Source organism: Schistocerca cancellata, chromosome 3, assembly GCF_023864275.1.
Source record: "Schistocerca cancellata isolate TAMUIC-IGC-003103 chromosome 3, iqSchCanc2.1, whole genome shotgun sequence".
Lineage (NCBI taxonomy): Eukaryota > Metazoa > Arthropoda > Insecta > Orthoptera > Acrididae > Schistocerca > Schistocerca cancellata.
The window spans coordinates 400,740,349-400,884,527 of record NC_064628.1 but is presented as its reverse complement, the minus strand read 5'-3'; the positions used below and the strand labels follow the sequence as shown (position 1 = coordinate 400,884,527).

The following is a 144,179-nucleotide window of genomic DNA, read 5'->3' as shown; positions in this document are numbered from 1 at the left end:
TCTTAAGTCAAAATACATAAGTTTACCTCTAATTTCTTACTATTCTCTTCCATTATTGGATTATTTTCTTTTAACTAGCTAGTGAACTGAATATGTGGGCAACCCACATTTTTCCATGCAGGATGTTAAGATTCATATTCCTTAGCATTTACCTTATTGTGGTTATGAAAGATCATTTTACCTCTACTATGCTCTGATCTAGTAGCTCACCCTCTGGTTCATAAGTTACAGATTCCATTTTCACATCCACTGGATGTGTAGTGATTGGCTATGATTTTATTTGAACTTGAAACAGACTGTCTTCAAATCCTGACTCATCTACTCTATTCACACCTATGCACATCGCTGCAGATGTCATCTTGTTAGTAATAAAGTGAACCTTCTGTGTTCACATGTACGTTGTTCCCATCTGCTGCATCCCTGTTTGGCTCCATTTCGGATTCTGTAAACACTTCTTTACCACAGTTAAAATTCCAGTTTAGACATTCTCTTTCCTGTCTTAGTCTCACGTAAATGTACGTCAATAATTTTTTTGCAGTATTTTGGAGTATTTTTCTTCTGCTGTTTTGCTCATTCGTGTCCTTAGCCTTTACCAAAATCTGGCACAACAACTAAAGTCACCCACCCACCCACGCACCAACCCACCAACCTACACACACACACACACACACACACACACACACACACACACACACACACACATCAACGAATTTTTGGCGAATCTTATCTTTATAAATTTACGATTTATCAGACTTGCCAAAATAGCCCCATCTGTGCAACAGGATTTCAGGGAAATTCTGTCAGATCACACATGTGTTACAAACATTTATGTATAATGGAGGTATACATATCTGTGTAAATTTTACTGTCGCAGAAGCGTCTTGAAAACCTAGTACTTTCGTGTTGCAGCAGTTGTGTATCACATCTGCCACAGAGTTGCTGAGCACCTGGGCTGCTAACCTAATTTTCATTTTGTTATATACAAAATTTATATGGCTGCTTGTAATACTGTTGCCTATGTGAAGCATTTCTTTTACTTGTCACTTATGGAGTAGTTCATGTAGATACCATGAAATGACATTACCTGGCCCATCCCAACAATGTTTCTTATCTTGTAATGCATTCCCCATAAGTCTTAGTATGTGTGGTGGATCTAGCAAAAATAAAATTTCAAAACTGTTACCTTGAACAACAAAGATGGTCTTTAGTACATCGCTGTAAAAATTTCGCTCAAATAATTTGGTCAAGGGACAAGCAGGTACCACAACCATTACATGAGACAGCGCCGTTTCAACACCACTTGCACTGGCAAGGCTGGTACACTCTTCAACCAAGTGAGCCATCTGCTCCCCAGTTATTCCACATGTCAAAAAGTACCCCACTGGTAGCTTCCACAAGTCATTAATATCAACTAAAATTAATATGAATCCATTTTTAGCTGCAGGTAAACTATCCAAACAACAGAAGACCCTATACTGACATAGCTATAATATTGTGCACCATCGAATTCTGTGTGTTGGCTGACTGAAGTTTTACCTAGCAACAAACTGCATAGAATTTGGTTACTTTGTCTCTGATGGAACACTTTTGCTTTGATAATGAAAAAGAACTCGAAGGTAAATCCAAGTGCTCCATCTATACACTGGTACTACCTAGCTGAAGTTCTTGGGTGTGGGAGGCATGTGTTAAAGCAGCGTACTTATATGTGCTTGGGGAATAAAAGTTCAGAGTAAGAGCAAATGAATGTAGCTCAGAGCTGTAAGTTCTAGGCACACCCTGGCAGTTTGCCTTTGCTGCTTGTGTTTGGAACAGCTCCTTGTGCATCCCAGGTACTCTTGCAAGAACGCACTTTTTTCCTGAGGTATTCTATTACCTTCCTCAAATAAGCCACATTTTGTTAAACAATCCTTTGATTGCTGAAGAACTTTAACTTTTTGGCTATATTCTTCGTTTTTTGATAAGAGAACAGTCACATGTCACATTCATCTTAAGATTTCTCACTGTTAGTGTTGCTTCACGACTTCCATTCACAAACAATGAGGAGGTGTTAGCAGAATCAGAAGAAGGTTGATCTTGAGATCCACTGGTAGTAGCTTTGTATTTGAGGTCCACTGGTAGCAGTTAAATCAACTGTACATTTTGATGACCGTGCGGTTCTGGCACTGCAGTCCGGAACCGTGGGACTGCTATGGTCGCAGGTTCGAATGCTGCCACGGGCATGGGTGTGTTGATGTCCTTAGGTTAGTTAGGTTTAAGTAGTTCTAAGTTCTAGGGGACTTATGGCCTAAGATGTTGAGTCCCACAGTGCTAAGAGCCATTTGAACCATTTGAACCATTTTGATATTGTGTTGGTGGCTGTCTCTTCCCCTCCTCAGAAAACAAAGATTTAAAACAAATTGAAAACTGTTTCATTAGACTTTGCAGTATACTTACAGTTATTCTCATTCCATCATGCAGAGTCAAATATTTGCAATACTTGTAGATTGTGATTAAACTTGTTAATATTTATTTGCACTACATTTACACTACAGAAACGTTTGTGATCATGAGGTAATAAGAAGATGAAACTAACTCATTGTATAGAAACTTCTATTTAACATAGGTGGGGCAGGAGGGGGGAGCAGAGGTCTGTGTAGTCTGTGTAATAACAAGGTGCTAAAGTGGTGCAGTTCTGGATCCACTTTGTGTTTTGAAATAAATGATTTACGCTTGAACATATTATCCATTAGACAAACTATACTTTTTCAACTCTTACACAATAAAACTATTTTTTTCCCAATATAACAGCATGTCACTGCTCAAAACAGAATGCAGTGTTGTTACTGGAGCATTTATGTAATGTTCTTCAACTACTGCCAGAAGTGTTTGCAGGTGTGAAAAATATTATCAAACAATACTGATTCAGTTTGCTGAATTTTCCAAAATGAATTATTAAGTAATTAAGGACCAGAAAGAAGTAAAATAACAAAATATGACAGAAGAAGAGGAAGAGCAAGAACATGACAGTTATAACTTAACTCTGAATTTAACATAAAAACCTTGCATATTACAGAGCAATAATATTAAATAGTATATAATAAAAAACATATTTACAGTTTTTATGTACAAGGGCAGTTTCAAACATAAGAGCATTATTATAAATGAACTTCCCTCCAATTACAGGAAAAATAGAAATCTACTCTCCTACATGTGGTATTGTACTTTTATTTCCTAGTTTTACAGGAATTCAGAAAGAAAGTTCTGATTTTACATAGTCTACCTATTGTGAGACGAAAAGGCAGGAAACATCGATGGCACAGTATTTTCCTTGATGCAAACACTCAACTGATGTTTGGTGAAGATCTTCTTGCCAAAAATGCTGGGAACATATTCTGCACCGTTTGTTCGGTTTGCAGTCTTTCCTTCTTACAGCATGAACCCAGAGAGCTCTACAAGTTTGACAGATCGGAAGTCTGAAATAAAATGACAAGAAAAAAAATGCTACATAGAAAGTAAACAAGGCCGCAAATTTCCCGAATATAAACGATAATATTACATAAACAGGGCCACTTATGAATGGAAAGTGATTCCTTTTACCTTAGTAACACTATATCAACGGTTAGTGCAATCGTACACAACGCAAGTCGGCATTATCAAGTAAAAAAACTTCCATAATTCTACAATTCTAAGCAGTAACAAAAGCGAAAGCGAGTCGTCTGACCACACTGTCATGGTGGATCTCGGTGTCAGTTGGCTTTTGGCTTCAAGTTTCTGACGTCATGTCATCTCCTGTCCTTTATACCTCTATGTGTTGACTACTGGACAGTTCTGTCACAGGAAAGCCACGTGTGACCGATCCCTCACGATGATATGGTATTTCAGTTTTTACTTTTATATGGTGATGAATTGCCTACAACTACACAGTATCAAGTTTCTTATGTATCAATTACTAAAATAGTGATACTTCACGACCTATCGATCTTAATTTCGTACATTTCGTTTGTTAAAATCATTTAAATAAATCAAGTGTGGCCAAAACTTTTGTACTGACTACGAAAGTCATTGTCCCACGTCTTGCCGGTCCTCTGAATGTTCGTGGCGTGCGACCGTTGTGAAATAAATCGTAACTTCTGTCTCTGTCCTATTTTACAGCAAAAATTAAAGCTTTTATCACTCAGTGGAGTATTTACATCGTTATTACTAGGGCAAATAATTATATTAATGTCACTGATTATCTAATTTGAACCATGTGTGCTCTAACTGGATTATTTTCACAGAAAAGGCGATCGACTACTAATTCCAAACCAAGTGGCAGACATAGGGCACTCCGTCTTCAGGCCACGAGTGGCCTACCGGGACCATCCGACCTCCGTGTCATCCTCAGTTGAGGATGCAGATAGGAGGGGCGTGGGGTCAGCACACTGCTCTCCCAGTCGTTATGATGGTATTCTTGACTGAAGCCGCTACTATTCGGTCGAGTAACTCCTCAATTGGCATCACGAGGCTGAGTGCACCCCGAAAAATGGCAACAGCGCATGGCGACCTGGATGGTCACCCATCCAAATGCCGACCACGCCCGACAGTGCTTAATTTCAGTGTCCTCACGGCAACCGGTGTATCCACTGTGGCAAGGCCATTGGGCAGACATAGGGGCTCAGTCATATATTTCACCCACTATTACCAAAGCACTTCCTTAAATTTAACACTGCCTACCTTTGATGTGTTTTTGACACTGTGATTATTTCCAGTGGCGTAGCTTCCACTGGGCTAAATCAGGCAGTGGCCTGCGGATCCCAGGCTCAAGGGGCCCCTCAGCCTCAATGAACCACATTCTAAAAAATTATGTAATATCTTAAATGAATAGAGAATTTTCGACTTTTAACTTTTTGGACCCTGACCAACAAATCTCGAACAATACGACCTGAAGTCACAAAAATTTCTCCCATCTCCAGAACATAAACATAATAGGGTGTTTATTGTCCACTAAGACATGAACCCAGCTGGCGTTCAGGTGTTGTCGTTTGAACTCTGAGTTTCCATGGCTGCCAATCTCTGTGAGCTGGCAGTGGGTAGCACTCAATAACTAGCTGTGTGTTTGACAATACGCTTACCAACAATTACCATTCGGAAATCATAGCTCTAAACTAAATCAGGCTGATCGGCAGGCCCACTCAGCTCTCAGCACACTAGCTTAGCGACAGTGAATTGCTGGCACTGACAATACTCCGCACCTCTGCACCACTGCAGACGAGCAAGTCCTGCCTTGACTGTTCTCAGCTGTGGCTGAGATATAGTTCTTCATTGTTTATTTTTTTACTAGTTTCTGCTTGCGACTTCGTTCACCTAATATGAACCAACACTGAAAATTATCCCAAGGAATCCTTATATTGGTATGAAAGTATCCTATGCACTACACAGGCCGAATTGTATCTGTTTGCAAAATTTCATTCAAATCCTGCCAGTAGTTTTTGCATGAAAGAGTAACAAATAAACAAACTTTCACATTTATAATATTATTAGAAAGTATGATTAAGTACTGTGTTAATTTACTTAGTAGTAAGCAGGTTGGCCTTATTACGCCCTGCAGAGAGCGGTAAGGAGCACATGATGAAGTGCATCTGTAAAGTATTTAGTGTAGCTTAAATAGGACACCAATTTCATTTTTGCCCCAAGGCACTTGGTTGCATAGCTACAGCACTGATTATATCCGCCATTCCAACAGTTGCTCATTGCACACGCAAGGAAAGAGATATATGTGATTCAACTTTTTTGTTTGTTTAATTTGGCTCCAGAGATTGCACTTTATTTAGCCATCGAGAACCATGGAGGTAAAAAAAAAGGGAAGTGGCACTACAGAGTGGCGGAGCCTGCCACCATTTTAAGTAGCCCAAAACATTAGCTGACGACTGTTCACGATTGCTTCTTGCTTATGATTTCTGTTGTGCGCTCATACTCTAAGACTGGACGAAATAAAGTATTGTAAGCAATTTCCTTTTTTGAAGGACTGTGTCGCTTCAGGATTCTACCAATAAACTGCAGCCTAGAGATCGCCTTACTCATTACTTGTGTAATCTGATTGTTCCGTTTGAGATCATTTGGGTGCGATACTTGACAGATGTTACCACTTCCAAAGACTGGGCATTTATTTTGTACTCGTATATTAATGGGGATTTTCGCTTTGTTATACGCAGAAGGTTACACTTACTAATATTGAGAGATAACAGCTAGTCTTTACACCATGCATTTATTTTCTGCAAATCCTCATTGATTTGTTCACAACTGTCGTGTGATACTACTTTCCTGTAGACTACAGCTTCATCGACAAACAGTCTAATGTCGTTTTCAGTACCATTAACCAGATCGTTTATGTAAGTCGTAAAAAGCAGCGGACCTATTACGCTGCCCTGGGGCACGCCTAATGTTACGCTTGTTTCTGTTCAACTCTCCCCATTCAGGACGACATACTGCTCTCTGTCTGTTAGAAAACTACCTATCCAACCGCATATGTCATCGGAGAGGCCGTAAGCGCCCACTTTTTGGAGCAAGCGACAGTATGGAACTGAGTCGAATGCCTTTCGAAAATCGAGCAATATGGCATCAACCTGGGAGCCGTTATCTAGAGCCTGTTTCATGCAAAAAGAGGGCCAGCTGTGTCTGGTATTACTACTGTTTCCTAAAACCGTGCTGATTTCTGCAGATGAGCTTCTCAGAGTTTAGAAAGGTCATTGCGTTCGAACATAAAATATGTTCCATGATTCTACAACAAATCGATGTCAGTGGAATTTGACGTGCATCCGATTTTCTACCCTTTTTATGGATAGCTGTGACCTTTGCCTTTTCACAGTCTCATGGAACTTTAAACTTTTCCAATAACCTCTGATAGATGATGTATAAGAATGGTGTTATATTTGTAGCATAGTCAACATAAAATCTTATGGGGATATCGTCTGGGCCAGATGCCTTCCTGGGGTCTAAGGATCTTAACTGTTTTACAATAGCAGATACACTAAACACTATGTCAGCCATCCTTGCGTTTGTGCAAAAACTGAAAGGGTGGTGCTGCAGTCCTCTGCTGTAAACGAGTTTCTGAAAGCTAGGTTTATAATTTCGGCCTTCTGTTTCTCCTAATCCGTTACATTACCCATACTGTCAGCAAGGAAAGGTATTGAATTATTTGTAGCGTTCATAGATTTTACGTACGACCAAAATTTATTGGGGCTATTTTTCGAATCTGCCGATAAAATATTGCTTTCAAATACGCTAAAAGAATGTGTCGAAACAATAGACGAGAAGGTGCACGCCGCGATTGAGGCCAGAGACTTGGGCTCGAGTGCGGAAGTGACATTCAGCTGTGGCAGCGGAATGTCAACCGTCATGTTGCGGAGCTGGGAAACAGATTGTTGACCTTTCGACAGCTGCTTTCATTTCGCATAATTCCTGTTTGTGAGCAGGGCAGTCTTCATCTATAACTAATGGTTAAATTGTAAATAATGAATAATTGTAAATATTGTACATATATAGAATTAAGTATATAGTAGCATAGCTTAAGTAAATATCTCGTAGTTTAGTGTCCCTTTCCTGTGTACATAATCCCTTACCGTATCTTTGTGTGTGTGTATTGTGTAGATACTCGTAGTTAATTTTCTATGTCTCTTTTTATTCGATAGGTTTACAACAAATGCTAGTATGGGTTGTAGGTCATCAGGTTTGTTTGTTTTGAGTGCTCCAACACTTCCAGCTGTGTCTGTCTGGCACACACATACTTGCAGTTTATTGACCAGCTTATGTCGCTCTGATACCACTTGCATCGTGGCGAGCTGTGTATTGCATTGCACGCTACTGTGTGTTTCACAAGTTAATTTATTTATTTACAAAAGGGCTATGCACAAAGCAAAGTGCTGTATTTAGAGAATCATCGTCTCTAGACACATTAAATTAAAAGTCTTCCTTGTTACAACCACTCATCTTATCGTTTACACATTTGATGTATACAAAAAAAAAAAAATAAAAACAAAGATTTTACTTAACAACTAACGACAAAAATTCTGGAATGTAACTTTCCAGCAGCCTAAATTTAATATTACTGTATGTATATACAACTTAGCGGGTATACAGCCCTTCTTCAATGTATAAACGTTCCCAAGTCTTTGTGTGGGTAAAAGCCTTTGTATGGTCTGATGTATAGTAGTTGCCTTTTACGGTTCAGCTTTCCAATTTTTGTGGATTTGGGATGTGTTCTAAGTAAACCCTTTCGTCCTATATAAAATTGTGTTGTATGTTTCAGCTTCCTGTCATAAATTCCTTTCCTGTGTATCCTCATTACTTTGATACACATCATCTTTCACAACACCATCTTGATCGTATCTGATGAAGCAAGTTTCGATCAAGCTCATGCCCCAGTCTCCTCCCAAGTCGCAGAACGGAGACCTACCATGACCGATACAAGCTTTTCGGCATCGCAGTAGTATCTGTCCCTGGATTAGGCATAGCTTCTACTAAATGGACTCTTGGCGTTTGATGACGCCAGTTAGTTGAGACTCTCAACTGAAGTTCTCTTGCTGCCCCAATTCCTCTGTTTGTGGATTATTCGGCTGTCTGGCATTGTTTTGAGTTGGCCAAGCAATCAGCTGGTTATTGCCAGTAGCTTGTGTCTGTACATATTGCACAGGCTGGCCATAGGCTGCTTGCCCATTGCAATTGCTTTTGTTAAATTTTCGCTCATTTCTTTTATATCCACCCTTGAATTTACAGCTTTTCCCATTGCCATTGCCTTTGTGATTACAGTTACCATTGCCATAGGTCTGTGCGGCAGTAAGTTGCAGTCCGTGTTGTACTACAAATACATTGTTCATTTCTTGGTCCGTAAATCTCTGTGGCACTGTCTGCATATTAACAGGCTTGGGTTGTACTGGTCTCTCTTGATATGTCAAATCTATTGAGTCCTGCACAGATAGAAAGTATTCGGTGTGGCGTTCTGGAATGCCAATCAGTTTTTCCCTAATGTGGGCAGGTAGATGGCTCTTTAAAATTTTTAGCACGTCTACTTGAGTTACCAGGTTCGTCCAGGGTCTAGTTTTATTCAAATATTTTTCAAAATAGCCCCTTAAGCTTCCATGTTTATTACTGAATGGAGCTGGGTTGAATACTTCATGTCTGAGCTTCTCTTGTACTCTCTCAGACCAATAATATCCAGAAAGGCTCTCTGTAACTGTTCACAGTTGTGGCAACGTTCCGCCATGTCCGTAGCCCATAGCAGAACATCACCCTGCGTGTATCCAACAACAAATCTAATTTTCTGAGCTTCGGTCCAGGTACGAGGTAAAACATTTCGAAATGCTCTGATAAAGACCACGGCGTTTATTCGTCTGCCTTCAAAGGCAAATTCCGGAAATTGTCGATGCCTAAGTAATCCTTCATCTGTAAGTAATGTTGAAAAACGCACTGCGCTGTCAGTGCCAGACGTGTTTATGTTCGCTTGTGGCGTAGCGCATGGCAACTGCGCTTGCTCGACAGGTACAGCTGCCTGCAAGTCTTGTTGCATTCTGCAACCTGCGCTATTTTCCTTCGATGGGCTAGCCACGTATTGTGGGTAACTATTGAAAGTACCTAATTCCTCTAAAGGCATAGTTTGTTTTCTGTCAAATGTTGTTTTGGGATGTCAGTAGTTTTTGCAATACTGCCTCATAAGTTTTCCTCTGCTTCCTTTAAACCTGAATCTGTTTTAGCTAGAAACTGACTTTCTTTTTTTTCTATAGCTTCTTCTACTGTATCTACATAAATTTTGCCCTCTGATACTACCTGTTCAGCAAGGATGTTGCCCTTCCAGCATCCCAGCTTTCGCTTTTTCAGTTATTTCCTTTACATCTGCACGTATCTTATTTCTCTGTTTATTGGCAAATTTTGACTCTACACTTCACTGGTCCACTCTTACACTTAACGTTTGTACTTCTGTTGATAAGTTTTTCCACACATCTTGCAGCTTGCTGATTGCGTTCGTCACATTTTTTACCGATGTACTCACTTGGGATTGTGTCTGTTGAATTTAAGAATATGCTTCACTAAGGTTTTGCAACTCACCTGCAAGTAGTTCCTGTTTATCGTCTATGGATGATACTCTTCCTGTTAACGTATTTATATTGCGGGATATGTCGGTAATTATTTAATGTTTTAGTGGTTAGCCTAGCTCTGTCAATTTCCTGGGTAGTTCGTCAGATAACTCTGTGCATATAGGTTTGCTCACTCCACTGAACTGTTGCCTAATACTATTATTGAAAAAGTTAAATACAATGTGAATAGTTTTTAACGATATTTTGAATAAAATTTTTCGAAAATAAAATTTTGTCTGTTTGGTACCTTTCAATTAAAGTAGGTTTAGTTGTGTATTCACTAATGAACCTGATTATTATCTGACACATCTTATAGAATTTGAAGGACTTATCTTGCACTTAAATGATGACTTTGTACAAATTTTCGTCTTTTCTGTAGAAATGCACTTTCTGTAAATCATATTAATTGGAAGGAAAAGACATCATCTACTGCCAGAGAGATGGCGCCAAGTGTGACCATATAAATGTACAGCATAGCAGCTCCCTACCTTTACTGCTGAAATCAGCATTCCTGGTTCATCTCATTTGTGGGCAGAATTTAATTTTAATTTGCTCCTTCAATGTTTTCATCATTCCCAATCTCATGTACATGTAACAAATACAATGAAAGTTTCATTAGTTCCTTGCAACAATAATATAAATCATTTATCTCAAAAAATTTTATCTCAATAATCGAAAGGTCTGTATATATTTCGCTCGGTGCCATCCTTTAAACGGTCGTCATTGTATAGACATGTGTAAATGGAATAATAATGGCTTGAATAATTGAAAAAAATGATTGGAAAGAATAGTTGAAAAGATTTTGAAGGTAATTTACGAATCTGTGCACAATCTTGGTTGAACTTCATCTGATAGCAGTATCAACAGACCTTTAATATCATTACGTACTGCTGCTTCCAGTAGTGTGGGTACCAAATAATCACCACAGCCAATAAAACTGTCGATCTGTCACATGAAGCACAATAGTTTTAGTATAATTAAACCAAGTTCAATAGGTGCCTATCAAGACCGAGTCATTACCTTCACATTCATTCCATTGTGTTTAGACTTTATTGTGACAACGTCAATGCAGGAACGCTCCTCCAGATACCACATAAATTATTCTTGTCTGTTCCCAACCTCTTGATGCAGGATCTCAGCGACGACTGAAATGATGAATAGATATGGGTTGATCTTATAACCATGTGAATAAATACTCCTTTTCTAATACCTTTTTATAATTCTTTTAATGAATAGTTAAAATACACATTTTTAACAATGCTGGTACAATGAGTCCAAGCATACATCTGTACGCTGCCACTTCGTGGAGCAAAAGGGCGAAGATACATGAATTAACAAACTGAAGAGCGTATTTCTTACTTTGTTACATACATATATTAATGATGTATGAGAACATTATCCTTGCCACGAGACAACTTGTTAATTTAGATTTGGTGGTGTCTATAACTTATTCAGTTTATATATACCTTATGTATAAGAAAAGAAAAAAACAAAAAAGTAATATGATTCAATGCACAGAGGATTATTCACAACAAACTTCATGAGGGAATAACTATGCTGTGAAACTAATAGATTGCTACTCACACGCCGAGTACAAGGTAGGCACGATGAAAAGAGTGTTCACAAACATTTTCAGACAAAGTCTTCCTCAGAAAGGAAGCATAGCACACATACACATGCATACTACCGTACACAAAAAAACTCACTCACTCATGATCACTGTCTGCGGCTGTTCTAACCAAAATTTTTTTCATGGCGGAGGAAATGTGAATAATGAATAATAATTATCGGCAAAAGGAATTTATAGCATCAGATGCTGCCCCAACAATCAGCGCAGTTACGTAGCTGTTAGCAGTGTGCAGGCGAGACGGTTAATACAATGTGGCTCAGATGTCGGAACGTTTACGACTTGGAAGGCAATGAAGAAAACAAGAAAGTAGAGAAAGAACAGACCCTGAGTAGGGCAAATCTAAAGTCAAGTGGCACAAATAAAGCCACAACAATGAAAGTAAAAAGTGCAACAATAATTTATGTATACAAAAGAAAATATTGCTTGAATTTCTACACTTATGAATGAAATTCGATTCCTTAAACTTTATATTACGATCGGATCGATTAGTACGCCCATAAACAACGCAACCTGGCATTTTGATGAGAAAACTAGTTCTCCACACAATCACTGTACCCAACATGGTCGAAACCGGGCAAGGACACGTCAGAGTAATGTCATGGGGTAGTATCACTGCAGTGAACCATGGAGGTATGAATGCAGTGAATCTAATGTTTTGGGCTATTTGAAATGGCGGACATGGGCTTCAAGTTTGTGTCTTAATGACACTTTACATTCTTTTTCGTGATCTTTCGAGACTCTAAACTGTCATAGCCACTTTTCAGACGAAGTAAAGAGCAGCTCATTATGTCCTGAATTAGTATATTCACTGCTATTCTGGAAGCTACTGATGTGTTTATTTTCTTTGAAAATGTGAAACTGCAAGCTTTTGGAAAAAAGAGCTCACAATAAGCCACATGGAAAACCATGTATCAACGTCACAGTGGCACAGCCATTTCAATGAAGTTCTGCAGTGAAAGATGTCTCATGTACGAAACTCTTGAGAGCAAATTTTTTTTATAATGTGATAATTGCCACCAAATAGCAACGTGAAGCAGAGTCCACGTTAAACTCAACGCAAGTAGGGAACTACCTTCAGAACTGATCCAGTTCTCAAAATTAAAGACAGAAATGTCTAATGCCAAAACGCATTCTCCATATTGTCGACCAGTTACACATATCATGTCAAAAAATGCAAAGTTTTGTTAACATTACTCATCACAATCCTAACATCTTAGGGTAAAACATTACTCATCACAATCCTAACGTCTTAGGGTATGACCAATGACAATGTGATTAAGAAAAGTGTTGTACCCTGACACACGAAACATAGATGTAGAAGGGCATAATATGCAATAGACTATTTTTTCCAGGTAGTTTAACATCTTCAGCACATTTTCCTCGAAAACAGAATTGTTTAATCTAGTTCTCATCATCATTTGAATGAATGCAATGAAAGTACTGCAGATTTAAAAATGTGTTGAGTGTCAAATTAGTAATGGTAACAAAATCTTGCACTTTTACTGATATACAGAACCATTTGCAAATATTGGCACCTCAGAACAATCACTTCAGACTGATATTTGAAAGCAAAAACTCTTTGGTCAGCTATTTTCAGCAAAAATGCTGCTTCTATCGAGTACACAGACACTAAGTTAGAGGTTAAATGTAGCATTATATGTGACTAATGACTTCCCTGATGTCTCAGACTGGCACCAGTCTCTTTCCTTGGTGAGACTGAAAATCTGAAAAGTGTGTTTAGAGATCAGATTATCAGATTCAATAATCCTTACTAATGAACTAACAACTGGGACAATTTCAGACACACTGATGCAGTTCTTCAATGACGTTTGTAATTGGTTGACAATATGAAGGATGCACTCTGGCATCATGCATTTCAGTCTTTAATTTTGACAAAAGGAACATTTCTGAAGGTTAATTCCCTACTTGCGTCGAGTTTAAAGTGGATTCCATACCAAAGGCGCCAACATACTTTACAAATATTATGTAGGAGCATATTTTCTAAAATGATTGCCTTTCATATATAATCTGTTATGAACACTGTCATTGTCACAAAGATCTGTGTTGTGATGAAGTAAAATGTACTGGTACTATAAAGATACATTGAGACTGCCCTAGCACAATCGTTAACACAGCTGACTTAAAAGCAACAGAAATGAGCTCAAACTCAAGTTCAAATGTACTTTGATGAACACACAGGTCCAGAGGTGTAACGTACGCTATAATGGCCCATATGCAAAAATAAGATTACTGACCCCCTAGCATAAAATGCATAATCTATCATTAACTAATGTAGATTTCATTACAGCAGGTAGAAACAGAAATTTAATGGAGTGTGTTATAAAATTTAACTAAAGAAACAAATCATTTGTTTACTGTATTGAAAATGTTAAACAAAAATTATTAATACCGACAAATGTTATTAAAAATTAAACACATTAAACTGATTGACAGTCAATACCAATAAGTACAGACATACAGTTCTATCTGTTGTTTGATTGATTTGTACTTATAAACCAACATTGTATTCACCTTGACCTCTAGTGAAACTGTATCATGTGGCATACTTTTGTGATGGAAGGTAATGAGTATTTCACAGGCGTTAATAGATCACTTTGGATATTGTGGAGACTGAGTTTTCTTACTCCATCTTGGGTCATATCATTCCACAGATAGTTCTTTATATGTATGAGCTTCAAAAACAAGCGTTCAGCCAAAACAGCAGCAACAGGAATAGTTAAAAACAGGTAAAATTTTGTGCATAAGTCTGGAATGCTACAGCTACAATTGAAGTCTCTGTTACTAATAGTTTTGTTAATCAACTACTGAGCTTAATGAGGCTATTTCTTTTTTCAGAGATTTTTTGATCTGGGAATTTTCTGGATAGATTCTCCTCATATTAATTTTGAAGAATTGCTTCTTCATTGTGAATCTCTTCATCAGAAGCAGAATTTATAAATTTTGCGAAAATAATTTTTAATGAATGGTTAACATTACCTTATCCTCAAATTTGCTCTTTTACTTAGCTACAATGATGTCCAAACAGCCATTAAAATGTCCCATTTCTTTGCCAAAGATGTATCTGATGACATTGTTTCTTAAAAACTATCAATAGCGAGCTAAATTATCATCTGCATCTGAACAAGAGAACACACTTTATCAAGTTCTGCATTTTCCAAATGCATAATCTGAGATACTAAATTGCAAAGTTTTGATTGTAGCGCTATCTGAAAAACGAATTCGCTTTTCTCTAAGTGGTTTTTCAAAACAACAGCTTGTTCTTTTTCTTCCCTTTCCTTAGATGATGTCAGTATTATTTTTATGCAGCCTTAAGCAGCCTAATAGACATAAGCATAACGAAGGGCTTTTACAGACTTGTATCTCAAAGACGAACATGTTGGTCCAAGCTTTTATAAGGTACAAGAAGATACCAAAAATTCCCATCTTTTAATTCTATGACGAAAAATACAGTGTTTCTACTGTGTTGTAAAAGGACCTCACTTCTTGAATTCCACATGTAGCATCGTTAAGTGCTCGACTTAGACTGTGCATTGCACAATGCACATATTTTGCAGTTTTTTTTGTCTTTGGTGAATTCTCGTTCTGATAGTTGTGTGTATGCCTGACGTACTGGCACAACCATCACAACCCTGACCACTGCATTTAGTTAAGAAGTCCCTTTTCATCTACTGAACTTAGTATTTCCTTCTCTGTTCCTAATGCACTTTGACCTTTTGTTTCACGAAAACTTAAAAAGCTTTCATTTATCTTCACTTCACATGGCTTTCCACTGTAACATCTAAATATCTGACTTAACTGATCTCTTTTGTAATGTCCTATGTTGCATGTGTAATAATAGAAAATAATTTGGCAGCGTTTATGTCATCAATAATTTCTTTTTCAACTGGATGGGATTGGACATTTTGAATTTAAGGGCTAAGGTATTTTTGCATATAGACCTATTTTGGTTTATTTATTAGATCGTGTAAAACCGGTTAGTATTTTGCGAGATGTTTGATGGTTGCTAAAAAGTTTCTACTGTTTGACTTTCCTATCTCCCTATTTCCTCAAAAAGCTGTGTTATTGGATTCCAGTGTTATCATCATATTCACAATAAGCTCAACCCCCTCTTTTCACATGTTCCCACTTTTCCTTTATTATGAATACATACCAGCGTCAACTGCGTTTTTCTTACAGCATGAATTGAATACAATGCATAATTTCGTGTCACACTATACTTCCGGTTAACCACTCCAAACTTCAAAGCACTTCCCTTCAAGCTGAAGGATTTTGTCATACAAAGAACTTTTTAGTGCCATCACTTACATCCAACTGATGGTCTGTGTCATCATTTGAATTGTCTGCGATATTAACTGGCCTGATTAAAATTATGGCGGTTTTGCTACCATCATCTTTTTCGCCTTGATAATTGCTGTTATAAATTTTCACTTCTGAATAGCACTCACTTGTGACACTGCAAACTTCTGTAACCATTGTACTTATAAGGGGGTTGTTTGAGTTGTTGTTCTGGATGATAATCAGACTAAATATTTGTCAGGACTTGTAAGCTGTGGGTCCTTGAGGTACGGCAATATGCGAACACAAGAAGTAAGTTTAAACAGTTTTATTAACAAAAGCTGATTATAAAACACTCACGCTACGCACACCCATCACACCTTGACTGATATCCTAATTACGGTTGTATCGAAAGGTTCCATGCTGAGCTAAGAAAAGAGACTTATTCGCGCCCGTGGCCGCTCTAGTTAATACGGTGCGCTGCGGATGGTGGCCAGTGGCTTACTCCTTTGTCGCACTGCAGCTGGACACACATGTACTGACCAAGCAAATTGTCAGCATTCGAGACAGGTTGGCTGGCGAGCGCATGTTACGTACTGTACGGCTGCATGCAAACCGTAGACCCTTACATACTAAACTGGGTAGACTACCTATTTTTACACCATTACTTGATATTGGATAACTGACAGTTTTGCCAAATACAGATAGAACAACAGTTAAATGTTCAGAAAAATATGCATTATACAGTCTTGGATACATTAAACATCAAGAATGGATAATTTTTCACCAAAATGTCATATTTTGGTATACATTCTCATGGCTGTCATTGTTTTTTTCATTCTCTGTGCTAAACTCAATTTACTGTTGATTGATTCTATGAAACAATGATGATCTGACCATTTCTATGCATTTGACTTTATTGTTTATTGTATATATATTCCTCCATTTATATGTGTATGTTGTAATTTTTTATTTTAATTTCAATTCTTGATAAAATAACAATGATATTTTACTTTTTGTGGGCCACTAGAGCACCAGACTGGCCCACGTTGCAGCCACCTGCCGTTACACCCCTGCACAGGCTGTATGTGTCTGAGGTCTATTCAATCTGTAATGAGTACCAGGGGCAATCCTGTGACCAAAGTGACTCCCTGACCACCTGTCTGCCCACAGAAAGGCCTCTTGACAGGCTCTGGCCTGCAAGGGCTGTCATGCTAGTGGGTTTGGATTACAGAGGCAAGCTACTCTTTCAAATATTCTCAAAATGTGTAATAGTAACATTAACAGATTCTTTCTGTATTAAATTATTCATCTTTTATAAGTTTTAATTCGCTAACAAAATGCCATTGAGATCAATATCAGGTATTATAAACTCTAAACAACTCACAGGCACAGTGACTGCAAGGGGCAACGATGTTATCAACAGGTTGTGAAAAGAAAACAACACATTCATGCAAATCAAAATGAAAAAAAACTTCGAAAATCAGGTAGTTTTAATTTGTTGGTGAAAAAACTATGCACAGATTTATTTGTGAACAGAACTACAAAATAACTCACTTCACGTACCAACTAATAATCATGACGTATTAACTTTCAGTATAAAGCACTTTTCTTCTTGGGGTCATTTTCACATATGAATTTGTTTGCAATTTTGGCAATATCAATATTTTAGTCATTTCTTTATGAACATGCACAATTGCCAAATACTCGTAATTGAATCTTTCTTGTGTCACTGTTGGGCGCAAAAACGTATTCAGATGTCATAGTGTCGAAAACGTGCGCTCAAAGGTACAAGAAGTAACAGGTACAGCTAAAATCATCAAAACAAACTTCACAAATTCTGAGAGCATTTCACGCACTGGACTACAGTTTTCTCTATTTAAAATATTTGTAATGTCTGACAAGTTGGCCACTCCTCTTTCTTCATTCTGCACACATCTAGAAACATGTCCCTATGGACTGTCAGCTTGTCTTTCTCAAAGTCTGCCCCATAAAACAGCATATTCGATCAGCACCAATTTGACAGATAGCAAAAGCTTCAAGTTGTGCAATAAATTCCAGAACCCTTGAGTCAAATCTACCATTCAGCAAACCCACAGCCATATCAATTTTTTCAAAAAATATTTGGCTGTGCATTTCCTCCACCGTTTGATACTTATGATGATCACCACCTTCGGCATAGCGTTTGGCATCTCCCTTTTTGTAGGAAATGTTAAGTTCCCTTGTATTCCTAATGGTTTCATTCTACTACCCAAAAAATATATCCCTTTGTGAAGCTAAACTTGCAGGGAAAGCTTTCACCAATGTTTTGATTACTCGCTATGACAATGGTTTCTTCTGGAAAGAAGAATGAAGTTGCTCAATCCTGCCGAAAACTGAAATTTTCATTTTCAGGGAAACACGAAATCTGAATCGACGCAGGTTTGATAAAAAAAACCACTAGCCTTCCCATTGACTTCTCTTTTTTTCTTCTGACAGATCTTCTAATAATTCAAGAGAACGTCATACTTACTTTCCAACGATTTTGATGCCTGTATCCTGACACACTACCTCGTAAGACAGAATGGGCACAAAGCAAGTCTGAACGTTTTTTGCAACACCATCTTCGTTGTCCTCTTTGGCGAATGTCTTACAAATGATATTAATTAACGAAGAATCACCAGGTAGTCTCGCACGTAACTAATGCGTTGTATGGCACCTTGTACTATCAAATTCAAATTATGCGCCGAACAGTGAACAAATATAGCTCTCGGCTCCAACTGAGTAATTCTACTTTGTAATCCTGTTAAATGTCCACTGACATCGGTCGCAGCGTCATAACATTGACCACGACAGTATTTTATGTAGAGGAATAAACGCCTAATGATATTATGGACGACTTCAATGTCCTAGAACTCGTTGAAAGTACTTCATAGAAGCCCATAAAAACTAATTCAACTTGAAGACTTATCAGCATATCTGAAACATATGGATAACTGTTCCTTCACTGATATGTCGGAAGTCTCAGCTAGAATAAGAGGAAAATATAGTGCCTCCGTAACAGATTTCACAATGTTTTGTTGTACATCGCTGGTTAATAGCGGGACAGTTTCATTCAATATATCGTGAGAAACTCATTTATATGAAGTTCGCTGCAGCCAATATTTCAAGTCAGGAGCACCTTCTGCTCTAAGCAGCAGTAACTGATGGATATTTGATGCTTTATGGATGTGACCACGAATTGCTATTCCTTGCTAGCTTCAACTGGAGGGACATTTTTATCTTTAAAATCGCCTTGCGTGAAATTCTCGTATCTTCTAATCGATGTGGTGAGATAAGCTATGACACTCTGGTGCCTTGTTTCGTTTTTGCCAGAGCAGTTGCGGACTAACGGCGAAGTGTACGTTTTTCATGAACTCTGAAACGTTCAGTTGCCTTATGCCACTGGGAAAATCCATTTAGAACAAATGCATTACACGAATCACTGTCTGCAGAAGTATCAGTTGTCGACGGAAACACTATACTAGGATCAAAAGCGTTCTCTCTCTCTCTCTCTCTCTCTCTCTCTCTCTCTCTCTCTCTCTCACACACACACACACACACACACACACACACACACACACACACACAGAATACTTTGTCGTAATAAATCCAAGGTAATGTATTTTTTAATTTTCGTGGTATGACCTGCCTGACGGTTTCTTGACACTCTTTGCTGATGTACTACAGGAACTGGCAGAAGTTCCTGATTTTTTTTCGCTGAACGTGCCTTTCACTATTGTCGGTGTTAGTAATATCGACCTGCGACGATGACGACAAATGAGTATCTGTGGTGACCAGGAAACTGTTCGAATTCGAAGTATGTATAGAAGCAATATTCGATATTGCGGTTCAGCTTTCCACACGCTTCCACCAATCGTGCATCGTTTGATAACTGAAAATTTTTGGCCAACTAAGATCTTTTGCTCCACGCATCCCGTCAGTAGACCCTCTTCTTTGTACTAGCTATTAAAGCGGTAACATTCCTTCAATCTACAAAATATTTCCTTCAAAGTCATTGTCTGAACTAACAAAATGACAATCTGTATTACGTGAAGACAATTTTACTGAAATTTTGATCCACACCGCGGCTGCCTTTTATCACGGATTATTCTTCATTCTTGCTCAAAGTGGCAAGCAGATATTTTCAAACAATTGTTGGCGAATGGAGTGGGCGTAATGTAGGTTCACGTTTAAGGAAACATGCAAGCAAGCCATAAACAGAGGATTCGATTCACAGTATAGTGCGATCGTTATGCTGCAGATGTGTTTAAGAGGTCAGAAATTTTAACTTCAAGCTCAGTGTTTTAATAATTCACTAGTTTTTCAAACGGCAAGTGAGAAATGTTTATTTTATTTTGTTTCCACCAAACTAAAACTACCACATCCAAAATATAAAGGTTGGTAGTTTTATTTCATCTTAGGAGCTGAATACTTTTAAGAACAGTCTGGGAGGCGAACACAACTAATTTCTTTAAGAAGGAAGTTGAAGAAACAAACTTAATAGTTTAAAAAATTGCCACAGTCTCCACCATAAAAACTGAAGCACTTTCCGGTAGTTTGTAGGCTCTAGTTTTTGGATTTGAGAGCGTATAAAAGCACATCCTGTACACCACTCTTGTGGAATTTTAAACCCATCAGTGTATATACAGATATAACCAGGCCACTGTGATTCAATGAGACATTTAAATCTGCAATTATTAAACACTCTGGAATAAATAATATAACTAGGTTCGTATGGTTGCCAAGATCTGGAGAAGCTAATTAACTTTATTCTGAAATTTGCTGTGAACCAATGATTAAATCTGTTAATGTGATTTGTACTTAAAATTTAAGATAGAAGCAAGTAGTACCGATTCTGATGCCACGCTTAGGCAACTATCTTTAAAACTTTTATGTTAACAATTATTGAAACGTGTTTATTAGATTGTGAATGTTCACCTAGAAAATGGAAAAACAAGGGTACCCGATGCATAGACTTTAGGTTTATTTCAGTTTAAATTTATGGTAAATGAATTTTATCATACTTTGAATTGACAAAGCTTCAGATAATACGGATGCAGTTTTTTGAGATTGTAATTTTAGCATAAGTTTTTATTTGTAATATATGACACGGGAATGATCATCATGATTTGATTGTAAGAAAAATTAAAGGCAGTTTAATGCGAGTAATGAACTGTAATATGCAAACTAGAGATGGGTCGTTCGCGAACTAACGGGTCCAAAGGAACGGTTCACGAAGATGAACGGAACAAGCGAGGAACGAATTCTGATGAACGGTCTTTTATAGTTCACTTCGGTCGCAGCTTCCTACTTATAGTTCCCGGGAACGAGAAACGTTCGGTCTCGTTCCCGCAACAGCACGTCGGCCGGTCTCGTTCCAGCCTCGGTCCCGTTCCCTTCAGTCTCGGTCTCGGCTTTCTACTTTTAATTCCCGGGAACGAGAAACGGTCAGTCTCGTGTCCGAACGACACGTTGGCCGGCCTCGTTCCAGCCTCAGTCCCGTTCCTATCTCGGTCTCAGTCTCGCTCGGCCGGACTCGTCCTCCTTCGTGTGGTCACTCGTCGCAGTACCACTGCCGACTACTCGTACCATAGTTCAGTATCGAGTTGTTGTTAGTTTCGTTCGATTAGCACGCCCCGTCTAGATCTGTTTCAAACCTTTTCTGAACCCTGAATTTCTGGTTCTATTCGTATTTTATTCAGGTTCACCACCGGCAATTAAAATTTATTTTATAATTACATAAAAATTACGTGATATTTTTCATATTTTCAGGTAACAAAACGGCGTATCATCTTACTTCAATATTTCGATAAACAGCAGAAGAAATACTTGTATAAAGGCAAGATTTTATGTTATTACACATACAATGGACATCGGCACGGCACACAAAGAGTGGCCATTTTCCGTCTGTTTTTGATCCAAGGTAAAAGAGCATGTTCATTGTTACAGAAGGCAGACCGACTTACAACCGAATGAAGCCCGCGCTGCTTAATCGAGTGTATGGTGTCACATTTTGTAAAGAGAATATGATAACTCCTTCAATATTATTTCAGTGGTTCAGGGTAGCACAGGAAAAATCGGACTCGAGTACCAGACTGCTCATTGTCGCTTACCAATTGTCAACTGTTGTTTCTGAGTCGTTTGCATTAGCTTATTTGTTATTTCTTCACTGCCTGATTATTACATGTTTATCTGTTCTGCTCGTAGCGGTCAACGAAACGTGCGTAATTGGCGAGAAGTCTGTACTCAGGGCGGCTTTTTCGTGCGCCGCCTTTCACTGCGATCAGCCACATAACGCTACAGTGGGCTAACGACATGTTTTGCAGAATCACAAAAATTACAATTGTGTGAGAATTCTGTTATGAATAAGAACTCTGTACCCCAGGGGGGAGGCATCTGCCCCCCTCTTGGTGCCTTCCATCTTCAGTCATCTGTGCTACTAATTTTCAGTTTTTCTAAAAAACCATATATCAAGCACAACGAATGGTGAACGATTAAAAATAAACGGTTCCCAAAAAAGAGCGATCACCAGTGAACTAGTTCCCAAGCATGAACGACTTTGCCCATCTCTATGCAAACTGATTTCAATTCAACACTTACTCCTTATGGTTTTAGTTCTGTCAAACGATATAAAAGTCTAGTCTTGTCATTGCTGTCATTGAAAACTGTCACACAGCTTCTACATGTGTCTGACAATTATTGAACAGCCGACCAACATGACATCAAAACTGCTGACAGTATTCGTGATTTTCACTTACGTTTGCCCTTATAGCCAGGAAAAAAATGTTACCAACACCCTATAGCAAGAACCCAAATAAATTAATTTTGACACTATATGATAAGAAAGACTGTTATTGATTACAGAAATCTGAAACAGTGTTAACAACAGAAATTGTAAGATAGATGTGAGAACTTAGGTAATTGTTAGGCGACTTGAGAGCATTACAGAGGTGCTTAACGAAGTCTAGTGGCAAATGCTGCAAGAGAGGAATTGTGCATCAAGGAGAATTTTACTTTTGAAATTTTGAGAGAGAACTTTCTGGGAGCAGTTGGTCAACATAGCAATACATCCCACATACAGCTTGTGAAATGGCTATGACAGGAAAATTCAAGAAATCATGACTAATAAAGAGGCTTACTGACAATGATTGTTCCCAAGTGGCATTCGTGAGTGTAACACCGAAGGGGAGATAAGTTAGTGTCAAGCAAAGTACCCTCTGCCACACACTTCAAAGGTGGCTTACGGAGTAGGATGTAGACATAGATGTAGAATTCTGTCATTTAAACAAGCTCTGTGGGTGAAGACATACACTGACATCAATGGGGAAAAAACCACAAGTGCAACCAATGATATCAAGAAAAATTGTTTCCAACTGATGAATGTTAGTGTGTTTGGAAAAACCATGCAAAACTTATGAAAGATGCGGGACATAAGACTAGAGACATCCTGGTAAGGTCGATATGGAGCAGCTACATTAATTGACGTCATCAAATTTTCATAGAAGTGCTTTGTTACAGAAAATTTAGTTAACACTGGAAAAAAAAAAAACAACTACTTCAGCTAGCTTTCGATAAACCCTTTTGCAGTAAAAGTAGCTATTTGGGATATTTCAGAAACCCTTCTTATTTACTTACATTATGGATATATTTTAAATGAGTAACTTATATAAAACTACATTACACACACAGTAATAGCTTAAATTATCATATTAAATCTCCAAATATTTATGAGGATATCAGGAATGAAGTCCACAGAAGGTTTGCATCGTTGGGTTTCCCAGTAAATGACAGACACAACAGTCAGCTGATAAATGAGAATTACTGAAATATAAATTGAATGATGAACCTACTGCAGAATTTGTTGGTCCAGTATCTAAAATTTATGCATTCAAGACAAGAGTCTTGATGCATAATGTGTAAAAGTCTTCTGTGCTCAGTATGCCCACTGGGGGGCCTCATCCAAGATGTGCAGGCGGCCTTGCCAGTGGAGCTTTCGCAACAAACGGTTGCACATGGTGTGTCTGTATATGTGTGGATGGATATGTTTGTGTGTGCGAGTGTATACCCGTCCTTTTTTCCCCCCTAAGGTAAGTCTTTCCGCTCCTGGGACTGGAATGACTCCTTACCCTCTCCCTTAAAACCCACATCCTTTCGTCTTTCCCTCTCCTTCCCTCTTTCCTGATGAGGCAACAGTTTGTTGCGAAAGCTTGAATTTTGTGTGCATGTTTGTGTTCGTTTGTGTGTCTGTCGACCTGCCAGCACTTTCATTTGGTAAGTCACATCATCTTTGTTTATATATATATATATATATAATAGAGGGAAACATTCCACGTGGGAAAAATATATTTAAAAAGAAAGATGATGAGACTTACCAAACAAAAGCGCTGGCAGATCGATAGACACACAAACATACACACAAAAAATTCTAGCTTTCGCAACCAACGGTTGCCTCGTCAGGAAAGAGGGAAGGAGAGGGAAAGACTTCTCCTTCCCTCTTTCCTGACGAGGCAACCGTTGGTTGCGAAAGCTAGAATTTTTTGTGTGTATGTTTGTGTGTCTATCGACCTGCCAGCGCTTTTGTTTGGTAAGTCTCATCATCTTTCTTTAATAGAAGGAAACATTCCACGAAGGAAAAATATACCTAAAAACAACCTTTCCCTCTTTCCTGATGAGGCAACAGTTTGTTGCGAAAGCTTGAATTTTGTGTGTATGTTTGTGTTCGTTTGTGTGTCTGTCGACCTGCCAGCACTTTCACTTTCATTTGGTAAGTCACATCATCTTTGTTTGTATATATGTGGAAACCACACAAAGGAAGCAGCTACTCGGGCAGCGGAGTATTTGTGGAATGCACATGGTGTGTTCTTTTTAGGCTAAGGCAGTAGTTTGAGGTATTCTGATGAACACTTGCTACTCAACTTGCAGATGGTGCAATCAGGCTGATTTGAGAGTAAGGACGCTTCAACTGTCGAAATTTTATCATTAAATTGTCAAAATATTCATAACATAGTTCCCGAATTTAATGGCCTCCGGGAAAGTTTTCACACTTAAATTATTCTTGGGACTGAGAGTTGGCTAAAACCTGATGTAGAAAGCCCAGAGACATTTAGGGAGTCAATGGACAGATTAAATGCTATAGGAGATGGATTGTTCATTGCAGTTGACAAAAATATTGTGTCTATTTAGTCAAAATTGAGTGACAGTGAAGTTATCCAGTTGCGTGTGACAGATCTAGGTGAAATCAAGTTATTTGTTGTATGATTTTAATGATCACCGGATTCCATTGTGACAGTTCTAGAGTCATTCAAAGAAAGTCTATGGTCAATAGCTTGTAAATACCCAGATGAATCAATACTACTCTGAAGGCAACTTTAATTTGCCGAGTATAGACTGGGACATCTATGGATTCATTGCATGTAGTACATAGTCTTGTGAAGTACTTTTTAACACTTTTCCGAAAACTGCCTTGAGCAACTAATTTGGCAGTCCATGTGCAATGCAAATATCTTAGATCTTGTAGTTAGAAATGGGCCGGATCTTACTGATTGCATCAGTATGGAGATGGGATTTAGTGATCGTTATATCATAGGAACTGTGGTTATAAAAGACAATAAATCAATCAAGAAGGCAAAGTGTATTTTTCTGCTTGAAAGAGCAGATACACAGTTTTTAGCATCTCACCTAGACAATGAATTGACATCATTTAGTTCCAGTGTGATGGACCTAGAGGAATTGTTGGAAAGTTTAAACAGACTGTAAATTGTGCTCTACAGCAGTATCTGCCTAGTACTTGGACAGAGAAGACCCACTGTGGTTTAAAAAATAAATTTGGAAACTGTTGAGGAAGCAAAGGCTGTTGCACTCTCAGTTCAAAAGAGAATGTGCAATTAATGATACGCAAAAGTTAGTAGAGATTCGTGTGTGTGTGTGTGTGGAAAGATCTATGCATGAAGCATAAAATTACCATCATCGCACCTAAGCAAAATATCTGACCGAGAAAAATTCAGTCCCGAGTAAAATATGGTTTCACAAAGAGTAGTCTATGGCATTGGTCTCTCACATTTATCGTGAATCTCTTGTCCAAGGCAGGCCAAGTCCCAATTGCCTGGAAGAAAGTGCATGTGACTCCTATATATAAGAAGGATAAAACAACAGAACCACAAAATTGCAGACCAATATCCTTAATGTTGGTTTGCTGTAAAATTCTTGAGCGTATTCTCAGTTCAAATATATTAAACTATCTTGTGACTGAGAAGGTTATGTCCACAACCCAACATGGTTTTAGAAAGCATTGCTCGTGTGAAACTCAGCTTGCCCTTTTCTCCTGATATACTCCAAACTATGGATGAAGGGCAACAGGTAGATTCCATATTTGTAGATTTCCGAAAAACATCGACACAGTGCCCCATTGCATACTGTTAACAAAGGTACAAGCCTATTGGCATAGGTTCACTGACACAGTGCCCCATTGCATACTGTTAACAAAGGTACGGGCCTATGGCATAGGTTCACAGATATGTGACTTGAAGACTTCTTAACTAATAGAGAATGCTGTCCTCGATGGCAAGGTCCATCAGAGTTAGGGATATCAACAGCAATGCCCCAGGGAAGACTGATAGGGCTGCTATTATTATCTATACACACAAAGGGCCTGGCAACAGGGTGGGTAGCAATTTGTGGTGGTTTTCTGATGATGCTGTGGTGTACGTCGAGGTATTGGAAGTTGAGTTACTGTAGGGGATACAAGATGACTTAGAAAAATTTCTAGTTTGAGTGATGAGTGATAGGGCAAAACAAACCCATAATGTTTGGATGCAGCATTAGTAGTGTTCTGCTGAACACATACACAGCTTTCAAATATCTGGGAATAATGTTGGAAAACAATATGAAATGTGAGAATTGTGGTAGGGAAGGTAAATGGTTGAATTTGGTGTATTGGGAGAAGTTTCGGAAAGTGTGGTTCATCTGTAAAGGATGCAAAGGGAACTTCACAGCAAACACAAACATAGCCAAAGCCTCGTAGACAAACATAAATTACGCGAAGCGAAATGTAATGTGAGGAGGGCAATGCGAGAGGCGTTCAATGAATTCGAAAGTAAAGTTCTATGTACTGACTTGGCAGAAAATCCTAAAAAATTTTGGTCTTATGTCAAAGCGGTAGGTGGATCAAAAAGTCCAGACACTCTGTGACCAAAATGGTACTGAAACAGAGGATGACAGACTAAAGGCCGAAATACTAAATGTCTTTTTCCAAAGCTGTTTCACAGAGGAAGACTGCACTGTAGTTCCTTCTCTAGATTGTCGCATGGATGACAAAATGGTAGATATCGAAATAGACGACAGAGGGATAGAGAAACAATTAAAATCGCTCAAAAGAGGAAAGGCCGCTGGACCTGATGGGATACCAGTTCGATTTTACACAGAGAACGCAAAGGAACTTGCCCCCCTTCTTGCAGCGGTGTACAGTAGGTCTCTAGAAGAGCACAGCATTCCAAAGGATTGGAAAAGGGCACAGGTCATCCCCGTTTTCAAGAGGGGATGTCGAACAGATGTGTAGAACTATAGACCTATATCTCTAATGTTGATCAGTTGTAGAGTTTTGGAACACATATTATGTTCGAGTATAATGACTTTTCTGGTGACTAGAAATCTACTCTGTAGGAATCAGCATGGGTTTCGAAAAAGACGGTTGTGTGAAACCCAGCTCGCGCTATTCGTCCACGAGACTCAGAGGGCCATAGACATGGGTTCACAGGTAGATGACGTGTTTCTTGACTTCCGCAAGGCGTTCGATACAGTTCCCCACAGTCGTTTAATGAACAAAGTAAGAGCGTATGGACTATCAGACCAATTGTGTGATTGGATTGAAGAGTTCCTAGATAACAGAACGCAGCTTGTCATTCTCAATGGAGAGAAGTCTTCCAAAGTAAGAGTGATTTCAGGTGTGCTGCAGGGGAGTGTCATAGGACTGTTGCTATTCACTATATACATAAATGACCTTGTGGATGACATCGGAAGTTCACTGAGCCTTTTTGCAGATGATGCTGTGGTGTATCGAGAGGTTGTAACAGTGGAAAATTGTACTGAAATGCAGGAGGATCTGCAGCGAATTGACGCATGGTGCAGGGAATGGCAGTTGAATCTCAATATAGACAAGTGTAATGTGCTGCGAATACATAGAAAGATAGATCCCTTATCATTTAGCTACAAAATAGCAGGTCAGCAAATGGAAGCAGTTAATTCCTTAAATTATCTGGGAGTACGCATGAGGAGTGATTTAAAATGGAATGATCATATAAAGTTGATCGTCGGTAAAGCAGATGCCAGACTGAGATTCATTGGAAGAATCCTAAGGAAATGCAATCAGAAAACAAAGGAAGTAGGTTACAGTACGCTTGTTCGCCCACTGCTTGAATGCTGCTCAGCAGTGTGGGATCCGTGCCAGATAGGGTTGATAGAAGAGATAGAGAAGATCCAACCGAGAGCAGCATGCTTTGTTACAGGATCATTTAGAAATCGCGAAAGCGTTACGGAGATGATAGATAAACTCCAGTGGAAGACTCTGCAGGAGAGACGCTCAGTAGCTCGGTATGGGCTTTTGTTAAAGTTTCGAGAACGTACCTTCACCGAAGAGTCAAGCAGTATATTGCTCCCTCCTACATATATCTCGCGAAGAGACCATGAGGATAAAATCAGAGATTAGAGCCTACACAGAAGCATACCGACAATCCTTCTTTCCACGAACAATACGAGACTGGAATAGAAGGGAGAACCGATAGAGGTACTCAGGGTACCCTCCGCCATACACCGTCAGGTGGCTTGCTGAGTATGGATGTATATGTAGATACCACGTATCGGATCCTAGTATGATCCATTCTTGAGTACTGCTTGAGAGTTTGGGATCCATAACACGCCGAATTGAAGGACGGCATCAGAGCAATTCAGAGGCAGGCTGCTAGTTTGTTCCCCGTAGGTCTGAACAACATGCAGGTATTATGCAGATGTTTCAGCAACTGAAACGGGGATCCATGGAGGGAAGACGACATCCTTTTCGAGAAGCACTATTGAAAAAAATTAGAGAACCTGTATTTGAAGCTGACAGCAGAATGAATCTACTACTGCAACCATATGTTTTGCGTAATGACCACAAAAGATATGAGAAAGTAGGGCTCATTAGGAGGCATCTAAACAGTCATTTTTGCCTTGCTCTATTTGTCAGTGGAACAGGAAAGGAAATGACAGAGTACCTTCTGCTTAAAACCATATGGCAGCTTTGAGAGTGCTTATGTAGATGTAGATTATGGAAGTTGAGATGCTTCGTCTCTTAGCAGCTAGCTGTTAAGCAAATTTGCATCCCTGTCTCCAAATATCCAGTTAAATTATACACTCCTGGAAATGGAAAAAAGAACACATTGACACCGGTGTGTCAGACCCACCATACTTGCTCCGGACACTGCGAGAGGGCTGTACAAGCAATGATCACACGCACGGCACAGCGGACACACCAGGAACCGCGGTGTTGGCCGTCGAATGGCGCTAGCTGCGCAGCATTTGTGCACCGCCAGTGTCAGCCAGTTTGCCGTGGCATACGGAGCTCCATCGCAGTCTTTAACACTGGTAGCATGCCGCGACAGCGTGGACGTGAACCATATGTGCAGTTGACGGACTTTGAGCGAGGGCGTATAGTGGGCATGCGGGAGGCCGGGTGGACGTACCGCCGAATTGCTCAACACGTGGGGCGTGAGGTCTCAACAGTACATCGATGTTGTCGCCAGTGGTCGGCGGAAGGTGCACGTGCCCGTCGACCTGGGACCAGACCGCAGCGACGCACGGATGCACGCCAAGACCGTAGGATCCTACGCAGTGCCGTAGGGGACCGCACCGCCACTTCCCAGCAAATTAGGGACACTGTTACTCCTGGGGTATCGGCGAGGACCATTCGCAACCGTCTCCATGAAGCTGGGCTACGGTCCCGCACACCGTTAGGCCGTCTTCCGCTCACGCCCCAACGATGCAGCCCGCCTCCAGTGGTGTCGCGACAGGCGTGAATGGAGGGACGAATGGAGACGTGTCGTCTTCAGCGATGAGAGTCGCTTCTGCCTTGGTGCCAATGATGGTCATATGCGTGTTTGGCGCCGTGCAGGTGAGCGCCACAATCAGGACTGCATACGACCGAGGCACACAGGGCCAACACCCGGCATCATGGTGTGGGGAGCGATCTCCTACACTGGCCGTACACCACTGGTGATCGTCGAGGGGACACTGAATAGTGCACGGTACATCCAAACCGTCATCGAACCCATCGTTCTACCATTCCTAGACCGGCAAGGGAACTTGCTGTTCCAACAGGACAATGCACGTCCGCATGTATCCCGTGCCACCCAACGTGCTCTAGAAGGTGTAAGTCAACTACCCTGGCCAGCAAGATCTCCGGATCTGTCCCCCATTGAGCATGTTTGGGACTGGATGAAGCGTCGTCTCACGCGGTCTGCACGTCCAGCACGAACGCTGGTCCAACTTAGGCGCCAGGTGGAAATGGCATGGCAAGCCGTTCCACAGGACTACATCCAGCATCTCTACGATCGTCTCCATGGGAGAATAGCAGCCTGCATTGCTGTGAAAGGTGGATATACACTGTACTAGTGCCGACATTATGCATGCTCTGTTGCCTGTGTCTATGTGCCTGTGGTTCTGTCAGTGTGATCATGTGATGTATCTGACCCCAGGAATGTGTCAATAAAGTTTCCCCTTCCTGGGACAATGAATTCACGGTGTTCTTATTTCAATTTCCAGGAGTGTAGAAGGAGAGATTAATAAGGTAGTCATCGTTTTTGAATGTCTGGCGATTTCCAATATACTGCCTGGTGTCTACAAGGAAAATGTTAAAGACTTTTAAAGCAGAAAATAAAATTCCATTCTGAACACTAAGCAGAGATCAACAGTCTACATGCATTCTTACTTCCTGCATTGTGGTTGTGAACTGCACAGTTCATCCTAAATAGCTATAGATAGCTTTATGAATTGCATGCATTGGTATGCAAGGTTAAAAAGTCCAAGTCCCTTGAAGACACTTCTGCAAGAGGGTACTAACTTAACATAAATTTCTTACTATATACTTCTGTAGAAAGAATACTTTTTTGCATTAGCTGGACTGCCCTAGATGACCATGCTACAGGACAGTATGCTAGCAATCCAGTCTGCAGGTCAATACAAAAAGAGTTTTCGCTAATGCCACCTCAGTTTGTGATTCATGTGTGCATTTCTTATGCACTTGACATGTTCCACATCATCACAGTTTTCATGAGATTGATCGATGGTACACATAACTAACTAACCGAAGGAATTTCACATAAAGAGTGTCATTTAGGGTGCGCCTGAGGATCTCCACTACTTTTTGTGGTACGTATTACTTGGTGAAGCTAAGCGTAATCCCATCTGCAGCCATAACTAATATGATGATGTGACTAGATACAGCTGCATTTCAGTTCAAAGAAGCACACACTGTTATCTCAGAGTGGGTGTATGGAAAGTGATCAGTGACAATGTCTTCATTGACAGGCATGGAGACACAAAATGGCTCTGAGCACTATGGAACTTAACAGCTGTGGTCATGTCCCCTAGAACTTAGAACTACTTAAACCTAACTAACCTAAGGACAACACACAACCATGCCCGAGGCAGGATTCGAACCTGCGACCGTAGCAGTCGCACAGTTCCGGACTGCGCGAGAGCACCGCGGCCGGCATGGAGACACATGTGACAGCTAGCTGTTAATGTCATTAAATGTATTGGCAATGAGAAAGAAAGGAAGGAAAAAAAATGAGGATCGCAACTGAATATTCCATTGACGATGAGGACATTAGAGATTAGAGATGGAGCAAAAGCTCACACTGGGGAAAGATGGAGAAGGAAGCTGGATGCGCCCTTTCACAGGAGCAATCCTGACAGTCATCTTCAGTGGTTTAGGGAAATTGTGCGAAACCCAAATCTGGATATTTAGCTGGTTAACTGAAACACTGTCCTCTCGAAACTGAACCCAGCGCCTTACCTCCCTCGGTCTTGACGAGGAGGAGCAAGTAAGCTGGCAGTGGGCATATTATGGTAGGAGGAACATAAAGCTTAGGGGAGTGGGGTTTGAGTATCCAGCTCAAGGAAGAAGATGGAAAATACACACAATAAATATCTGGTTGATTATATGTATGAAAGTGTTATTACCCAGCCATTTCTGGAGAATTATCGACAATACAAGGAATTACCAATTTTGTGAAAACTTCACAGCTTTAGTGGCACAGAACTAGACTTCAAGACTATAAAGGAAACTCTGCAAAAATTGTTATGTCTGTGGTATGTGGTTTAAAAAAAAAAAGGCCATTATGTTTGTGAATGACACAACATAGTTTCAAGTGGCAAACTTGTGCTGAATTTCTATGACAATATGGAGCCTCAAAATTAAAGTAGCCAGGGAGCACTGTCAAACGAAGTACCAGCCAACAATTAATTGTTGCACTCAAGACACTGTCATATAGATGTGTGACAGTGCTACACTTGTAAGAATACTGTAATGCTCTTGTCACAGCAGATACACTGTCCATGGGTGGTAAGGCTGTATGGGAGGGATTTTTTGGTGTGAAAGGATGGCAGCTGTTGAAATGCAGGTACTGTTGGTGGTTGATGGGTTTAATGTGGACACAGGTGCAGATGGAGCCATCAGAGAGGAGGTCATCAACATCTAGGAAGGTGGCATGCTGGGTTGAACAGGACCAGGTGAAGTGGATGGGAAGAAGGTGCTGAGGTAGTGAAGGAGTGGAGATAGAGTGTCTTGGCCTTGAGTCCAGATCATAAATGAACCTCAACCAGACTAAGGGGTTTGGCATTTTGGGAGGCTAGGATGGTCTCTCTTATATGGCTTGCAAACAGGTTCGGATAAGAAGGTGCTGTATGGGTGCCCATGGCTGTGCCACAGATTTGTTTGTATGCCTTCCCTTCAAAAGAGTAATAATTGTGGGTTAGGATAAAATTAGTAAAACTTGGTATGATGTGCCAACATTCAAGGTATGTAATGAATAGTAAGAACATGCTGCAACACATACAACAACTCTGAATATAACAAGGAATTGGTAATTATCAATAATATAATTTATTGTGTATAAATATATTCTGATGTAACAAACATTAAAACTGAAATTTAAATAAAAATAGGACATAATGGGAAAATATCAGTTTAATATTTCGGCTAAAACGTTTTACATTTATTACCGGAACTATAGATACATTCATTACAGCTACACATGATGTGTAATTCTTCGCTCCCAGCTCATCCTATATTACAGTCTATTGGCTATGAATGGCATCAGTCACCAACATATGAAGAAATCAAGGTGTGTCTCACTGTAGTCCATTAGAATCTTAAATGTGGTTTGTACTTGATCATGTACCTGCAATATATAATAAGGACATTAGAGATTCAGATAACTGCAACGAGACAAACATTTTGCATACTTACAAACTAGACTGAATACATGTACAAGGTCTATTTGGAAACTAAACTCTGTTGGGCTATAAGTAAATACTGGAGTAGTTAAGAATCTACACCATTCATCTTAAGGGATTAACCATTATGTTTTTACAAGCTGACAAATTACTTATACATACAATTCTGTTGCCCCAGTGATTTGGAACACAATAAGGACAAAACCTGTCAATTTCAAACAATTGGTAACAGTCTGCAGAATGTTGTCAGAGGGTTGAGATGCCATGAAATGCTAGTTCTCACAAATTTTTTCATCAATTTTCTGCAGCAGTTTGTGCTGACTACTGAGAGACAGGCGAGTCTGTCATAATAATGAACATTTGTCCTTCTGCTCTTAAACAAATGATGTCATTGATACACAACACTTTCATGTATTACATTTACTCCACTTGCAGCACAAAACAGTTTTTAAGACTTTTTGCACCCAAAAACCATTATTTCAGAACCAATTTCACATTTATGGTGCTTTTAAATTCCAACACTCATACTAAATAGGCTACAGCCAGTGCATGAGAAGCAAAGTGGCTTTCTTGCTATTGCAGCTCTAAACACATTGACCTATCCCACGTGTGTGTGTGTATATATATATATATATATATATATATATATATATATAGACTTACCCAACAAAAGCGCTGGCAGGTCGATAGACACACAAATAAACACAAACATACACACAAAACTCTAGCTTTCGCAACCAACGGTTGCCTCGTCAGGAAAGAGGGAAGGAGAAGGAAAGACAAAAGGATTGGGTTTTAAGGGAGAGGGTAAGGAGTCATTCCAATCCCGGGAGCGGAAAGACTTACCTTAGGGGGAAAAAAGGACAGGTTTACACTCGCACACACACACACATATCCATCCACACATACACAGACACAAGCAGACATTTGTAAAGGCCTTTACAAATGTCTGCTTGTGTCTGTGTATGTGTGGATGGATATGTGTGTGTGTGTGCGAGTGTAAACCTGTCCTTTTTTCCCCCTAAGGTAAGTCTTTCCGCTCCCGGGATTGGAATGACTCCTTACCCTCTCCCTTAAAACCCAATCCTTTTGTCTTTCCTTCTCCTTCCCTCTTTCCTGACGAGGCAACCGTTGGTTGCGAAAGCTAGAGTTTTGTGTGTATGTTTGTGTTTATTTGTGTGTCTATCGACCTGCCAGCGCTTTTGTTGGGTAAGTCTCATCATCTTTCTTTTTAAATATATTTTTCCCACGTGGAATGTTTCCCTCTATTATATATATATATATATATATAGTTATAATAGAAGGAAACATTCCACGAAGGAAAAATATACCTAAAAACAAAGATGATGAGACTTACCAAATGAAAGTGCTGGCAGGTCGACACACACACAAACGAACACAAACATACACACAAAATTCAAGCTTTCGCAACAAACTGTTGCCTCATCAGGAAAGAGGGAAGGAGAGGGAAAGACGAAAGGATGTGGGTTTTAAGGGAGAGGGTAAGGAGTCATTCCAGTCCCGGGAGCGGAAAGACTTACCTTAGGGGGAAAAAAGGACGGGTATACACTCGCACACACACACATATCCATCCACACATATACAGACACAAGCAGACATATACCTAAAAACAAAGATGATGTGACTTACCAAATGAAAGTGCTGGCAGGTCGACAGACACACAAAGTAACACAAACATACACACAAAATTCAAGCTTTCGCAACAAACTGTTGCCTCATCAGGAAAGAGGGAAGGAGAGGGAAAGACGAAAGGATGTGGGTTTTAAGGGAGAGGGTAAGGAGTCATTCCAGTCCCGGGAGCGGAAAGACTTACCTTAGGGGGAAAAAAGGACGGGTATACACTCGCGCGCGCGCACACACACACATATCCATCCACACATATACAGACACAAGCAGACATGTGTAATTTACAATCTTAAGTAAATATATTTAAAAAGAAAGATGATGAGACTTACCAAACAAAAGCGCTGGCAGGTCGATAGACACACAAACATACACACAAAATTCTAGCTTTCGCAACCAACGGTTGCCTCGTCAGGAAAGACAAAAGGATATGGGTTTTAAGGGAGAGGGTAAGGAGTCATTCCAATCCCGGGAGCGGAAAGACTTACCTTAGGGGGAAAAAAGGACAGGTATACACTCGCACACACACACATATCCATCCACACATACACAGACACAAGCAGACATTTGTAAAGGCAAAGAGTTTGGCCAGCACATCTTGGCACAGTGTTACACCGTCCGGGTTATCTGGATACTTCCCACTAACACCAGCCTGTCAGAACTCCGGAGATGGGAACTTGCCCTTCAGCATATCCTCTCTTCTCGCTATCCGCCAGGCCTCAATCTCTGCTAATTTCTAATTTCAATCTGCCGCCGCTCATACCTCACCTGTCTTTCAACATCATCTTTGCCTCTGTACTTCCGTCCCGACTGACATCTCTGCCCAAACTCTTTGCCTTTACAAATGTCTGCTTGTGTCTGTGTATATGCGGATGGATATGTGTGTGTGTGCGAGTGTATACCTGTCCTTTTTTCCCCCTAAGGTAAGTCTTTCCGCTCCCGGGATTGGAATGACTCCTTACCTTCTCCCTTAAAACCCATATCCTTTTGTCTTTCCTTCTCCTTCCCTCTTTCCTGACGAGGCAACCGTTGGTTGCGAAAGCTAGAATTTTGTATGTATGTTTGTGTTTGTTTGTGTGTCTATCGACCTGCCAGCGCTTTTGTTTGGTAAGTCTCATCATCTTTCTTTTTAAATATATTTTTCCCACGTGGAATGTTTCCCTCTATTATATACAATCTTAAGTAATTTACACAAGCAGGTAAGATTTGTTACAGTTATTTGTTACAGCAATTGTTGATGTCTGTTTATGATGGTTTAACACAGGTAATGCTCTAATTTTTCTCATTGGGCTCTCCTTTAAAGCTTTCATCTCTCCTCCCTGAATTTAAATTTCTCTTTGGTTTCCTTTACATGTTGTTCAGTACACAGACTGAGTTACAATCCTGTCTCAAATCTCTTCTCAAATGATGCCTCCCTCTCATGTCAAACTCTTAAAACTTCTATCTGCTTTCTGCATACATTGTAGATAATCCATTTGCTCCCTGTATTTTATCCCTCATGCAAATATCAAGCCCTTCAATCGCTGAAAGTGGTCACTGCAAAATAATCCATCAGGCATCTTGGCCTCATCTGCATGGCAATCAGGTCAGGGCAAATGCCCATTGCTGCACCTCTAGGTGCAGTGTAATTTCACTCTTGACTAGCGACTTCCAGTGTTGGCAGCGGAACTGCTCTTTGGGCATAAATGTGTTAGCAAAACCACAGAAAACTAACCATGATTGCTGAAAGGGTATTTGAACACAAGCCAAGTGCCTTGAGCAGTTCCCCATCTTGCTTGGCTCATTCTGCAAAGGGTACATTGCTGTTCCCTAACAAGGATCCCAAACCACTGACAACTGTTTGCCACCATTATGTAGCATGAGCCCATCAAAGAACACATGAAATCTCAGAAGAAGCCTGTGATCAGTCTGTTTCAGCAGTTATAATGGAGTATTTCTTGCAATTCTTATTTATTTGTTTTAATAAAAAAGAGGGATTGGGAGTTTCACAGGGTACAACAGACCTTCCTTCTAGGTCTTGTACTCACTAAACCAGTCAGTCAGTGCTCGAGTTACAAAGATACTAGACTTTCTACTACATGTATTCTTTATGGGATTGTCTCATGCACGCTGGAATTATCAAAGTCTTACTTTCATCAAATCAAAGTTTCTGTATATATTTACATTAATTTTCTTATATGATTTTCTATTCTAATTTAAACTACCATATACTGCTTTTTTGTTACGTGAATGCACCTAATGATGATGATAGAAAGATTGTCCAATCTGGGCTTTACATGCACATAAAAGTGATAATATGGGCACGAGAGACTTGATTAGAAATGGGATATATTTACAAATATATGAACTGGGCTTCCAACTGAAAGCCAATATGGTGTCTTGTGACTGTACTTAAGAGAAGGGGTCATGTGAAGTCGGTGGCGTTCTTCCATCTCACTAGCCTCTGTTCAAACACAAGTTCAGAATGTCAGACCTGCTCTATATTGCTCTGAACGTTTAGAAAGACTCATGAACATACTTTGTCCATGCTATGATGTCAGAAAGTTGGCACACTCCACATTTGAATGCACGGCTGTGTGTTCATAGCTTTAGTGACATCAGGCAGAAATCTGATCAAATTGTGAAGTAGAAGAGGTAAAGAGAAATCTCTAACTGACACAAAGGGGAAGCTAGTTGTTATATCTACAACTAGTGTGTGTAGTCCTTATTAGTCAAGTTTAATGAATGAACTACGTACAAACCTTTGAATTCATAGAATTATGAAATACAGGCAGAGCATTGGAAAAGTGGATAAGATATAAGGTAATCTACATGAACAAGCTGATACATTAGTTTTATATACAAAATAGCACACAATTAAAGCTATAAGTCTTTAAAAAGTCAAAACAACATTAAAACATAAAATGCAAAAAGTCTGCGGATGTTGCAGTGTATGCTGACGGGTTTATTGGAGAGACTTCTAGTCACTTAGCTCAGGTGTTATCTAACTCCTTGTTATCACTTTCAGTTGCTGCTGCCTCAAGATTGCAGTGCAGATGGGTCACTAGTTCTGAAACTCTTCTCGTACCTAGTAATTCTACAGATGGCGATTCATTTCATTAACTTTAGTTAGCTTTTTACCCTTCTAGTCTTCTGTCACTATACATAACTTTTTAATCTGGTAAATTCCATCATGTAACTGTGCTGGTTCTTTGCCCTCTAATGGATTGACGGCTGCCTCTCTTCGAGGTTGCACTGACATAGCATGTACATACAAGGCTTGGGATGTGTTACCTGGTGTAACAGTCTTCATTCTACATCAACACTTAGTTATCTATATTCTGTGCATTGCGTACATTTATGACAGTTTTCTTTTCTGTCTTTTTTCGATCTTTAGATCAGAATGATATCTTACGATTGAGATACACAAATAGTATACTGAATATTTAGACTGTGAGCTTGATTACCTGACAAAAATATGCTTTATAAATGTTTAAATTGAAACAAAATATTCAACACAATTAAATGACCAATATATCTGCACAATAGACTATCGTATTTACTCGAATCTAAGCCGCACTTTTTTTTCCGGTTTTTGTAATCCAAAAAGCCACCTGCGGCTTAGAATGGAGTGCAAAGTAAGCGGAAGTTTTGAAAAATGTTTGGTAGGTGCCGCCAAAACAAACTTCTGCCGTCGAACATATGAAGCGCTACATAGGCATGCTTTGCAGGCACAAAGATAAATACTGGCGCCAAAACCTCTGCGTCAGTAAATAAATTAAATTATCCATTGAAGTAAATACAAATTCCGTATTGTTCTTCTTCGAATGTTGCAGCGTTTCAATGTACTACAAAAATCCGACTGGCAAGACTGTTAGGCATGTTTGTCAATAGGGCCAACTCTACGTTCTGAATTTTTTCCTACCTGTGACAAGAGATCATTGCTAATAAGAACTTTTATGAATTGTGAATCACATACAGTATTCTCTTCACCATAAGAATAATACGAATATAAACATTTTTCCACGTATTCTTTCGTGTTTGCTACTATCTCATTTAAATCCTGTCTGCCTGATAAACTACGAAACTAGAGTGAGACAACAGCAAACGCGGAAGAATATACATATCATGTCACGTTTATATTCGTATTATTCTTATGCGTAATAGTGATACAGTCTGAAATGAAGCACGGCAATTGACTAGATTTTTACATCTAAGATGACTCTAATTTCTGTGCAGAATGTAATGTACTAAAGAGGCGTCTGCAAAGATTTTCAAACGGAGAAAAATTTTCGCTAAACTCTTGTTCAGAACATCTTCAATCATACGCACTCTATTATTTGGTTCTTGTTTATCATTATCAAAGAGAGCAGCAGTGTAAGTAACAACAAATAGCAGTCTCTTGCCATTGTTTAGCTAATGAGACGATTCCTCCCCCACCAAAAAAAAAAAAAAAGAAAAAGGGGCTGCGGTTGCGCGCACATTCGCACAAAAGCAAGCCATGCCGCGAGCAGCAACAGGCCGTAAACACTCATTATCATAATCTGACAAACAATGCATGACACAGTACAGTAATGCATCATCAGCTTAGAGTGACGTAAACACCTATAACAAAGAGAACGGCACTCAACAGATCAAAGAAAAATAAGCAATCAATTTAAACCAGACAAAGCACGTGAAAAAGGAAGGGTACCCATATAAATACGGACGGACGGAGCGCCTGACACATAGCAATGGCTACCTGGTAAAGCTTAACTGCTAAGCTTACGTCTCGAACCGAACTACTGTAGCTGTATCGTCATTGGACCTAAATTGTGTTCATATTACAATGGACCAACTTTGTTTCGATTTGGAGGTGCGGCCTAAAACTTCTCTCTACCCTTGAATTTCGAGTCTCAAATTTCAGGTGCGGCTTAGATTTGGGAAATTTTTTTCCCTTGATTTCGAGTCTCATTTTTCAGGTGCGGCTTAGATTCGAGTAAATACGGTACTCATTCATCAATTTTATGAAAACTTATGACTCACATTCAACAGTCCTTATCTCTAAATGAATGATGGACCTGTGATTTCCAATTAAATTTAGAAATTTTGGTAAAATTTGTGTGGATGATAACAGCAGCAGTTTTTTTTAATGGAATAAAAGCTCACTCTTTCAAAAATAAAACTAGACTAAGACAAGGAGAGACTCTGTCCCCTCTTGTCTTTAATGTAACCTTGGAGAGAGTTATGAGGAAACTCAAAACTAGTACCTGCTGGGACCTTCAAAAGAAAATTAAGATTTCATCATAAGCTGATGATACAGCGCCAATTGGAAAAAAAGTGAAAGAGAGATTAGACAGTTATTTGTGGAGCTCACAGAAGCAACATCCAAACTTGTCCTAAAAGTAAATGATCAGAAAATTAAATACACGACAGTTCAGAGACAAAGAGATGAACAAGACAATCAGTCACATCTAATAATCACCGATCATCAATTTGAAGGCCCTGAACAGTTCAGATTTCTGGTGTTAGGTCTAATGCAACAGGATGGGCATAAACATCTGGCAGGAAGCAGTACAATGTAGAAGTATTTGTAGGCAACATGTGAGACTGGCTCATGAGCTTCGAGTCCCTTAGAAGCCAAGAACAAAGGGATCGGGGCATGTGGGAGGGGGGTGGAGGGGCATGAGGAGGACCATATATTAGCACACTGTAATAAGACATTTTCTGACACCTTTCTTAAGACTAGTTTATGCCTTTTGCATAAATTACCACTTACTACTGCTTCGATACATGTCATTACCAACGTGGTTCTCAAATGCTTATAGCAAATATTACACATAGGTTTTACAACTGCAGATACTTTCAGTTCTTTTGCACATGAAACACTCATGTAGCAATTATTATTAAGCTATGCACTTTACAAACACTTCAGCACGCTGGATGGACAAACTTACTTATCGAGCTTCTCCCAGAAGACCATCAGTGCTGCTCGGTCCAGATGCCTCTTCGTACGTGACAGCTCTATCACATGCACCGCCCACTTGCCGACATTTGTATCCAGCTTCATTTCATCATACTTGATGTGGAAAGCACAGACTGGGAATAAAAAGCATGTGTTAAAATCACTGAAGCTATTTTAAGTGCCCAGTGTCAGGCATCTATACCATCCGACAAACCATTTCTGCTTTGTCCACAGTACACAGCATAATATTAACTGTACACCCATTAATAACAGAAATGCTGGTGGAGTTTAGTTGTATACATGTTCCATGGATCATAGCTGTGATCTTCCACTACGGTGTGAAATGAGTTGGTTACTTTACGGTTACAACACATTATCCCAGGAAAAAAATACCATTCACGTGACTGTCTTTTCCATTACCCTTTAAGTTATCTCCAGTTAATTTACATATGATGAAACAATGGAACCTCCAGCTTGGAATATCAATATTATTATGAAAAGGGTAGATTGCTACTCATTGTCAAGATGACTCCATTGAGTTCCAGACAGGCACAATGAAAGGACTGTTACACAGTATAGCTTTCATCCAAAGCTTTCTGCAGCAAAGACAGCACACATTCACACAATCTAGCACACCTCAAGCACACAACTGCTACCACCAGTAGCTAGGTCAATGTTTAATCCCCCCACACACAAACAAAATATTATCGCAGCACATTAAGATATTCTCTGCAGTACAAGGAGGTGTGATTTTAGTTTGTGTTCAAAGTTAATTTTATTATTACTTGCGAATAAGACCATTTGGACTACACAACGTACTTAAGAGGTGGGCACCTGCCTTCCTTTGTGTCCCTATTTCTTTCATTCTCTTCCTGTGGCCTTTATTCCTCTCATCAAAGTACATTGCTTCAGTCTTTTTTAGTTTTCCCCTTTGTTGACTTTCCATTTGTGAATTTTTGACCGGAAGATTTCATGGTTTTTGACAACTTCTGTTGTAATTCCTATCAATTTCATATAAGTTCTGATCTTGTCAATCTATTTCATCATGTTGTCAATGAATTTGACTACTACTTCTATAAGTCTGTCTGGGTTCAATCTTTTAATTGTCTTTAGAATATCAATCAGAATTTTCTAATGTCACTGTGACTATTTGTGTATTAATGTAGAAGCAAAGTTCTGGCATAATTTAAAAAATTAAGGAGTAATGGAGACTGTTTACCAAACAGCAGAAGCATTGAGTTGCTGACGGGCATATACAAAAGAGAAAGAAAACTAACTAGCTCTAAGAATAAATCCTTTGTCTAGCTAGAATACAAATACATACACAAAACGGATGCACACACTCATGCACCTGTAATCTTACATTGTGCCGGCTGGACGAATAATGGCGGGATTGCATTTCGGCAGGTAGACTACGGTGGGGTGGCGGTTGTTTCAGTTGAGAAATGTACATGGAGAGAGAGATGGGAGGCAGGAACAGGGGTTGGCAGTTGTTAATTAGCTGTGGCACATGGTGAAGGTGACGGGGTGTGGATTAGGAGGGAGTGATAGAACAAACGAAGGGGAAGCTGTTGGGTGGAGTGTGTGGGGACAATTGGTTAACGGACACTGAGGCCAGGATGGTTCCGGGAGCAAAGGATATGTTGCCAGAGTAATTCCCATCTGTGTAGTTCAGAAAAGGTGGTGGTGGCGGAAAGGTCCCAGATGGCCTGAGTTGTGTAGCAACAATTTAAATCGAGCGTATTGTGCTCAGCAGCATGTTGTGCTCAGAAGCATGTTGTGCTCAGAAGCATGTTGTGCCACCAGGCGGTATATTTGTTCTTGGTCACAGATTGATGGTGGCCATTCATTCTGGTAGACAGTTGTTTGGTTGTCATATAGACATGAAAACAGCTATGCAGTGACCGTAACAGATTGATACATATGACACAGCTGCTTTTACATGTGACCCTGCCACTTATCGTAGGATAAGCTTGTGATAGGACTGGAGCAGGAACTGCTGAATGGGTGGATTGGGCAGGTCTTGTATCTGTGTCTTGCACAGGGAAATGGTCCCTCTGGTAAGGAGCTGGTAGTGATTGTTGCAAAGGAATTGACTGGGATGCTGTGTAGGTTCGGTGGGTGATGGAACATCACTTTAGGAGGATGGGAAGGACCTAGGGTAAGGTGTTCATTACCTGGCATGGCTATAGTCAATCAAGAGACTGACGAAGGATGTGGTTCAGTTATTCCAGTCCAGGATGATAGGGGTGACAAGATGGGCATTCCACTCTAGGTGATTCTTTGTGTTGGTGGGAGAGTTAGGGGTGTGTGAGCATATGGTACTGGGATTCTGTCTGCAGACTACATTTGGAGGGTAGTGGCTTTCCATCAGCATACTGGGCAAAGAAATTCTCATCGCTGCAGCTGATACACCACCCACGTATGGGCAGGCTGTATATTTTCTTGTGGATGGGGTGACAGCTGTCAAAATATATGTACTATTGGTGGTTTGTGGGCTTAACGTGAAATGAGGTGTGGAGGGAACCATCAGAGGGGAAAGTCCACATCTAGGAAGGTGGAGTGTTGGGTTGAGGAGGACTAGATGAAGTAGATGGGAGAGAAGGTGTTGAGGTTATGGAGGAATGAGGATAGGGAATCTTGGCCCTGAATCCATATCATGAAGATATCATCAGTGAACCTGAACCAGACAGGGGTTTGGGGTCTTGGGAGACTATGAAGAGTTCCTCTAAATGGCCGAAAAAGGCTGGTATGTTGGTGTCCATGGCTGTGCTGTGATTATATTTTTATACCTTCCCACCAAAGGAGAAGTAGTAGTGTGCAAAGACGTAGTTGGTAAGGTGTATGAGGAATGAGATAGGGGGTTTGGAGTATGAATGACGTCAGGATAGGTAGTGTCTAAAAGCAGCAAGGACATGGGCATGTGTGATGTTGATGTATAGGGAGGTGACAGCAAAAATGGTGAGTAGGAGTCCAAGAGAGAAATGGGTGGGGATAGTGGAGAGTCAGTGAAGGAATTGATTATTGCATCTGATGTGAGGTGATATGCTCTGGGCAATTAGAGGTGTTGGTCAATAAAAGTCGGAATTCTTTCAGGGGAGGAAATAACCATGTACAAATAGTGTTCACGATTGTTGGGTTTGTGGATTTTGGATAGCATGTAGATGGTTGGTGTGCGGAGTGTCATTGGGGTTAGGAGGGAAATGGGTTCAGGGAAGAGGTTTTGGGAAGCGTCTAAGGCTTTAAGCAGGGATTGGAGGCTATGTTGGATTCTGGGATGGGATCATTTTGGCAGCATTTGTAGGTAGAGGAGTCAGTCAGCTGGGAGAAGCAAGGCAAAGAAGTGGTTCCATTACAGGGATCGGGAGAAGGAGAGTAGGCCTTTGTCAAGTTCATGATGGTTAAACTTGTGTGCAGGGCTGAAAGAGAAGCCATTAGATAGGACTTAAACTTCTGTACAATTCAGGCCTTCAGTGGAAAGGTTAACAATAGTGTTTTGGGTTTGTTGGGGTCTGGATTTCATGGAGTGTTGGCAGGAAGTTTTGAAGGATGTGGCAAATTGAAAAGGTCAGCTAGGCAGGGTATGGGTACGATGAAGGGTTGATGAGAGAGTTCATTGTGGGTAGGATAGGTGTTGTTGAGTAGTGGCACTCCAAGACAGGGGTAGGATGTCAACAGGTTGGACAATTTAGGGAGGTGGTGTCTGGAATGATCTTGTAGGTGTTGTATGCCAAGGGTTTCAAGTTTGGAGATGTGGTGTATGTAGTTAGGATTGCACAGTAACAATATCTTGTGGAGGGAGGTGTGGTGTTTCTGGGATGTCATTGCCACAGATGTGTGTTCCTGCAGTACCAGATTTGTGAGGATAGGGACTGGCAAAATCTGAAAGGTTGAAGGTCGTTGTAGAAGGAAGGATGCGGTACACAAAAGCCCAATATCCTGAAGGTGTCACAAGTGCCTTCACAGATACGCACTACACACCAAACAGATTTCCCATGCCCTATCCTCATGTATCACCCCCCAAGAATCAGCTACAAAGACACCCCCCCCCCTCCCTCATCACTCAATATCTTCCTGGATTGGAACAACTGAACCATATCCCTTGCCAGAAATATGACTATCGTCATACCTGGAAATGAGGGACATCCTACAGATGTCTCCCCCCCCCCCCCCAACTTAAACTTAAAGCAGTATTCTGTCACCCACCACCCACCCAACATGCTGGTTGATCCCTATGTAATTTGTGCTCCCAACCTCTTGCCTTAGGGATCATATCCCTGTGGAAGATGCACACGCAAGATCTCCCCAATCTACACTCAGCATGTGCTACTCCAGTCTTGTCATGAGGGTATCTTACCCTGTCAATGGTAGATTCATTTGTGAAAGCAGCCATGTCATATACCAACTATGCTGCAATCACTGCACATCTTTTTATGGCAATATGACAACCAACCAGTTGCCCACCAGAATTAATGGCCACTGCTAAACTGTAGCGCAGAATAAAGTTCATTAGCCAGTGGCACAACATGCTGCTGAGCACAATATGCTCTACGTCAGTGACTGCTTCACAACTGACCATCTGGATCCTTCCATCCTACACTAGCTTTTCTGAACTACACAGATGGAAGTTATCCTTACAACACATCCTTTGCTCCCACAACCCGTGTGGCCTCAATCTCTGCTAACCTACTGTCTCTCCCCCCACCCAACAATAAGCATTTCTCTGTCCTGTCACCCCCTCCTAATCCATGTCTGACATCACCCTCTTCGTGTGTGGTACCTCAATGGCTCCAGTGCTGGTACATCACATGCCTAGCCTGTGCAACTGGCACTGCTCCCTCCCACATCACTAGCCAGCAAACTTACTGCCTCCCTCTCTCCCTCTGAGCTGCTAGCTACCCATCCCCAGCCCCTGTTCCTGCCTCCCACCTCCCTCGCCATCTGCACTCCCCACCTGATACGACCTTAACCCCACCCCATTCCATCTGCCCGCAATCCCGGCATTGTGTGTCCAGATGGTACAATGTAGGCTCACAAGTGTGTGTGTGTGTGTGTGTGGGGGGGGGGGGGGGGGGGTGAAGACATGCATGCTAGCATGACTAAGGATGAGTCGGTATTGAGATCCTTTTTCAAAATGCTTTAAATGCCGTTTTTCCATTCAAAATTAGTGTTTCTGATCCACATAAACATTCTGTTTTAATTTTTTGTTTTGTAAAGTCTTGTTTTTTTGTGTTTGGTGATAAATATCTTCTCACAGTAGTTTTACTTTTGTTTCAGTTCCACTTTCCTCAATGGTTTCACCGATTCACAGAGATATTAAGTTATGGAACTCATTTAATTTTGTCACATTTGGTCTCCGAGACACTATTCATACTATTTGTTAAGTAGTCAAAGATTTTTGTGTTTGAACATCTCACTCCTTTCTGTGCCACACTAGGCTAAGCAATGGACAGTGTAAGTCGTTTCTCTGCCTAGTATTATACTAACAAATGTATGTTTATTTTTTAAATTATGCAGCTGACTTGACAACAACAAACTTACAAGGGAATACATGTACTGTGAGGCTGTGGTCACCATCACCATGGCAAAATGTTTGTAAGGTGATGTCAACAAGAGATTCTAGAATGGGCGCCATGACATTCTTCCATTCGCAAACCATCTTCTTCCTAAATGAAATTTTGTTCCAGAAAATCACACCATGAGATGGTAGCAAATTGAAACAGGAAACATAGCTCAACTTCCTTACATTTTCATCCTCGAAATCTGCTATTACACACAATGCAAAAGACGCAAAGCTTACACACATTTAAGGATAGCTATAACTTATGACTTTTGAGTTAAAAAATTTTTAATGTTACATTTCATTTATTGATTCCCCCCTCAAGCATCACTTCTAACAATATGGTCAGACCCTGAGCAGAACAAAAGTGCACACACTGTGTTAATATTTATATTCAGTGATAATGTCCATTGTCAGCAAAGAGAGCTGTTTCAGTTTAATGGTTATATGATGGCAAGTCATTTACAAACGACAAGAAAAAGTGCACTCAATACAGATACATGTGTTATGCATGTAGTGATTATTTCTCACTATTGAAGGAGGTGTTTCACTGTGTAGCCTCCTGGGTTTCTTAATGTGGCACTGTACACTCTTTTCGTTGAATAGAATGAAAACCAGTTCCCAGTAAAATGTCTGATACCACAATATTTGAGCTTCTCTAGTAGAATGCTATAACCTGCACAATCAAATGATTTTGACAAGCAAAGGAAACTACCAATTAACAAGCATTTGAAAAAGTTAGAAATTTCTGCCTGTTAAATGTCAGGTTAGCTTTGTAATAGACATGGAGAAGCTGAATTTAGTCTTCAGATTTGAGAAAGCAAGTCCACTAGATGACACTGCTAGAACATTTTCAATACCAAATAGGCTAAGACTTATTTAAGGTAAGTGTGAAATGAAAAGATGTTTTGTTGCTGAAACAGTGCCCCTCATAATATGGAGAAAATGGAATTCAAACACATCTTTTGGACCATCCATAATGACTGTGTACAAAAGACACTGAATACATTTCAATAATCACCTTCTGTTTATTATTTAATTTTCCTCACAGCCATGCGACTGGATATTAATAAGAAGCAGTCCCATTAGCTTGTATACTGCACCATTAGAGTGAAAATAGACACTGTGAACAATTACTTGCTTATGAACTGAAAGTGTTGTTAACATATGTGGACGTGCTCAACGACAGAAATGAGTAATTCTGTAATGAAGACCAATACTGAAACCTGAATGGTTGTTGGGTTACGCTGACAGCAGATCACACCATTGTGCTGTAGCTTCTCAACTTCACCCATGTTGTTGAACACACACTGCTGTTCAAATTTTTGCACCACAGGACTATTAACCTCAGGGACATATACAGGTCTGTGCCAAAACCAAAATTATAAATGGAATTTCAGTAAAGAACTGTTATGAAATAAATTCAATCCAATAACATGTACCCTGCATAAAAACTCAGCCACATCAATCTACTATGACAGAACTCCCAAGTTGTTTTTTTTTTTCTCCTCCATGTAGGACAACTACTTTCTATAATGAAAAATGACCAATTTATAATCCTTAGTGAAAATTTACTAAAGATTGGGAATGGAAACCATATTTTCTATTTTTCACTATATATGCTACTTGAGCACGCCTACATGTATGACTCAACTACTTCTCCTTAAGCATTAGTTAATTCTGATTAGTCAATGAAAGTTTGAGCCAGGTTTGGAGGCATGCTCCTACAGTCCAATACCTAAGGCTACTGCTGGCAAAAAGTACAAAATCTGATTCCTCCGGTTCCCGATAACTAAATTTTCATTGTTGTCAATTAGATCTTTCCAGGTATGTAATTTGATGACACTGATCATTATTTAATCTGCAGTGAAATTGGGATTGTGAGGCCGAAAGTGCAGGAGGTCAGGTCCATATGTAGGAGGATAAGAGTGGAGAAACTTCAGGATAAGGAAATCAGGCACAAGTACATAACAGCAATCTCAGAAAGGTACCAGTTAGTTGAATGTACTCAATTACAGTCATTGGAAAAGGAATGGACAAGGTACAGGGACACAGTACTAGAAGTGGCTAAAGAATGTCTTGGAACAGTAGTCTGTAAAAGTAGGATGAAGCAAACAGCTTGGTGGAATGATACAGTCAAGGCAGCCTGTAAAAGGAAAAAGAAGGCGTATCAAAAATGGCTACATACCAGAACCCAGGTAGACAGAGAAAGTTATGTTGAAGAAAGAAACAAAGCCAAACAGATAATTGCAGCATCCAAGAAGAAATCGTGGGAAGACTTTGGAAACAGGTTGGAGACTATGGGTCAAGCTGCTGGAAAACCATTATGGAGTGTAATTAGCAGTCTTCGAAAGGGAGGTAAGAAGGAAATGACAAGTATTTTGGACAGGTCAGGAAAACTGCTGGTGGATCCTGTGGATGCCTTGGGCAGATGGAGGGAATATTTTGAAGAGTTTCTCAATGTAGGTGAAAATGCGATCAGTAATGTTTCAAATTGCGAGGTAGAATGGGATAGGAATGATGATGGAAATAGGATCACATTTGAGGAAGTGGAAAAAATGGTCAATAGATTGCAGTGCAATAAAGCAGCTGGGGTGGATGAAATTAAGTCGGAACTCATCAAATACAGTGGAATGTCAGGTCTTAAATGGCTACACAGGATAATTGAAATGGCCTGGGAGTCGGGACAGGTTCCATCAGACTGGACAAAAGCAGTAATCACACCAATCTTGAAACATGGAAACAGAAAAGACTGTAACAACTACAGAGGTATCTCTTTAATCAGCGTTGTGGGTAAAATCTTCTCAGGTATTGTTGAAAGGAAAGTGCGAGTATTAGTTGAGGACCAATTGGATGAAAATCAGTGTGAGTTTAGGCCTCTTAGAGGTTGTCAGGACCAGATCTTTAGCTTACGGCAAATAATGGAAAAGTGTTATGAGTGGAACAGGGAATTGTATCTATGCTTTATAGATCTAGAAAAGGCATATGACCGGGTTCCTAGGAGGAAGTTATTGTCTGTTCTACAAGATTATGGAATAGGAGGCAAACTTTTGCAAGCAATTAAAGGTCTTTACATGGATAGTCAGGCAGCAGTTAGAGTTGACGGTAAATTGAGTTCATGGTTCAGAGTAGTTTCAGGGGTAAGACAAGGCTGCAACCTGTCTCCACTGTTGTTCATATTATTTATGGATCATATGTTGAAAACAATAGACTGGCTGGGTGAGATTAAGATATGTGAACACAAAATAAGCAGTCTTGCATATGCGGATGACTTAGTTGTGATGGCAGATTCGACTGAAAGTTTGCAAAGTAATATTTCAGAGCTAGATCAGAAATGTAAGGACTATGGTATGAAGATTAGCATCTCCAAAACGAAAGTAATGTCAGTGGGAAAGAAATATAAACGGATTGAGTGCCAAATAGGAGGAACAAAGTTAGAACAGGTGGACGGTTTCAAGTACTTAGGATGCATATTCTCACAGGATGGCAACATAGTGAAAGAACTGGAAGCAAGGTGTAGCAAAGCTAATGCAGTGAGCGCTCAGCTACGATCTACTCTCTTCTGCAAGAAGGAAGTCAGTACCAAGACTAAGTTATCTGTGCACCGTTCAATCTTTCGACCAACTTTGTTGTATGGGAGCGAAAGCTGGGTGGATTCAGGTTACCTTATCAACAAGGTTGAGGTTACGGATATGAAAGTAGCTAGGATGATTGCAGGTACTAGTAGATGGGAACAATGGCAGGAGGGTGTCCACAATGAGGAAATCTAAGAAAAACTGGGAATGAACTCTATAGATGTGGCAGTCAGGGCAAACAGGCTTAGATGGTGGGGTCATGTTACACGCATGGGAGAAGCAAGGTTACCCAAGAGACTCATGGATTCAGCAGTAGAGGGTAGGAGGAGTCGGGGCAGACCGAGGAGAAGGTACCTGGGTTCGGTTAAGAATGATTTTGAAGTAATAGGTTTAACATCAGAAGAGGCACCAATGTTAGCACTGAATAGGGGATCATGGAGGAACTGTATAAGGGGGGCTATGCTCCAGACTGAACGCTGAAAGGCATAATCAGTCTTAAATGATGATGATGATGATGAGGCATGTAACTGCGATGTCATGTTTTATAGACTGATGTTTGAGACACTGCTGTAAGTGGCTTTCACCAGAATGGTGTATTGAACACTGGACCAGTGATACACCGAGATCTTTACATACTGTGTTCCCATCCTGCTCCTAGAGTCAGTTTGTCAAGAATTTCATTGAACTCTATTTTGATTTGATGGCAGGAGTGATGGAGTGGGTACTGTCACCCTTTACCGACAGTTTTTATTTTACCAGGTGGTTATAATTAAACTGTCCATATTTAACATGTTATAACATGAAAACTAATTACCGTATGAGTACCAAACTTGGTAGCATTAATGTCCAAAGTATACGGTGCACGATTTCTATGCGTCACAGTGCCACTGTCCAATTGCTACTGTGGTCACCATATGCTGTAATTGCTACTGTGGTCACCATATGCTGTGATCAGTCATCGTGATTCATAGTCTCACACATATGGCCAGTCACATGTACACTTGCTGACGTGTCAACATGAGCTTGGCCAAAGGAGCGGTGCATTATTGGTGAAGCGCTGTTATCAAAACAACTGTAATGCTGCATCTGCAATTCAAAAATATCACCGGCTGAAAGGATTACAGAAGTGTCCTCTTTCTCCACCTGCTGTGTCATGGCTACATCATCATTGGCCCATTATGTTTTGAACAGGTTGGCACTCAAGGACCAAAAACGTGAAGTGAGACTGGCCAGCGTTACTATGATATGCTTCGCAAGCATTTCATACCTGCTCTATAGGAGGGAGACACATTGAACTCAACAGATTTCATGCTAGATGGGGTCCCAATGCACATTTGGAAACAAACGAATTATCAGCTGAATGTTTCCAAATGCTTGGCTGGTATGATCACCTGATCTCACTCCCTGTAATTTCTGGCTGTGGTGCTAGCTGAAGGACAGGGTTTACCAGGGGAACATTCACACATGCTGATCTGAAGCGTAGCATATCGAGATGTAGCCAGCATACCTACAGACATGCTTTGTTCTGGTGTGCAGAACAAAATCCTGTCCTTTCAGACTCTTCTGGACACTGATGGGCACCATATTAAGGCCCTTTTGTAGCAGTAATGGTACCGGTATGTAATGGTATGATGTACCGTAGCAGCAAATTAAAAGTGTTTCAGTAGAATTGATTCTGCATCCTACCTTCCAAACTTCACAGAAGCTCTTCTGCAAACCTTGCAGAACTAACACTCCTGGAAGGAGGAATATTGTGGAGACATGGCTTAGCCACAGCCTGGTGAATGTTTCCAGAATGAGTTTTTCACTGTGCACCAGAGTGTGTGCTGAGATGAGCCTTCCTGGCAGGTTAAAACTGTGTGCCGGACAGACTCGAACTTGGGACCTTTCATATCAGTGCACACTCCGCTGCAGTGCGAAAATCTCATTCTGAATTAATTTCTATGTTATAATATGTTAAATAGGGAAGTTTAATTATAACCACCCGTTACGTATTGCCAATGGCTATAAAATGGAACAGTGACATAGAATTTTGCTGTTGCAGTTCCCGGTGATAGCCTCAAATTCAATTAACTGACTTGGAATGTGAGCAAAAGAATTGTTCCTTATTTTAGTTTATTTGTTGTTACTAATACAGGTATCAAATTGTCATTCTGCACATTATTCACCCAGACCTCACTCCGCAGTCCCATGTGGTACAACATACCACAAAGTACTTAACAGCAAAGACTAGATACATAAGTGGTTAAAAATGATAATCTAACTATATATAAAAAACAACATGCAAGTTTCTCCAGGCAAACAAAACTACATCACAAGTAGTAAAAATTTAAATGTCTCTGTAAACCTTTGACAGGAATTTAAAAAAAACAAACCACTAAGTAATTAAAATTTGGCCCCAGCAGTGACATGATTATGTAAGCTATTTGTTGAAATGTTTACTGTAAGCACAAATCAAATATGACAGAATTTATATTTCTCTTTTATTTTTCCCATAAATACAAAATGAAACGGTAAATGTGCAATGTGCAAGCTACACTGGACATTAAAGAATGTGCCTGCATTGAAATATTACTAACAAAACTGATAAAACACAATTACAAATGTATTTTACATGTACAGAAATACAGTTGCATCACCACAACCACCTTTCCAATCACTACATCCACACATATAGGCTAGTTGAATCTGGGTGAGGATGCAGCTCTGTGCAAAATACTGCACAAAATACTTTGTTATATCTGTTGAGATTAAATTTTTTTAATATCACCACTAGCCCAAAAAATTTATATCCAAATATAAATGGAACAACGAAATATTATGAAGAGGATAGACTGCTACTCACCATATAGTGGATCGTTGAGTTGCAGACATGCACAACAAAAAGACTGCTAAACAAGTAAGCTTTTGGCTCAAAGGCCTTCCTCTGAATTATACCGCTGGCTGGATGGCTGGCTGGGTGTGGAGTCTAATTCAGAAGAAGGCCTTAGGGCTGAAAGCTTACTTGTTTAGTAGTCTTTTGTTGTGCTTATCTGCAACTCAACATCTCCACTATATGGCGAGTAGCAGTCTACCCTTTTCATAGTATTATCATTATTCCATCCAGGATTTTCCACTGTTCAAGTATAGGAAAACTGTGACAATCAGTTACTTGCAGCTCGATGTGGCGACACTGATTCTTTGCGAGCATTTACTTGCTTATCGAAATTGGCGTGTACACCGTATGAGACAGGAGACATGCCACAGACATTCAAAAGAACTACCGGTCAGTTTCACACTTCATGCATCCAAAATGCTGGTCATAATAATGTACAGAAGGTTAGAAATGAAAATTGTGGAACTAATAGTTGAGAGTCAATTTGGTCTTAGTACATGTAAAGGCTGCTCTGATACTACACTTACTAATGGAAGCAAGGCTTGGAAGAAAAAAAAAAAAAAAAACTGACACACTTTAATTGGATTTGTCAATGTAGGAAGAGGTAAGGAGGGGAAGGGAAGTACATGTCAGAACAGGGTATAAATGGGAAATGAAAGAAGAGAAGAAATCTGAAGGAAACTGAGTGTGAAGGAGACAACAGATGAACATAGGAGGGAACAGAATAGAAACTATGAAATAAAAGTGCTGCTCGAAGTGATTTCATTTAAGTAATGCAAGGAGTGAAGGGGATCACCCACTGTATAATTGAGGCATTCAGTGGTGTACACACACACACACACACACACACACACACACACACACACACACACACACACACACAGACTATATACTATTTTGCTGTACTTGCAAATGAGTCTTGAACACACACACACACACACACACACACACACACACACACACACACACACAATCCTAAGCAACTACATCCTCCAAGTGCTGCAAACTATATACTATTTTGCTGTACTTGCAAATGAGTCTTATAAATGGAAAAGCAAAAATACACTGGTTCACCTTTTGAAAATATTTCAACGGGGTTACCACCCCAGGGCCAGCCCTTGAACTGCCACGAAGGCCCCATAACGAAAACTGCCACTACGCGATCCCAGTCAGCATTGGTGAGCTTTTGTGGGTTGTCGATGACACGGTATGGTACAGTTGTAGCACCTTCCTTGCGACGCTGGAGGAGGACTTCGTTGTCACGTTTGGCACCCTGAAGTTTCTTCTCCTCTGTGCTCAAGTACCTGTAGCAATAACAATGAGAAATGTGTATAGATACTAACATTTCCAGACTTCACATCCAACAGGCAATAGGCATAATGACATGCATGTATTGTATAACACAACATACTGTATTTACCCAAGTATATGACAAACCTGAATATAAGACTCCCCCCCCCCCCCTCCCCTTTTTAAGAGACTCCTTGAGAAAAAAATTATTTTTTAACATATTCTTACCAATTAAAATTATAAGCTTTTAGTGATGTGTAAGGTGTCTGCCTAAAAAGTTACCATTACTCCTAAACATAACCCATCTCAATTCAAAAATAATAGCAAAGTGCATAGCTACATTTTGATTGATTGATTGATTGATTTCTTTATTAATCCGTGTAACAATTTACATTGTGTGGATTTCGTCAGCAAAATCATATACAATACAATATACCTACAATTATACATATAAAATTTGTATTTACACACATTTTTGAGGTATCTTAAATTAGTTTTATATCCTTGTGTAATTTGTAATTTTCTTATAGTACTGTACAATTTTGATTTCATATTATAATTATTTCCTCATGTATTACAATGCAGGCTACTTTAATTACACTACATGTTTTAATTCAGATAGTCCATTACTGCGTAATAACTTTTATTTAATAAAAAAAATTTTAGTTTTGTTTTGAACTGTCCGATTGTGACACTATTCTAAGTTAATTCTGAGTCTGGCACAGGAATGTAGTACTAAAAACACTAGTACACAGGGCGCACAGCATCTCAGACGCAGAGAATCTGCCCCAGGAATTGGAACACCTCAAAACCGTGTTCCCAAAAACCGGGTACTCGGAATGGCAGATCAGACGCGCTCTCCGTCCCACCACCACAGCACAGCTTGTGGAGACGGATGAAATCACGGAAGAAGAGGTAGCCACTGCCTTTATTCCGTACAATGGCGCACTATCGGGGAAAATTGTCTGTATATTAGAGAAACACTGTTTAAAACCATCTTTTGCCTGCCCAATAAAACACGGGCATTACTGGGAAGTGAGATAGATGACCTCGGTTTGAGGAAGGCCAGTATATACCAAATTCCCCGTGAGTGTGGGAAGATTTATATCGCACAAACAGTACGCACCATCGAAGATTGTTGCCGAGAACATCAAAGGCACACTCAACTGATGTACCCAAATAAGTCGGCAGTAGCAGAGCACAGTTTGTCAGAGAAACATGAAATGGATTATGAGCATACCAAGATGCTGGCTCAGACCTCTGGGACAGCGATATAAGGGAGGCTATCAAAATTCGCACCAGGGAAGATCTTGTCAACCAAGATTGCAGCTACAATCTCAGCAAGGCTTGGGACCCAGCACTGAATGTAATTAAGAAGACTCTCAGCAAGAAGTACGAACTGGCGACCAGGGCGGACGTAGCAAGCACATCGACACTACGACAGATTCCGATGCCCACGTCTTCATGACTGCCGGCGCGCAGGCGCAGACGGCAAAGAGAGCGGCCCGCAGAGGGAGGGGATTTCAATCGGCCGCCCGCCCTTAGGAGCTCAGTTCGTCAGCGCACCTGACAATGGCGACGTGTCTGATTGCTGAAATATTGTGCCTGTTGGCCACTATGAACCGGCAGTATACGCGTGGACTGTTCGAGCATTAGAAAGGCCTGTTTTCTTTTGTCCAGCAGGCAGTGAGAAAATACACGTTATCAGATCGAGAAACCACACCAGTCTTGGGTACTATTCGTAATAACGGCTTTTTCAATATTGGACGACATTTAGATTTTTCACGTAGGAAAACGTTTGACGAACTTTGATGAGGTAATAGATTCTTTTGCAGGAAATCACACCACGTAAAGCTGTAGCTAGTGTGTGTGTGTGTGTGTGTGTGTGTGTGTGTGTGTGCGCGCGAGTGTATACCTGTCCTTTTTTCCCCCCTAAGGTAAGTCTTTCCGCTCCCGGGACTGGAATGACTCCTTACCCTCTCCCTTAAAACCCACATCCTTTCGTCTTTCCCTCTCCTTCCCTCTTTCCTGATGAGGCAACAGTTTGTTGCGAAAGCTTGAATTTTGTGTGTATGTTTGTGTTCGTTTGTGTGTCTGTCGACCTGCCAGCACTTTCATGTCGTAAGTCACATCATCTTTGTTTTTAGGTGTGTGTGTGTATATATATATACTTACTTAAAAAGTAAGATGATGAGACTTACCAAACAAAAGCGCTGGCAGGTCGATAGACACACAAACAAACACAAACATACACACAAAATTCTAGCTTTCGCAACCAACGGTTGCCTCGTCAGGAAAGAGGGAAGGAGAAGGAAAGACAAAAGGATATGGGTTTTAAGGGAGAGGGTAAGGAGTCATTCCAATCCCGGGAGCGGAAAGACTTACCTTAGGGGGAAAAAAGGACAGGTATACACTCGCACACACACACACATATCCATCCGCATATACACAGGCACAAGCAGACATTTGTAAAGGCAAAGAGTTTGGGCAGAGATGTCAGTCGGGACGGAAGTACAGAGGCAAAGATGATGTTGAAAGACAGGTGAGGTATGAGCGGCGGCAGATTGAAATTAGAAATTAGCAGAGATTGAGGCCTGGCGGATAGCGAGAAGAGAGGATACGCTGAAGGGCAAATTCCCATCTCCGGAGTTCTGACAGGCTGGTGTTAGTGGGAAGTATCCAGATAACCTGGACGGTGTAACACTGTGCCAAGATGTGCTGGCCGTGCACCAAGGCATGTTTAGCCACAGGGTGCTCCTCATTACCAACAAACACTGTCTGCCTGTGTCCATTCATGCGAATGGACAGTTTGTTGCTGGTCATTCCCACATAGAACGCTTCACAGTGTAGGCAGGTCAGTTGGTAAATCACGTGGGTGCTTTCACACGTGGCTCTGCCTTTGATCGTGTACACCTTCCGGGTTACAGGACTGGAATAGGTGGTGGTGGGAGGGTGCATGGGACAGGTTTTACACCGGGGGCAGTTACAGGGGTAGGAGCCAGAGGGTAGGGAAGGTGGTTTGGGGATTTCATAGGGATGAACTAAGAGGTTACGAAGGTTAGGTGGACGGCGGAAAGACACTCTTGGTGGAGTGGGGAGGATTTCATGAAGGATGGATCTCATTTCAGGGCAGGATTTGAGGAAGTCGTATCCCTGCTGGAGAGCCACATTCAGAATCTGATCCAGTCCCGGAAAGTATCCTGTCACAAGTGGGGCACTTTTGGGGTTCTTCTGTGGAAGGTTCAGGGTTTGAGGAGATGAGGAAGTGGCTCTGGTTATTTGCTTCTGTACCAGGTCGAGAGGGTAGTTACGGGATGAAAAAGCTGTTTTCAGGTTGTTGGTGTAATGGTTCAAGGATTCCGGACTGGAGCAGATTCGTTTGCCACGAAGACCTAGGCTGTAGGGAAGGGACCGTTTGATGTGGAATGGGTGGCAGCTGTCATAATGGAGGTACTGTTGCTTGTTGGTGGGTTTGATGTGGACGGACGTGTGAAGCTGGCCATTGGACAGGTGGAGGTCAACGTCAAGGAAAGTGGCATGGGATTTAGAGTAGGACCAGGTGAATCTGATGGAACCAAAGGAGTTGAGGTTGGAGAGGAAATTCTGGAGTTTTTCTTCACTGTGAGTCCAGATCATGAAAATGTCATCAATAAATCTGTACCAAACTTTGGGTTGGCAGGACTGGGTAACCAAGAAGGCTTCCTCTAAGCGACCCATGAATAGGTTGGCGTTCGAGGGGGCCATCCTGGTACCCATGGCTGTTCCCTTTAATTGTTGGTATGTCTGGCCTTCAAAAGTGAAGAAGTTGTGGGTCAGGATGAAGCTGGCTAAGGTAATGAAGAAAGAGGTTTTAGGTAGGGCGGCAGGTGATCGGCGTGAAAGGAAGTGCTCCATCGCAGCGAGGCCCTGGACATGCGGAATATTTGTGTATAAGGAAGTGGCATCAATGGTTACGAGGATGGTTTCCGGGGGTAACAGACTGGGTAGGGATTCCAGGCGTTCGAGAAAGTGGTTGGTGTCTTTGATGAAGGATGGGAGACTGCATGTAATGGGTTGAAGGTATTGATCTACGTAGGCAGAGATGCGTTCTGTGGGGGCTTGGTAACCAGCTACAATGGGACGGCCGGGATGATTGGGTGTGTGAATTTTGGGAAGAAGGTAGAAGGTAGGGGTGCGGGGTGTTGGTGGGGTCAGGAGGTTGATGGAGTCAGGTGAAAGGTTTTGTAGGGGGCCTAAGGTTCTGAGGATTCCTTGAAGCTCCGCCTGGACATCAGGAATAGGATTACCATGGCAAACTTTGTAATTAGTGTTGTCTGAAAGCTGACGCAGTCCCTCAGCCACATACTCCCGACGATCAAGTACCACAGTCGTGGAACCCTTGTCCGCCGGAAGAATGACGATGGATTGGTCAGCCTTCAGATCACGGATAGCCTGGGCTTCAGCAGTGGTGATGTTGGGAGTAGGATTAAGGTGTTTTAAGAAGGATTGAGAGGCAAGCCTCTCTGCTGGAAATATCACTTTGCCACGAAGAAAAATGATCCTAATCCTACTCCTAATGATCCAACTCCCCAAGATACTATCCAAATTGAACCATGCCTGGAACAGTTCCGTCCTCCGTCACAGCGGGACCCACCTCCTCTTCCTCAAAATCACCCTCTCCTAACCTTCCAGGAATTTCTGACTTCCAGCCTTGCCTCTCAATCCTTCTTAAAAAAACCTTAATCCTACTCCCAACATCACCACTGCTGAAGCCCAGGCTATCCGTGATCTGAAGGCTGACCAATCCATCGTCATTCTTCCGGCGGACAAAGGTTCCACGACTGTGGTTCTTGATCGTCGGGAGTATGTGGCTGAGGGACTGCGTCAGCTTTCAGACAACACTACTTACAAAGTTTGCCATGGTAATCCTATTCCTGATGTCCAGGCGGAGCTTCAAGGAATCCTCAGAACCTTAGGCCCCCTACAAAACCTTTCACCTGACTCCATCAACCTCCTGACCCCACCAACACCCCGCACCCCTACCTTCTACCTTCTTCCCAAAATTCACAAACCCAATCATCCCAGCCGTCCCATTGTACCTGGTTACCAAGCCCCCACAGAATGCATCTCTGCCTACGTAGATCAATACGTTCAACCCATTACATGCAGTCTCCCATCCTTCATCAAAGACACCAACCACTTTCTCGAACGCCTGGAATCCCTACCCAGTCTGTTACCCCCAGAAACCATCCTTGTAACCATTGATGCCACTTCCTTATACACAAATATTCCGCATGTCCAGGGCCTCGCTGCGATGGAGCACTTCCTTTCACGCCGATCACCTGCCGCCCTACCTAAAACCTCTTTCCTCATTACCTTAGCCAGCTTCATCCTGACCCACAACTTCTTCACTTTTGAAGGCCAGACATACCAACAATTAAAGGGAACAGCCATGGGTACCACGATGGCCCCCTCATACGCCAACCTATTCATGGGTCGCTTAGAGGAAGCCTCCTTGGTTACCTAGTCCTGCCAACCCAAAGTTTGGTACAGATTTATTGATGACATTTTCATGATCTGGACTCACAGTGAAGAAAAACTCCAGAATTTCCTCTCCAACCTCAACTCCTTTGGTTCCATCAGATTCACTTGGTCCTACTCTAAATCCCATGCCACTTTCCTTGACGTTGACCTCCACCTGTCCAATGGCCAGCTTCACACGTCCGTCCACATCAAACCCACCAACAAGCAACAGTACCTCCATTATGACAGCTGCCACCCATTCCACATCAAACGGTCCCTTCCCTACAGCCTAGGTCTTCGTGGCAAACGAATCTGCTCCAGTCCGGAATCCTTGAACCATTACACCAACAACCTGAAAACAGCTTTTTCATCCCGTAACTACCCTCTCGACCTGGTACAGAAGCAAATAACCAGAGCCACTTCCTCATCTCCTCAAACCCTGAACCTTCCACAGAAGAACCCCAAAAGTGCCCCACTTGTGACAGGATACTTTCCGGGACTGGATCAGATTCTGAATGTGGCTCTCCAGCAGGGATATGACTTCCTCAAATCCTGCCCTGAAATGAGATCCATCCTTCATGAAATCCTCCCCACTCCACCAAGAGTGTCTTTCCGCCGTCCACCTAACCTTCGCAACCTCTTAGTTCATCCCTATGAAATCCCCAAACCACCTTCCCTACCCTCTGGCTCCTACCCCTGTAACCGCCCCTGGTGTAAAACCTGTCCCATGCACCCTCCCACCACCACCTATTCCAGTCCTGTAACCCGGAAGGTGTACACGATCAAAGGCAGAGCCACGTGTGAAAGCACCCACGTGATTTACCAACTGACCTGCCTACACTGTGAAGCGTTCTATGTGGGAATGACCAGCAACAAACTGTCCATTCGCATGAATGGACACAGGCAGACAGTGTTTGTTGGTAATGAGGATCACCCTGTGGCTAAACATGCCTTGGTGCACGGCCAGCACATCTTGGCACAGTGTTACACCGTCCGGGTTATCTGGATACTTCCCATTAACACCAACCTGTCAGAACTCCGGAGATGGGAACTTGCCCTTCAGCATATCCTCTCTTCTCGCTATCCGCCAGGCCTCAATCTCCGCTAATTTCTAATTTCAATCTGCCGCCGCTCATACCTCACCTGTCTTTCAACATCATCTTTGCCTCTGTACTTCCGTCCCGACTGACATCTCTGCCCAAACTCTTTGCCTTTACAAATGTCTGCTTGTGTCTTTTTTTTTTTTTTTTTGTTTTTGTGTTTTTAGGGCGCACAACTTCAATGGTCATTAGCGCCCTGACTACTCTAAGAATGCACCGCGAGGCACAAGTGGACAACAACAAGTAAAAGGGAAAACACGATAAAAGACAGACTGACATGCATAGGATTAAAAAACAGCATCATCAAATGTCCTGAGAGAGGTTTGTCAAATTGATAAAACGAAGAACACGAGCAACTGCTCGTGGGTCATCCGCTAAAATGGCATCGAAAGTACTTGGCAGGTTAAGATCTAGACGCAGTGTGTTAAAATATGGACAGGACATTAAAATGTGTCGAACCGTCAGCAAGTGCCCACATGGGCCGAACGGCGCTGGCGCAGCCGTCAGCAGATGGCGATGGCTGAACCGGCAGTGTCCAATTCTTAACCGGGCCAAAACTACCTCCTCCCGCCGAGAAGGACGTGAGGAGGACGTCCAAGCCACGGGAAGAGGTTTTAAGGCCCGAAGCTTGTTGTCTGTAAGTGCAGCCCAATCGGCATGCCATAGCGACACAATGCGCCGACAAATGACCCTGCTAAAATCGGACGAAGGGACACAACAAGAAGCTGTCCGAGGCTGGAGGACCGCAGCCTTGGCCGCGGCATCTGCAGCTTCGTTCCCAGGGATACCGACATGGCCAGGAACCCACATAAAGCTAACCGGAGAACCGACGTCCACCAGCTGCTGAAGAGAGCGTTGGATCCGGTGTACGAAAGGGTGAACCGGGTACGGATCACTGAGGCTCTGGATGGCGCTCAGGGAGTCGGAGCAGATGACATAAGCAGAATGTCGGTGGCGGCAGATGTAAAGAACAGCCTGGTAGAGGGCAAAGAGCTCAGCTGTGAAGACCGAACAATGGCCATGGAGCCGGTATTTGAAACTTTGTGCCCCGACAATAAAGGAACACCCGATCCCGTCATTGGTCTTAGAGCCATCTGTATAAATGAAAGTCATGTTGATGAACTTCGAACGAAGTTCCAAAAAACGGGAGTGGTAGACGGAACCGGGGGTAACCTCTTTTGGGAGCGAGCTGAGGTCAAGGTGAACGCGGACCTGAGCCTGGAGCCAAGGTGGCGTGTGGCTCTCGCCCACTCGAAAGGTTGCAGGGAGTGAAAAATTAAGGTGTTGAAGGAGGCGACGAAAGCGAACTCCAGGGGGTAGCAGGGCAGAGACATACAACCCGTATTGACGGTTGAGAGAGTCGTCAAAAAAGGAACGATAAGACGGATGGTCGGGCATTGACAGCAGCCGACAGGCATACCGACAAAGCAGTATATCGCGCCGGTAGGTGAGTGGCAATTCGCCAGCGTCAGCATGGAGACTCTCTACGGGACTAGCATAAAATGCTCCGATCGCAAGTCGTAAACCCCGATGTTGTATGGAGTTGAGGCGGCATAAGATGGATGGCCGTGCAGAGGAGTATACGAAGCTCCCATAATCCAGCTTGGAGCGGATGATCGACCGATATAGACGAAGTAGGACAGTTCGATCCGCTCCCCACGACATACCACTGAGAACACGGAGGACATTTAAAGAACGGGTACAACGGGCGGCCAAATATGACACATGTGGAGACCAGCTAAGTTTCCTGTCAAATGTAAGGCCTAAAAATTTGGTTGTCTCCACGATTGGGAGAGCAACGGGACCGAGTCGTAAGGACGGTGGGAGAAACTCTTTGTAGCGCCAGAAGTTAATACAGACCGTCTTCTCGGCAGAAAAACGGAAGCCATTGGCGACACTCCAGGAGTAAAGACTGTCAAGAGAACGCTGAAGACAGCGCTCCAGGACACGTGTACACTGCGCGCTGCAATAGATGGTAAAATCGTCCACAAAAAGGGAGCCTGATACATCAGCTGGGAGGCAATCCATTATTGGATTGATCGCGATGGCGAAGAGAGCGACGCTCAAAACTGAGCCCTGTGGCACCCCATTCTCCTGGCGAAAGGTGTCTGACAGGACAGAACCCACACGTACCCTGAACTGTCGATCCATTAAAAAGGAACGAATAAAAAGAGGGAGGCGACCGCGAAGGCCCCATGTATACATGGTGCGGAGAATGCCCGCCCTCCAACAGGTGTCGTAAGCCTTCTCCAAATCAAAGAACACAGCCGCGGTCGGGCGCTTCCGCAAGAAGTTATTCATAATGAAGGTCGACAAGGTAACCAGATGGTCAACAGCAGAGCGGCGCCTACGAAATCCACATTGTACATTGGTAAGTAGGCGTCGAGACTCGAGCAGCCAAACCAATCGAGAGTTAACCATTCGCTCCATCACTTTACAGACACAGCTGGTAAGCGAGATAGGTCGATAACTGGAAGGCAAGTGCTTGTCCTTCCCCGGCTTAGGAATCGGGACAACAATAGACTCGCGCCAGCATGCGGGAACATGTCCCTCAATCCAGATGCGATTGTATGTACGAAGAAGAAAACCTTTACCCGCAGGAGAAAGGTTCTTCAGCATCTGAATATGAATAGAATCAGGCCCTGGAGCGGAGGACCGTGATCGGCCAAGTGCGTTTTTGAGTTCCCGCATGGTGAATGGGGCATTATAACTTTCACAATTCGAGGAGCGGAAGTCAGGTGGCCTAGCCTCCTCTGCCTGTTTGCGGGGGAGGAAGGCAGGGTGGTAATGAGCGGAGCTCGAAACCTCTGCGAAAAAGCGGCCGAAGGCATTGGAGACAGCCTCAGGGGCCACAAGGACGTCATTCGCGACCTTCAAGCCAGAAACTGGGGAGTGGACCTTAGTGCCAGATAGCCGGCGCATGCTACCCCAGACAACAGAAGGAGTAAAACTGTTGAAGGTGCTTGTGAAAGCAGCCCAGCTGGCTTTCTTGCTTTCTTTAATAATACGACTACACTGAGCACGTAATCGTTTATAATTAATACAATTCGCCACTGTAGGGTGGCGTTTAAAGGTGCGTAAAGCACGTCGACGAGCACGTAAAGCGTCTCTACATGCTGCGGTCCACCAGGGGACCGGTACGCGACGTGGAGAAGAAGTAGGGTGAGGGATGGAATATTCAGCAGCAGCGAGAATGACTTCTGTGAGGTGTGCGACCTGACGATCGCAGCTTGTGAAGGTTTGATCCTGAAAGGTCGCCCTGGAAGAGAAGAGCCCCCAGTCTGCCTTGGAGATGGTCCAACTAGAGGAGCACGGAGAGGGAGTATGCTGCAGGAGACGGATAACACACGGGAAGTGGTTGCTCAAATATGTATCAGCAAGTGCATACCACTCAAACCGCCGTGCAAGTTGGGGAGTACATATAGAGAGGTCTAAATGGGAACAGGTGTGAGATGTGTCCGAAAGAAAGGTAGGGGCGCCAGTATTGAGGCAGACAAGATTGAGTTGGTTGAAAAGGTCTGCTAACAAGGAGCCCCTTGGGCAGGATGCTGGAGAGCCCCAAAGGGGATGGTGGGCATTGAAGTCTCCAGTTAACAAAAATGGTGCAGGTAGCTGAGCAATAAGTTGCATCATGTCTGCCCTGGTAACGGCAGATGACGATTGAGTGTAAACGGTACAAAAGGAAAACGTAAAAGTGGGGAGAGTAATGCGGATGGCAACTGCCTGCAGGCCGGTGTGCAACGTGATGGGATCTTAGTAAATATCATCCCGGACCAGCAACATAACCCCTCCATGAGCTGGGACACCTACCACAGGGGGTAGGTCAAAACGCACAGAGGTGTAGTGTGCCAAGGCAATTTGATCGCATGGGCATAGCTTCTTTTCCTGGAGGGCTACGACGAGCGGACGGTGCAAGCGGAGCAGCAACTTCAAGTCCTCTCGGTTGGAGCGAATGCTGCGAATATTCCAGTGAATAAGTGCCATCGTAAGAAAAGGAAGATGAAAAAAGGGGTCACCTCGAAGGCCGCTGAGGGCATGGCTTCGAGCGAGCACCGCCGCCGCTATCAGTAGGTGGACAGTCATCGTCCATTGGGTCCACAGGTTCATCGGCCATCTCGGGAGGATGGCCGGGAGGGGGAGCTTCCTCCGCCGGTGAACGGCCAGATGTACGGCTACCAGCGGTGCGGCCAGGCGAAACGGATGACGGCCTGGGGCGGCAACCGCTGGGTGGCGCAGGAGAAGAAATGCGCTGTGGCGGAGAAGGATAACTGTGCTTCCTATGGGCCTTTTTGGAAGGACGTTTGGTGGAAGTACCGGTCGAAGGCTGGGAGGTCGAGGTACGTAGGAATTCTGCACGGGATGGTTCCTTCTTGAAGGCCCGTGCATCTGACTTCGGGGTCTTCGTCTTAGCAGAAGCTGATGAAGGGGCTGGTGTCTGTGGGGTGATGGGAGGAAGAGGAGACGTCGACCGCGCGATCTTAGCACTGGCCGAACGGACGACCGTGGTGCTGAAGGTCAGATCGCATTTGTCTGCAGACGAATGTCTGCTTGTGTCTGTGTATATGCAGATGGATAAGTGTGTGTGTGCGCGCGCGAGTGTATACCTGTCCCTTTTTCACCCTAAGGTAAGTCTTTTTTCCGCTCCCGGGATTGGAATGACTCCTTACCCTCTCCCTTAAAACCCACATCCTTTCGTCTTTCCCTCTCCTTCCCTCTTTCCTGACGAAGCAACCGTTTGTTGCGAAAGCTTGAATTTTGTGTGTATGTTTGTGTTTGTTTGTGTGTCTATCGACCTGCCAGTGCTTTTGTTTGGTAAGTCTCATCATCTTCGTTTTTAGATATATTTTTCCCACGTGGAATTAAAAACAGAGATTCCTTGACTTACCAAACGGGAAAGTGCTGGTAGATAGGCACAATAAAAAACACACAAACACACACACAAAATTTCGAGCTTTCGCAACCCCCGGTTGCTTCGTCAGAAAAGAGGGAAGGAGAGGCAGAGATGAAAGGATGTGGGTTTTAAGGGAGAGGGTGAGGAGTCATTCCAATCCCGGGAGCGGAAAGACTTACCTTAGGGGGAAACAAGGACAGGTATACACTCGCACACACACACACATATCCATCCACACATATACAGACAAACAAAGGAAGTAGGTTACAGTATGCTTGTCCGCCCACTGCTTGAATACTGCTCAGCAGTGTGGGATCCGTACCAGATAGGGTTGATAGAAGAGAGAGAGAAGATCCAACGGAGAGAAGCGCGCTTCGTTACAGGATCATTTAGTAGTCGCAAAAGCGTTATGGAGATGATAGATAAACTCCAGTGGAAGACTCTGCAGGAGAGACGCTCAGTAGCTCGGTACGGGCTTTTCTTGAAGTTTAGAGAACATACCTTCACCGAGGAGTCGAACAGTATATTGCTCCCTCCTACGTATATCTCGCGAAGAGACCATGAGGATAAAATCAGAGAGATTAGAGCCCACACAGAGGCATACCGACAATCCTCTTTTCCACGAACAATATGCGACTGGAATAGAAGGGAGAACTGATAAGAGGTACTCAAGATACCCTCTGCCACTCACCGTCAGGTGGCTTGTGGAGTATGGATGTAGATGTAGATCTCTTGTCTTACCTGGTTTTATGTATCCTGTATTTCATTTTATGCCACACAGAACAGAAAGTTATTAGCTAAGAGGCAATAGAGAGTCCAAATTTTCTGAAGAGTTCTTGTTCTTCCAGTTACAAATAATCCCATCCAATATTAATTGTGATGTGCGGTAAAAGAGTGCTGTGTGAAGAGGCGTGGCACTGCACTTTGGCACACTTAAGAGCAAATAACACTTCTTATGTTTCCTCAGACTCTTCAGAAAGATGTGTGCTACAAAATGAACTTATTTTTGAAAAGTATTTTTTTTTTTATTTTTTACGTCCTATCTCAAATGCTCGAAAAGGGGGCGGGGGGGGGGGGGGGAGGGGGGCACCAGCATCTAGTATTGGCCCGGTTCAAAATATCGTAGATCTGGGGTTATGCCCAGAGCAGTCTGAGTTATGGAGGGGGGGGGGAGGGGGGGGGGGCGGGGTGTAGGGCACTCCATGTGACCATGTGATCTGTGTTTACATTTAGTGATTTTGCTGTTTCCTCTTTGTTTATTGCTCTCATGTCAAATGAAAAGAAAAAAAATAAAATAAAATAAATAAAAAGTGATTTCTGTGGCTGGGAGCTATCAAGTGAATTAAAATACATTCACATAATTATGGAAGGCTACAATATGTTGTTAGTTCCAGATTTTATTTTATTTCCACCTTTCTGACAGTCAAGCATTAATCGCCTTGCAGAACAATGAAGTTATATATGTTGCTTTTCTAAAGAAATTCTCCTTTTATTTATATTTTCTGCTGAGGCAGCCAGTTTGTTCCAAAAGAACTGTTTAATTCCACACTATTGGCTAGTTTCAACTGTTCACTGCATTTCAAATGCACATTTTCATCTACTAGCATGTTTGGCATTATGCCATAATAAAGAACCAAACATGAGATAATACAGTATTGGTACGCCACGAAAATTTACATCCCGAAAACCACACTGAAAAGCTTAATATTAGATTGAGGCCTACTTCATTGGGAATCTGGACATACGGATGTGCACTTTAACGCGAATTATTCATTTTAGTATGGTTCAAGAAATTCTGAGTCTCTTTGAGTATCCTCTGATGTCTTGTTTCTTTTATGACATAATGTAAGATCTTTTAATGTTTTACACATAAAAACATACGTGCTTCCTATGTCTTCATAGCTGTGCAAACTCAGGGATGCCTCTTATGTGGCACTCTCTGGCAACTGCTGGAAAAAATCTATTTGTAACAGATCTCGAGAAAATATTGTGAATTGTGGTTTGGAAAGCGTTATTTTTCAAAGTATATCTCCTTTTGCGCAAGATGAACTATGTGCGAGAATATACGATGAATTTCTTAAATCACAGAGCGTTTGACTCTCATTTCAAAATCAACTCTTTGATGACAAGCCATTTAGAAGAATTTCGAGCCCAGAAGATCAGAGATTTATGTTGGTGTTAAACACTTTACTGGCACATCTGTCTGATATGTCTTAAAGTGTAAAACGTGCAAAAAAGCTTAGTTTCTCTTGTAGCTTATTAATTTTTGCGACAAATATTATATGTGAAAAGTTTGCTTTTCCTGTAGCAACACTATGTATATTAATTTAAACCATTAACTTTTCCTGTTTGTCTTTTTGCGCTACTTAACAGTGATGTTGCTATTGGCTGACTACATCGCGTGTCCTATGCTATGAATATCCGCTGTCATCAGCTGGCAAGATCACATGACATGAGCTATTACTGGCTTACAAAAGCACATCGCAATCTCAATTTCAATGCTTCGGAAAGTAACATGCAGTTTTTAGTGCAATTTGAATTTAAACTTTCGTAATACAAAAATATGCAGTGTGTATGTTGCTGCACATCAAAGAACTTTCCAAAACGTGGTTTTCTCCCCCGAGTTTCGTTTTCTAAAGTGCCGGGAAATTCTAAGCCGCTGTATAAAACCATAACCATTCAAATGATTGATAAATTTTACAGTTTCGAGGGAATGTATACTGTCACTTAACACGGAAAAAGTGTATTTTCACCTGGGAGAAAGTGTTTCCCAACCGGGAGAAAGTTTATTTTTAACCGGGAGATCCGGGAATTTTTTATCCTTGTCCACATATACACCCCCATAGCTCCACTGACTATCTCCAAATGACAAAATGACAATATGAAAACTCAAATAGTAACAGTGAACTACAAAAAACAAAAACACTATGAACTTATGCACCAACCAAATAATAAGCTTCTCTGCCTCAGAGAAACAACGGAAAGAGTTGATAGCAAATATGACATGAGGTCTGGATGGAATCCCAATTCGGTTTTATGAAGTCTACTCTATGGCATTGGCCCCCTTTACTCAGCTTGAACTTATTGCCAATCTCTTGCCCAGCACAAAGTCCCAAGCAACTGGAAAAAAGAACAGGTGACTCCTCTATATAAGAAGGGTAAAAGAACACTCACCAAATTACAAACCAGTATCCTTAACACTGATCTACTGCAAAATTCTTAAATGTATTCTCTGCTTGAATATCAAAGGTTTCCTACAAACCAAAAAGTTTGTGCCCACGAATCAGCACAGTGTTAGAAAGCACCACATCTGTTAAACTCAGCTTGCACTTTCCTCATGTGATCTCCTGCAAATCATGGATGAAAGGCAACATCTATATTCCATATCTGTAGATTTGTGAAAAGCATTTGACACGGTGCCCCACTGCAAACCATTCACAAAGGTACGAGCATATGAAATAGAGTCCCAGATGTGTGAGTGGCTCAAAGACGTCTTAAGTGATAGAGCCTAGAATGCTGTTCTCAGTGGCGACTGTTCATCAGAGATAAGGGTATCATTAGGAGTGGCCCAGGGGAGTGTGATATGACAGTTATTATTTTCTGTACACAAAAATGGTCTGGTGGACAGTGTGCAGTTGTTTGCTGATGATGCTGTGGTGTGTGGTGAGGCGTCAAGTTGAATGACTGCAGGAGGATACAAAATGAATTAGACAATATTTCTAGTTGGAACATAACAATTTCTAGTTGGTGTGATGAATGGCAGCCAGCTCAAAATGTAGAAAACTTAAGTTAATGCAGATTAGCACGAAAAACAAATCTGTAACATTCAGATACAGCATTAGCAGTGCCCTGTTTGACACAGCCTCATAATTTAAATATCTGAGGGTAATGCTGAAAAGTGATGTGCAATGGAATTAGCAGGTGAGGTTGTGAATCATCAAGTCTGATCTAATGGGAGAATTTTAGGAAAGTGTGGTTCATCTATAAAGGAGACTGCATACAGGATGCTAGTGCAACCTATTCTTGAATGCTGTTTATGTGTTTGGGATCTGTACCAGGTCAGATTAATAGAAGACATCGAAGCAATTAAGAGGCTTGCTGCTAGGTTTGTTACTGGTAGGTTCGAGCAACAACCAGATATTACAGAGATGCTTCAGGAACTCAAATGGGAATCCTTGGAGGGAAGGCGACATTCTTTTTGAGGAACACTATTGAGAAAATTTAGAGAACCAGCATTTGAAGCTGACTGCATAACAAGTCTACAACTGCCAACATACATTTGTGCAGTGTGCAGTTGTTTGCTGATGATGCTGTGGTGTGTGGTGAGGCGTCAAGTTGAATGACTGCAGGAGGATACAAAATGAATTAGACAATATTTCTAGTTGGAACATAACAATTTCTAGTTGGTGTGATGAATGGCAGCCAGCTCAAAATGTAGAAAACTTAAGTTAATGCAGATTAGCACGAAAAACAAATCTGTAACATTCAGATACAGCATTAGCAGTGCCCTGTTTGACACAGCCTCATAATTTAAATATCTGAGGGTAATGCTGAAAAGTGATGTGCAATGGAATTAGCAGGTGAGGTTGTGAATCATCAAGTCTGATCTAATGGGAGAATTTTAGGAAAGTGTGGTTCATCTATAAAGGAGACTGCATACAGGATGCTAGTGCAACCTATTCTTGAATGCTGTTTATGTGTTTGGGATCTGTACCAGGTCAGATTAATAGAAGACATCGAAGCAATTAAGAGGCTTGCTGCTAGGTTTGTTACTGGTAGGTTCGAGCAACAACCAGATATTACAGAGATGCTTCAGGAACTCAAATGGGAATCCTTGGAGGGAAGGCGACATTCTTTTTGAGGAACACTATTGAGAAAATTTAGAGAACCAGCATTTGAAGCTGACTGCATAACAAGTCTACAACTGCCAACATACATTTTTGAAGAACCAAGAACGTAAGACAAAAGAAGTTAGGGTTCATACAGATGTATATGAAACACCATTTTTTCCTTACTCTATCTGCGAAAGGGAACAGGAAAGGGAATGACTAATAGTGGTACAGGGTACCCTACGTGGCGCACAGTAAGGCTGATTGTGGTATATGTATGTATATGTAGTTGTAGATATGTAAGTATGTAAGATGTGGAACACTGAGCATCCACCAGATAGAGAAAATGAACTTTATGAAAATTGTGGACGGAGAGAGAGATTTATGACTTTTCCATTCTCATTCTTCTTTTTCAAAGTTACCACTACATTTCATACACAAAATTAAGTAAGCACTATCAAAGATATAGGTATTACACAAAAGAAACATTGGAAGTGTTAAAAAATCTTCACTGTTACAATTTATGTAAATAAAAGTTTTCACAGACAATCACCACAACAAAATATACTGTGACTGGGATATCAAAAGTAGAAAAACTTATATCACAAATGTTTAGTTTCAAATATAAAAGATCAGTGTACACGATTCAGAAAGTAATTTAATTACCACAATAAAAATTAATGTCAATTTTTTTTCTTCCCCCTCCCAGTTCTGCTACCCACTAGAATCCCTGTCCCACAGTACTGTGCCATACTTTGTGGAGCCTGAACAAAATTATGCAGACCGTTGATAAAAAGGGTTGCACTATTTTGCTTTGGCTACTTTGCAGCACAGGGATTGCAGTGTGTAGGACTGGAGATGTGTACCTGCAAACAAACAAAAAATAATTACATAACTTTATTTTATTTTGTTTTGTTTTATGGAGTAGTTATTAAAACTTTGTGAATGTCCCTAGAAAATGTTTTGAGATCCGCCAGTCTAATCAGTGAGTCTACTAAAAGCTATTCATTTCATTTGAAATTTTGTGCGTATTCATTGCCTTGAATTTGTATCTTCCTCAACTGCACAGTACTTCTAGCCTTCTCTCATCATCATTACACTAAAATTTACAGTTAAAGTTGTGGAGCCCAAAAATATGTATACAGGACTGATAGACGGCACTTTATTTATAGATGGAGAAAACTTATTCTTTCATTATGTAAAAGAAAAAGAAAAGAAAATCTAATATATAATACTTCTACCTACTTCAGATCTTGGAGGATGTCCTTGGCATTATACATGGTGATCAATGAAGTCGGAGACGCAGGAATGATGATAATGGGTGTTCGAGAGACCCGTTTATTGGGCTGTACTGCCAGCCGTGCCTGTTAAGTATGTTAATGACAGTCAGTTGATCAGAAATAAAGTGCAAATAGAAGTCACAGTTTTGCTAATCAGACAATAATAATGCAGGGCAACTATAAATGATTCATTTATTTTCAAAGTTCTAAATTTTCTGAAGTATTACATGTACAAATATGACTGACACATAAATAGAACTGTAAACTTGCCAAGTTTGCATTTTCATTCTGCAAATGATCTACGAGTGTCCTGATCACACGACACACATCCAAATGGCAGTCAAGTTCGTTCTCTATTTTATGTAGCAATATCCCATGAACGGTCATCACAGCATCACTGATGCATTCTTGGCAGTGGGGATGTGTAAACAAAGAGTGCTTAAGGTACCCCAAAAGGAAAAAGTCATGAGGCGTTAGGTCAGGTGACCTGGGGGAGGGCAAGGGAACAGAGCCACATCATCTTCACCATTACACCCAATCCAATGATGCAGAAGTTCACTGTTTGGGGAGCAGGAAACATCAACAGTCCAACGACTGGGTCCACGGTCTTGGTGGAAGATGAAATTCTTGGAATCAGCAGTCAGTTGTGGAACAACCACAACTGCAACATATCAAGGTAAGGGGTATCTGTCAGTCTTCTCACAAAAGACAAATGGCCCATACAGTTTCATCTGTGACACTGCACAGAAAACATTAATCTTTGACAAATCTCATTTGTGCGGCACAATTTCACGTGTATTTTCAATGCCCCACATTCTCACATTGTGGAGATCAACTTTTCCAGATAAATGGAAGGTATCTTGGTCTCCGTGTCAGCTTGGAGCAGAAATTTCTCTTTCCTTGCTCTGTCACCATTTTGTCAAGCACTGCACTTGTTAACACCAACTGGAGAGCAAATGCCAACTCTGAGTTTACAGTTCTACAGGGTGTACATAAAGTCTGAGAACACTTTCAATTATTTATTGCACAAGAACTAAACATTGTACAGATGTCATACATACTGCATTTTAAAGAGAAACACTGAAAGTATTTTTTACAAACATTCGATATATGATTCATGAGTGACCCAGCAGATGTCAATACGGTAATCGAATTCTTGCCATACCCGTCCCAGCATAGCATCGTCAACTGTGGTAGTCTCTTCCCGTATTCTCTCCCGGAGCTCTGGTACATCATGTGGTAGAGGCGGTACGTACACCAGATCTTTAATGTGTCCTCACAGAAAAAAGTCACACGGAGTGAATCGGGAAGGCCATTTCATAAAACAGCTGTCCCCTTCCGTAGCAACACCGATCCACCGATGCGACAGCTGTGTGTTCAGGTCCCGACAAACTTCCCAATGAAAAAGAGGTGGAGCTCCATCCTGCTGAAAGATGAATGGAGAGTCCGTTTGCATTTGAGACATCAGCCATTGCTGAGACATGTCCAAGTAGGAATATCCGGTGACAGTGCTCTTGTCAAAGAAGAATGGTCCGTACAGTTTTCGACGTGACAATGCACAAAAAACATTTACCTTTGGGGAATCACGCTCAAATTCAATGCATTCGTGTGGATGCTTTGTACCCCAGATTCGACAATTATGCCTGTTCACTTTCCCATTAGTGTGAAAAGTGGCTTCGTCACTAAAAATTAAGTGATGAGCGATGTCATCCCCATCCTCATTCAATTGTTGCAACTGAGAACAAAACTCAAAACGATTGTCTTTGTCGTCATCGAGCTTCTGCACTAGCTCCAATTTGAATGGTTTCACAGACTGCTTCTGTTGCAGGACTTTCCATACTGTCATTGGAGCCATTTCAAGTTCATGGGATGCGAGCCGCACCGATTACTTTCGACTACTTATGAATGTCTCTTGTACACGCGCTGCATCCACTTCACTCACACTGGGACGTTCGCTTCTCTCTGCCGGGCGCAAGCAACCCATTGTAACGAATTTGTTGTGCCAGTGGTAAATGGCCTTCCTTGTTGGTGGCTTCTTACCATACTTGGTTCTAAATATCCATTGAACAGCTGTAGCACACTCGTTTTTGTCGAACTACAACACACAGAAAGCTCACTCCACACCCGAACTTGCCACGTTTGCGACTAGCACTGACTATCGGTAAATTACCAAAGTACGCTGTGGCGATATACATGAAAAAAAAAACTTTCAGGGTTTCTCTTCAAAATGACATATGACAATGTTTGGTTCTTGTGCAATAAATGTTCCCGGACTTTATGTACATCTTCAATCATATTTGTACAAGTAACACTTTGGAAACTACAGAACTTTGAAAATGAACTACTTATTTATCACAGAGCCCTGTACAATTATATTTTCAGCAAAAAATATATGGACTGAATTCTGAAAACAACAATAAATATTACACCCTGATAAACGATTTAAATGTTGAATTACAAACAGCTAGAAGTTAAGGCAAGCAAAATTCAGGAAAATATGTAGTTTTATTTTCTAGTCTTTTCTAAATCATAATTTTTGTCGGATACTTAGTTTACATCATTGTTTCAGTATGGAGCAATCCTTATCACTATACAATACTGTAATGTACAATCATGTATTGCCTTTGTGACTCTAGAATTACACATTCATCAGTATGAGAGAAGTCATAAAATATTTTTGGGCATAATGTAAATGATTAACAGTTAAAGAAATCTTTTGTTGATCTTTTCAGTTTTAGGTTATCTTTAAGGAAGGTTGCTACAGGAAAAACTGCACTAATAGTTAGCTAGAACTCAAGAACACATCAGCCCAGTGCAGACACAGGAAGCTCTTAATGTAGACACATCCCAAGTTGTGCAGTTCACTAAATGTAAAAGCAGAGTCATAATCCATATCAATTCAGACAGGGGTGTTACCTCGATAGTCTCAGATATTACTCAATTTAACATATGTTACAATTTCACAGAATGTAAGAAACCCACATTTTTTTTGTTTTGTCAAAAAAAAAAAAAAAAAAAAAAAAAAAAAAAAAAAAAAAAAAAAAAGTTAAATAAATAAATAAAAATAAGAACTAGGCTGGAGATATAGGCCACTAAAGACGACACCTACAGCATGTTACAATTATAACATATTTTTCGGTTTGGAAATAAATGTCAAAGTGCTCTCGCTCTGCCTATCTCCTTATCTGAGTGGGCAGCACAGCTGAATGCCACACAGGGCACCTGGGTTTGATTCCCGGTACTGCCAAGGATTTTTCCTCGGTGGGAGGGCTGGTACGGGGCGCACTCAGTCTTGCGACCCCAACCGAGGAGCTACTCGACGATCAGTAAAAGTTCCCAGCGTCAGGAAACCCCCTACACACTGCATCCGATGGCACTCAGTTGGGCCCAACAGCCTCGTCAAGGGCACAACTTAGAACTACATGCCTTTCTAAGAAAAATTTTCCTTTTTTTTATTACCAGTTGAGTGACATTCTCTGAAAGAGAGAACTTCCACTTTTCAGTTGAACATGTTTTACAAATAATGTTCATATTTCACCTTCCACATATAAATTTTTTGCTCTGGTTGTTTATTGCTAAGTTCTTTGTTGCAATTGTTTATTACTAATTTTTATTGTTCATTGCTGGTTTCTTTATTGCTCTTACACATAGCTAGTTTCTTCATTGCATAGCCTTGTAGGAAATCTGACACCATCCAGATAATTCTATGTCTGTAAGCTTTTGTGAGCCGAGTGTTCATCAGAGACAAGGGCTTTGTCAGGAGTGCCCCAGGGAAGTGTGATAGGACCACTGTTGTTACATAATAAATTATCTGGGGACAGGTGGGCAGCAGTCTGCAGTTGTTTGCTGATGTCGTTGTGGTGTACAGTAATGTGTCGAAGTTGAGTGATTGTAGGATGATACAAGACAACTTAGACAAAATTTTCAGTCGGTGTGATGAACGACACCTAGCCCTAAATGTGGAAAAATGTAAGTCAATGTGGATGAGTAGGAAGATCAAACCTGTAATGTTGGGATACAGTATCGTTACTGTCCTGCATAACAGGGTCAAGTCATTTCAGTATCTGGGCATAGCACTGAAAAGTGATATGGGGTGGAATGAGCGTGTAGAACTGTGATAGGGAAGGTGAATGGTCGACTTTGGTTTAATGAGAGAATTTTAGGAAAGAGTGGTTCACCTGTAAATGAGACCACATAAAGGATGCTGGTGCAACCTATTCTCGAGTACTGCTTGAGTGTTTGGGATCCATACCAGGTCGGATTGAAGAAAGACATCGAAGCAGTTCAGAGGCGGGCTGCTAGAATTGTTACCAGTAGGTTTGAACAACATGTAAGTGTTATGGAGATGATTCAGGAACTCAAATGGCAATCTCTGGAGGGAAGGTGACATTTCTTTTCAAGAAACACTATTGAGAAAATTTAGAGAACCGGCATTTGAAGACTGCCAAACGATTCTACTGCCACCAACATTCATTGTGCATACGGGCCATGATGATAAGACACGAGAAATTAGGGGTCATACAGAGGCAGTCGTTTGTCCCTTGCTCTATTTGCAAGTGGAACAGGAAAGGAAATGACAAGTAGTGGTACAGGGTACCTTCCACTACGCACTGTACAGTGGCTTGCTTAGTATCTATGTATATGTAGATTAAAAACAATTTTCTTCAGGTTGCAAATAAATGTACTCATTTCAAGACTGTTTCAAAGTCAAGATATTTCCAGTTATGACTTTCTGTGTTCTAAATGCCTTTACAGAACATCAACAATGACAGGAACTGAACAAGGTGAAATATTCCACAGTGCACATGTTGCATGTATAGAGGAAGAATTCCATTCCATGAATCAGTCCGCTACAGAGATAGGTGTTGGTCCTGTTAAGAAATCATGGGCAGTGAACTCAGGTCATAAGATGTACGTATCAAGAAAACATGGAAAAATTATCGAAGCTGTGTGAGGGTACAGCATAGAAAAATTGAACACACATTTCAAAATACAAATTCCATCTTCAGAAGAAAATAAACCAAAGAAAACTTGTACAACGTGTTGAGAATTTTTCTCAAAAATTAATTGAGCTATTTAATAATGTGCATGCTACAATGAAAAGATATAAGTTCAAACAACTGTTCCATAATCTCTTTCACAGAAAAAAATTTTGCACCAAATTCCATATGCATCAAAAGACGTGATGGGCAAAACAAAGAAATTTGAGGTCTGCGAAAAATATGTTTGGAAGATCAGATCTCTATTATGGTCCTCCTGTAAAAGATGCATATGTTCAAACTGCACACTCAATTTATCTGGAAGATAAATGGCATTGTTCTTGCCAAGTGACAACAAACAGGACACTACAAAAGCAACCGTTGAAGGACAAAAAAGTGTAAAGATACATGACACACAGTATTAATGGTACTTCTGTGAAGGCAAATACATTATGCACTGGAAGGTCAGCATTTTATGCACAATGACCAAAGAGGGCAAGCAAGAGACCTGTCAGTTTCAGGAATGTGGTGACTGACCTGAAAAGGAAGGACTTCCGCTACAGACACTGGGTCTGGAAAACACAGCAGATAACTCTTCAGAAGTTACATATGCAATATAGGAGGAAAATAAACTCTTTAAGGAAGCTGTCACCATTAACACCTTTATTGATGAACTTAGGAAATAAACAGTGAAAGAAGTACCACACTGACAACTGAAAAAACTGCAACAACAAAAACAACAACACACTGCATAAGTGAAGGGATTTGTACAGGCCGAAGAGCTATGTTCAGTGCTTCATGTAATTCTGCTGAAAACTGGCCTGTGATTCTGCCACTAGAAGTACACTATGTGATAAAAACTATTCGGACACCTGGCGGAAAATGACTTACAAGTTCGTGGCACTCTCCATTGGTAATGCTGGAATTCAATATGGTGTTGGCAACAGCTTCCACTCTCGCAGGCATACGTTCAATCAGGTGCTGGAAAATTTCTTGGGGAATGGCAGTCCATTCTTCGTTGAGTGCTGCACTGAGGAGAGGTATTGATGTCAGTTGGTGAGGCCTGGCATGAAGTCGGCATTCCAAAACATCCCACAGGTGTTCTATAGGATTCAGGCCACAACTCTATGCAGGCCAGACCATTACAGGGATGTTATTGTCGTGTAACCACTCCGCCATAGGCTGCTGTGCATTTGGAACAGGTGCTCCATCGTGGTGAAAGATGCAATCGCAATCGCCATCCCCAAATTGCTCTTCAACAGTGAGAAGCAAGAAGGTGCTTAAAACATCAATGTAGGCCTGTGCTGTGATTGTGCCACGCAAAATAACAAGGTGTGCAAGCCCCCTCCATGAAATCATGACCACACCAGAACACCACTGCCTTCGAATTTTACTGTTGGCACTACACATGCTGGCAGATGATGTTCACCAGGCATTCACCATAACCACACACTGCCATCGGATCACCACGTGATTTGTCATTCCACACATTGTTTTTCTACTGATCAGTCATCCAATGTTTACGCTCCTTGCACCAAGCAAGGTGTCGTTTGGAATTTAGCAGCGATTGTGTGGCTTATGAGCAACCGCTCGACCATAAAATCCTAGTTTTCTCACCTCCCATCTAACTGTCATAGTACTTGCTGTGGATACTGACGCAGTTTGGAATTCCTGTGTGATGGTTGGGATAGATGTTTGCCTATTACACATTATGACCATCTTCAACTATCAGTGGTGTCTGTCAGTCAACAGACGAGGTCGGCCTGTACGCATTTGTGCTGTATGTGTCCCTTCACGTTTCCACTTGACTATCACATCAGAAACAGTGGACCTAGGGATGTTTAGGAATGTGGAAATCTCGCATACAGACATATGACACAAGTGACACCCAATCACCTGACAACATTCAAAGTCCGTGAGTTCCGCGGAGTGCCCCATTCTGCTCTCTCACGATGTCTAATAACTACTGAGGTCGCTGATATGGTGTACCTGGCAGTAAAGTGCACCTAATATGAAAAACATATGTTTTTGTGGGTGTCCAGATACTTTTGATCACATAGTCTGTAACGGCATTGTTGGAGAAATGAAAGGCAAAAAAGATTGTTATTCCCAATAGTGCTCCTAGTCACTTTAAAAACTGATACCAGCTGTTTGAATGACTAAGTCGCTTGTGCCAGTGGAGGGGCTATTCAGTGCTACTGGTCATGGGAAGGGGCCTTGTGAGTGTAGGCAGCTTGCGGAAGCAGCATGCTACAAATCATAACCTTTCCAGCCCAAGGACAGCTGTAATTCAGAATGCCAAGCATTTTACCAAAGTGATGAAGTCATATACATCCTCAGGTCTTGTACTGTTGTCCATAGAGGCAACTAAAGAATTCTGCCAGTAGAAAAGAGAAGAATGGTCCAACCGAACAAAACCAGCGAAAGAAATTTAGAAGCCCCATTTCTGGACTCAAAATGATGGGTGATCTTATACTTCATGAACTTTAAAGAGCAAGAAAGAAAAAATTTCATTTGACTAGCAAAAACCTCAGAAGTAACAGAATATTTCAGCTTCATAACCTGCAAGGACGGATGTTTGTGGTTTGTATATATGACTGTGCTGGTCAATCTCAGAGATTAAAGACATCAATTATGAGTTAAATGAAATCATTGTGAGCTTTATGCTACCACTTGGACCGGTTGCTGGTTATGAGTTCCCAGCAGCAAGACGATGGCACCACTGTCATTGCTCACTTCCCCTCTGTCAGTGCTCACTTTTGATTCACAATGTTTGAAAGGCAGTGTGTGCCCCAGTTCCTATTGGTTCAACAGGATGGCATCATTCAATACCAGAGGAAGATACAGATGCATTTGAACACATTTTTATTTCACTGAATAGCTAATTTCAATTCTAAGCAGAATGCAACAGTTGTATGCATTGGAACATGTTAGTTTTTGAAACTTTCACTTATTTTTGTGTTCATTCGATACATTTGAAAAATCTGTCTCTTACTCACCTTTCAGAAGAAATAAAATTACATGCCAAATAATACTAGGTTTTGATTTCATGAGACCAATACATGATAATGTGGTAATAGAAACTGGTTTAATGTATGGCAAAATTCTCAATTGTCTATAAAATCTGTTCAACCGAAATGTGTAAGTTCTCCTTTTTAGGGAATATAGGCTATATGGTGCTAATCAAGAGTAAAAGAATCAAAAGTTTTGGGATTGGCATTTTTGAAAATAATGTTAAAAAAATTCAGAAGGCTACAGCAGGAAAACTTTGACACACATTTCCAAACTGAGGATATCATTTCAATCTTAAAATTATATCTAAAAACATAGATGATGTAACTTACCAAACAAAAGTGTTGGTATGTTGATAGAGACACTAACAAACACAAACACACACACAAAATTCAAGCTTTCGCAACCAATGTTTGCTTCATCAGGAAAGAGGGAAGGAGAGGGAAAGACAAAAGGATGTGGGTTTTAAGGGAGAGGGTAAGGAGTCATTCCAATTCCGGGAGCGGAAAACTTACTTTAGGGGGAAAAAGGGACAGGTATACACCCGCGCGCGTGAATATATAGCGCACAAAAATAAAACACTATGGCCCAAATTCAAATACTGTTCAAGTTTATACAATAGAAATTGAGTTGAACTAACAGGGAACTTCAAGCATGTAACATGAAGAGCAGTATGAATCATTACAGGTCTGTTTGGCTGACTAGTTGCTGTGAGAGAGAGGTTGAAACATCATAGGTGGTAGACTGTCTTATGTCGCATAAGAATGAGCTTTAAAACTTCAAGGAGAAACTAATAACATTCTTCAGCCCCTCTCGCACCTACCCCATAGATTCTCACAGATAAAATTAGACAAATAACAGTTCACATGGAGGCATTCTTACTGTGCTCCGTCCATGAATGGAATGGAGAGAAACCCTAATAGAGGGTCTTTCATTAAGAGCGATACTTTTTAAAATTGTAATTACCCATTTCTAATAAATTTTTATGTGCTTCAAGGTTTGAAAATATCCAGTACAATTTGCAGTTTCATCATGCAGCATCTCACGCTTCCTGAAAGTTTAGAAATCATTATAAATTTTAACAAAGTTTGCAGCTCTATTGATGGAATTTTCCTCTACACGACCAGAAACCACCAAGAACACAATGTAAAACACAAAATGAGGGCAATATCACAGCAGTAAATGGTTCAAATGGCTCTGAGCACTATGGGACTCAACTGCTGTGGTCATAAGTCCCCTAGAACTTAGAACTACTTAAACCTAACTAACCTAAGGACAGCATACACATCCATGCCAGAGGCAGGATTCGAACCTGCCACCGTAGCGGTCGTGCGGTTCCAGACTGTAGCGCCTTTAACCACTCGGCCACTCCGGCCGGCATCACAGCAGTACCAGCCAGTATTGAGAAGAGCTGAATGTGTCAGTTTCAAGAGAATAACAACTGCAGCTATCTGAGACATCAACATGGTGAATCTTGTGAAAGGATTTGCACATGCAGCCATGAACAGTAGCACTGACTCAAGAGTTGAATACAAAAGATTACCGATTACGTCACGAGTTTTTTTTACAGGGCCATATAGCAATTGGAAGCTGATCTTCATTTCAGAGAAAATTCATCATCTCAGACAAGAGGCATTTTTGTTTTAGTGGCTTTATCAATAAACAAAATTGACATTACTGGAGTTAGAAGAAACCACAAGTGGTCCATAAGCTGCCATTGCATTCAGAAAAACTCACTGTGTGATACAGTGGGCAGTGTTGTTGGACATTATCTCTTTTGAGATGTGAATAGTGACTGCTACAGTTACATGTCAAGCGAATTTCTGTGACTAAACTCTATTTTCTGAGGGAAAAGTTTGAAAACCGAATCACCTCAAGACATGGATCTATGACCTGGTTGCCATGGTCATGTGATTTAACACCCACGGATTTTTTTCTTTCTACAGCAAATCCTTGATTGATGCTGACAAGTCACACATTTTGGAACATTTGGAGGTGAACATTTGTCGGCTATCACAGACATAACGATACTAATGTTGGACAGAGTGATTAACAATTAGAGTCATCACATGCATTAATATGCTCAAAAATGTAGTAGACATCTGAACAAAATTTTGTTCAGAACATAACTGCAATGTCTAAGCTTCACAACAAAGGACAATTTACTCCATGATATACTGAATTATTGTTGTTACTACTATTATTATTATTCAAATTTTAAGAAATAACACTCTTAATGAAAGATCCTTTACATCACCCAGTAGAACATACCTTCCGTTACACAATTCACAGTGACCAGCAAAGTGTAGATGTGCCAAACACTGACTCACCAAACTATTTATGAAATTTTCACTGTTGAGCAAGAATATGTACAAAACATTTTTGTAGGTTTTCGTCTTCAGAAAACGTCTAATGAGCTGACTAACAAAAATTTAATATTTTAGCTCTTTAACTTCTGTAATCCTTTTCAGCACATTTTGGTTGAAGAGAGGGCTTTGCATTATTGCCTTAAAATACTGTCATAAAACAGCTTCCACAATTTCAATGCTATAGACGTGACTGACAGTGAAGTATAAATACTGACACTCAAATTTAAACAATGCAGAAAGGATAAGACGCTACGCTCCGTAACAATAGGTTACCTCTGCTGTGGGTCTTGGGGTAGTGACAGCAGGGGCTGGCGTCACAGGTTTCTTTGGCTGTGTTCCTTCAGTTACAGATTTAAGAGTCATTCCGTGGTATGTCCCTGTTGTATCAATGGTGAAACCTTCCGTTTCTGCAAACAAAATACAACATAACTATCAGAATTCAAAAGCCAATAGTTGATATTTTATGATAAAAATGAGTTATATCCTACAGCATACACTCTAATGCAAGGGCAACAACAGATAAGGAATTAAAATTGTCAGACATTAGGATACTGGGCACAGTTAAACATCCATTTTTTTTTAACAATGGTGGGCATAAAGGTAACAAACATCAAGGCAGATGAGACCCATGCCAGTGCAGCTCAGTCATAACAGAATTGCCTGCGAAAGCAATTCTGGATTCAAGTCCTGGTCCAACACAAAGTTTTAATCTGCCAGGAAGTTTCAAAATGATGCAAACTCTGCTGCAGAGTGAAAAATTAGTTGTGGAAACAATCCCTGAACCTCTGCCTAAGCCATTTTTGCCATGATGTCCTTTCCTTCAGGTGTATTTGGCCAGCAAGGTATCCAAGAGCGCTTCTGTGAGGTTTGGACAGCACGATGAAGTTACTGGTACAAGTGAAGGTCTGAGGGTAAGCTAAGAGCTGTGCCTGGATAGCTTAGTTGGTAAGAGAATTGCCAATGAACTACAATGTTCTGGGTTCAATACTCAGCCTGGGACACAGTTTTAATCTGCCAGCAAATTTCAAAATTGTGCACATTCCACCACAGTTTGAAAGATTCGTTCTGGAGTACCTAAATGGTGCAACAGGAAGCTCCTATTTTACTTAGGGGAAAGTGGTGTGCGTGGAAAAAACAACACTATTTTTCACACTATGCTAAAAACATGAATCACTTGAGACCAGTCATTAAATATTTTACCATGCCCTTTAGGACATTAGAAAAGCCTTTGTATGATACTGTTCAACTGGTCGATTGCAGTATCTTCTCTGTTTCCTCATCTTGGGACACTTCAACCGTAGTTTCATTTGTGTGAAGGGAGAAAGAATTCATCTTAGGCATACAATGGATGCAGGTGATACAATGCAGGAGGAAAAAGGTTCAAGAGTAACAGTCGAGAATAGCTTTGAGGTGCAACGTAAGTATGTCTTATGATATTCCCTCACAATACTCTAAATTCACAACTGACTATACTCACGTGAAGTATTTCTGCATAATGCCTCATCTGTCAAAAAGTGCTACAGACATCATCATACTGTAGCACTGCAAGAACCCTCTTTCCGATCAAAGAGAGCTTGTTAATTTTGAATTCTGACATAATGTACTGATTACAAGAAAAAATATATGACATATTACCTGAAATGAGCTAGCAATCATCTAGGTTACTTTACTGCTGCTTTTCCCAAGACACGTTAATGACTCATTTTCAGTTGTAGCAAATAACTATAAATCTCTTTCCTTTGTAGATGAAACAAGCACCACTGTAATATGTAATAAAGCTATCCTCAATCTGATGGTTGGTTTGAATATTAAGTACTTTATTATTTAATTGGATAAATAAAAAAATCTGCTCACCAAACAGTGGCAGCACACACACATAAAAGACTGTTGTGATTGACAAGCTTTTGTAGCCGGTGGCTCCGGCGAGAAGGGTTGAAGGGGAAGGAAGAAGGGTGAAGTGTGAAGTCACCCACAACCGCAGGTCGGGGGTGGGGGGGGGGGGGAGGGGGGGGGCTGTGAAACATTTGATCTTGCAGATATCTCTTTCAATCCTACAACATAATTTTGAATGGAGAACTTATGGAAATGGTATGATTCTCTTTGCTCTTTGCAAATATTCTGTTTTGAAATTTCAATAACGTTCTAGAAATTCAATGAATGCTACTGAACATTCTCATTCTCAAATTTCTGGAATTGGAAATGTAATGTTTCCAAATGATCCTGATGTTCTAGAATCATATCCAATGTCCTGGAATACACCATGCCTTGTTCAAGAACTTCTGGTTTCAGAGTGCATAAGATGAAGCTTAGCTTGAGTATGTAAATAATAACTGAATACTCAAATACAATTTTTTAGTTGAAAATCAGTACAAAACAACTGAACTTTCACCTCCAGAATTTGAAATGTACCAATAACAGCACTGCACCTAATCGCAATAAGCGCAACCAGAACTGAAATACCATCAATTTGCACATCAGTGGTCAAGGAATGAAATTTTGCAGATATTAATAGGCAGCAGCACGTAAAAACTGCGGTCTGGAAATTTTGAGTCTAGTCTACATAGTACTCATTTCAGTAAATATCATCTGGTGACTAGTTAATTTTATGATGTACATCCCTGAAAATATGTTCCTCCACTGCTGGGAACCTACCTTCTTTCTGACGTATGAATCGCTCTTGATCATATCGGTTGTAGACAGCGGGCTGCGCGATGGGCCGGACTGGAGTCGCACGTGGGGTGATCGCAGGCGTTGGCTGCTGTGGACGGTGCCTACCTTCCTCCCTAGCTTTTATCGATTGGAGGATAGCAAAGATGTTTTTGGCAAATATCTGAAAAGGATATGCACATATTCAAAATAAAAAGCATTTCTATTTTAAGGAATCTCACTAAATGTAAAACAAGGATGTGCACACACATTGCATAGTCAACACTGTAGTAAAAGAAAATATATGCCATGCATGGTTATAGAATAATGAAAATCACTCAATCCACAATGAAATTGTGTTGTGTTGGAAGAGAGCACACACACACATTTGTTTTACAACTAATTTAATAGGTATAAGGAATAAAGCAGAGTTTCTCATATTTCACAAGCTTGAGCTTACAAACACCATGGTTATTTTAAGGAGAGCAGGAGCATTCATGAGTGACAGTGCCTACCCACCACACACCATAAGAGGAACAAAAAGTTTATATTGTGAAACCAAAATAATAATAATAATAATAATAATAGAGGAAAGAAAAGGACAAATGAGATAAAAATCTGTCAATGAGTGGGACAATGAGTTTGTCTTCCACCTACTCTTAAACTTAACTGTCATACGGTCGCTACCCTTAACAACAGGGAATCAGCAAATTATTCAAGAATTAAATTAGCTAAACACACTACGTGCATTTGCACTCCCATTTGCAATTGTCAAAAAAAGTACAGTATATGGTCGAAGATATTAATTAACAATAAAATAGTAGTGCCAGTGTCTATTTTAAATATGTGGGTTGTGACATGAGTCTCTATTACACTGTTCGACATGGGTTCTATTTCTGATATTAAAGTATGTGCTTCTAGACGATGTTACCGTGGGAAATTCAAATATGTAAACAAAACATCATTGTCAGGGGTACTTTTTATGTAATATGTATATATATGTATATTCACAATTCATGGCAAACACAGAGACATTATAGAGAAATACGGGTATGTTGCCGCATCCAGTAGTGATTGAACGTGATAATTTCTTGTGCAACAGCAGGTGGGAAGAATCAGACAAAATTAGGTTATCCCCCATCACACCTATGTCATTAAGACCACCTGAAACATCTCATTAACTCGAACGGCGACAGCCGGCCGCTGCCTCGGCAGTAAAGCTTCACGCCTCCTAGGTGCAGGTGCATCGAGTTTACAACAGTGGTGTTAGCCGCAATTTGTGTCAGTCTTAACGAGTGGGTGTTTTGGCTGACAAGTAACTGTCTGTCATATTTCCGAGCACGGTTGAATTTTTTAGTTCCTGTGTGTGAACTGATTGAGCCTGGTGTTGAAGGTAAAACGACTGCTTGTTTTTACACATCAGCGTTCCTCTAGTTCCCTACTATTAAGGTAATACAGGTGTATTACCAAAGTGGTATTTTTAAATTTGCAGAAATGCCACGTCGTCGTGGATGTCGATATAAGCCGGACAACTTCTGCTACATCTGTGGGAAGTTCACTTTTGTCAGAAATAGGAAGAAAATTTCTTCAGTCATAAAGAAAGCATACAATCATTACTTTGGAGTAGAGGTAGGAGACCAAGATAAAGAATGGGCACCACATTTCTGTTGTGCTACATGTTACTGCAAACTAATTCAGTGGTGGAAAGGTAAGGAGAATGTGGCGTTGTTTGTTGTTCCCATGGTGTGGAGGGAGCCTAAGGACCATGTTACTGATTGTTATTTCTGTCTAACAAAAATTCATGGTTTTACAAACAAAAAGTCGAAGAGGCATATTGTTTACCCAGATCTGCCTTCAGCGAGAATGCCAGTGCAGCATTCCGACAACCTCCCAGTACCTTCAAGAGCTCGGGGTCAAATTCCGAGTGACAGTGAAATAAGTAGTACTGAAGAAATCACAGGTGATGATTCTTTATATCACTGCACAAATGAGTCATCGCCACATTTGTTAACACAGGCAGATTGAAATGATTTAGTACGTGACCTAGGACTAAGTAAACAAAAGGCGCAGCTGCTTGGTTCAAGATTACAAGAGTATAATCTACTGCATCAAAGTACTAAAATCAGTGCGTTCAGGCACAGAGAACATGCCTTTCTTTCTTATTTTTCAACTGACGAAGCACTGACATTTTTCAATGACGTTGCTGGCCTGATGAAAGTGCTGAACTTCACTTATATTTCACAGGAGTGGAGACTTTTCATAGATGCATCGAAAACAAGTCTGAAGGGTGTTTTGCTCCATAACGGAAATAAAATACCCTCTGTTCCAGTAGATTACGCTACTTTGACATAGATGCATCGAAAACAAGTCTGAAGGGTGTTTTGCTTCATAACGGAAATAAAATACCCTCTGTTCCAGTAGATTACGCTACTTTGACATAGATGCATCGAAAACAAGTCTGAAGGGTGTTTTGCTCCATAACGGAAATAAAATACCCTCTGTTCCAGTAGATTACGCTACTTTGACAAAAGAGAATTACGAATTCGTACAAAGGATGCTAAATTCATTAAAATACAATGAACACAAATGGAAAATATGGGCAGATTTCAAGGTAATTACTATGGTACTGGGAATGCAACGAGGCTACACAAAGTATGCCTGTTTTCTTTGCGAGTGGGATAGTCGAGACCGAAATTCTCACTACGTGAAAAAGAAATGGCCTAGGCGAAGATGGAAAGTTGGCGAAAAGAATGTACAATGTGAAAGTGTGGTAGCTCCTGAATATATACTACTTCCATCGCTTCACATCAAAATTGGCCTGATGAAACAATTCGTGAAGGCCATGGATCCAACAGGCTGTGGGTTTGCATATCTAGCTACCAAATTCCCCCGCCTTTCAGCTGCAAAAATAAAGGAAGGTGTATTTGTGGGCCCACAAATCAGGGAGCTGCAGAAAGATGCAAATTTTGAAGCATGTTTAACTGATAAAGAAAAAAACCGCATGGGACTGTTTCAAGATGGTGTCGGAAAACTTCCTCGGAAGAAGAAGAGCTACTAACTACAAAGCAATGGTGAAGGATATGATCAAAGCATATTAGGATTTAGGGTGCAGTATGTCTTTGAAGGTACATACGATGGACTCTCATCTATACTACTTCACAGAGAGTTGTAGTGACGTATCGGATGAACATGGGGAAAGATTCCATAAAGACATTTCTACCATAGAAAGGCGCTATGAAGGGAAGTGGGTACCTTCTATGTTAGCAGATTATTGCTGGAATATCATTCGAGAGAAGAAAGATTCACAATACAAGAGAAAAAAGTGATGTGCATTACAAGGCAGTGGCTCATTGTTTGTCAATTTTCTGTAATTTCTCATGTCAAATAAATTCTTCAAAGTGTATACACAAAGGTTGCTGTGTTATATGTTGGATTCCACCCTCAATTAATGTGATGAACTTATAACATTATAAAGATGTGCATATGTTTGTCGAATTTCACCTCACGTTTGCTGCACTATTATCAGAAACTGAAAAGAGAAATAAAATTGCGATTACTCATAAACTATCCCTGACAGAAAAAAAAACAAAAACAGTTTTTAATTCAGCACTCAAAGTAGAACTAGGATCACAATATTTTTTATCAGAAATAGAAAAAAAGTTTTTTTTTTTTTTTTTTTTTTGTAGAACAGTGTTATGTACTGATACAGACAAACGTCTGCATGAATTTGATGCAGCCTGAGGAAAAAATAACAGGGCACTTAACTATAAAAAGCAAATTTTATAAACTTTGATAACACTATTACAATTGGATGGAAGCAAGAGGTGGAAAAATAAAACACAATAACAATGTAATACAAGCATAGATGAGATACTTCAGGAGAGTGAATGGCTGAACAAGAAATATAATTAAAAATGAAAATATATGTAATAATATTACAGTAGAAGCTATTAATGAGGAAATGACTAAATACCTGGGCAGGTGTGAAAGGAGTGAGAGACAAGGAACTACACAAGAAAGTTCTGAATTACAATTCAAATGGAAGGAGAGACCCTCTGCCACACACTTCACAGTGATTTGCAGAGTGCAGACATAGATAAGAATGGAAATGGTGGACATAAACTTACTGAGAGGCACCAGACAGATGCCAGATCCTGAGGTAAGATGATGACACTCACTGTATGTACAAAATAAAACTAGAGATTCTAAACGGTAATTTTAATATAGTAAAAGAATTATTTTGTGCTGGAGTGGTGCTTTTAAGTTCATGCACTGTGTAACATCTGAGGATTACAGAAGAGAATGTTTTACTATATCTCAAAGCACACTGAAATGAAAGGTACAGTCTTTTTACATTACTATTTCATAAACAGTTGTTACAAGTCATTCATTTAAATGTATGTGCTTGAGCTCATGAATATGACAAAGTATATGTTGGACAATATGGAACTAAAGCTATCTACATGTACCTACGGCAGTTACCTGGAAAACACAGATTAGTTGATTTTTATCAAGCCAGTGAGAAAAATATCTACACAGTTTCAGCACATTGATCACAGACCGAGCACTCTGAGAACAGATGAAATTAAAGAAAAGCTGCACAAGAGATTTCCCATGAGAGAAATGTTGCAATACTGGACTATAATGATAGTTTGATGCAAAATGTTACCAAACTGAATGTCTCTTGCAAATTTTAGCCGTTATTAATTTCAATGTCATTTAGATATCTTGTTGTAGTATGGGTTGGATGGGAATAACTGGCTGCACAATTTACTCCAAATGACTGTACAGCAAACAAAATTAAAATTATGTGCAAAAGAGCTCTTTTACTATTTTGTGTGCTGAGGTGATACAATTTGACAGGGTCAGCCACTCGTCTGCAGTTGTTCATCATTAAGCTGTAGGCATTTGCTTGTGTAAGCTGACTACACCAAGTCAGTTGATTCTTTTAATATACTGAAAACGGCTGTTAATAGTAGAAAGTACTGAAACTAAATGCTCGCCACATAGTTGGGAAAATGAGTGCAGTACTCAGATAATGACTTTGAGATATAGTAACACATTCTCTTCTGTAATCCTCAGATGTTACAAGTAACGACCAGAATGTGTACACAGTGTAGCATGAACAGATCTGAAGGAACAATGTAGGGCAGTTTCAGCTTTGCGATGACGGTCGTTTCTCACCACTAGAAGAAAATTGCAGCACTAATAGCTTTTTTGCTACACATGAACTCCGTGCTGTTATCATATATCTGTATGATGAGAAGGAAACTCCAGCAGAGACCAACAAATAACTGACACAAATACGGACATGACAGTATGGTCAGACTACGACAAAGACAATTCCCTGAATGTTGAACCAAGAAGCACAATGATGATGAATGTAGTGGTGGACAGTTCTTAGTGGTGACAGAGCTGATGGAATCTGTGTGTCATGTGATTTTCAAAACTGGCATTTCAAAATTTTGGAACTGCCTGAGCAATTCACTCTGACCTTTCATTCACATCCTCATCCAACAGTTCAGTTTTAATGAAAATTGAGCCAGTTGTGTTCCAATGTAGACAGATATTAAACAAAACATCTAGGCACAACAAAAACATTCCTTCATCAGCAGCCAGCCGGAGTGGCCGAGCGGTTCTAGGTGCTACAGTCTGGAACCACGCGACCACTACAGTCGCAGGTTCGAATCCTGCCTCAAGCATGCATGTGTGTGATGTCCTTAGGTTAGTTAGGTTTAAGTAGTTCTAAGTTCTAGGGGACTGATGACCACAGCAGTTAAGTCCCATGGTGCTCAGAGCCATTTGAACCTTCATCAGCATGAAGAGGAAAGTGATGAAACTGTCACTTGCATTGTCACAGGGAATGAAACATGAGTGCTACTGATATCAGCTCCACTTCTTAAAATGTAGCTACTGTAATATCTGCTGCCAGTATTGTAGTTCCAAAAGAGAAAGTCAACTGCATTCCACTCTTCAAAATCTGATTAGTAATTTTGGTGTAAATACAATATTTACAACTTAGGATTTCACTGTTTTGAGCACAAAACCGAATGCTGTCTTATACGGAACACCGTGTTGTTACACAGAACTTTCGGGTCAGGCTGATGGGGTGCTCTAGCTTGACACAGCTAGGAGTGTCTACTTACAAAAGTAACGGGGAAAAGTTTAATTTAAAACTGATGCAAATCATATATTTTTTTTGGGCCAACACAGCAACTGGAAGGGAAAGGACACAGCATCTAAGTATGATTCACCATAACAGCAACAGCAGTTTTGCCCTTGTTTCTGCTTGAGCCTTGAATGAAAGGTGCATCTTAAAAGATGAATGCAGTTGTAAAATGAAACTGAGGATTAAAGATTACAAAATACTAACTAAGCATTATAAGTTTAATGCCATAACATACAAAACATTACGTCAGCAACAGCAACAAAAAGTGTAATGCAAAAGGATGAGGTCATAAACATTTCAAACTCCATTTACATCACAAAGTGTTCAAGACACCTCTCATCTAGTGCAACACATTTGCAGTTGCTTGCGCAAGGAGCTCTGGACAGACTGAAGAGACTACACTTATGTCATTACACACACTGCAACGATGTGAGGTTTTAAATCCTCTCGGGTTACCAGAACTTGAGCATAGACTTCATCTTTGAATTTACCCCAGAGAAAAAAGTCCAGTGGTGTCAAATCATGTGAAAGTGCAAACCAACCGATAACACCTACAAATCCTATCCAGGAAAGAGCTGGGTGAGCGCTTTCTCACCCAAAAGTGAGTAGTGAGCCAGGCATCCGTCATGCTGCTAACACTTACATCTGAATATTTCAAGTGGTACTTCCGCTAGGAGAGTCAATAGCACTTCAGTGAGAATTGTGTATGTATATATATTTCACCTGTTAAGGTTTCTCACTGAACGAAGGCCCAACCACGAAGTATCCAATAATATCACACCAAACATTCACACTACACTGCATGATTTGTAAAACAAGCTTCACTGTTAAAGAGAACTCTTTCAAGAAAGAACCTATCATCCTGATGTCACATCAAACCTGAGTGACACAATTTCATGTGTCTTCTACAATCCCTATGGTTAACTCTGCTGGTGAACTGGTACACGATACAGCTGGAAGCTGTGAACAATGCTGGGCTGACTTATTCCAGTGGCACTCGAAATTTCTCTGGAGCTGACGTGTGACTTATGAGTAGCCACCAGAATGTCTGTATTGTGTGCTCTTCTCACTGCATGCTTCTCTTGATCCTCTGCTTAGTACTCCAACGCCCTTTCAATGACAATTTTTTGCACATTCGCTGAACTGTCTGTCAGCATATCTTTGTGTATACAACTCAACTGTTCTTTTTGTGTTCCTTCTGCATTCTCTGTAAAGAAATGGCATTACTAATTTACCTCGGTTTGTGAAAGATATTGATTTTTTCAGACCAATCAGCACTCTATGCACATGAGTGACACATGATCAGATACAGTATTACTAGTGTCCTGCTTCACACAGTCAAGTAATTTAAATATCTGGGCGTAATGTTGCAAGTGATATGAAATGGAACGAGCATGTGAGAAGAGTGGTAGGGAAGGTGAATAGTCAACTTCAGTTTATTGGGAGAATTTTGGGAAAGAGTGGTTCACCTGTAAGGGAGACCGTATATAGGACGCTGGTGCAACCTATTCTTGAGTACTGCGCGAGTGTATATGATCAGTACCCAGATGGATTACAGTGAGACGTTGAAGAAATTCGGAAGCAAGCTGCTAGACTTATTACCAGAAGGCTCAAACAACACTCAAGTGTTAAGGAGATACTTCGGGAATTCAAATGGGAATCCCTGGAGGGAAGGTGATGTTCTTTTCGAAAAACAATATTGAGAAAATTTAAATAGCTGACTGCCACACGATTCTACTGCTGCCAACATACATCGTGCATAAGGACAACGAAGGTAAGATATAAGAAATTAGGGCTCATATAGAGGCATATACACAGTCATTTTTCCCTCACTCTATTTGCGAGTGGAACAGGAAAGGAAATCTAGTCATGGTACAGGGTACCCCTTTGCCAAGGATTGTACGATGGTTTGCAGAGTATCTATGTAGATGTAGATACCAAATTGTAGTGCTCTTATCAAATTCCCATAATTTGCATGATTTCACTTGGCATTAAACAAAAAGTTTTACCACACGAAACATAGAAATCCATTGACATAATAGTCAGGCAAAATGGAAGGTGTGCTATTCTTCAGCTTGCTGTTACCTCCTTTTTACCCAAACGTATTTTTATCAGGTACGTATGCCAAATCTCCATTTTGCAAGTAGGAAACGTGGATGTGTGTTCCACTCTGGTACGAGGATTCTTGTCACATCATGTTTGTTACAATGTGGGTTTAATATATCTAACCATTCCGTAGCATTTCATCTCTGTCACCCATTCAATTAATTTCAGCTCATCTAATTCAGTCAATACTTTATATTTTCTTCTCACTTTATGCACATCTCTGAAATCTTGTCTCTTTTGATAGCTTCCTACTTCCCATCAGTTCTTCTGTTCTGTCTGGAACACTTTTTTTTTCATTCAGTTTTCCACTGCCTACTTTAACTTCCATCCCATTTAATGCACATTCCAGTGTAGTATAGTTTTCAGTCACAGTTGTTTCTGTTTCCACAATACTATTCTTATTACATATTTCCTGGTGATACTGAATCTACACAGCACAATTTATATTCCTACATTAACATATTTAATCTTTTTAAACACACTTTGATTTGAAAACTGAAGTTCTCAGAGTTCCTTGCAGATGCTGACAAAAAGTATTACCATTTCTTCCTTTCATTGTCGGATTCCTTATTAAGACTGTAAAGTACCTTCATGCTGCATTTATAATCGTTACACAAATGTTTCAGTTGCCATATCTACAATTATTGCCACTCAAACTTTGCACAATGGGGTGAATTTGTTTTTATCTCAGAAAATCTTAGTTAATCTTTTGAAAGCATTTATATATGCCTGCCAGATACAGGCATCCATTAATTATCAACTTCCTTGTTTTCTTAATTTCTGAACTGTTCTGGCCAAGAGACGTTCCTCAATTCAGGATAATTTAGTGTGTGCCTAAGAAAATTACAAAGTCCCAAAAAGTTATGTTGTTATATACCACTTTCCAGTAATTGATGACATACACTTTTTAATGTGAAGGATAGCATGGAAACTTAAAATGTAATAATGTGGCAAAAAAAGATGAAACTGAGGCACAGCAGCAGACTTACAGTTTCAACAGGAGTCCTTATTTTCTGCATGTTACTAAAAGTTATGAAACACAATTTTTTTGCCAAATTGGTACACTACAATAACAACATAAATAAAGCATACATTTATTCCACTGTATACAACATGTTAGATGACTCAACCTTTCCAGCACTCTGCAGAATCGTGGTACGTGTTCGCCACTGGCGTTCACGGGATATGATATCCTTTGTTAGGTCGACATCAAAGTCAAGCATGACTCTTAAGTCAGGACCCAATGCAATGTCATCATTGCCCTTGATTGTAGTACGTTTTTTTGCAAGTCGTTTAGCTTTGATGGCTGCTATCTTCTCGACAGACATGGCTTCTGACAATGACCTGCAGAACAAAGGCTTTAATGCAACAAGTTAATTGGCTGAGCACACAGACAGCAGGATTCCCACTACAATAGACACCGATAGGATGCTGTATTTTCTACTGTCAGTTTCAAATTAACAAAACAAATTACCCACATTCCCAAAATGAAATAAATGATTATTTGGCCAGCACTTATAGAAATAAAAGGGATTTGTAAAATTGAAATAGAAAAGAAAATCATTTTCCAAATAATCACTTAACGAGTAGTTCCAGGTTGGACCAAAACAAGGCCTCTGACACAAACTAAAAAATAGTACTTACCAGTCTTATGGTAATTCTCTCCAGTACATCCAGTAAACAACACTGATCTTGAGCTTTCAGTTTGGCAAGTATTAACATCAGGATGGTAAAGAAAAACATGCTAAGGCATAGCACAGGGCAGGGAACATTTAACAGATGAAATTGTAAATCATTTAGGAAGTGAGACCTGGCAATAGATGACAGTTAATGAAATGGAGTAGCAGTATAATTTAAAAAAGCAAGGTTCACTTTACAGTGTTGTCAACAGAGTGAAGGCAATCTAATGATACCAATGCCGGCTTTCATAGCTGGTATTTGTGTACTTCATGATTTTTGTTTTGTGGTCATTAGGCTGTGGTCCAAGACATATTTCTCCGCCTTAAGTTTCATCTTCCAATGCTGAAGACATCATCAGAGATTATAACAACTCACAAAGCAGATAATCTCAAACAATCTCAGCAAGTTGGGCTATTTTCTGGTACTTACATTCTACAAGAACTTTCCTACAACAAAAATGAGAAACAAAACTGTTCATGTTAAATATTTTAATTAATTCTTTTATCTGTTTCAGCTAATAGAATGTTCATTGGGTCTATGAAGATTATTTAACACTATGACAAATGTCACTTTAGTACATTATTTAGTAAGGAAGAAAACCAGAGATCAAGTTGAGAGAGGACACATAATTAAAACGCCAGAAAGAGAAATCTGATGAGAAGCAACAGATCAAAATATAAAAAAGAATTCAGAACTGTGCAAGAAAGAGAGCAATGGGAATACTGAAATGGAAATATTCATCAGCAGAAAGTGTATTTCGTGTCCCCAACTGACCCTTTTGCATTCCCTTGCCCCGACATCTTGAGTTACTTTAGTACATGCCTTTTAAGGCTTTTGTCTCCACTTTGCTCGTTTAACCTGCTTTTGCATTTAGCTCAGGGCTAATTTAATGTCGTTTGGGGCCTGTAGCACTGATGAACTGTGGGGCCCTTATTCAATAACTTATAATCATTTTTTAATTATTATGCTGCTTCCTTCTATGAGGGACATTCAATAATGAAAGAGACAAACTGATGCAGAAAAAAACCTGTTTATTTTTACAAAATGGGCCTTTTATTACTTCTTAACATAATCCCCACCAATAGTAAGACACTTGTCCCAATGATGAAGTAGTTTTCTATACCTGATGCAAATAAGTCTGTCTTGTTGTTTGGGCCACTTTTCCAAAAAAATTTTCACCTCTTCAGTGTTGCTGAACTTTTTTCCACATAGTGCCTCCTCAACTAGATCAAACAAATGAAAATACTAGGGTGCCATATCTGGGCTGCAGGGAGTAAGGGTAGTACCTCCCAAATAATCTTTGTTAATGGCTTCTTGGGTCAGTTAGGCAGTCATGTAGCAACATCATACCTTTTCTCTGAGATCCACAATGTTTTTCTCTTGTTGCTGGCTTTACAATGTTCATTAACATGTCCGAGTATAGGCACCGTTTATTGTACACTGATCTTCCCATTAATCATAAAATACAAAACCTTGGGCATCCCAAAAGACAGTCACACATGATTTTTCCCACTAATGCTTGCATTTTGATTTTCTTTCAGACAGATGAGCTAGTATGCCTCCAACCCATGTTTTTACTTTTAGACTCCAGTTCAAAATAGTCAATCCAGTTGCATCACATGTTATAGTCTCATTTAGAAAAAGGTTACCTTTCCTTTCATAGCACTCTTTCAGGTCTGTACACACTTTGAGTCTTGTTTCCTTATGTAGATGGATCAACTCTTTTGGGATGCACTTTGCACTGGTTTTGCTGTACTTCAGCTCACTACTGATAACATTTGGTCTGTGCTAACACTTACTACAACTCTTTTTTGCTGTATGTCCAGCTGTAACATGTTGGTCTTCACAAATAATGTCGTCAATGAGGGTTTCAAGTGGAGTTAACAGCTCAATTGGCCAACCAGGATGTTGCTTGTCAGTCACTGAAATTTGACCATTTTTGAATGGCACTCTACCCACATATAAAAGTTTATGCAGCTCATACAACTTTCACCATACTGTAAAATAATTCAAGAAAAGATGTGCTTATGCGTGAGTGTACTCCAACTTATGAAAGGAAACGTCTGAAAGCTAGTAAAGTTTTCACTCTTTTTGCGTGCCTGTCGACAGCACTACAATTTAGTGAGTGGTCTCCTTTACTCCTAAAATATTCAATCTAACATTTATATTTTTAATCAAACTGTGCCAATGTCCAGCTTCAAAACAGACTTAAAAAATATCAAGCCTATTGCAATATTAAACTGGTAGCCTCATAATGAAAACTACTTGAGTGGACATTGCGGGTACTGTTCATGCTTGAACTAAATGATCAACTTCCACTGTCCAATATAGGTGTGCAGAAAGAATGAACAACAGATCAAGATGACGATGTGAGGTTTCAAGCTGGGGAGGGAGATACAGCACAGTTTTTCTGCCAGGACCCTCGTGTCCAGAAAACGTGTTACCCATACATTATGATCATCTTGCAACACAAAGTATTCGTAGAGTTGTACAAGATGGCCTCCACGGAGAACAAACGTTGAATACTTCATGAAATGTAGGAAAATATGGTGCAGAAAGAATCATCAACTGTGGTGTAGAAAGAAACATCAACAAAGGCCCAGCAAGATTACGTTAGCCCCTCACCAACACCTCTGGAGAAGGCAATGCGGCTGAGGGGGTATGATGGGAGTGCTACAGCACATCAGGTCTCCCACCTCTGCTGTTGCCACCCTTGACCTCCACCTCAACATGGGATGGGACACGACTGGTTGACATAAGTCTGTTACAATTGCTAGCTTGACAGCAAATAGGTGAGAAACTGTTTTACGACTTGCCTTCCGTAGAAATTCGATCGCCAAGTGACTGTCACAAAGGGACCTGAATTGTCTAAATGGTGCGCTCTGGCCAAAACGTATTTCTTATATAATTTCCCCGATAATGCTTCCATCCAAAACTGCACAGCAATAATTTGATGAAAGAAGACAAATGACAAAGGCACAAAAACACACCGAACAATTGTAGTGGTCTCTTATTGGTTATGATATCAGTGTAGCCTCAAGTTTCCCCACGTGAAATTCCCTGATTTCCAGACAAGTTTTAGCATTTTTCCCAGGCAAATTTTGAGATCTCAAGGATAAGTAAAGACATAAGTTGACAACAAAATGTAAGGAATTTTGTATTTCTCCCCTGTGTGAGCAAAATTCTTAAGTACAAACATCAACATCTTCTGTAATGAAATTATTAGATGGAGAAAAGCAAGTCCAGTGGTATGTGTGTTTCATTTGTTTCATTAAGGCCACTGTTGTTATTTTTTTCAATAAAATGAAGTACATTTGGTGACAAAAATACACTTTTCCTTGAAGTCACAAGACAGATTTAAAATACCTTCATGATTTCAGAAATAATCTCAGAAAAAATAGGCCTCTTGAAAGATGTGTATAAGGCAAGGAAGAGTTGTGTAAACCAACACTATAGCTGACCGCCAATAAAATGTTTTCTACTATGTTTGTTACTGTCGGTTATTACCCACTGTGTTATGTCATGTCTATTATTCTACAAGTATTGTGTGATTTTTCTTTCAAGATATATATGAGTACACAACGTACAAACCCCCAACGAATGCCACAATTTTCTTCTTTTTCTTATCATTCATAATATATAAATGACTTTCTAAGCGCCAAAAGGTACTAGAATAAATAAAATGTCTATAAAATGCTGCATTGCACAATGTGCTTGGGGTGAGACAGTCGCAATTCCTGAAAACCACTGCCCTTAACCTCTAGCCTGCAGAGGAAAACTGCTGTCCTGGGTCCTTGGATAAACCAAGAAAATCCGCTGCATTATGCCACACACAAACAGACCTGGCCTGTGGACAGATCGCTGAGACTAGATCCAACGGGCAGGGCTTGCACATTAGTGGGAAATGATAGGCTTCAGATCGGCAGGCCCGATCCATTAGACATACCCGCAGAAATGGTCTGTGGTTTTGGCCAATCATGGAAGTCCACTCGTGTGGCCCGCTATGTTTGACAGACACCATTCGACGAAATGAGACTGTGTTAATCAATCCGTGCAACAGATAACTTATGCAAATACTCTGAGAACCAATGCTAATGAGTGCAACTCACTGTAAAGATGACTGCTGAGTTAGAGACAGGCACACAGAAAAGACAATCACACTCTCAAAACCATATTTTCAGCCATAGCCTGCCAGAAAACAAGAGCACGCACGCACACACGACTGCCGTCTCCGGCATCAGTGTCTACAGTCTCTGAGAATCAGATCCAAACAAACAACTCCTCTCGCCTCCCTGCCTCTCATGGCAGTTGCTAGACTAGTGGCAAGAAGTGGTAGCAGCACTGACTGCTAGCTGAAGAGAATGGTACAAAGGGGAGAAGCAGTAGGAATGAGGGAGTTGGGAAGCAGTGCACATACTCAGCTGTGCCCAGCCAGTGGCAATGCATGACATCTCAGTAAACAAAACATTTCATCTACCAAGAGAAAAACAACATTATTCCAGTGTTCTTTTTTTTTCAAATTTCTCTGACATGTTTAAATTCCCTGTTTTTCAGAACTTACGGCAACCATGGATATTACATGGCCAAATAAAAAGAGTAATAAATTTCCACCATGAAATTCTAATTTTTTTTTCACTTTTTAATAACTGCTTTCAGCTACATTTATGTACTAAGAGACACAATCCTTTTCTACTCTTGTCCTGTTCACTCAAAGTTCATATTCCTCTGTCTGCTATTTGAAGGACTTCATCCCATAGCTCAGCTACTTATCTGTTTATGCATGATTGTCTGCTGTTCACTCCCTCTTCTATTCTGTAACTAGGGACCTAATTGTAACACACGTATCAGTTCCACAAAAGGCGACAATTTACTTTTTTCATTAACAGCTCATTTATTATTTCCAATAAACTCGAAAATTTCATTCTCATTCTGCCAAAGACAGATAAAATTTGGGGCTGAGAGTCAAAATCAAACATACACTAACTGTTGGATAAAGGCAATAGAAAGTATGCCAGGAGGAAGGAGAATTGTATCAGAAAAGATTACAATTTTGATGCAACAATGACTATACAGACTCTCACTACTGTGACATGCAATAATTTCAGCTGAGTACAACATAATGGAAAGGTGCAAAGGAAGCATTATGATGGAATAAAATTGTGTCCATATAGTAATAGCTTACCACCAAATTGAATTATTCTTACAAGAAAATCAGACATTAAGTACATTCAGTAAAATGCATTCTGCTAATTTAAATTCTTTTTTAGATTTAATTACATTAGAATAGTCTACGAATTAAATACTTGCAAATATTTTATATCCTATGAAAGCTTTTCAGGGCAAACTACGTCTGGTTTGGCGCACTCACTTGATATTATCGACAGTGACAGAAGCCTCTTTTGGTGCATCAAGACGTGCTGCTAGTTGCTCCTTGACCTTTTGCACTTGCGTTTCTTCAAAACGTGGCTTTTTGGCAGAATTTTCAGCAGAGTCATCAGCAGTACGTTTCACTTGCGTTGGTATCTCGAGAGGTGCCGATTTGTCGATATTCGCTGAAGATGCTGTTTCACCATTGAGATATGCCAAGAGATCCTTTCGATCGGGTCTTCTGACAACAGGAATATTCTCTGCCTGTAAAATATCACAACAAAATCCTAAGCACAACTGCAATTCTGAAAAACAAAAGATACTTTTACAGAACTCTTCTTGAAATCATAACTCTACGAAACTATTACCTTTCTTTGAAACTGTCATAATTAATGAAATGCATTACAGTGTACAAACATTCCAAACAACACACTCAAAAGAACTGGCATAATTCAAGTTTCAAATGAAGACCACCAGCTATGGTGACTGAGTACTTTTTAAATAAGATGTCAACCTTATTCTGTCAAACATCTGGTCACAAGAGACTGGAGGAACAAACAGAGATTCAGTACACCATCTGGCCAACTGGGAGTGGGAAACTGTGCCTAAATATGAAAGAATCACCAATGATCAATGGCATGCGTGTTAGAAGGCAACGGAAACAACTGGATAAAAACACACAAAGTGTACAGATGCGGCATGCATCCTCCTACAATAATCTCATGACAACCTTTTCCTCCAAAAATATTATGGAGGTAAACATAGTCCATGCTCAGATGTCTGGGGTTTGGACTGCTCAGGAGGATGACGAAAAAGGCTAGCATTCTATGAACCAGAGGGAGAAATTTTAGAAATCTAAATGTTGTCGGGAAACCGGACAGTCCGAAAACCGAGATTAGATGGATAAGGTTTGATACAATAGGGATTACTGAAGTGAGGACAGGGGTTATGTGGTGACATCAGCATCAATAAATGGTACAGTAGGTGCTGGAATTTTTACGAATAGAAAGGTAAGTAATGTGGTGATTTATCACAAGAAGTGCAGCGACTGAATTATTCTTTTGGAGAGTGAAATAAAGTCAACACCAAGTATCACTGTACAGGTTTACATGCAACATCATATGCTGGTAATGAGAAAATAGACACAATGTGTGAAGAAATAGAGGGATTGATAAAATATGTAATGCCTCACTAACTCAAGGTATTTTTCCAGAGAGACTGAAATATGTCATTGTTAAACCACTCTTTAAGAAAGGTCATAAGAGAGACGTCAATAACTACCAAGTCAATAACTGACAATCTGTTTCAGTGCAGTTGTCATTTTCCAAAATTTTTGAGAAGGTGAAGTATTCTAGACTATTATCTCAACTTGGCAAAAATAATATCCCCAGCAAATCACAGTTTGGGTTCCAGAATAATTGCTCTACTGAAAATGCCATTTATATGTTCACTCACCAGATTTTACAAGCATCAAATAATAAAATAATGCTGGTTGTTATTTTCTGTGACTTATTTTAGGCATTTGACTGTGTGAATCACAGTATTCTCTTGTGTAAACTGAAGTTTTATGGGATTGACAGTATAGCTAACCAATGGATAATGTCATATCTAACCAGAAGAAAGTTGTACTTAGTTATTCAAACATAGTAGTCTGGGAACAGACTTCTGACTGGGGCCAAATGATGTATGGGGCTCACCAAGGCTCCATCTTAGGTCCACTATTTTTCTTCATACATGCAAATGTTTTTTGATCCAATGTACAACAAGCAAAATTAGTTCTTTCTGCATGTGACATTATTGTAATCAATCCAAGCATACATACAGAAACAGAAGAAATGATAAAGTTCTGAAAAGTATCACTGACTGGTTTTCCGTGAATGGTCTCTCACTCAATTTTGAAAAGATGCAACATATTCAGTCCTGTATGTCTAGAGACACTACACAAATGATATGTGTAACATATGGTGAGGAAATAATAAATAAGTTGGAAACTTCAAAATTCTTAGGTGTCCATATCAATGGGAATTTAAACTGGAAAAAGCACATTTTGAAACTCCTGAAACAACTTAGTTCTGCCACATTTGCACTTAGAATCGCTGCAAATGTTGCGGAGAGAAAAATCAGTAAGTAGACATAGTCGGGCATACAGTATATTTATTCCCTCATGAAGACCATTGTAAATAATCCATTATAGTTCTAAAGAACAATGACGTACATAATTACAATACCAGAAGGAAAAATGACATTCATCATTCCACACCAAGGTTACCTTCAGAACAAAATGGAGAGTACAACACTGCAGCAAAAATTTTTGATCGCTTATCAGTGATATATATGTCTGACAAAAAGCAAAGTAAAACTTTAATTTGTAATGTGAATGTAAATGACTTGTTGCACATCATTACAACTGACTGTGCAAAATGACCCATGGAATGTCAAACTAGCTGATACGAAGAAGGATAAAAATTGTTAGCCATAGGTGATTGCAACGCTATTAAAGATGAGGGGTTGCTAGAGAATGGGAACTAAAGACAAGGAATGATAGGGGAGGGTCGCTTGGAGTTCTACCACAGGTTTCAATTGGTTGTAGCGAACACTTTCCAAAATCGCATGACACAAACATATACTTAGGTAATACCATGAGATACTGGGTGGATATCTACTGGACTACATCATGGCTAACCAATAATTTAGAAGTCAATTTATGGCTGCAAATTATACTGAGGTGCAGAAAACTAAGATCGTAATCTGTAAGTATTTTATTTTTAGTTCACATTGGACTACTACAGAGAAGTAATATTTTGAAGAAAAACAAGACAGCTCCCTGGAAGGAAATGCATTTGTCCACACTGTGCTGTGTGACAAGAAAGTAAATTTCATTAATGGACTTTTTGTAATTACCTGACTGCCAAATGAGACGAATGTCCATATCAATGTAAAAAAATCTTCTAAAATAGAAGTTTCATTGCCCAGATTGCATTTGCTACATATCCTGATTACTAGTTACAGCAAAGTTATAGTGCCGTCTTCAGATCATTGAAGACGTGAATTATTAGGCCCCTATGTGTGGAAAATGCTATCTGGCAATTGAAAACATGGAGGAAAAATCATAGAAAAGACACTCCCATGCAACACTGAGTACACTGAAGTAAAAACCATAACTATATGAGCAAGACACAGAGGTGTCAAATACATTTTGTGTCCAAGTAATGTTAATTGAACAGTGACTAAATGAAGTGAATATGTATCTAAAGTTAACGTCATGTAGCTTAACAGACAAAACTGGACTGTGAGAGAGTATTAGAAAAGTGTCATCAGCCTGTCCGAAACATTTGGATGTAAGTGCTTGTCCAAAACATTTGGATGTAAGTGCTTGTCCAAAACATTTGGATGTAAGTGCTAACCTGTGATATAATAAATGTTAAAAGCATTTATTGCAAGCTGATCATCAACTTTCCACTGATATCAATAAATGTGAAAAAAATCACAACTTGTACAGTGTTGCATTTGTCACTTAAAAAACTGGTCATCAAAATCAAATTATAGGAACACGTAAGACGTTCACAAGCTGCAGCGCTATTTCCAAGGTTTATCCAGTTCATCTCTCATTTCACATTCTCTAGTTTCCCTTCCTTAGTTTTGCTGATTGTGTTCCAGTTTTTCTTTTTACTCTTTTGCAATTTCCTATATTCAAAAGATAGTGACTGGGACGTGTTAACACTGGATACAATAAGATTATACACTTTCCAAGAGACACATTACAGCCAGACATTAAGACACTGAAACGATAACTCTACACCCAAAGAAAACATTTATAACCATAAATACACAAAAACAAATCTGGCAGAAGTACAGAGAATGGTATGTCTCACATTTACAACTTTTATGTTGAAATGTTATTAAGGATTTTGCTTGAAATACAAAATTATATGAGTTAGTTGTGCTATGTAGGTGATCTTGATTCATTTTCTGCTTTGATCACCTCTTACAGTAGCTACATTTATTGAAATATACAGCACTTTTGTCTGTGTGGAAATATTATTAATATTTTCTCAAAGACAGAATCTACACTGTGCTAACTGATCGATCTGTGGCGTAGCTCATAATCAAGGTTACGTTGCAGTAGGGTCAACTGAAATTTGCTATACCACACATCTGGTTTGACATGTAACATAAATGTGTTGTCATGTAACATCTTGGTTGTGTGCTATATTTGAAACAGATTGTCGCTGGAGAGGGTGCCTAGGAGTAAGTTATGGTGCTCTGTAGTATGGGATATTTATGTTTCTAAATTGCTTCTGAATGCTGTTAGAGATTCACTGGACTTCTAAAGTGCTGTTTGTGAGACTAATCTTGCAAGAATCTGTGCAGTATTTTTGTGAGTTATTTTGATGTTGGCAGTTATGAATAATAGATTCACTTTCTGATTTGGAATTATTAGTGTGGTGTGGTGTTCATAGTTGGAGATTTAAATTTATGTTTCACTTTTTGTTAGTTATAGATATACCAAAGGAGTTTAGGAGAATGAAGGTTACGAGTAATCCCCTGTGTCTGCAACGAGGGACAACATATTGACAACGACTAAATTCCTACAGTTATTCAGTGTCATTGCTGAGTATGTGAAGTGTTATATTTGTGGCCAAAGCATGAGATTGTCAAAAGATGCTGCATCTCAGGCCAGTATAAATGACGTCATCAGAGGCAGGCAAATGCTTAGTATTTTATCGGGAGTGGTTGCTGTTTTCAGATGTCTAAGCTGGCCCTTTGTGGGATTACGTTGATAACATTTTTGCTATCATTAGATTGTTAGATTTGTGTGTCGGCTGACTGTGGTTGGTAAGTATCTTTTTAATGTTTTATTTTTTAATTGTAGTGTGATGGTATGTATGTTTGTGTGCATAAATGAGTGTTCACTGTATATCAAAATTTGTGTTAATGCAATGTTTTATGAATTTTTAGGTTGTGTTGTAGTTGATGGTAATTATGCTGGATTGTGGTAGGTAGGTATCATGGAGTTTACTATATACGCGTAGGTGAGGCTAGGTTTTCAACATTAGTTATATTGACGAGTTCTGGTTTTGTGGTACAGTGGAATTTGTTTTAGCTACATTTATTGTTCAGCTAATTCAATCCATACAAGGTGTAGCCTCTAAGTTATTAAATACATTTCTAAGAGGTGTTTCCATGCATCTCTGTCCACTACTGTCTTCTGCCAGTTGAAGCTCGTGCAACTTTCCTGAGTTCCTTATCCCAGTGATCAGGTGGTCTCCCTGGTGGTCTTCATTTTTCTCTGGGACTCCACTCTAAAACTGATTTTGTCCATCTTCCATACTTCGTTCATGCAATATCTTCTGCCCACTGCCATTTTAAAGTCTTAACCCATTCTATAATATCTTTTACTCCTGTTATTGCTTGTACGTCTTCACTTTTCTGTCGATCTTTCTTTGTGAGACCGAACATTGAACTTTCCATAGCTCTCTGAGCAGTTCTAAGTTTCCTTTTGAAAAATTCATTTAAAGTCCAAGTTTCATACCCATACGTTGAAACCGGTAGGACACACAGATCAAAAACTGTCTTCTTTAAGTAGACTGGCACGTTAGATTTGAAAACTGTTGCATTCCTTCTGTAAGCCCTACAACCCAGTTTAATTCGACAAAAAATTCAGGTTCCAAATCCTCTTTTGCGTCAATTAATTGCCCCAAATAAACGTATTCTGTAACATTGTTTAGGATGTTATTGTTCAGTGTTACTTGTCCTGCAGCTATCCACTTATTATGCATAACCTTAGTTTTAGAGTGATTTGTTTTAAGTCCAACTCCCTGACAATGATCTGTAAAGATTTTTAAAGAGGACTGCACTTCCATCTTAATATTAGCTCGGACCACTATATCGTCAGCAAATATCAGGTTGGAGAGCTTTTTACCATTTATCATTATTCCTCTGTTGTACCAAATAATTTTAGACATAGCCATCTTGAGAACTGCTACAAATAACTCATTTTCCAATGGAAAATTCACACTTGTTTTTTTCCTTTGTTGTTAGATGTACAGACGTGTCATAAATGTTGCGCAATATATTTATATATTTTATTTCCAGTCCTTGCTTGGCAAGTGCTTGTATGACTGCAGTGACAGACTCAAAGGCTTTTTCGAGGTCAATGAAGGCTATGCATAGTAGCACGTCATACTCACTTGCTCGACTAATTACCTCATGCAGTGTGTTTATATATGGTCAACTGAAGCGAAACCACTTCGGAATCCAGCTTGTTCTCTGGGCTGTGCAGTCTCCATTACCATTTCAATGTGATTCATCAGGACTTTAAGAGAACACATTATACATAACAGAAAGTAAGCTAATGGGGCGGTAGTTCTTCAGATCGTGAATACTTTCCTTCTTATGTAGTAAGATTATGTTTGCTTGGTTCCAGCAGGTTGGGAATGCTGCCATTCTGTATACAAGAAGTAAAGACTTTGGCCAGATGTTTCTGTTTCCTCCCCTGTAAGCTTGAGTATGTCAATTGTCAGACCATCATGATCCCCTGCTTTGCCATTCTGCATCTCGTTTATAGCTTTTCTTATTTCTTCGGGGAGTATTTTGGGGACTTCATCATCATCTGTGAAACGTTTTCCTAATGGTTCTTGTGTTCTTTCATATAATTTGCTACAGAAATTCTTTACATGCTTTAGAATTTCTTCCTTTTCTGTTATGTGCCCATTATCACCATCAATTGCTATGATTTAATTTTTACCAATCATAAGCTTTTGTTTAGTTTTCTTGCAGCTCTTTTTATTCTCTAATGCTAATTTTATGGTGTTTTCATTGTATTTTTGTATGTCAGCTTTCATATTCCTCCTTATATACTTACACACTTAATTTATTTTCTTCCGCAAACTGAACTAGCCTTTCACCCTTTTCGTTCCTCTCATCGATTCCAAGGCAGCCTACTGACATCACCCTGTTTTTTGACACCAGTCTTGGCATTTAAGTGCCCAATTACCAGTTTAAAGCGGCAGTCTCGTCCTTTGTTGTGTGTATTTTTTACTTCTTCATAAAATGCTTCTACTCCATCAGCCGAATAGCTTGCTGTAGGAGCATATACTTCGACTATTTGTAGTTTGTATCTTTTTGATATTTTAATAACAAGCCTTGCTCCTCTACTTGATGTTCCTTCTATTATTGACACTTTGTCTTTTACATTTTTATTTATTAGGAAACTCACACTCTTCGTTCTATCGTCTTCTTCTCCGAAGTGATACAGAACATTTCCTGACTTCAGAATTACACATTGTTCCCCTTTAGCTCTGGTGAAGTGTTAGATACCAGATTTGTCAAGTTGTACATAGTTTTGTAGCAGCATGGATTTTGTTTAAGCTACATAGGTCAAGTGACGTTTTCGGTACCAAGTTTCAGAGCTATGTTTGTGTTTGTGCCATCGTGGACTTCATTTGAGACTCTTTTTTTTTACTGTGGTTTTGTGGGTTGCTGTGGATTCAGTTTGTTGGTGTTAAGGTTTTATTTTGGTACATCTTCATTATTAGGGTTGTCATATATTTAGCTTGTCCCCGCCCAAAATCCCTATTTCCCTGACTGTCCTGTTAGTTTTATGTTACTTCTGCAATTGAATATTTTTCACATTATTTGTGTGATTTGCATCTGTGTGCAGAAAAATGGTCTACTCCAGGACAGTGTACAGGTTCTACAATTTTTAGTATTAACACCAATGAAAAACCTCTGCTGAATGAAATCTTGAACTACATATATGCTGATGACTGAGTTGTGGCCATCCAAGCAGGGAAGCTGAGAAGGTCAAATAAAAACTCACTACCACCTTAAACTCCAACAATGTGTCCAGGACCAACTTAAGAAAAACACCCTTCCACCCTCCCAAAAAAATGAAAGGTTTGGGTATTTCAATTTTGCTGCAAGCATAGCTGCAGAATGCTCCCGGTATAAAGGAGAGGAATGTTGAAGAACTTAAAGCCCTGCCACTAACGCAATACTGTCCTAACATTAAAATGATTGTCAATGTCAGAAACAATATCCCCTGAAAACTATAAGTTCAAATTGGGTACTAAACCATAAGTAATGTAACAGTACTGGCAGTTTGTCATTTCACTGGCAAATATGTGCCACCATTGTGGTAAAAAATAAGGAAACCCCGCCTACACTGAGTGAGGCGATGTCTCACTCAAGAAAAAGTGCAGCCTCATCAATGGCTGTCTAAAACCTATTCACACACATAACATCTACTGTCTGGCTGTAAGTTGCCTATAAACAGTGTATGAAGCTCTACATGTCTGAACAAACCTAGAATATGTTACTGAACCAGCTACCCAAAGGGTAAAATCAAGTAATAGCTTCCTCACAGCCCTGAGAACTTGAGACACTAATCACAGCCTACAGTCAAGATATAATAAACTTCAAGAGACCATCATTGAATGCAATCACCAGGAGACCTGCCATGACAATAATGAAAAACTGTGAAGTCTGAAGGCTCTTAACAGACTGTGAACAAGAACAAGATTGAAAGCAAATTACATAAAATATGTAGTACTGCTGAAACTGTGACACCCAGACAACACACCGTATGTATTACAGCAGCCTTGATGATTTCATGTCAACTTCTTCTAATCAAAATCACATTGCCCACTTCATAGTTAAACTAATCTTTTTTTTGTGTATATGCTATTTTGGAGGTTGCTATAAGAGTACATGGTTGTTCTGTTCCAAATACATGGATTTTGACCACACTCTTTATTTTTAATCTGGCGTTTCTGATATGAATAGATGTTTTACACATTTTGCTTGTAAGATATATAAAACAAAGTCAAATTACAGGACTTAACTGAACAACACTACACCTTTTATTGTGGAAAAATATCTGTACTGCGAGATACACTGGCAATGCAAATTACTGTTATAAAATGCAGTAGTATGATAGTTGTTAACTGGGAGCTTACCGCAGCCTTCCGAACGTACACAGGATGTGAAAGAGCAACATTCTTGAGAAGGAAGAGCAGACATTCCAATGTGTAATACTCCTTTGCATGGTCTCCTTTACCTGACCTGAAAGACACAAATGTACAATGCCAGACTTACGTAGATACACTGAAATCTCTTGTTACTGCAACAAATGTATGATGACATTTCTGTCAAACTTTAAAAAAACTTTCTGTTCTGCTTGCAATCTACACAGTTAACACAAGCAACAAAATAAAAATATTCATTACCATAACATGTGACCATGGGCAATGATATACACCACATTCAATTTAATGGATATTTTTACTGAAGATGATTAACGTAAATTAGCAATAACTTCTAACGTTATTAAGAAGAAAACAACTGACATCGTATTTCTTGAATTAAGAGATGCACTGAACTACTTTTATCTTTCTGTGTCAGTTTCATTCACTGTCTCAAATGATTGTTTGTGTCCGGGGCGTTGCCATCATCTGGGTTTAACAAATCATGTTCCCTACGAAATAGAATTATCACGCGTGAAGTAATTTTCTATGAAGAGAATGGTGTACAATTCTTAAGAGTGAAAACCCATCTAGTCATTACAACACTGCCATGAGTGTGGGTACGATTGATATCTACCTTGTATGAATTAAAGTGGACTAATTCTGGACATGACACCACAAATACAAAAAGTCTGTGTGCAGCCATCCACAGAGGACCAGCAAGTCAATGGAACAGCACACAAGCTAACCTGACAACAACTATATACGGTAAACAAATGTGTGAAAAAAAAATAACACACGACAGACGCTCTTTAGTTTTTCATGGATTAATGTCACTCACCCCCACATCAGGTAATTTGTGTTGACATTTTTCGGCCAAGAAAATTCGCCGAAGATAATCTGATTTTCTCTTTGTATAATTTCCTTTTTGTTGACATTATACTGCCGCAACAAACTTAAAGGATCAGCCATCGTACACTACTGACACGAAAAGTCAAAGACTATAGAATTCCTAACGCTGCCAAAGTTACAAAGTACAAGAGACTGTGGTACAAGCGACATGTGTGGTTGAAGTTTTTTTTCAAATCTAAGTATGGTTATTTTGAAAGTTTCTGTTTAGCCTTATCAGCTTCTAAAATTATTGTAAGATATGTTCCGATTTTACAAAAAAACTTATGCACGCTTACATAAAGTAGACGTAGTTACATTAAAGTCACCTGAAGAAAATGGCTGGTTGCTGTATCCCTTCAAGTCACTGTGGCCTTGAAAGAATTGCAAGGACAGTTCCCTAAACGTTTTGAGCACACAGTCAATCTTACATTTGCTGTTTCAGTTGAAAGCACCCCTGTGTTCTGAAGGCTGAACTGACTGATGTGTAAAGTAATTACCAGTTTCAAGGCAATTCCCTTTAACGTTAAAACTGTCCATGCAATCTTTTCTAAGGTAGAGTTTTCGCGTCTCGACAACGAGGTTGGAAAAGTGCTACAATATTTCGACTAACATATGTGTGTGAAAGACGTTTCTTCGATTATGATTATGGGTGCACCCATCTGCAGGTGGTCGCTCATGTCGGCACCAATGATGTGTGTCGCTATGGATCGGAGGAAATCCTCTCTGGCTTCCGGCGGCTATCTGATTTGGTGAAGACTGCCAGTCTCGCTAGCGGGATGAAAGCAGAGCTCACCATCTGCAGCATCGTCGACAGGACTGACTGCGGACCTTTGGTACAGAGCCGAGTGGAGGGTCTGAATCAGAGGTTGAGACGGTTCTGCGACCATGTGGGCTGCAGATTCCTCGACTTGCGCCATAGGGTGGTGGGGTTTCGGGTTCCGCTGGATAGGTCAGGAGTCCACTACACGCAACAAGCGGCTACACGGGTAGCAGGGGTTGTGTGGCGTGGGCTGGGCGGTTTTTTAGGTTAGATGGCCTCGGGCAAGTGCAGAAAGGGCAACAGCCTCAACGGGTGCGGGGCAAAGTCAGGACATGCGGGGACCAAGCAGCAATCGGTATTGTAATTGTAAACTGTCGAAGCTGCGTTGGTAAAGTACCGGAACTTCAAGCGCTGATAGAAAGCACCGAAGCTGAAATCGTTATAGGTACAGAAAGCTGGCTGAAGCCAGAGATAAATTCTGCCGAAATTTTTACAAAGGCACAGACGGTGTTTAGAAAGGATAGATTGCATGCAACCAGTGGCGGAGTGTTCGTCGCTGTTAGTAGTAGTTTATCCTGTAGTGAAGTAGAAGTGGATAGTTCCTGTGAATTATTATGGGTGGAGGTTACACTCAACAACCGAGCAAGGTTAATAATTGGCTCCTTTTACCGACCCCCCGACTCAGCAGCATTAGTGGCAGAACAACTGAGAGAAAATTTGGAATACATTTCACATAAATTTTCTCAGCATGTTATGGTCTTAGGTGGAGATTTCAATTTACCAGATATAGACTGGGACACTCAGATGTTTAGGACGGGTGGTAGGGACAGAGCATCGAGTGACATTATACTGAGTGCACTATCCGAAAATTACCTCGAGCAATTAAACAGAGAACCGACTCGTGGAGATAACATCTTGGACCTACTGATAACAAACAGACCCGAACTTTTCGACTCTGTAAGTGCAGAACAGGGAATCAGTGATCATAAGGCCGTTGCAGCATCCCTGAATATGGAAGTTAATAGGAATATAAAAAAAGGGAGGAAGGTTTATCTGTTTAGCAAGAGTAATAGAAGGCAGATTTCAGACTACCTAACAGATCAAAACGAAAATTTCTGTTCCGACACTGACAATGTTGAGTGTTTATGGAAAAAGTTCAAGGCAACCGTTAAATGCGTTTTAGACAGGTACGTGCCGAGCAAAACTGTGAGGGACGGGAAAAACCCACCGTGGTACAACAACAAAGTTAGGAAACTACTGCGAAAGCAAAGAGAGCTTCACTCCAAGTTTAAACGCAGCCAAAACCTCTCAGACAAACAGAAGCTAAACGATGTCAAAGTTAGCGTAAGGAGGGCTATGCGTGAAGCGTTCAGTGAATTCGAAAGTAAAATACTAGGTACCGACTTGACAGAAAATCCTAGGAAGTTCTGGTCTTACGTTAAATCAGTAAGTGGCTCGAAACAGCATGTCCAGACACTCTGGGATGATGATGGCATTGAAACAGAGGATGACAAGCGTAAAGCTGAAATACTAAACACCTTTTTCCAAAGCTGTTTCACAGAGGAAGACCGCACTGCAGTTCCTTCTCTAAATCCTCGCACCAACGAAAAAATGGCTGACATTGAAATAAGTGTCCAAGGAATAGAAAAGCAACTGGAATCACTCAACAGAGGAAAGTCCACTGGACCTGACGGGATACCAATTCGATTCTACACAGAGTACGCGAAAGAACTTGCCCCCCTTCTAACAGCCGTGTACCGCAAGTCTCTAGAGGAACAGAAGGTTCCAAATGATTGGAAAAGAGCACAGGTAGTCCCAGTCTTCAAGAAGGGTCGTCGAGCAGATGCGCAAAACTATAGACCTATCTCTCTGACGTCGATCTGTTGTAGAATTTTAGAACATGTCTTTTGCTCGAGTATCATGTCGTTTTTGGAAACTCAGAATCTACTATGTAGGAATCAACATGGATTCCGGAAACAGCGATCGTGTGAAACCCAACTCGCATTATTTGTTCATGAGACCCAGAAAATATTAGATACAGGCTCCCAGGTAGATGCCATTTTCCTTGATTTCCGGAAGGCGTTCGATACAGTTCCGCACTGTCGTCTGATAAACAAAGTAAGAGCCTACGGAATATCAGACCAGCTGTGTGGCTGGATTGAAGAGTTTTTAGCAAACAGAACACAGCATGTTGTTCTCAATGGAGAGACATCTACAGACGTTAAAGTAACCTCTGGCATGCCACAGGGGAGTGTTATGGGACCATTGCTTTTCACAATATATATAAATGACCTAGTAGATAGTGTCGGAAGTTCCATGCGGCTTTTCGCGGATGATGCTGTAGTATACAGAGAAGTTGCAGCATTAGAAAATTGTAGCGAAATGCAGGAAGATCTGCAGCGGATAGGCACTTGGTGCAGGGAGTGGCAACTGACCCTTAACATAGACAAATGTAATGTATTGCGAGTACATAGAAAGAAGGATCCTTTATTGTATGATTATATGATAGCGGAACAAACACTGGTAGCAGTTACTTCTGTAAAATATCTGGGAGTATGCGTGCGGAACGATTTGAAGTGGAATGATCATATAAAATTAATTGTTGGTAAGGCGGGTACCAGGTTGAGATTCATTGGGAGAGTCCTTAGAAAATGTAGTCCATCAACAAAGGAGGTGGCTTACAAAACACTCGTTCGACCTATACTTGAGTATTGCTCATCAGTGTGGGATCCGTACCAGATCGGGTTGACGGAGGAGATAGAGAAGATCCAAAGAAGAGCGGCGCGTTTCGTCACAGGGTTATTTGGTAACCGTGATAGCATTACGGAGATGTTTAACAAACTCCAGTGGCAGACTCTGCAAGAGAGGCGCTCTGCATCGCGGTGTAGCTTGCTCGCCAGGTTTCGAGAGGGTGCGTTTCTGGATGAGGTATCGAATATATTGCTTCCCCCTACTTATACCTCCCGAGGAGATCACGAATGTAAAATTAGAGAGATTAGAGCGCGCACAGAGGCTTTCAGACAGTCGTTCTTCCCGCGAACCATACGCGACTGGAACAGGAAAGGGAGATAATGACAGTGGCACGTAAAGTGCCCTCCGCCACACACCGTTGGGTGGCTTGCGGAGTATAAATGTAGATGTAGATGTAGATGTAGATGAAATTGTCTGCAATATACCCTCAAGAAATTGTCTGTGTCTGTTTGTATGCTGACAGCTTGTACCAGATAAAATTTATAAATAACTAAACAATACTGAAAATTTCTTTTGTTTTTGATCCATGTTGTTAAGAAATGCGAAATATGAAACCAAGCTGTATGCGCAGCACGTTCGCAGTTTCCCCCTCTTTCCCCTTGACGTACTCAAGACTGCATGACGTGGAGGTGGGGAAAATGTGCCGGCCAGGCTAAGCGCTATTGCACTCGTGCCAGGGTACGGTCTGCTAGCCGTATTCTTGGCCACCCCTTCTCTAAATGATGCTACCTACCCTTTTCCACTCGCGAGTGACGCATGGGAAAAATGACTGTCGGCAAGCCTCTGCACTGACTCCAATTCCTCGTTTTTTCTCGCCATTGTCATTATGCAAGATATATCTGGGAGAGAGTAATATGCTGTCCGACATTCCCGAAAAGTGCTCTCTCGAAATTTCAGTAGTAAACATCTCAGTGATACACAACGCCTGTCTCGTAACGTGTGGCGATTGAGTTTGTTGAGCATCTAGGTAATGCTCTCGCACCGACTACTCGATACCGTGACGATATGCGCCGCTTTTCATTGGATCTTCTCTATCCCTTCTATCAGTCCTACCTTGTAAGGATCCAACATTGATGAACAGTATTCAAGAACCGGTCAAACTAGTGCCTTATAAGCCTCTTTTTTCGTGGATTAGTTACATTCAATTAAGATTCTTCCTATGAATCTCAGTCTGGCATCTGCTTTTCCTACTGTTTGGTTTAAGTGGTCGCTCCACTTAAGGTCGCTCTGGATAGTTGCTCCTGGATATTTTACGGTTGATACTGTTTCCAGCGGTTTCTCGTCAATAGTGTAATTGTAAAACAGTGGCTTTTTTCTCATGTATGCACAATAAGTTACATTTATTTAGGTTCAGGGTCAACAGGGAGAGCCTGCATCATTCATCAGTCCTCCACAAATCGTTACTGTCTTCTGGTATTGCTACTTTGTTATAGACAACTGCATCACATTCGAACATCCTTAAATAGCATCCGATGCTTTTTACTAGATCGTTTACATACGTTGTAATCAGTAGTAGCGCTATGAAACTTCCCAGGGATACCCTGGAAATTATCTTTAGATCTGTCGATTTTGTTCTGCTAAGAGCGACGTCTGAGTTCTATCTGCAAGGAAGTCTTGAAAACAGAAGCAGTTCTGCTCTGATACTCTGTAAGCTCGTACTTTTTTCACTAAACGTCAGTATGGGACATTATCAAACGCCTTTCTGAAATCAAGAAAAATGGTGTCAACCAGAGCGTCCATTGTTTACAGCGCTATGGATCTCAAGGCCTAAACACTGAGATGATCGAGAATTAAGAATTTTATTCACCATAGATCATTTTACAATGATATTGGTTTCATCATACAGGATGTACTAGTACATATAGAATAATAAAATAAACAAGTGTCAGTACATTATAGAATACATTTCCAGCATGACAGTGTACCAAATTACACCACCATAGCTTCTAAAAGTTAATGCAATATCTATACTATAATCTAATATAATATACTATTGTATTGTTTATTGTACACACTATGTAATTACACATGATTAAGCACAGTACACAATAATATGTTTAACTACAGGCAACGTTTAAATGCTAATATCCTCCTCAGGCATCTCAAAGAATTCTTTAATGTCTTAGAATGGATGATCTGACAGCCAGCTGTACCACTTAATTAAAAAAAAATTATATCCACAGACTGAACTTTGAATTCGCAGTTTATTGAACATTTTGAGTGGTTTTACTTTGTGGGAATTTCCTGTTCTCGCTAATCTGTGGCATGGTATGTCTAAATTGCCCTTAGACCTGGTGTTGTGTTCATGTATTTCCCCTCTGGCAATAAATTCTGAAATATTATTTTTAATATAGTGTACAGACACACAGATGTATAAATTTATAATTGTGAGTATTCTGAGTCATGAAAAAAAGAGGACGACAGTGCTTCCTATGAGCTCTTTTAGATATTATGAGTAACACTTTTTTTGTAATTTCAAGGTGTTCATGATGTGAGGGGAGTGCCCCCGTACAATCAGACCATATGAAATATGTGACTGGAATAGCCCAAAGTATGTCACCCTAAGGTATTCCAAGGTCACTACCTCCCTTAGTTTCAAGATAAGATATGTCACCCGAGATATTTTTTCACATACATGATTGACATGTTCCTCCCAATAGAGTTTAGAGTCAATGTAAATACCTAAGAGTTTTATCGACTTATTGCCTACTTCATTTGATGTTCCCATTAAAAGTTGTTAGGTTTTATCAGGACTGCACAGGAGCTTATTGGCTGCAAACCAGTCCAGGGCCTTATCAATTATTTCTTTTGTTAGTTTATTAAGATTTGAAATGTTCTGATGTGTGGTAAGTAGTGTTGTTTCGTCAGCATAACACACGACAGAGTGGGCTATGTTTTTAGGTAAATCATTAATAGCTACAATGAAGAAGAAGGGTACAAGGATAGACCCTTGTGGTACAACTGTGCTGATTTCCATTACGCAAGAATTTACATTTCTGACTGAAACGAATTGTTTTCGCTTACTTAAATAAGAATTTATCACAGCTAAAGTGCTCCCTCTCACCCCATAAAACTCTAGTTTCCCCAGTAGTACGTCAACAGGAATGCAATCAAAAGCTTTGCTAACGTCACATAATACCAGTGATACCATGTTATAGTTTTCAAAAGCTGTTAAGGTTTGGTCAATGATTTCCAAGATGGCCCCTGTTGTGTTTTTCCCTTTGCGAAAACCAAACTGACTGCTACATAGGATATTGTGTTTTTCAAAGAAGCTGCTTATTTGTGTTTGTATCAGTGCCTCAAATATCTTTAAGAATATTGGAACAATGGAGTCTGGTCTGTAGCTTTGGGGAAGATGTTTGTCCCCTTTTTTAAAAACTGGGACAACTTTTGATACCTTATGTGCATCGGGAAAAACACCAAATTCTACATATTTATTAAAAATAAAAGCTAATGGTTCGGCGATTGAGGGTATTCTCTTTTTAATTATGTTATTTGATAAGCAATAACAGTCCATACTTTTAAAACCTGAAAATTTGGATACAGCTTTTATAACATCAGCAGGTGTGACAGCCCTCCATTGAAATACCAGGTTAACAGGCAGTGGTGCTTCAACAAGGTCCATTGCAGATCAATTTGTTGCTTTAATACTGTTACTTATTTCTTTAAATGTGTTTAAAAAGTACTGATTTAATTCCTCAGGTTCAAGCAGAGCTGTTTCTGTGCATTTTGGTGTATTCTCTTGTTAATACAATACGCTGCCTTGCATTTATTGGGAGCCCTTTGTATATATTTTTCCACTGCTTGCTTTTTTGCCAGAAGAAGTTTAGCTATGTAGTATTTTTATGCATTTCAGATATGACTTATGACTGTTCATGCTCTGTTCTGCTCTTTGGTTAGTGGCTCGCTTTTGCATTGGTACAGCATATGCACATTTGCTCTAATTTCTGCTAGCTCTTCTGTAAACCAGTTCAGACTTTTTCATTTCACTTGGATATCTAATTATTTTTACTGGTGAGCAAGAATACCATAAATCTGTGTATTTTTTAAGGAATTTATCAAAGGTAATTTCAGTTTCCCTTTTTCCAGTTTGACAATTATATATAAAGTCCCAATCTGCACTTCCTAATCCATCATCAAACATACTTATGTATTCTTCCTTTTGTCCCCATACCATTACTACTTTAGGTTCTTCAGTTTTAACTGGCTGCCTCTTACAGAGTTTAAGGCAGGCTGTTCCAGCTCGTCGGCTCCGTTGTGAGCCGCGGAGCGCTCCCTGCTCCAAGGAGCTGTGTCGCTCGCTGTGACCATTCAAGTGGGCCGTCAAGCCGGCACGTGGCATGGCTGGCTGAGGCAGGCGGTAAGGCAAGCGTTTTGATGTGCCAGCTGCGTCTTACAAGATCGACAATCTCATACTCTTAGCTGCTAAGACGTGATGACATGCTACACCAGGAAATACGATGTTCAGGAAATAAATAAGAAACAACTGTTTTACAAGAAATTGCATACTAAATATATTGGGCCTTTGTAGCTTGACATTTTCTTTTCATTGCAAGATCAGAAATATCAGGCGTCAAAGTGTTCGTAGCATTAATGCGAAGGATGGCCTTCATTGTTGCATCCTGAAGAAACGGCCGTTCCTTACTTTTTACTCTTTTCGTTGCTGAAAAGGCTGCTCACAACAATACGTAGATCCAAACGTGCACATGATCTGAGCGGCATTGTTGTGAAGCTTGGGAAATGTTTTTTGCTGTAATGAACGATACCATCGTGACAAATCCAACGTGTTGTAGTACCTCTATTTCAACAAAGTTGAATTTTGCAAATCGATATTCTCCAATTGAAGTGACGCTGACAAGTCATCGGGGGAAACTGAAAACGGAGTGCTGGACACCTTAAGATCAATTTCCAAACTAGTGAGGTCTCGGAATCGTGTTTCAAACGACGTGATGAGCTGCTTTAACTTTACTTGGTAATCGCCGAAAGTAGTACCTTCAGGTAGTTTTAAAGAAGCAAGGCGATTGAAGAACGTTAAATGTCCATTACTCATCTGCCTCTCAAATAAACGTAACTTTTCCATGAACGCTTTGATCTGGTCGTGCATGTCAATGCCCTGCAATGACAGATTTAAATTATTCAGATGCATAGTTATGCCAGCTAGGAACGTCAGGTCTGATATCCATTTTATATCTTTCAGACAACGCATTTCTTCCCCTTTCATTTCGAGAAAAAGGGATATTTTCTCACGAATGGCAAAGAAAACATCAAGAGCTTTTCCCCGAGTCAGCCAACGAACTGTACTGTGGTAAGGTATATCCCCATACTCCGCTTCCATATCTCTCAGGAATCCTTTGAATTGGCGATGATTTATACCGTGACGCCGCTAAAATTCACACACTTCACGACATCTTTCATTACGTCACCTAGCTCTACTCTTTCAGCACACAGTGCTTCTTGGCGAATAAAACAATGAAGAGTCAAAATGTCTTTTTCGGATTCGTCCCTGAGTTTATTTTTCAAACGAGAAGCAAAACCTTGGTGACGCCCGATCATTTGTGGTGCACCGTCTGTCGCTACAGAATGGAGCTTATCCCATGGCAAATTTATATTGTCCACTGATTCACAAACAGCTTCAAAAATGTCACGTCCTGTTGCGGTGTAATCGAGTGGTACTACATCCAAGAGTTCTTCAGTTACTTGCAGCTCCATGCCGACACCACGCACAAAGACTGTAAGCAGAGCACAGTCTGATGTGTCGGTGCTTTCGTCAAGCGCTATCGAAAATTCAACACAGCTCTCCGTCGTTTCCCTGATCTGTGTCTCTAAATCCGCTGCCATGTCCAGGATTCGACGAGACATTGTTTGCTTCGACAGGCAAACCCCTTCAGTTGCCTACATCTCCCTTGGAAACAAACATTCTGCAACTGCTACCATGCACGTTTTTACGAGTGGTCCCACCGAAAACAGCTTGCCACTCGTCGCAATGATGTGAGCGACTCTGTAGCTTGCTCGAATTGCAGATTCAGTAGTGTTTTCTCCGCTCTCATTCACCTGAAAATTATAAACGCATTACATAACACGGACTATGTTGCATGTTTTGATACCCTCCGTATTACGAAATCGTTTTTAATCTTACGTCTCTTAGTATGTCGTTCTTAATGGTGGCTACCAGTTCTCTGCGTGCAACGCCTTCTCCCTGATCGTAGTGCGCTGCGTGAAAACGTGTATAATGTCGTTGTATATTGTACCTCTTTGCAGAATTAAATACTTTATGACATACAAGACACCGCAGACGACCATCTCTCTCAATGAATAGAAAAGTATCCTCCAATAGAGGTACAGGGCTCCCGCAGCTAGTCATAGCTGTCATGGAACACGGATTATTGCATCAGTTGCGGCTGCGTGCGGCTAGGGGGCAATGAGTTCGCTTTCTCCCTCCACACGGCTGAGCTGTCGCAGTGAGCGCTCCGGAGCTCTCCGGCTCCCTGGAGCTCGGTTGGAACAGCCTGGTTTAAGGAGTAGTGGCTCATGATCTGCAAGTCCACTTCCTGTAAGTCTGACTGTAAAATCTTCTCTATGGAAGTTCACAACAGTATTGTCTATGCAGGCATTCTTACGTGTGGCACAGTTATTTGTACAATAGAGGTCTAATGATCTTAGCATATTCAAAAATGTCCTAGCAACTGGCCTCTGTGTGTTTACCATTTCTATGTTCAAATCACCACATATAGCAATTATTGTTTTACTCTTCAATATCTTTTTAATTATTGATTCACATATTTCAATAAACAAATTTACATCACCATCTGGCGACCTATATAGACTAACTACTACTATATTTTCATTCATTAATTTTACACAACTAAACTCCCCATCTAGTTCTGAAGAGTACATAGATACATCAATTCTAGAAAACTTTATTCCTTCTTTGACAAAAATTCCAGGACCACCATTCTTTCTCTGTTTTCTACATATCATGTCTCTCACAACATACCCTTGGAGAACAAACATATTTACTTGTTCTTGGGTTAACTAGTGCTCAGGTGCAGGTATTACACCTACATGCTCAGAGTTACATAAATGTTCTAATTCTAAAATCTTACAAAATGTGTGTTAACTTGTAGAAAAGTAAGTAGTTTGTCTCTGTCTACATTCCTGTGAGAGCAATTTGACTCTATATTTGAAGTTGTAGGTTCAGTTAATGTCTTTAATCTTGATGCACTGTGATCATCTATGTTATGATAGTCACATACCTGTTCATCCACTTGATGACTCACATTGTTAACTGCTTTCTTCTGTGAAACCACCACTGATTCCACCAAAAATCCTGGTCCCTTTGTTGTGGTTTCTTTCTTCGGGTTGACTGCTGTATTTCACCTGTTGGTATTCTCATTCCTTAAGCTTGAGTTGCTATTCTTCTTTATGTGAGTAGTTTTCTCTTCTTATATGGTGTCTTATTTCCTGCCACATCATTTGCTGCTTCTTCTAGCTTTTGCACTGACCTCTTGGGTATATTTATTTCTTGAGTAATTGTCCTCTCCACACATACAGAATTCACTTTCAAGGATTCTGCTGTTATTTGTGCTGGAGTTGTGTCAGTAACAATTCTCACTGATACTTTATCTGAGACTACAGTATCCTTCCATTTAAGTTCTATTGCTGTTTTATACACTTTCCTGTTTGTTTGCACTGAGTCACAAATCTTTGTGGCAATTTTTTCTTTACCAGTTGCATGATGAACTGACCATTAAGATCGTAACTAAAAACTATAGCAAATAATAAAATTTTGCCTGCTGTTCTTATAAAATATAGCAGAAAGTAAAAAAGATTAAATCTGTGGGTAGACAGTGTGCGAAATCTGTTACACAAAGCACCTCTGACAGCAGCAATGGCTATAACCTGGTTGTACATTGAGTTGAGCTGAGCTTGGAAGACATGAGCTGATACATCTTTCCATCCAAATTCAACTATGATCCACAGTTCATCAAACGCAGTGGCTGATGCATGGTAGCGAGTCAGGCTTTTGGCAAAGCATGACCCGATATTTTCAGTGGGTGAGAGGTATGGAGAACACATTAGGCAGTGTTAACAGCCAACCAACCTCTGTATTGGAATATGACAGGACACTGTGAGAAAATGTGTTTTTGTGTTATCTTCTTGAAAGCTAATGTCACAGAGACTTTGAAAATAGGATGCCTTAATGTGTCATAAATTTATCACCTGCTGCTCAAATTACCAGCTACATGAACCATGTGACAATAAAAATAAAAAGAGTGACTGCACTGCATTGTGAATGGTCAGGATGACTCTGTTACCCCTATTAATGTCACTTCAAATAAAAATCAAAAATAATAAAATTATGTCTGACAACTAATCAGAAAATATCATTAGGTTGATTGTAGGTGCAGCAAGTCTATATATTACACCCCAACTATAAATGGTTAAGTTTAACAAATAAAGTGTTCTGTTCATAAAGTTACACAAAAACTGACAGGCTGGTGATAAATTGCTGTGTAATCAAGCGAATTGAATTTAGCTCAAGCCCCCTATATAGTGCTTGCCAAATACACTACATAAATAAAAAAAACTAAAAAATGCTGGAAAACTCATGCAGTATTCACAACCAGAAATTAACCAAAGTTAAACTGCACACTACCCTAATAAATAGAAGTTTAATGAGTACACACTGTATTAATGTTAAGCACTGAGCAATAGTTAGAAATAATCAAACTCCCCACTGGCAAACTAAGTTAAAGATCAGAGTCTGTGCAACTAACTCAAAGTTCACATTGGCATCACATGCAAAAAAAACAAGTTCTGCTCAACAACTAGCAGAAACAAACCATAGTTCAGACTAATGCAGAAAATCTACATATCCTCAATGAACTGACACCAAATATTTCGAAGTGTCACAACCAACACGCAAAAAATTCCTGTCACTGAAAAGCATGCTGCAGGATTATCACTCAAACAAGCATAGGTCTTGCCTCTCCAACTCCGTTCTGAACAGTGTGACAGAGGAAGACAGCCGTCGCATTTTTAAGTCCACATCTCTCCCCTATATGGAAAATCCATGGCACTACATCACACAATGACTTCATGCTATCACCAGCCTCTTTTGCCACTTTTTACATATAAGTGTAATTAAGAATCTGATTGGAGCATTAGATGGACATTAAAAATCTAAACAAAACTGGTATGTCATACTTAATTCTACTAACAGTAGCTTGCCAACAAATTAATTTTAAACAGTTGCAGATTTTCACAGCAGTAATCAAAATACTTTAATTATTGGAATACAGGCGTATATACTACCTCTTTCTCTTAAAGAAATTTCCCTCTCTTTCTAATGCTGGAGTTGGAATTAATATAGCTCTATTTGAATGGACAAAACATTGCGAATTAATAAACAATTAATCAAAAAGGCAGCAAAAATATAGATCTTACAAACTAAAGGTTGTCTGTTGTGGGATCATGTCTGCCAAAACATGCTGTCTTGCTATTAGTGTAGCTGTCTTAGACCAAAAAATTCTGATTTGAATCAAAAGTTCAATTGAAAGGTGTCTCACACGTTAATTACTTATGTAATAAAAGATGTGAATAGCTCAGTCATCGTGCACTGATGAGCACTACAAATCGATTGGCTGATCTCCTCTGTGTGATAAAAATGGTAAAAATCATTCCTTATTTACAGAATTTCTGTCAAACAAATCTTCCCCGCCGCATATATCCGCAGACACTTCATTTTCAGAGCGTGTTTGTGTACCAGCAGAATTGTTATTAACATGACGTATCGTGTTTTTCTGTACCTGTAATAGCTTGTGCTGCACATGCACGTGTGTGAACAATATAAATCTTCCATTTGTGTTCTGCCAGGTGGACACAACATCACATCTGGAGCGTTTAAAGTATTTTCATAGGTAAGAGCCAGGCATCACAAAGCTTCTGTACTTGTTTGTTTTGCAATGACCAGGTGGCTCTGCTATCGGGCTGGGTGGCGGTGGTTGGTAGATCGAGGTTAGGAGGTTGATGTACAACCACCCTGGGTGAGGGTGAACAGTGGGGAGAGGAATGGTTGCCTTACAGGCACCCAGTGGTACGTCAGAGAAACAGTATTAACAACGTAAAATTTATTATTCGGATTACAACAGTAGTCAGGGTGTTGCACCTAGCAACCAGCACTCATAAGTCAGATGCAGCATGTGTCCAGACATAGGATGTTGTCGTCAATGCGTGGCCAGTTTAGTGACAGTGGTTGACATCAGGAGTGCATGGCCACTGAGGCAGCAGGCCATTCTGCCACATGTCATCTACAGTACCTAATGACAGCTGAACATCTAAGCATGGGGTGCAGTGTGGTGCATCAAATTGTGCTGTGGTTCCCAAAACAGGAGAGGGAACCTGTGGCAGCGGGATCTGCCCACAGTAGCAGGAGTCGGCAACAGGGAGTCTGTTTGCCCTTGCGATGGTGGAAGAGTGGTGCACATCTGCTCCAGGTTCATATGGTAGACTACCAAGAGTCCTGCTGGACGAAAGGCGCTAAATTCGCCACATCAGAGTCAGCACAAACAGCAGCATTGTGGCTAACAGCGGTCAAGCCATCAAAGTGGGACTTGTAATTCCATAGAAGCTTGTAGACTGCTACATGAGTAGACAATAGGCCATCATAGGCTCTTCCTCATAGTTTGATATCAGCAGACTGGGCACATCCAAGAACATCTGAGAATGAGGATCTGACTTTGGAGGATATGTATGACAGTCTGCTGGCGAGTGGGCCCCAACAGCAACACCTCCGCCCCAGATAATGCAATAGTTCATTGCAGCTGGGAGTCATCACTGGCTGGTCATGACTTCATTCTTTATACTCTTCCTTTGTAGTCAGCTCCTAGAGGAACATAGCCAGAGTTGTAATATTAGCCAACTTCGTTCTTCAGAGGCACTGGCTAGCTTCTTCCTCTTTGTCAGCTTCTTGAACGAGCGTTCTTGCACTCTGAATAAATCTTCTTACTTCATAGTGAGTAGTTATCACAACGACAGTACCTCTCTCTTTATGGGGTCGTTTTGATGCATTGGTGTCAGATGGTTGAGACTCATTGACTAGTGCATTGCTCAACACTTATCCTTCCTAAGGTTTCTTGCATTACCAAGAAAGGCATCTGAATTATTACCCAGCTCTGCCAAGTGCATTACTTTGTGGCACGACACAGTTGGGATGCTTCTGGAAAAATCTCCTCATGTATTCACAAATCGACAACTATATATAGAGCATTTAGTTTCTGTCTTATTTTTGGTCCATTTTAAACCACAACTTTCATTCCAGAGTGAGATTTTCACTCTGCAGCAGACTGTGGTGGGGGTGAAGGCAACAATAGTAACAGTATCCTCAGGTGGGTAAAGGTGAGGACGCCATCTGTAGGAAGATGTGATGATGTGGAAGCGTATTGGGTAGTTTGTACGTTTGGTCGAGCAGTCAGTTGCGTGTTACATTGTCATTGTAAGTAACAAGCACATGTCGTTATCGACACGTTTGAAAGTAATGTCATCTGGGTTGAAGTCTAATGATAACAAAGCATCCTACATCACGGCTGGCCGTCCACGCACGGGGTAGTGGCTAGTCGTCGCCATCACCGTCTGTGGCATTCGGGAAGATGTTCTCCCAGAGAACCCACTCTAGTTTGTTTGCAGTTTGTGAGCTATTTGTTTACAAAGACCCGAGGTACTGCGAGCAAAGCTGGAGATGAACTTGGACATGTCTAATGTGGTTTTTAGATGCTGCACCAGTGCAGGTAGGTCCATTTGCTCAGGGTCTTGCGAGGGTAATAGGAGGAAGTGCAGCAGGAAGTATCAGTGATTCGTTACATAGTATCTTGGAGAGGGATACTTGCAGGTCCTCCTTGATGGTGGTTCAGATGCCGAGTAATACCCATGGTAATGCTTCAGTCCACAACCTTTGATGGCACATAAGGGCAGCTCTGAGAGTCCTATGCCACCATTCAGCTATCCTGTTGCTCTGGAGGTGATAGGCTGTAGGACAGCTGCATTTGATTCTGTATAGGTTACACAGTGTGCTGAAAAGTGCCGACTTTAACTGGTACCCTTGGTCTGTAGTTATCCTGTCTGGTGGGCCAGAATGCACTATTAACATTTCTGTCAAACCTTGGCTGATGAGCTCTGCTGTGGTGTCCTTGAGGGAGACCACATCCCCCCATTGGCACCCTCTGTCTATCACTGAGAGTAGGTACTTGAATCCCTTTTGGAGAAGTCTAATGAGATCGATGTATACATGGCCATAGCGAGCTTTTGGAATTTCGAAACGAACTAATTGTGGTTGTGTGTGCCTTCCAACTTTACTTCATTTGCTTACTATGTATGACTGAGCCCAGATGCAAGAGCCGTTTTTGGTGTTGAGCCACATGAAGAGTTATATAATGAGGTGGACTGTGGGTCTGAAGCCTGCATGGGGCATGCTGTGGAGTTAATCGAAAGTTGCTTGATGACGCACACAATGACTGCACTGTCAGTACACACACCACCCCAAAGAACTGTCACTTTCCCCATCAGACACAAGGATGACTGAATGCTTAAGACTGTTTGGTCCTGTCTTTAATGACAATTCATGGGTTGACCCTCTGTACATAGATTACAATATATTGTATAATCTCTCCCAAAAAGCGTTTAAATACAGGATATCCTAATGTGGTTCAATAAATTACTGTAATGAGATTTATTGATTTAAGGCACAACTGAATCCAATCTTCAATATTATGACAATGCATGACTATTCCAATACATGATAAGTACAACACATTTCCATGAATACTTTGTTGACGATGTTGAAGTGAGCACCTATCAAATGATAAGTAGTTCCCTTCCCTCTACTGTGAGCTGGCTGATTATCTTAAAAGATTGCTTATTTCCTAACTTGTGGTACAGTAATGGAGTAACAGGACGCAACTATAAAATCCAACATGAATATTTGATCTGTGCGTACTGTGGGGGCAGACGTGGTACTAGGTGCGTCAAATGAACTGAATGAGTCTCTGATTTGCCAGAGCTGCCAAATGATTTATCAAACGCCATGCTCGATTTATGTGGAGTCAGCTATCAGTGATAGGCTGCGCAATCAGAATGGCTGACCACCTGGAAGAGCTGCGGCCGTGGGGGATGTTCCAACAATATGCAGTATCGAACCCGAGTTAAGCTGATTGGCAGTCCTGATCAGTGCTTACAAATTCTCTATCCAAGTTGCCAAGACAGTGAATACACATAACTCGACAGTCCGCCAACCAGCTTGCTCCTTTAAAGCAAACATGGGAAGACTGCGACATGGGAACGACATAGAAAAATACTGGGCATAGAGTCCGCACAAAATGCTATGGCCAGTAGGTGCACAGTCGGCAGGTCACGCGTGGGGAGACTGGTAGTGGTGGGGTCTGTGGGTAGGCGGTGTAGGTGAAATGCTGGGCACTGAAGGAGAAGTGCTGTTCTAAACTGAAGTTCATATTTCTTATAAATACTGGGTGGAGCCTCTCCATGCCCACACTTGTATGGTGACTATTCAAAAATATGTCACCTCTGCTTTGGATACTATTTAAAAAGAACACTCAAAATTTAGCTGTTTATTTCGTTTGTTTCGTTAACCATTTGTAACTTTCAAAGAAGCGGCATGAGCGGCGAATTTTTAGTAAAACCTACACATTTCTCTTGTTGCCATGTTAAAATTTGCTTCATTTGCCAAAACACAGAGGAGTTTGCAAAAGTCACCTCACTAACATGCCATGCACACACAACTGCGAGAGGATTCTGAAACAGTGTTTTATTAAGTTTGTTATGTGAGGAACTGAGAAAAAGTAAGGTCAGTAGCTTATGAAAAAGCACATCTTCGGTACAAAATAAATGTGTAATGTCTTCAATTACGTTGTTTCCTAACCCATAGCATTTCTCGTTTCACCAGCTATCAATGGCCCTCAAAATTAAATTCTTTCATTAAAAAAGTCTGTAGTTAGTAGAATAACATGGTAGATAATGAAGTTATGCATAATAAACGTATTGCAAAGTACTCTTCTCTTTGCATGCTGTCATTTGCCAAAATCTCTTTTCGATATGTCAAATAGCTTATGAAAAATGAGGAATGTTGTGGTTATTTCATTCTGTTTTTATCGTTGGCGCGGCGGGATCGCACATGAGTGCGCTACATCATATCAGTTTCCTCGAGACTGATGACAGATTCAGACACCAAAGCCTAAGGAAAAACTCAGAGTTAGCTAAATTTCATACGCAGCAACATATTATGTAACATGTACAAAAGCAAAATCATAACAACCCTTGTTTTCCATTACAAATTTTTTCGAATTTCTCGCAGTGTCTTACTTCCATGTAAATATCACAATAACTTTGGCAATTAACAAAATGATGGTCACATCATCATGAACCTGACATATAAAGCTATAAGTAACACAAAAGTGAATTTTTTTACTGAATAGTTTCCATAAAATCGTTTGAAAAAGATGGTAGGGCTTGCACCTCAATTCCCTCATTGCTGAGCGGCCGAAAGTTGGCAAACATTGTCAGCTGCCCCTTCTGAACAAATGAATGAACTCGCCCAGCGCTTCAGACGAAAATTGGCCACAGTGCTTCGTCCACTGTATCCTGCATGGACTCTACATGCAGCACCAGATTGACGGGCACCCCATTGTCATCAAACTGTGATTCCAAGAATGCAGTGATACAATGTAAGTGCGTTCTGGTCCAGATACAACTGCATCATGCCGACAGATTCCACACAATCCTCGCTGCTTTCTCTCTGACTGAGAGGAAGCCGAGGACCCCTTTGAAAGAGAGTGCCCCTGTTAACTGTTATCATCATCTGGGCCTGATTTTCCTGAAATGCAGCCAACTCGGCCACATACAACACCGCTGGTGAAAATAGTCTCGGCAACGACCCATACCAATGTTGGGCTGGTGCCTGCTTTCATGCGGCATGATCAGCCCCAGTTGAACCGCTCTGTCAGGAGGGTAAATATGGAGTTGGATCAGCTGCGTGGGTCGGCCACTCTGTCAGATATTGGATTGGCTCATGTCGAGGCTATTGATAGGGGGGATTTCACAAGGCATGGCCTACGCCTCAATAGGAAAGGGAAGAGTAAACTGGCAGTGTTGTTAGCGAGATCCATAAGGGGGGAAACTAGTACTCATGGATGTACCTCCTTTTTAGACTAATATCAGTGTCCAATGAGAAGTTCAGGCAGACAGGTGCTAAAGAGGTCAAAACTCACAAAATTCTCACAATTGGAAAGTAAATAATAATGTTACCATATTAAACGAAAATATTGGTGGATTAAAGAAAAAAGTAGATTCTCACAAAAGTAAAGTAAAAAAAATAATGTTACCATTTTTCACCAAAATATCCCGGGACTGAAGAATAAAGTAGATGAGCTACTGGTTTGTTTAGATGACATTGACTCTTATAGTGTAATAGATACACTATGCCTGTCTGAGCATCACATTGTGTCTGATACGGTAAAGGTAAATATCAGTGGTTATAAACTAGCTGCACATATGAGGAGACAGAATAAGGTGAGAGGAGTTGCTATATATATCAAAGTTATCACTGTGTAGAAAGCTTAGATACAAAAAAGTTTTGTCTAGAGGAACCTATAGAAGGATGTGCCTGTCAGCTTAAACTGAAGGAGGGCTCTTTTATAATTGTAACAGTATATAGGTCCCCTTCAGGAGACTTCCATTTATTCCAGGAAAAAAAATGGCTCTGAGCACTATGGGACTCAACAGCTTAGGTCATAAGTCCCCTAGAACTTAGAACTACTTAAACCTAACTAACCTAAGGACATCAAAAAACACCCATGCCCGAGGCAGGATTCGAACCTGCGACCGTAGCAGTCCCGTGGTTCCGGATTGCAGCGCAGAACCACTAGACCACCGCAGCTGGCTGCCTGGAAAACTTGGATGCCTTGTTGTGCTATCTGTCAGATATGGGAAAGCAAATTGTTATTTGTGTGGACTTCAATGTCGATTCACTGAAAGAGGGTAATAGGAAGAATGACCTGGAAGCCTTGCTCGGTTCATTCAAGCAGACATCTGTCATTAATTTTCCTACTTGGGTAGTAAAGGACAGCAGCACATTGATAGATAACACTTTCATAGACCAAGATAGGTTTAAAAACATAAATTCTTGTCCTGTTGAGAATGGCCTTTCTGATCATGATGCTCAGCTAATTACAGTATATGGCATAGCTCCATTCAGTAATTCAAAACTAACCTCCAAAGTTGAGCATTCAATTAATGACTCAACAATTAGAAATTTCAGACAAAATCTTCAGCAGTTAGACTGGGACGAGGTGTACAAGGAACCTGATTCTAATTTAAAATATAACTTATTTCATGATACACTTGTAAGAGAATTTGAAACTGTTTCCCCAAGAAAGTAGTTAAATCTAATTATAAGAAACCATGCAAAACACCTTGGCTTACTAAAGGAATAAAAATATCTTGTAACCACAAAAGGGAACTCTATCTAACAACAAGAAAGAGTAATGACCCAGAAACAGCCAAATATTGTAAAAACTACTGTGCTACATTAAGAAAGGTTATTAAAAAGTCCAGAAGCATCTGCATCATGTCTGAGATTAATACCTCTGATAACAAAATCAAAACAATTTGGAATATTATTACAAGGGAGACAGGGCAAACAAGAGTACAGGATGACGGCTTCACCATCAAAGCGAATGGAAACTTGATAAACAACAAGCCGAAAGTCGAAAATACTTTGAATAATCATTTTTTAAATGTTGTAGAGAAAATAGGATCTAAATGTTCATTAGAAGAAGCAAGGCAGTTAATGGAAGAGGCCTTACCCACACCATTTGATACAATTGAAATTCCACCCACCTCTCCTTCTGAAATTAGGAAGATAATAAACTCTCTCAAGAATAAAAGCTCACATGGAATTGATGGCATTTCCAGCAGGATAATAAAAGCTTGTTCCCAAGAAATAAGTGGGATTCTTAGCCACATATATAATAGCTCTCTTAAGCAGGGTATTTTCCCAGATAGACTGAAGTAGATTAGATTAGATTAGATTAGATTAGATTAATACTAGTTCCATGGATCATGAATACGATATTTCGTAATGATGTGGAACGAGTCAAATTTTCCAATACAAGACATAATTAAGTTAATTTTAACAACATACTTAAGTTAATATAACAAATTTTTCATTTTTTGTTTTTTTATTTTTATTTTTTTATTTTTTATTTTTTTTATTAATAATTTTTTTTTAAATTTATATCTAAAAATTCCTCTATGGAGTAGAAGGAGTTGTCATTCAGAAATTCTTTTAATTTCTTCTTAAATACTTGTTGGTTATCTGTCAGACTTTTGATACTATTTGGTAAGTGACCAAAGACTTTTGTGCCAGTATAATTCACCCCTTTCTGTGCCAAAGTTAGATTTAATCTTGAATAGTGAAGATCATCCTTTCTCCTAGTATTGTAGTTATGCACACTGCTATTACTTTTGAATTGTGTTTGGTTGTTAATAACAAATTTCATAAGAGAGTATATATACTGAGAAGCTACTGTGAATATCCCTAGATCCTTAAATAAATGTCTGCAGGATGATCTTGGGTGGACTCCAGCTATTATTCTGATTACACGCTTTTGTGCAATAAATACTTTATTCCTCAGTGATGAATTACCCCAAAAAATGATGCCATATGAAAGCAACGAGTGAAAATAGGCGTAGTAAGCTAATTTACTAAGATGTTTATCACCAAAATTTGCAATGACCCTTATTGCATAAGTAGCTGAACTCAAATGTTTCAGCAGATCATCAATGTGTTTCTTCCAATTTAATCTCTCATCAATGGACACACCTAAAAATTTGGAATATTCTACCTTAGCTATATGCTTCTGATTAAGATCTATATTTATTAATGGTGTCATACCATTCACTGTACGGAACTGTATGTACTGTGTCTTATCAAAATTCAGTGAGAGTCCGTTTACAAGGAACCACTTAGTAATTTTCTGAAAGACAGTATTGACAATTTCATCAGTTAAGTCTTGTTTGTCAGGTGTGATTACCATACTTGTATCATCAGCAAAGAGAACTAACTTTGCCTCTTCATGAATATAGAATGGCAAGTCATTAATATATATTAAGAACAGCAAAGGACCCAAGACTGACCCTTGTGGAACCCCATTCTTGATAGTTCCCCAGTTTGAGGAATGTGCTGATCTTTGCAGAGGTAGGTATAGACAGGACACAACAAACTTTCAATAGGAAATTGAAAAAGAATGTAGGAAAGCCATTGAAAAGGAAGAAAGTTTTGTTGTTAGGCAGTTCTCATGCCAGAGGTGTAGGCCAACTTCTGCAGGAGGAATTAGGACCAGAATACCAGGTCACAAATTTTTTCAAACCAAGTGCTAGTCTGGATCAGGTGACAGAGGATTTAGGTTCACTCTGTAAAGGATTTACCAGGGAAGACACCGTGGTTATTGTGGGAGGGCCAGGGAACAGCATCGACAGAGATCCTGGGTACAGTATAGAGTGTGACCTGGTAAAGATTGCGTCGGCATCGAGACACACCAGTGTTGAATTTGTATCTGTCCTGAGACGCCATGACCGGCCTCATTTGAACTCTTCTGTTGGGAGAGTTAATTTGGAGTTGGAACGGCTGCTTGGGTCGGGTGCAGGGGCTCATATTGGTGTGGTTCCTGTTGATTCACTCAGTAGGTGGGACTATACCAGGCACGGCCTACATCTCAACAGGAAAGGGAAGGGGAAACTGGCTGGGGTAATAGCAGGAAATTTAAGGGGGGGAGGCACTGCCATGAATGGTAAAATACCAGTGGTTACAGGTGTTGGAGCAGCACCTTTTTTAGGATAGGTAAGACAGAAAGAGGTCAAGTTCTACGAGAGGTCAGGATTGAAACAAATCTTCAGTTTAGGAAAGAAATTAAACAGCACAATTCTAGCACATTGGATCACCAATCACAGCTGTCAATTATAAATTTTCACCAATCACCAGAAATTTTATCTCCACCAAGTTGTATCTCAGTCCTAGGTAATTGCATTGATGAATTAAAGTCACCCAACCCAGTTGACATAATCTGCCTCTCTGAACACCATGTGACCACTGGTATAGCAACTAGGCCTAAGCACAATGAGAAACTCAGACAGGAGAGTGCTGCAAATGTTACAATAAGGAAAGGTTCTCATAAAAGTATAATTAAAAATAATGTAAGTATATTTCATCAAAATATTGGGAGTTTAAAGAATAAAATAGATGAGCTTCTGGTTTGCTTAGAAGATTTAGAAGCTGAGGATGAAATAGATATACTATGCCTGTCTGAGCATCACATTGTTACTGATATGGATAAGGTAAATGTAAGTGGATATAAGCTCTCTGCACATGTAATGAGAGAAAATATGGAGAAAGGAGGAGTTGCCATATATGTCAAAAGTCATCATTGTGCAAAAAGTATAGAAACAAAAAAGTTTTGTGTAGAGAAACATATAGAAGCATGTGCCTGTGAGCTTAAATTAAATAAAGGCACATTTATAATTGTAACTGTATATAGGTCCCCATCAGGAAATTTTCATCTATTTCTGAAAAATTTTGACTCCTTGTTGTGCTATCTGTCAGACAGGGGGAAGCAAATTATTATTTGTGGGGACTTCAATGTAGATTCTCTGAAAGAGGGTAATAGAAAAAATGACCTTGAAGTATTACTCGGTTCTTTCAATTTGACACCCGTTATTGATTTTCCTACTCGGGTGGTAAAGGATAGCAGCTCACTGATAGATAACTTCTTTATAGACCAAGATAAGTTTAACCAGATCAATGCTCAGCCTGTTGAGAATGGTCTTTCTGATCATGGTGCACAGCTAGTTACAATATATGACATAGCTCCATTCAGCAATACTAAACAGTCCTCCAAAGTAGTACGTTCAGTCAACAATTTAACAATTGCAAATTTCAGGGAAAGCCTACAGCAGTTAGACTGGGATGAGGTGTACCGTGAACCTGATGCCAATTTAAAATATAATTTATTTCATGACATTTTTGTAAATGCATTTGAAAACTGCTTCCCCAAGAAAATAGTTAAATATACTCGTAAGAAACCTTGTAACAAACCATGGCTTACTAAGGGTATAAAAATATCTTGTAACCGGAAAAGGGAAATGTATCTGACAGCAAGAAAGAGTAGTGACCCAGAAACTATCAAACATTATAAAAACTACTGTGTTATATTAAGAAAAGTTATTAAAAAATCCAGAAGTATGTGTATCATGTCTGAAATCAGCAACTCTGATAATAAAATAAAAACAATTTGGAATATTATTAAAAGAGAAACAGGTCAACCAAGAGCACAGGAAGACAGTATTACCATCAAATTGAATGAAAACTTTACGAACAAAAAGTCAGAAGTTGAAAATATTTTTAATAATCATTTTCTAAATGTTGTGGATATAGTAGGATCCAGGTGTTCATTAGAAGATGCTAGGCTGTTAATGGAAGAGGCCATACCTATGCAATTTGATACAATTGAAATCTCACCCACTTCTCCCTCTGAAATTAGGAAAATAATAAACTTGCTTAAAAGCAAAAACTCACATGGAATTGACGGCATTTCCAGCAAAATACTAAAAGCTTGTTCTCAACAGATAAGTAAGATTCTCAGCCACCTGTGTAATAGCTCTCTGGAACAGGGCATTTTCCCTGATAGACTGAAATATGCTATTGTTATACCTTTGCATAAAAAGGGGGATAGATCTGATGTCAACAATTACCGTCCAATCTCCCTTCTAACAGCTTTATCCAAAATTTTTGAGAAAGTAATGTATTCAAGAGTAGCTTCACATATCTGTAACAAACAAGTACTAACAAAATGTCAGTTTGGTTTCCAGAAAGGTTTTTCAACAGAAAATGCCATATATGCTTTCACCAATCAAATTTTGAATGATCTGATCTGAAGTATGCCATTGTTAAACCACTGCATAAAAAAGGAGATACGTCTGATGTCAACAACTACTGCCCAATCTCTCTTCTGACTGCCTTATCCAGAATTCTTGAAAAAGTAATGTATTACAGAGTAGCTTCACACCTTTGTAAAAATAATGTTTGAACAAAATGCCAGTTTGGTTTCCAGAAGGGTTTTTCAGCGGAAAATGCTATATATACTTTCACTCTTGAAATATTAAATGCTCTGAGTAACTGGAAGTTACCCATTGGGATTTATTGTGATCTCTCAAAGGCTTTTGATTGTGTAAATCATGGAATACTTCTAGATAAGCTCAAGTACTGTGGTATGAATGGGACAGTGCTCAAATGGTTTAAATCATACCTAACTGGAAGAGTGCAGAAAGTTGAAATAAGCAAATATGCAAAAAACTGGTGATTTCTCAAACTGGGGAACAATCAAGAATGGGGCGCCACAAGGTTCGGTCTTGGGTCCTCTGCTGTTCTTAATATGTATTAATGACTTGCCATTCTCTATTCACGAAGATGCAAAGCTGGTACTTCTTGCCGATGATACAAGTATAGCTATCACACCCAACAGACAAGAATTAACTGGTGAAATTGTAAATGATGTTTTTCACAAAATCATTAAGTGGTTCTCTGCAAATGGGCTCTCATTAAACTTTGACAAAACACAGTATGTACAGTTCCACACAGTAAATGGAATGACACCATTAATAAATATAGACTTCAATCAGAAATAGTTAAGGTACAATATTCAAAATTTCTAGGTGTATGCATTGATGAGGGTTTGAACTGGAAAAACACACTGTGGATCTGCTGAATCGTTTGAGTTCAGCTACTTGTGCTGTTAAGGTCATTGCAATTTTTGGCAATATACATCTCAGTAAATTAGCTTACCATGCCTATTTTCATTCTCTGCTTTCGTATGGCATCGTATTCTGGGGTAACTCATCACTGAGTAAAAGAGTGTTCATTGCACAAAAGCGTGTAATCAGAATAATTGCTGGAGCTCATCCAAGATCATCCTGCAGACACTTACTTAAGGAGTTTGGGATTTTCACTGTAGCCTCACAATACATATATTCACTTATGAAATTTGTTATTAACAATCCGAACGAATTCAAAACTAATAGCAGTGTACATGGCTACAACACTAGGAGAAAGGATGATCTTCACTACTCAAGATTAAATCTAACTTTGGCTCAGAAGGGGGTAAATAATGCTGCCACAAAAGTCTTTAGTCACTTACCTAACAGCATCAAGAGTCTGACAGATAGCCATATAGCATTTAAAAGGAAATTAAAAGAATTTCTTAATGGCAACTCCTTCTACTGATTAGGTGAATTTTTGGATATAGTAAGCGGGTAATTTCCACAACGTCTCCCACCCCTGCCCAAAAAAATATTAAGTGTCATGTAATATTTTGGGTAATGTAATATCTTGTATAGACACCTTTTATTAACCTGACACGTTCCACATCATTACAAAGTGTAGTATTCATGATCTATGGAACAAGTACTAATCTAATCTAATGTAATCTAAGCTGTCTCGTATGCCTCTTCCACACACAGTGTCCGCCAATAGAACTTGCAAAATTGTGAATGTAGCAAGACCTGTCTCTTGATTTAATTCAAGCAAAGAGTAATTACGTCCCTTAGTATCTGATAACCTTCATATCGACATCCCACAAGAGGGCAATTAAAGAGAACAAGTGAGAAGGATTTTGCATCCCTCACATTTTACTTGCGTTAATCCCAGATGTGATGTTCCCTGGAGCTGACAGAGATGTATTAACAACAAAATATGGCTACATAGTTAATGTCCATTGAAACGATTTGTACAAAACTTGCACTACAAATTTCACAGCTGATGAGGGGTCACCTCTAGGAAGTACTTCGCTATTGGATGACAGGGAACATTCCAATAACAGAGTTGAGAAAGTTTATACCAAATATACTTTATTCGCAAAGCACGATGAAGCACAGTACATAAATATGTCTACATCGTATTATGAATCAGAGCACATTGCTGTCTTTCAATCGCCCACAGGTATTCCTCTGCTCTCTCTGGTAACGTCACGATGGATATCCCTACATACCCTTACATTGCTTAAACAGTCCGCCAGTGATTGTGGTAATCTCGCCATGGCCATTCTCTCTTCCAGTAGAGTCAGTCATGTCTGCACTTTATCTAGATCTTCATTGATCACTCTCACAGCTGTCTTCATTTATATCGTCAATTCTGTGGTTAGTTCTTGCACTATGTTGGTGGTGTTCAACACATCCTGCTCCAAATTCCATAACTGTGTTGGTATGTCATTCCATAGTTGCTCTATTAGCATCCGCAGCTCCTTTTTCTTGCTCAAATGTCTGATGAACTCCTGAATGTCATCATTGTCCACTTTATCAAACACTGTTTCTAGTAGGTAGGAAGGTAGGAGACGAAATACTGGCGGAAGTAAAGCTGTGAGGACGGGCCGTGAGACGTGCTTGGGTAGCTCAGTTGGTAGAGCACTTGCCCGCGAAAGGCAAAGGTCCCGAGTTCGAGTCTCGGTCTGGCACACAGTTTTAATCTGCCAGGAAGTTTCACTGTTTCTAGTAATTTTGTGCCTGCATCCACCAGCCCCTTTTCCTTTGTATCAACGTTCATGGTTCTTACTCCATTACATGACGTAACTGTTCTCTCAGTCTCTCACACTGAAATTGTAACCCATGATTTTCTTCCCATACTTCTGTTAGTTCTTTTTCCTCATTCTGATGAAATACAGAAAATGTTTCCTATAATCTTCATATTTCATTCCTCACCTTTCATGTGTTATAGGTCACCGTCAATGACCATTGGTGACTATATAGTGTGACATTTGCTTCTTTAGGAAATATCAAACATGCTTTGAACCATCGACTTTGTAGTGCATCCACTATACCTCCCCCAAAGACATGTATAATTACTAGAATTATTATATCCACTCTGGGTGCTCTCGGTGGTACTGCCACCTGTGAGAAAGGAGTTTGCATCATTCTCCCTCCCCTGCAAAAAAGGTGTGCATACGAGATTCACTAGCTCACTCACACTGATTCACAATACCTCATCCCTCATGTAGTCATAAACTAAACCCCTGAACACAACAACACTTAGCATTAATAGAATAAACTGACAATACAAGCCCAGTAGCTTATAACAGCTACAAATCTTTTTCATCCATTACTCATTATCTATAAGGGACGATCAAAACGTTTCCATTCAAAGGCCATACTTTCCAGAATCGGTTTCTATTCAAAGATCATACAGTCCAGAATCGGTATAGTGATCAGGGAGAATCACTATGAGCATTCGGGCAATCACCCCAAGGACAGCCTGGATTGAAGACACCAATTTGGAAAAACACCATACCCTTCTGCATGGAAGTTTCATATCAGCGCACAAATTCTCATCCCATAACATGTTTGCAAACTTCTTTACTGACTTTCTATTTTTCCCAAATTTAGGCTTTATCACGTAAAAACTAGAAGGCATCTTTCTACTGCAAAATACCACATATGGTGAAAGAACAAGACTGCAGTGTACCTTAGAAACATATGCTGATATGACGTACAGACATTCTAGTTGTTGAAGTGACAGATCACATAATAACTCAACATCTTATCAACTGTGTGGCGAACACATTCAGTTCTTCCATTAGACTAAGGGTGGAAGGAGCTACTGTTGAGCTTCTGAATGTGTTGTAAGTGGCATAGCTGCTTAATCAGACTGGGCATGTAGTTAGTGTCCTCATCTGTAATTTTCATGTTGGAAAAGTCAATCATCACCAACCAGTTGTTCACCACGGTCTGTGCCACTGTACTCGGTATTGCAACCATTATAAAAACTAGAAAAGTGGTCTGTGATGATTAAGATGTAATTGTTATCTGCCAGTGTTCAGTTGAATGGCTCTAGAATATGCACTCCCACAATTTCAAATGGTGTAGATGCCTCCAGTAATCTCTGAAATGGTATTCGTGGGTGACTGAGGTTGGCACATCGCGTGCACAGTATACAGTTTCTGACGTACTGCTCAACATCCTCTCTCTTTGATCGCTTCCAAAATTTCTTGGCTACATGATGATCAGTCGTTCCTACCCCATCATGACCCGCTAATATATGGTGCTTGTCTTAACACTTCGTCCTTTAAAGTTGCATGTAAGACCATATACGATCTGTACTTTGTCTTCCTACACAACAGGCCCTTGTACATTGTAAACTGTGGCTATGTCCTAAATACCTGCCAGTTAGCGTTGGCAGCCTGTGCCCCTTGCCATTCAGAAGGGTCCTTCCCAATGCTTACATGATCCTAAACTTCCAACTCAAGCTGTCAGCATTACTGTCTTTCTTGCCTTGTTTGTGTATGACTTTGTAGCCGGATTCTCAATTTCAGACCTTAATGTGTTAATATATGTAAAGGATCTGTTAGTCCCAGCAGCCACAGTAATGCAGCATGGTCTGTCACGACTTTAAACCTTTCCCCATACAAGTAACAATGAAAAAACTGAATACCTTTAATAACAGCCAGCATTTCCTTCTCCATGGGTGAATAATTCTATTCTATTCTAGTCAACTCTCTCGATGTATATTCCTCTGGATGGTCATTGCCATCTACATCCTGACTGATTACAATACATCCAATTGCTCAACTGATCATGTCACACAAGAGAATAAATTCTCTTTCATAGTCAGATATATCAGTACTGGAGTGCTTCTCTTAATTTTTCAAATGATGACTGACAGGTGCCCACTCCACCTCCATACCTTTTATTCAACAAATAGTTCAGCAACTTAACAATTTTGGTAAACGCCTTAACGAATATCTTATATAAAAATTACAGAGTCCTAAAAATGACTGAAGTTACTTGGTTTATATGGTTGTAAGAAATCAAATGTGGATCAGTTTTCACACCTTCCTGACTAACTACATGATCCAAATAATTTACCTCTGTTGCTGCAAAATGACACTTCTCAAATACTGAGCATCAACATGATGAATATAAACTCTTAAAAACTTCCTCGAATTACTGCACATGCTCTTCCAGGTTCTTCTAAAATACAGTTACTTCCTCAAGATAAATCATGTACTGCCTCGGTTTTAATCCTGTGAGCTCAACATGGAACAACCTCTGAAAAGTAGCTGGCACATCGTAAGGACCAAATGACATCTGATGACAGTGATCCCCAAGGGACAGGAAACGTGATCTTTGGCCAGTCTTCCAGAACCAATTCCAACTGGTGATAACCACTCTTCAAATCCATTGTGAAGAAGTACTTGCCATGACCTAAGTTGTCTAAAGTCTCTGTTATATTCGGTGTAGGATGTGCAATCATAATAGTTTTTGCATTTAGGTATGTGTAGCTGCAGCAATATCTATACCTCTTTGCTGCATGTGACGAGTTTTTTTGGAAAATTCAATGGCTGTTCCTGTGGACTAACACTTTCTTCAATAACACACATGGCTAGGTGTTGATCGATTAATTCTTCCATTATAGGCTGTAGGTGCCTATGGATCCTGTATGGCTTCTTGTACATTGGAGTGTTATTTCACATTAATAGTGCTCCAGATAACAATCTATGAGGTTTGAACAGATGAGGGAATTGTATTAACAAAGCTTCCATAGCAGTCTTATCTCTTCTCTTCGGGTGCTTTACCTTCTTGCGTAATGCAGGTGCATTGATGGTCTGGTTGTGACGAAGGTCCCACTTAACGTAAGAAGATTATCCTGATCCAGGGTGTCCAAGTTTGCAATCAACAAATCCTTTGGCAGACCCACCTTGACAGAGCCAGATTTATCCATACTTAAGTACAATCCTCATCTATTTCATTCACACAAACCATAGTTCTATACATGAAGTAATGCAACATATCCATCTAGTAGTTGCATTCCAATGGCTGTATAACACACATCTCACAGTGAATGTCACTACCCATAGTTACCCTGCTTAAAAAATGGTTCAAATGGCTCAGAGCACTATGGGACTTAACATCTGAGGTCATCAGTCCCCTAGAACTACTTAAACCTAACTAACTTTAGAATATCACACACATCCATGCTTGAGGCAGGATTCGAACCTGCGACCATAGCGGTCGCGCAGTTCCAGACTGAAGCGCCAAGAACTGCTCGGCCACACCGGCCGGCCTACCCTGCTTAACTTTCGTGTACTTCTCGGTACTTTATCTTGCAAATTAAACTTCAGTGGGCTCATCTGAATTTTGCTTGGTTCCACCTTTATGACGGGTGGATTTTGTGACACTGTAACACTTGCAGTGGTCTTTCCTTCCCACCTGGAATAATGTACCAATGAGTCGATCACATACCACAAAAGATCAATTTTAGTGCCATGCTCATGCACAAAGTATAGACCTAGGACAGTGCAATAGTCCTCACCAACACGTGGCAATACATCCATATATTCCCAGAAATTGTTTGCTGCAACACTGAAACTGATCAGTGTTGACCCCAATAAAACGGCATCGTTATTTCCTACTCCACTTAACATATATTCTGGAGGCTTTAGAGTCTTCCCAACTAGGTGGTCCAGACTAGCTACTGACACAAGAGCTCTTGTGTCCACCAAAACCTCCGTTCACTGTGCCCACCGAGCAGATCTCCGCCACTGTATACACTTTTTCGCCACTATCTTTTATCGGAAATACCATCCGATAGTTGAAGAACTCCCACGGGCGTTTGACAACTGCTTATCGCGATATTGCCTACTTTGCCTCTTATTCTGGCAGTCTTGAGCCTGTTGCCCCACTATCCCACATTCATAAGACTTAGATTCACGACGTTGCTCCTTAATGTGGTCTGTATGGCCACATCTATAGCACACGACGATTATCTTGTCATCAGGTAGCACTGCCGACTTCTTCCAGTTGTGTAACAAACATAACAGTGATGGGTAAATCCCATGGGTTTTCAATTTGCACTATAGTTGATTAGTCTGCTGCAAGCCTCCATAAAAATACATCTAGAGCCCTGTTTTCTGCTTCTGGCACAATACATTCTGTGTAAGCTCATAGATGTGAGCTACCTCATCTGACCAATTAGCCAACCTAGCAGCAACTTCCAGGTCACAAACAAACACAGTAATATCCTCAGTTGACCTACGCAAATGAGGAATCACTAGATTAGCTGCTGTAGGAAACGCAGAAGGGGTAAGTACATTAACCAAAGCTTTGCTTCAACTACCTCCGTTTTTTTATGCTCATTCATGGCTTTTAAAAGTCTACTTCTCGTTCATTTTTCTACTTTAACTCAGCAAACTGCCTCACCAAGACTTCAAACGATTGATACAACATCATCATTCGTGTTTCTGGCACTTGTGTAATCTCTGTTCATACATAATACAAATCCAGGCATCAACTGTAACACATAGACATGAATACAAGGACAGGCTAACACTAACCCTTATGATGAATCATAGCCCAGCATGATTCAGAGCACTTGGAAGTTAGCAGGGTGGGTGGAGTAGTTTATTACACTGAGATTTATTCCACCTGACTACCGTTATTACTACACCAATGATGGAATGTGATATAACATGAGTTGCATACTATTATTCATGTATTGGTGCCAGTGGTTACTCATTTGAGAGCTTTAGCGCCACATAGATTATATTAAATGGAGCGTGCAGCAGGCCAACGCCCATCTAACATTTGTTATGTGTCATAAACACCGGTCTCACAGTCTCATAATTCACGGACTTTCCTCGAGTCTTGTGCTGAAGGAGGATAAGTAGTGTAGCTGCTGTCCCTTCATTATCCTCTTAGGTGGTATTGACTGCCTCTCGTTGGAATTGGCATCTTGCTACTTCCATAGATTTTCGAAGTAGGCTACTGCTGCGTGGTCTTCAGCGATAGGTTGCCTCCTGCCGGAGCGCCACTCCTTCTTCATCCACTTCTCCGTGACTCACTAGATATGTTCCCAGTTGCGGCGGGTGAAGATAGGGTGGGTGTTAATTAGGCTCAGCTCCTTCCGAGACACCACCTCATGCAACAGGCTGCGGGTGTGGCGTAGGTTGCACGGGTGGTGGGGAAGGGGAAACTTGGGCATGTACAGCAGTGTGAAGGGATAAGGGTTGTCCCAGTATGGGTATGACCCATGTCTTATGAACGCTGCAATCTTCTTGAGGAATGGTTGTACATTGCGCTCATCTGGGAATGGCAGGCACAGAGGCAGCTCTTCCTCCTATGATGCCTCTTCCTCATCATGCGGGGAAGTGGATGGTGTCTCTTCCCCAGTTCATGTGTCTGTCTCCACGGAGGGAGGCAACCCGGCGTCTCGACGTCCATCTCCAGGTGCACCGCCTCCAGCATTTCTGCAGGGGGCGAGGCGGTGGTCGTCTGCGTGGTAGCGTCCACTCCCGCCGGCCGCCTCACAAGGGAGGTGGGGCCGGGGACAGACGCCTTCTTCTTCAGAACCCGCAGTTCCTCACGCGGCTGCTGGAGCTGGCAATTTACAGCTGCTAGCTCATCCTTGAGTGCGGTCCTTACGGCTGCAAAAGCGGCTCGGAAGCCGGCCATGGCGTCGTCAGTGGGGGCTTCCAGGCGGCGCAGCCTGCACCCCTCGGTAGAGGGGGGGGTGGGGGGGGGGCGCCAACTCGGCGCCAGGTATCGCCGCAGGGAGTGTCGCGGTGTGCTGGCGGAAGAACTCTTTGAGGTAGCCACAGTTACGCGAATTTGCGGCTTTGAGCCGCCGCAATTCGAGCATCTGCAAGCCAGCCCTCTTGGCCTGGGACAATTACGAGTGTCGTGCACTGCCGTGCTTGCATACACTCGCAATGTGCCCCACTTGCTGGTACTCGAAGCACTGCACCTTGTTCTGTGTATGCTTCTGCTGTCGTTTGTAGCCGTAGTTACTCCCCATCGCGTCGATGAGAAGCTCCAGAGCGGCTGCAAGCTTGCTTCCCTTGCGTCCAGCCAAATTGTGCTGCTAGTGGCGTAGGCGAGTGACGTTAACGAAGTGAGCCGTAACGAATCGAACAGCGGAGTGATGCATGTGTGTGTGTGATAAGCACCACAGACCACAACCTTTATATTTCACGAAGATGTTTGGCTCTTAAAGACAGTCCTGCTCTCCTGCTCGTGATACTATTCATTGTAAGCAATCTTGGGAATCAACGAATCAACCAAGTAATATTGTAATGAAGAAGGGTTTTCCAGCAAATAGTAACATGAACCTATTGTGATAAATAAAATATAATTCAGAGGCATAGTGTCCTCCAATAAAGCACATGTACAATTGCAAGGCGTCTTATCACAGTCTGCGCAGCTCCCCCCGTCAGGGATTTGAGTCCTCCCTTGGCCATGCGTATGGCTCTGAGCACTATGGGACTCAACATCTTAGGTCATAAGTCCCCTAGAACTTAGAACTACTTAAACCTAACTAACCTAAGGACATCACACACACCCATGCCCGAGGCAGGATTCGAACCTGCGACCGTAGCAGTCCCGTGGCATGCG

General features: G+C 40.5%; 1 protein-coding gene across 1 annotated transcript; it reads right to left on the bottom strand.

Moving 5' to 3' along the window:
- Positions 1 to 33,232: 33,232 nt before the first annotated feature.
- On the bottom strand, positions 33,233 to 110,273 carry LOC126175141 (parafibromin). Its single transcript, XM_049921701.1, has 10 exons — positions 110,124 to 110,273; positions 109,277 to 109,382; positions 100,318 to 100,580; positions 94,400 to 94,613; positions 85,001 to 85,178; positions 82,622 to 82,755; positions 71,954 to 72,072; positions 54,171 to 54,400; positions 41,079 to 41,220; positions 33,233 to 33,464 (listed from the first exon to the last, which is right to left on the bottom strand). The coding sequence occupies exons 1-10, from the start codon at positions 110,252 to 110,254 to the stop codon at positions 33,428 to 33,430; spliced, it is 1,554 nt and encodes a 517-aa protein (XP_049777658.1). The 5' UTR covers positions 110,255 to 110,273; the 3' UTR covers positions 33,233 to 33,427.
- Between the last annotated feature and the right edge of the window lie 33,906 nt (positions 110,274 to 144,179).

Bases quoted from the DNA above. Each gene is read 5' to 3' on its own strand.
- LOC126175141 (XM_049921701.1), bottom strand. From the start codon at position 110,254: ATGGCTGATCCTTTAAGTTTGTTGCGGCAGTATAATGTCAACAAAAAG. The intron at 109,383-110,123 runs GTGAGTGACATT...TGTGTCTTTCAG, and splicing joins ACAAATTACCTGATGTGGGG to GTCAGGTAAAGGAGACCATG. The intron at 41,221-54,170 runs GTGAACCAGTGT...TTTTATTCCCAG, and splicing joins CGTTGAAATATTTTCAAAAG to TCTGTGCTTTCCACATCAAG.